The sequence below is a fragment of the Leopardus geoffroyi genome, chromosome B4 (genome assembly GCF_018350155.1).
Source record: "Leopardus geoffroyi isolate Oge1 chromosome B4, O.geoffroyi_Oge1_pat1.0, whole genome shotgun sequence".
In the NCBI taxonomy this organism is placed as follows: Eukaryota; Metazoa; Chordata; class Mammalia; order Carnivora; family Felidae; genus Leopardus; species Leopardus geoffroyi.
The window spans coordinates 16,623,586-16,767,764 of record NC_059341.1 but is presented as its reverse complement, the minus strand read 5'-3'; the positions used below and the strand labels follow the sequence as shown (position 1 = coordinate 16,767,764).

The 144,179-nt window shown below is 41.5% G+C and overlaps 1 protein-coding gene and 1 long non-coding RNA gene across 6 annotated transcripts; both read right to left on the bottom strand.

Annotated features, from left to right (window-relative positions):
* Window positions 1-56,271: 56,271 nt before the first annotated feature.
* Window positions 56,272-143,976, bottom strand: SLC39A12 (solute carrier family 39 member 12). 5 transcript variants are annotated; one of them, XR_006708853.1, is made up of 14 exons: window positions 143,426-143,976; window positions 141,974-142,320; window positions 134,219-134,500; window positions 130,145-130,352; window positions 118,009-118,181; window positions 111,866-112,037; window positions 106,284-106,456; window positions 103,206-103,358; window positions 100,964-101,074; window positions 97,294-97,360; window positions 93,079-93,237; window positions 90,617-90,804; window positions 84,590-84,747; window positions 56,700-56,860 (listed from the first exon to the last, which is right to left on the bottom strand). XR_006708853.1 is itself a non-coding variant. In XM_045463853.1 (13 exons), the coding sequence occupies exons 2-13, from the start codon at window positions 142,232-142,234 to the stop codon at window positions 56,732-56,734; spliced, it is 2,013 nt and encodes a 670-aa protein (XP_045319809.1). In that variant the 5' UTR covers window positions 142,235-142,320; window positions 143,426-143,975; the 3' UTR covers window positions 56,272-56,731. The 5 variants fall into 5 exon arrangements, 4 of the variants coding, with proteins under 4 accessions (XP_045319809.1, XP_045319808.1, XP_045319811.1 ...); XM_045463853.1 differs by lacking the exon at window positions 84,590-84,747 and having other exon boundaries at window positions 56,272-56,860; window positions 93,079-93,174; window positions 143,426-143,975; XM_045463852.1 differs by lacking the exon at window positions 84,590-84,747 and having other exon boundaries at window positions 56,272-56,860; window positions 143,426-143,974.
* On the bottom strand, window positions 82,007-83,126 carry LOC123590581. The gene is made up of 2 exons (XR_006708854.1): window positions 82,335-83,126; window positions 82,007-82,057 (listed from the first exon to the last, which is right to left on the bottom strand). It is a non-coding gene; the product is annotated as an uncharacterized LOC123590581 (long non-coding RNA).
* Window positions 143,977-144,179: the final 203 nt, after the last annotated feature.

Genomic DNA, 144,179 nt, shown 5'->3' with positions numbered 1-144,179 from the left:
CATTTTAATAATTATGGAAATGTTTAAAAAAAATACGGTTTGTTGGAGACCATGTACCTTTCAGAACACTCCTTAACACCCTCAATACCATAAACATTTACTTCTTATCTACAATGTGCGATGCAACTCAGCTGGTCTCCTTTGTTACTGTCTTCAAGGAATTCTATTTTCTTCACATCCAGATTGAGTACACAGACAACAGAAATTCAGCTGATGGGCGTCCCTTGTCACCATCTTCCTCCCTCAAGCTTTTATTGTCCTTGGCCCTTAAGAAAAAGCGATTTCAGCAACACTTATTGATTCCTTACTAAGGGCCTCGCATTGGGAAGTACACAGAAGCTTAGGACTTGTTCAGGCTTAGGGAAATCCTGCAAAGTTGGGGGCTAAGAATTAGGAGATATGGTCTAAAGATGTCCCACTACAATGCTGGGAGTATATTGTAATGGTGAATTTTATAGGTCAACTTGACTGGGCCACGTGGATTTTGTCAAACATTATTCTGGGTGTGTCTGTGAGGCTGTTTCTGGGTGAGATTAACATCTGAATCTGTAGACTGAGTAAAGAAGGCCCTCCCTAATGTGGGTGGGCCTCACCGAATCAGCTGAAGGCCTGAAGAGAATGAAAGGACTGACTCCTCCCTGAAGAAGATCAAAGTCCTCCTGCCTGACTGCTTTTGAGCTAAGACATCATTTTTCCCCCCCTGCCTTTGGGTTTACACTGAAATATGGGCTCTTTTTGAGTCTCAACCTAGCTGACTTTTGGACTAGAATCACATCACTGCCTCTCCCAGGTTTCTAGCTTGCTAACCACCTTGCAGATCTTGGGACTTACCTATCTCCATAACCACAAGGGCCAATTCTTCTTCTTCTTTATTTTTTTAATGTTTATTTTGAGAGAGAGCACGCACATGAGTGGAGGAGGGGAGGAGAGAAAGGGAGAGAGAGAATCCCAAGCAGGCTCCCGGATTTCAGTGCAGAGCCTGAGGCAGTGCTTGATCTCACACACCATGAGATCATGACCTGAGCTGAAATCAGGAGCCTGAGGTTTAATTGACTGAGCCACTCAGGCGCCCCAGCTGGGCCAATTCTTTATGATAAATACCACCCCCTTTTTGTATGCATATATATGTACGCACTATTGATTCTGCTTCTCTGGAGAGCCTTGACTAATATATATACCTAGGCCAAGGCTGGAGGGATTAGCCCATTCACCCGGGGAACTCTGCACTCTAGTTCTAGATTGAAATTGGTAAAGGTAATGACTTGGGGAAAATGGGATGAAGTTTTCTTTCCAGAACCACCATAATGAACCTACTTAAATAATTAAGAATGCCATGTACCTAAATTCCACATCTATCTCTAGGTTCATCAATAAAATATAAAGGAGATTTTGCTCTATTAAAAACGGAAAGGATTTGAAATGGAGTCAATCTGGCTTTAGCAGGTTTTGTTGCATTTGGGTTTTTAAATCACCACAGATTCTGGCAGGCTGCTATTCTTTTTGTTTGGTGTAGAGAGGATGGGTAATTTTAGTTCGAGCAATGGAATGGGAAAACCGGCGGAGTGAATGTATTCCACAAAATTTGCTTATGTCCCCAAAGTTGACTATGACCTCTCATTAAAGTCAGTTATGCCCCCCATATTAGATGCCCAAACAAGATGTTGACATCTCAAGAAAGGATTGTATATTTGTGTGTGTGTGTGTGTGTGTGTGTGTGTGAGAGAGAGAGAGAGAGAGAGAGAGAGAGAGAGAGAATGTTGAAGCAAAGGTATTAGGAAGTTTTTGTTTTGCTTTGTTTTGTTTTTCCTTTTTCAATCAGCAGTGTCTCTAAAGATTGATTAAAGACATAGAAAATTATCTTAACCTTTACACTCTTCTTATTACTGGAAAGAACACAATGTAATTCCAGCTCTTGATATTTCATGTTCTTCTAAGAGAGAAAAGCCTTTATTCTTTTAAAAAATGTGTCCCTGCTTCTGAGAAGTTCTAGCTTTCTACACTTTTCTTGAAAAGTCAAAGTTCTCTAGCAATAGTTTTAGACTCTAGAATACTTGTCAACAATTTCTAACCTTGAGGAATATACAAACATAAGGGAGGCCACACAGGCGGTTGATGAGTCCTGGCACTAGACAGACCTGGATTTTTTTTTTTAAATATGAAATTTATTGTCAAATTGGTTTCCATACAACACCCAGTGCTCATCCCAAAAGGTGCCCTCCTCAATACCCATCACTCACCCTCCCCTCCCCCCACCCCCCATCAACCCTCAGATTGTTCTCCGTTTTTTGTTTTTTGTTTTTTTTTTAATTTTTTTTTTTTTTCAAATCGGGACAGAGAGAGACAGAGCATGAACGGGGGAGGGTCAGAGAGAGAGGGAAGCACAGAATCGGAAACAGGCTCCAGGCTCTGAGCCATCAGCCCAGAGCCCGACGCGGGGCTCGAACTCACGGACCGCGAGATCGTGACCTGGCTGAAGTCGGACGCTTAACCGACTGCGCCACCCAGGCGCCCCTGTTCTCCGTTTTTAAGAGTCTCTTATGGTTTGGCTCCCTCCCTCTCTAACCTCTTTTTTTTTTCCTTCCCCTCCCCCATGGCCTTCTGGTAAGTTTCTCAGGCTCCACATAAGAGTGAAAACATATGGTATCTGTCTTTCTCTGTATGACTTATTTCACTTAACATAACACTCTCCAGTTCCATCCACGTGGCTACAACAGGCCAGATTTCATTCTTTCTCATTGCCACGTAGTATTCCATTGTGTATGTAAAGCACAATTTCTTTATCCATTCATCAGTTGATGGACATTTGTATGGAACCACACAACACAGACCTGGATTTTAACTCTACTGTTTACGGTGTGCACCTGAGGAGGCTTCTTGAAGTCTGTGACCCTCAGTTTCCTCTTCTATAAAATGAGCTTATAATAATACACACCTCACAGAGTTGTCATAAGAGAGAACTGAAGTAATGTATCTATGTGTTTAGTATAGGAAGTAACATATGGAGACGTATTCAGAAGTGTTAATGAAGATAATGGTCATGTTCACAAAATCAAATTTACATAGAGTAAAAAGTAGACAACATTATCAAATGTAATAACCTCTCATTGTATATGGTATTCCCCAACATCCCCTTAACCTCAGATGTCGCACACCATATTTCCAACGTTACTGTCATTTATTTAGTATCTTTAACTGACAAAGAAATTTAGCTTTGTCGTAAACAATAATATTTGTGACATCACAGATTTAATGTGCTGGTTGAATTTCTCTAATAAGCAACACAAAACCAAAAGTGTTAAGAATGTTCGTCTGTACATCACTTAGAACCATCTCGTATCTCCCCAGGGGTCCACACATCCATTTTAGGACTCAGGGAAAAACAAGTAAGCGGGCGTTAAGGCACACAAGATAAAGATAAACTGAGGAAGGCTTTGGAGAGAAGGATGAGTGGAGCAAGGGCCTGAAGATAAATAAAATCAGAAGATTTGTACAAGAAACAAGTGATGAATGAACTCACTGATGTATCTATCACTAGGCCCATTAGACCGTCCTGTATGAATGAGGCAGAACACAAATGCCTATTGACATTCTTGACTTAATATGCGGTCCCCGGGGCTGATCAGAGACTAACATGTGCAGAAAAAGTTACAGACACGTTACTCTATCCTTTTACGTGGGGTCGCTAAAAGTATCGCAAAACAAAGCAAAACACAACACCAGCCCCTAATTTCTTGTATCAATACTCTCCGACGCTGCCACTTTCTGGAAGCGTGGCCTGGGCAATGGATTTTCTCTCTCTAGGCCTTCGTTTCTTCAACCGTAAAATGGACCTATTCTCTGTTTCACAGGTTATCGTGAAGGTTCAATGAGACCGTGCATGTGAAGTCTTTCTTACCGGGCTGGCGAGTTCTCAATAAATGGTGGCTATGAAGTTATCAGAATAACAATTAATGATTTATCACAAGAGCGCCTTTGAGTTTTGGCAATTAAGTAGGAAGAAAAATGACAAGGCTTCCATACCTGGCAAAGGAAATATTCCTATTGACGGTCTGTAGGTATACGTGGGGATAAAACTAAGAAAACTCGGTTGCCTCTGAAAGAAACACACAATGGGGGCCCCCGGGTGGCTCAGTGGGTTAAGCGTTAGACTCGGTTTCAGCTCAGTCTCAAAAAACATTAAAAAAAAAACTTAAAAAAAGAAAATGAAAGAAACACACAATGGTTAATCTTCACACTTCTGATACATCCATGAAATATGAGCTCCTGTTCACTCTCTCTTCTCGAAAGGACCCTGGGCACTTTCAAATGGAACTTTTGGTAGACAGTAATAGATGAGGCAATAGAGCGTGTTGGAATTTGCTTTGCCCCCTGGGGGTTCACTTCGTTATTATAACAGCAACACTATTCACTCAAGAAAGGAGCAGGGTGTGTTTCTCTAGAACCTCTCAGGAGCTAAGAAATCTGGGAGAAAGACAGGTGACTCACATGAGCTCATAGAACGATTTCAAGCAGACATCCGTACGTAGGTCTTTCCATTTGTTGGCTGTAGTGTAACAGCAGTCTTATTTGTGACTTGGTTTTACCAGCTGTGATTTTCACAAACCACCATAAACGTGAAAATTCACTTCAAGAGAATTGATCAGAACCAAGAGTGTAAGGCCTTAAAGTCTGAGAGAAATCCACATGTGCAAATATGATTTAATAGAAAGAGTATTTTCCTAAGATGTTTAAAAAATAACAATCCCTTCGTATTTACAGAGCTTCTCTCTCGGAAGAACTCAAAATATTTTACAAATGAAAAAGCTTTTAATATTCTTGCAAGACGGAGAGGAGGACAGTACTCCCATTTGGCACAGGAGAGCAATGATGTGATTTTTTTTTTTTTTTTGCAATCTTCACCTCCGTTCAGAGTTTAATAGTTTGAGCAATGCGTTGCCTGTAACCATTGTTTAAATCTGAGCAACTTTTAATATTACCAGCAGGGCCTGGACAAAAGGCTGTCAGCTCTTGAAAGGGGGTCAGAGCAACTTCCATCATCTACCTTCCCAAACCGGAAAGCACTCTGGGGCTTGGGCTTTGACCCACCTTGTTGGTGAAAAACTCCTCCCACAAAAATATTGCTTAACATTCCTTTTTCTTCTTTCTTTTTAAAACAACCCTATTCAGAAGATTCCCATGATCACAAATCACTCATTTACAGATGAATGAATAGTGTGTGGAGCTAAATCACAGCACTGTTTCAGAGTGTTTAAGGTATTGAGGGGCCCCCACTGCTCCAGCGGGCAGAGTTGTGTCATATTCCCAAATAAGGGGGGGCGGGGGCGGGGGCGGGGGTAGAGTGACCTTGCACCAGTGTTAAAGTGAAGGGTGAATGGAATTGAAATACTGAGTGGTCTTGCTCATGCCTGAAAATCCTTTTCAAATGGGACCGTCTCGTGAACATTCTGGAAATTCTTTTCCCAGCCTTGGCTTTGATGCCACTCTCTGAAATAGCAATGTGTTTACAGACAGTACTATGAAGAGAAAAGGAATGTTACCAGGGCCATGGCATCGTGCTATGTAAGTCAAAATTACAGGAAAATAATCAGGGACAAAAAGCTCACACTGAGTCATCCTTACAGATTAGGAGGAGTGATTACTCCCAGCTACAGGCAGTCTTGTGGGTAGGAGTCAACCAGATGACTAGTTGTGGGGGTGACAGAGTCTCGAGGCCGAATCTACCTGCCACAAACAAATCCAGAATGTACTCGTGTTGAATAGTGAGTACAAAAGTCAACCCTTGCTCCCTCTTCGTGCGTGCTGTAAAGGATGCTTGAAGGTGACAATTCCAGCAGCCTGGCGTCTTGGCCAGAGACCTGATCAATAACCAATGGAGGACAGGCTATTGAGTAATCAGGATTCTTTTCTCGCTGCAGTAGGGCCTGAAAGAGGTGAGAGAACAAGAAACCAAATCTATTGCCACTGAGAACCAACCACAGATCTGTCCCTAGACAGGCACAAACCTAATCACAGAAAGATGGAAAAACGGAAGCCCCAAACCCTTTCTCATCTTATGTCCCTAAAAAAAATTGTTTGGAAATCTCAGCTTTTTCTAAAACCTTCGTGGCCTCTCAGATCTAGTTCGTTCTCCTTCGCTGGTCGTACAGGGGAAAGTGGAAACCACACTGAGTATCCATCATACGCCAAGTTCTACGAATTATATTTGTTTGCCTGCCTACCTACCTACCTACCTACCTACCTACCTACCTACCTACCTACCAATAACCAGCCTCTAAGGTGAGCATGATATCTTAGTATTTCATATATGAGAAATATCTGGGGAAGTTAAGCATTTACACTTTGAAGAGTACGGAGGTCGGATGAAAAGTCAAATCTGTGTGACCTCTCACTTTCTGTTTTTACCTCACTACCAGGGCACCTCTGATTTTTGTGTTTGTGGCTGACATCCTCCTAGCAAGGGCTTCAGAAACTTGCCCCTGGGGCAGAGCCGGCTGAGGGTGGTAATTCCCAGGGATAATTGAGTGAGGGTTGGACAAAGAAAGTGAGATGGTGTGGCGGAGACAGGGGCAAAAAACCCAAAGTTTTGACCTTCAGAGCAACACCCTCTCCTCTCCTTCCCTAGCACTGCCCTGACTGAGACTCCTCAGAGGACTGAAGCTCCTTGGAGAATGAAACCATCCTTGCCTCCCTTTCCGGGTATCTTTCCTCCCAGAGGAATGACATTGCTAATTTATTTCCAAAAGAAACTTCTCATATTAGACAAGTGAAGGATTCTCAGCTATTTTGACAATGTTGGACTCTGCCTGGAGCACAATTGCTAGTCTGTCCATCGAGCGATGGAGAGACTTACTCTGATAAGAAGGGTCTCCCTAGAAAGATACAAAGATGGATGGGTGGATGGATGATTAGATAGATGTATGGGGAAAGGGCTAGACGGATATGGATAGATATTGATATTTCTTCTTTCATTTCTGAAAATTCAACTTGCAAACACTAATAGAAAACTAAATGAAAGCTTGACTGACATAATCAGCGGGTTTAGGGGTCCTTGCTATGATTTCATGGAATTTGTAAACATCTCCAATCTGTCAATTTATCACAGTGTGTTATAATTATGTGTTTACCTGTGTTATATGGTAGCATCCAGGTTTTCCACCTTTCTGGGGTTACTCTTTATTTTAATATTCAAATAAACTATCTATGACACAATTCCTTTGCGAAAACCCTAACACATACCCCCAAGAATTCTGTGTTGAACCTCCAAATGAAGGATGGTTGTTTCATGGTTTATCTTTTCTTATGAATCCTAACTCCTGATATATTCTCTTTCTGAAAAATTTTTCTTATTTATTTCTTTTAGTAATCTCTACGCCGAACGTGGGGCTTGAACTCACAACCCTGAAATCAAGAGTTACATGCTCTACTGACTGAGCCAGTCGGGTGCCCCCCCATATAGTCTCAATCCTTGCTTATGTACCTTTCTCTGTTGTTTACAATCTATACAGATTTTCTCAAAGCGTGGCCCCTATCTTCTTCATATGCTCCTTCTCCTCCCCGCTCCGTCTCCTTTGTTAAAGGATAATTCTACATCTAACTAAGAAGCTTTTGCACCAGGAAGAAAACCATCATCAAAATGAAAAGACAACCTATTGAATGAGAGAAGATAATGGCAAATGATAAATCCAATAAGGAGTTAATATCCAAAATACGTAAAGAACTCATGCACCTCAACACCAGAAGAGTCACCCTGATTGAAAAATGGGCAGAGGACCTGAATGGACATTTTTCCAGAGAAGACACGCAGACGGCCAACAGACACATGATACAGAGGTCAACATCACTAATCGTTAGGGAAAGGAAAATCGAAACCACAACGAGATGTCACCTCATACCAGTTAGAATGGCTGTTACTGAAAAGAAGAAATAAACATGTGTTGGTAAGGATGTGGAATAAAGGGATCCCTCGTGCACTGTTGGTGAGAACGCAAACTGGTGCAGCCACTGTGGAGAACAGTACAGAGGTTCCTTACAAACTTAAAAAGAGAAATAACCACACGATCCAGGAATTCTGGGTATTTTCCTGAAGAAAACAAAAACGCCCGTGAAAAGCTACATGTACCCCTATGTTCATTGTAGCATTCTTTATAATATCCAAGCTATGGAAGCCACCTAAGTGTCCATCCATAGGTGAATGGATAAAAGAGATGTGGCATACATATACACAATGGAATATCGCTCAGTCATAACAAAGAATGACCTCTTGTCATTTGGGACAACATGGGTGGACCGAGAGGGTAGTATGCTAAGTGAATGAAGTCAGACAGAGAAAGACAAATACTATAAGAGTTCACTTCTGTGTGAAATCTAAAAAAACAAACAAAAAAGAAACAGACTTACAAATACAGAGAACAAACTGGTAGTTGCCAGGAGGGGCGGGTGGGTAGGGATGGGGGGAATAAAGGGGAATAAGAGGTACAAACTTCTAGTTATAAAATAAAGAAGTCATGAGAATAAAAGCCACAGCATAGGGAATATAGTCCACGATTTTGTACTAACTCTATGGTGAAAGATGCTAACTACACTTACAGTGAGCATTTCATAATGTGTATAGATGTTGAATCACTGTGTTTGTATACCTGAAACTCATATAATGCTGTATGTCGACTACATTGAAATTAAAAGTTAAAATTTAAAAATTTTAACCATCAAAAATTAAATTGTGATGGCTGTACAAACGTGAAAGAAACACTTGCCAAAGATTTTGTTTAACTCACCAATGATGGGGGAACCAGTAAAATGATCCCCACTGCTTCAAATAAGAAGGTCTAAAAATACACACATAGATGCGGAAAGAAACTGACAATCAAAGTAAAAGTGGTCAATACCACATGGCAATAATCAACAGCGTCTCTACATAATTTGCATTTTTATAAACAGAGTCATTTGTATCACTACAGCTATTCCACCTTCTCGAGTTGTAAAATAGCCCAAAAGACAAGGAAACCTGGGGGGGGGGTCACAGAAGGGTACTCTCGACACTGAGTAATTTTTTTTTCCCCATTACAAAACCTTTCACAGTTTTTCTGGGTATCTTTTTCTCCTTCATTCTTCAAAGAAAGTTATTTTAAACATAGATTTATTGGAGTTTAAGATTATTAAAAACTGGGACAAAGTCGGACCACAGCACAATGTAGAAAAGCAGGGAATAACTTAGAATTGAATACTGGGTGTCACTATTACTCCCCAGTCTCTTGTAGCAAAGAGACTTGCTTACTGGCCGTCTTCTCCTCGGAGAAAGGTCATCCTCACCAACCTCTGCTTTTCCCTCTATCCCTCTCTTACCTATTAAGAGGACAACCTCTCTCCTTCTCTCATCTGGACTGGCTCTGAAATTTACTCGTAGAACCTAACGGCCTGTTAGGTGTTTTCCCATATAAGGACCATTTTCCCACTGAAGCAGGATTCTGTCCCTCTAGGGAAGTGTGTCCTACACCGGGCCAGTTTGGACAGTAAGAGTATGTTCCCCCTGCTTACCCAAGCATTTAGGCTCTTTGAGAATATCCTTGGGATTTTCAACACTTAGCACACAGTGAGTCTTCAATAAAATCTTGAAATTTTACAATTTAGGTAAACCGAACCAAAAGAGTTCGCGCTGAACTCAGAAGCCTTCCTTCCTTATAGTCAAGATATTCAGTTCTGCACATCACGATCTGATCTGGTCAGCGACTCTTTCTAAGTCTTGTGGAGAGTGCATCATTCTTAGCCAGGAGAACTTACTCTTGATTAATGTGAAAAAAGACATCTCCTCCCATCTCAAGTAACCTTTCAGCAGCCCGTCTTCCCCACCTAGCCTATGGGTGGGGAAGGGTTAGATAAGAAACCTGGCTGATAATTTGAAATAATCAGAAGGCTAAAAAATAATTCAAACATAACGTTTCTTGTTCTTTAAATCATTGCCATTTGATGTATTTCCAAAATGTAATAAGCGTAACACTCAACTCTGTTATTGTAGAAGTTAAGCTTTCTATTTTTGCCTTTAAAAAAAAGGCACCCACTTAGGACAAGATGAGTTCATTTGCAAGATAATTACAGCAAATACAGAGACATTCTTGATAGGAAGACCAAATAAAGGCCTGGTTAGAAGACCCACTGGGACCAAGGACAATAACGCTTCTAGGTTACAGAAGTGTGTGCCTTCATCGTTTTGCTTTTTTAGGTTGCAAACTCTAATATCTATCGCGGTAGGGAAAAAGGCAAACAAAGTAAGTGTGCAAAGTGGGGCTCCAGAAAGGTAATTGTGAAAGGCACAGATTGTGTAAGTACTGGGATGATGGCATTGCAATGTGAAGAGCAAAACGAGTCCCGGGGCGCCTGGGTGGCTCAGTTGGTTAGGCGTCCGACTTCGGCTCAGGTCATGATCTCGCAGTCCATGAGTTCGAGCCCCACATCGGGCTCTGTGCTGACAGCTCAGAGCTTGGAACCTGTTTCGGATTCTGTGTCTCCCTCTCTCTCTGACCCTCCCCGGTTCATGCTCTCTCTCTCTCTGTCTCAAAAATAAATAAACATTAAAAAAAAATTAAAAAATAAAAAAAATAAAAAATAAAAAAGAGCAAACGAGTCCTGAGAAGTCTATGGTGGGATTTGACAAATCCACGGTCTACAACTTGGGACTGAACGTGCCAGGTGTTCTCCAGATTTGCATGAGCTTCCGGAAGGAAGAAAAAGAAAGGGATCCTTTATGCTAGGAATCTTCACCTACATTTAATCTTCACAACAACCTTAGGGAGCATTCTTTTTTTTTTTTTTTTTTAAATTTTTTTTTTCAACATTTATTTATTTTGGGGACAGAGAGAGACAGAGCATGAACAGGGGAGGGGCAGAGAGAGAGGGAGACACAGAATCGGAAACAGGCTCCAGGCTCTGAGGCATCAGCCCAGAGCCCGACGTGGGGCTCGAACTCACGGACCGCGAGATCGTGACCTGGCTGAAGTCGGACGCTTAACCGACTGCGCCACCCAGGCGCCCCATCTTAGGGAGCATTCTTAATCCTCACTAGCTTGCCCCAGGTCACAACACTAAGAGCCCAGGTTGGAACGTAGGCTCTTGTGATTCTCCACCATATATCCTCATTCTATTTTCTGTTATATGCCACAGCTAGAAGACTGGTTATGAAGATGTAACCTTCAATGTACTCAGGAATTCAGAAAACGTTATGTTTGAGGATATTTAGAGCATAAAATCAGAGGGAGAAGGAAACACAAGAAATAATGAACCGTTCTTACATTCAGTCAATATAAAGGATTTCCTATTTCGTTCCCTGGCATGTATTTCAATGACCTGAGCTACTCTCCATTCTCATTGTTAACACCCTTGCCCAAGCTCTCACCACCACATGCCCGAATTGCTGTAGCAACTCCTCCCTGGGCTCCGGGACTCAACGCAGGTCATGTCTTCATGCCCCACCAACATGCACACACTACTTGCCTCAGATTACTGGGCCAGCCTCCCCAAGGTACCACATTTGTTTTCATTCCATTCCTCATTCTACCATGCCCCAGCTCCAGCTCCCCATGAAGCCTTCCCAGACTGGCCCATCCCTCACGGATGCCCCTCTTCCTGATTTCCTGTGGCACTTTGGGCTCCCCTATGTGAGTTCTATTTCCTGAATTAGATGATAATCTCTTTGAAGTGACTGAGTCTCAAGACTGGGCACGTAGAAGGATCTACACAGGGGCCTGCGCAGTGCTGACCTCACAGTAGGCATTCGATATGTGCCAATGAACTCGATCATTAATGTCAGAATATTAACAGAGAGGATGCCTGGGCATCAGTTAGGCAACCAACTCTTGGTTTCGGCTCAGGTCATGGTCTCACGGTTCATGAATTCGAGCCCCGCATCGGCTCTGCGCTGATAGTAAGAAGCCTGCTTGGGATTCTCTCTCTCTCTTCTCTCTCTTTCTCTCTCTGCTCCTCCCCTGCTCATACTCTCTCAGAAATAAATAAACTAAAATATAAAAGAATATTAACAGAGGACAAAAAGCCTTCTAAAAGTAAGTGCCTTACATGAGGGATACATAGGAAGGAAGAGAAATTTAAAAGGTGCTCCCAGTGTTGGTCAAATGCAACAATATATGAAAACAATTCTGGAACCACTTGACTGAATCTCAAGGATATCAGTATAAAACATCTTAGTAAACTCCCTTTTACAATATTGCTTCTCAAAACATTTAGTCAGGGACTCTTCAGAGTTACTCTGTTCCCTCGCGGTCCCACTGTCCTCATGGTTCCCTCATGGTTCCCTCATGGTTCCCTCCTTCAAGGGCCAGGGAGGGCCTGGCAATGCATGCCTTTCCAAGTCTATCCCTTCCCTCCAGGCACAGTCAAAGAATCCCCAGTACCGCCGATACTAAGCCTGATGGTGATGGACCAGAGTCAGTCCCTCTTACGGTAAACAGATGAAAAATGAAGCGTGCAGACCTGAACTAGCTCGTCACTGACTCCATGAGGAGACTCATCCGAAGTGGCAGATGGGACGTTTGGGCAGCACTCAAACACCTGCTGGAGGCAAGCCCACCCTAGGCTGCCTGGGTCTTCTTGGAAGAGCTCAGAGAGTTGATGTTTCCGGTTCAGACAGTCAAGGTATGAAAAGAGTGGGGAAGAGTGAATGCAAATTGCAAACCTGTCCAGGCTCGGGGTACCGGTGAGAGTAAGTTCATTTCCTAGGGATGCTGGGGGAGCTCTTAATAGGACCTTGAAACTCAAAGAGATGTTGACCTAGCCCCTAATGTACATTTCTACCCGTGTTTGCCAGGGGATGTCTGTAAAGTTACACTCACTGTATCCCAGTTGCCTTTATTTAGGAACTCTCAGTATTTTCTCCACTGTCAGAAGATCCCAGGTGACCCCCGCCCCGACCTATCCAATTTCCCACTTCTTGGATGGCCTAAATGGGCTTTGACTCGAGCTATGTTGTGTTCCGTCTTTGACTGCTCACAGGTTTACCAGACGGTTTCTCCGTAAGTGACATATCTGAACTTCCTGAACATACAGCTTTTCCGATATTGTTTTAAATATAGTAAGGATTTCGTCTTATAAACCCCCAAAGATTATACTTTCTAAAACACCAAGTCCCCAGTGTTTATTCCTTTGTTTATTCATTCATTTTTTCATTTAGTCATTCAACACATAGGTACTGAGCACTTATAACCCGTGAGGCACTATACTAGGTTCTAGGGAAACCATCTAATAAGACATAGTAATTTTCCTCAAGGAGCTAACACAGTACCTACTGAAGGACTCGTCTTCACTTGTCTTATTGTATTCCTTAATTCTCACTGATCCACAAAGAATCATTCTTATTCCCTCAAAAATGACCCCAACGTAGGTCACAAATTCAAAGCCAAACAAATTTAGTGATAAGAGATCATTATTGGGGCGCCTGGGTGGCTCAGTCAGTTAAGCGTCTGGCTTCAGCTCAGGTCATGATCTCCCGGCTCATGGGTCTGAGCCCTCCATCGGGCTCTGTGCTGACAGCTCAGAGCCTAGAGCCTGCTTCTGCTTCTATCTCTGTCTCTGTCTCTCTCTTGGCCCCTTCCCCACCTACACTCTGTCTCTCGCTAAAATAAACGTTACAAAAAGAGATAATTATATCTTGCTTATCTTTAAAGAATGGTGGCAAGTTAAGGGAATCTCTGAAGACATCAAGTTAAATTGGCATGAAGGAATTTTAGTTTGCCCCCTCCCAACTTGACACACATCCAAACCAGTCATCCAATCTGAAATCTGCATACACACCAAGTCAGAATCCTATCATTTGGGGGAAAATTACGTTATGGGAGTTTATATACAACTGCTCCTTTCTACATAAAGCCTTTGTTCTAACCACTCTGTAATTTCTGAAGCTATGACATTTTGTTAAAGCCGCCCCCAAAATACAGCTTGGGTAAAGCTGATGATTAAAGGCAACAGCCAGGGATACTAGGTTTGGGGAGACTGGCACATTCTGAAATACTTGGAAATCAGGCCACGAAGAGAAGCACCCTAGTCTTCTGGTGACGGCCTTTGATCTCCTGGGACTCGGAATCTGTTCAGAAAGGGAGCTTTGAACTCTGCGTTGGGCACGCTTCCCAAGAACTCCACATATCTTCCTCTGGCCAGCGGCCAACAAAGGACAGCTCCAGGAGGCCGGGCTGTGTTGGTTGGAAATGCTCTGAGCATTCTGGCTTCTCATTCTGGGGGTGTCCACCGGGTGGGGGTGAGCTCTCTTTTCAGCCAACTGGAGGTCCTTCTTCTGAAAACGGCCTTGGCCCATGAACCAGAGTACACGTTCCAATTCTCCCACTTTACCTTCCTTAACAGTTCCTAAGACTTCCAGAGAAAGGAACAGCTGGGTTTCCACGTTAAATGAAGTGCCTGTGAGAAGTTGTCCTGCTTCCCGGTCAAATGTTTCCTTTCGAAACAGAGCACATCCTTCAGGTCATGATCACCAGGCTCTACACTGTGAGATTAATGAGCAGTTTGGGCCAAAACCAAAAACAGTGCAGGACTCGGGCCTCCGCTCAAATCCTGAGATACTGGCTTTACAAAAATTAAAAAACAAAATGATGTTTGAAAAACTATATACGTGAAATGCCAAATGGAATAATACTATTTACGGCATGTTGTTATGAAGATCTCAGAACATCAATGACTTACTTTTTATGGAACTCTTACAAACAATGCCTCACGTATCAGGGTTTGGTCGACTCTAGAAAGTAAGGTTGCTGATGTTTTGTCACGGTGTCAGACTAGATCCCAGAGAGGCCCAGGTCTCCACAGGATTGTTCCCGGCCAAAAATTGCTTCCCTGTAGCATCTACCAATTTGCTATTTGTTTGAACTAATAAAAGCTCAGCTTTTAAGACGCAAGCAACCTGCGTGGAGAATAATCATTGCAGATTTTTTACCTATAGTGCCTACAGATTTAACACCCAACAAATTCGGTTGCTCTGAGAAAAGGAGGTTTTGATGGGAAGGTGGGGGAGGGAGGGAGAGAGGAAAAGGGGGAGGCCCCTTTTTTTTAAAGTATATTTTGTATATTTTGAGAGGGAGAGAGAGAGAGAGAGAGAGAGAGAGAGAGTGTGTGTGTGTGTGTGTGTGTGTGTGTTTGGGCGAGAGAGAGGAGAGAGAATCCCAAGCAGGCTCTACACTGTCAGCTCAGAGTCCACGTGGGGCTCAAACCCACGAACTGTGAGATCATGACCCGAGCTGAAATCAACAGTTGGATGTTTAAGCAACTGAGCCACCCAGGCATCCCCAGGAAGGCACTTTGGGAAACAGAATGTCTGGGAGGGAGTGCTGAGCCATGAAGCTTTGACTAGTCCAAGGGAGGCATCAGCACCTTGGCGTCCTTTCTTCTGGGAAGGGAGAAAGGGGCATGAGGAAGCAGAGGGGGAGGTGAGCTGTTCCACGGCAAAGTCTGTCTGAAATTCCCCTAAGCCCCTGGTAGCTGTCATCTCCTCCCGTAACACAGCAGGAAGACATCCTCCAAGATCGTTTTCTCTAAGCACAGAACTTCATGCTTTAAATTTTGTTGACTGATAGAGAGCTTCCTCGAGTTCACTGAGAAGGTGACTTTTGAGCAAAGGAGGGTGAGGGAGTGTACCCCTCATGTGGTGTCCTGGGGTATGAGCTTCCCAGGCAAAGGAAGGAGGGCAGAGGCCCTGGAGGGGACAAGCCTGGCAGGTTCAGGGATACGTGAGGAATGGAGGGATCGGGTTGCAGAAGGAAGGTCAGGTCTTGGAGAGCCCCGGATCTGATGGTCAGGGCTTGGGTTTTCATTCTGAGTGAGGTGGGAAGCATTGGAGGGTTTTGAGCAGAGGCGTATCATGATCTGACATAGATTTTAAAAGGTTCTGGCTCCTGTGTTGACTTAATAACTGACTGCTGCTTGTGAGCACTTGCGTTGCTCCAGTAAATCCAAAATCAGCTTACATATACATGGACGATATTATTCTTCAGCAAGTCCAGAATGTATATCTCAAAAGCATCCCAAACTAAGTATAAACCATGTTATATATTGCATTCACATATCTACTCTTATACCTGTTGACTAAAATGTTGGGAACATTAAACACCTGTCATCTACAGACAGCTAATAAAACCCAGCTTGGCATTATAGACACCTGGCCAATAAACTGACTTCAGTTTCCTTAACTATGAATTGAAGCATCTGAACGAGTGCATTCATTCATTAATTTTATCAAATATTTATTAATACATACTTCTATTAAGAGCAGGGATTATGCTGAGGGAAGATCCTCTTCCTTCTTAAGAAGTTTGTATTCTAGTGGTGACTGACCAGAAGCAGTCTTAAAGAAGGAAGTCATATTTTTGGTTTTGGTTTGATGGGTTGAAATAAGTATTTTTTTAATTCTGAGGGAAAGGAGCTATAGATAAAAATATATGGAAGATTCTAGAAAGTGGGAAGACTATCTGTAGAAGAAGGTGAGCTGCCCCCAGAGGCCAGAGAGAGAGGGTCGGGTGTTCCCTTGTGATAAAAGTTTTACTAAAGAAGGTCACAGGTTTGCAGATTGGAAGGTGAGAGAATTTTATCATTAAAAAGGCTTCGATTTTCCTCCTGAAGTCACCTGCTGAGCCATGAGAAGGGTACTATGGGACAGAAGAATTGAAAAAGGCAGTAAAGTCTTAAGATGGCCACTGTGGAGAATGGGACAGGAGGGCCCTGGGACTAATGCCTAGCGGTGCCAATCGGTACTTTTGGTGATTTTTACATCATAAGAGTACAAGTGAGTGGAGAACACAAACAATTCAGTTGGTGCAAGGTTGGGGCACTGATACACAGCATGATGTGGAGACCACGGTAGCCAAGGGCTGGAGGAAATTGGTAAAGACTAGTTGATACAAAGAAGGATCTGTTCTGGTTGGATGGGAAGGTAAGGGGAGGGTGGCAGGAGGAGAGGAAGGCAGGGGGGCGACTGGGGGCAAAGGGATTGGATACCTCACTGAGACAAAGGCAAGTGTAGCAGGAGTCATGAGAGCGCTAGAAGAGGCAAGGTGTGGTCAGCAAGGGCGAGGTTTGGATTTAAGATTTTACAAAGGAGCAGTTTGAGGAGTATGGTATCTGGGGTCTGGTGGGGAGAGTGGACAGTGAGAGAGAGAGAGGGAGTTATTGGAGCTCAGGGAGCCTAAGAACCGGGAGATGGGAGAGTGGTCTGCTTCATCTGCTTACACGGAGATGAAGGCGGCTGGAGGTCCAGTAGGGTTTCGGGCAGAGAGGATCACGGTCCCTTGTGACTCTAACGTCATATTTTTTGGATTTATAAAAGTAACCAGTAAGTAAGAAAATGGTGACTTTTAGTGAAGTTCAGTGAGTGATACTGGATAAGAAGTGGTTAAGAGTTCCTTTATTTTACCAAAGCAAGTCAATGTTCGTCTCCAACCAAATATTATCGCGTCGTATGTCATCGCGGAAACGGGGTAAGTTTTGATTCAGAAGTCGATCTAACCCCATCACTTATCATCTGTGTGGCGTAACTTCTCCAAGAATCTTTCGTTATTTGTAAAACGGAAATCACAATATTGATTTCCTGTGGTCGTTGAGATTTTCATATACTATGTCATATATGGAATGGGTCCCGAAGATGATTTGTTTAGTGACCCCTCTTTCAACCCCCTGCATGTCCTGCCCTGGGTCCATATGGGAGGTGCCACATTAAGAGACTATGCCTGTTCCTGGACACAGGTGATCAGTTCCAGGGTGGGCACCTGGCCCAGGGGAAGCCAACATGCCCCCCTCTAACATTTTGTACTCCAACCACAATGAATATGGTTAGTCTCCCTACCACGGCTGAAATCGTGGGGTGTCAGATGTAAAAGGAATTTTTTTTTTTTTTTTTTTTGAGAAATGGAGCTGGTCTGTAGATAGGAGCCAAGCTATCCCCTCTTTTGCTTGAATGGCAGAGGTGGGTTTCTTAAAAATGGTGCCGACGCAGTGTGTGAAAGTTACTGGCAGAGGACCTAACCCAGTTCACGTGTTGCACAATGGCTTTTATTTTTTTCAAGCATGGCTACGTAGGAGAGGGATTAGGAGTCAAAAGTAACTACGTGATTTATCAGACACTGCAAACACACGCGTGCATGTGACAGAGACAGAGGCAGAAGCAGGACGGGAGGCAGAAGGCGGGCAAACGCAGGAGAGAAGAATATGAGAAAGGACCCACGAGAAGGCTTTCCCAGCTACAGGATAAACAAGTCACCAGTGTCCGCCCAAAGTACTGAACGTGCTTCCTGTCCCTACCCTCTCCATCGAGCAGCGCTCCTGGGGAAGGCGCAAAAACATCAGAAGTCTTAAAACCAGAAGACGAGAGGAGAAACGCGGGTGATCTGGAACTGAAACAGCCACGAGGAGCCAGAAAACGGGGGAGGGTGACTGTTCCACTGAAACGTGCAGCTGACAATTCGGAAAACTTAGTCACCAGCCTCTGAGAACAGATCACAGAGCGGGGAGGCTGGACTGAGGCACAGCAGGGGGGCCATGTCCTAAGACTCCGAGGTGCTGAGCGCAAGGCTTTGAAACTCACAGCCTCTGAAACCAGAAACCTAGAAGACCAACTCATGGGAAAAAGCGGAGAGAAATCTGCTTTGTGTTTCGACGCGCAAATATGACTAACGCCCCTCTGATTGAGGCTTTTGAATGTGGAGACAATTCCAAAAGAATCGTCTACCAGTGAGCATGATTATATTTGATCCTCCAAAAATTCACGAAATGCGCCTCAATTTTGAAAATTGCCATTTTGTGCCTAAATGGCCTTTTTAAAAACAAAAACAAAAACAAAAACAAACCCCGCTTCACTATGTCACTCAACCTAAATCCCCTTATCGTTCTAACCATAAGTTTAAGAAAAACTGCATTAATTTTTACCCGTTCTGTGGGAGACGAGCACACACAGAAACAAACGTGGATGGTGACAATGTCAACCCTAGGTTATGAAGACCCAGATGATTCAATATTTATTTTAATTTTAGATCTCCTCATCAGACCAAAGACACGACCATTTTAAATGTTTATGGAGAAAGTGAGAGATCCCAGAGAGGGTATCACCAAACTCCGCCAAGACCGTGGACTCCAGTTTTAGGGACGGGGAGCCTGAGGGCCAACATGGTAAGATTATTTCTTGCTGGTGCTGAGTAGGGTGACCTGGTTGGGTGAGGGGGAAAGCTGGAAGCGGCACTACCCCAGGGGTTATTGCAACAGCTGAGGAGGAAGGTGAACGGGCTGCAAGACCAGAAGAAAAGGGAAGAAAGGATGGGAGGATTTCGAGAGAAAGAAGGAAGGCTCAATGGCTGCTCAAGGCTCATGAGAGGTGGAGACAGAGAGAGAAGGAAACAGTGTAGCTGAATGTAAACCACATAATAGATATATTTTTAGGTCTCAAGGATCCTCTTCAGAACTATATAATGTGGCAACAAGTTTCTGTGCACACCTGACTAAACAAAACGCTCTAGAAGGTCTACTTAGGCCCACGTCAAGTGGTGTTCGTAATTAGAACCCCTGGGCCCTCTTCTCCGCTCCGCCAATTTTGGGAAATTGAGGTCATCACGGTTTGTTCCCTGGTCTGTAAAATGGTGGGTGTGTGGGAGAGAGGACTGGATGTTCAAAAAGAATCACAGAACAGCCTGACAGAAACACCCAGGGGGGGAAAAAAAAATGGCGCCAGACAAAAATTAATTCTGGAAATCCTTTTGTAAATTGTACCGGCTAATGGGAACTTAGCTTTAAACGAGAAAAACATGAAGGCAGAGGTAAGATTTTGAGAGGTAATTTCAAATAATTGCTGTGTTCTCTGCATACAGGAGTGAGCAGCCTGGCTTTCTGAATAAATGGCCATTTACAGCTGTCATCGCCTGGCAAAGCCCCCAGGAGCATAGCCACCCGGATGGCCCCCACACAGACGAGTATGTTCAAAGACACAGAAGGAATTTTCATACAAAAGAACCTTTCTTCTGGCATTAGTAGCCACTGAGTCAGATTGTGATTGAAGAGCAGCGCATTTGTATTATTGCCGCACCAAGGTTGGATTTTTGCACTGGCATAGAGCATGGAAAATTATCCCTTTTCCCTCCAAAGAGTCATGCTGATTTCCTCGAAACATGTAGCACTTTAGTGTTGCTCAGGGCAACTGACTTAATTCAAAGAGATCCTGCTTGTGAGTGACAGCTGAAGCAAGGTGAAGTTTATTTGTGATAGATTTGAGAATGGGTTCTAATAGGTATGCAGAGAGATATCAAGCAGTTAGGAGAACAGCAGCAGATTTCTGAGAAGTTTAGCTAGCTGAGAAGAGCCCATTACGGAAGTTTGAGTTCTTGCGAGAATTTGCATGCAAGCTACTGGTAACTTCTAAGAAAAAGATTAACCAGAGGCATAGAAATACGTAAACAAATCTGGCTAATGCATTTTCACCCAGGGAACAGATGTCGCTACACAAAATTCCGTCCAAAACATTCTATCCAAAGCTCCCCAGACTAGGTTAGAAGTCAGATAAAGGTATTCCGGACACACGTTAGTAAAACAGACAGTCCGAAGTCGACTTTGGAGATTGCACTGAATCGCCTAAGCCCTCCAATTTTATATATTCGTATGGTAATGTTTGACTGGATATGAATGTAATGGCTGCCATTTTGTTGGTTTACTCTCCTCTAAAGAAAATAAGCAACTAGTAAAACTTCCAAAGGCATGCATTTTTAACCAAAGAAACATCTGAAAATGAATTGTTTATTGAACGCGGCCTCCGGTGAATTCTAATTTGCTAGCTAAGTCTGCAGCCTGACAGTAGTCATTACTGAGTCACAGAGTGACTGATTTCAGATTGCGCTCAGAGCTCGTGGGAAGCCATGGAAAGTAACTACAATAGTCATGTATTCCTGTATCGTTTTATATGCTTTTCCCAGACCAAAACAGACCATTTATCCTATTGTATTTCTCTGGTATCACATACTTATATTGCAGCACCTAGGGCATTATGTTTCACTTAATTTTCTTCCGTATCAGTCTCCTGCTTGTCTGAAATCCTTAAAGAGCAAAGAATATGCCTCATCCTTCTGTTTTTAGCTCCTGGCCAAGTGCTTGGCACAGCAGTATCCGTCAATAAAAATGTAGTGAATGAATGAATGAATGAATGAATAATTGCTTTCTTCAATTTTTATCAACCTTCACACATCAAAATCTAATACCGTTTTAGAAAGCCAATGAAGGGAATCAGAATAAGTCATCCTGAAGTATGTCACTTTGGCATCAAGATTATTTTGAGCTAGAGACAGTTTAGAATCGACAGATACAGGACGAATTCTCTGCTCTTCCCTTTTCTGCCTAAAGGTAGCGCATACTTTTCCATTGGTGATGGTGTCCCTCTCTCTTCCCCACCCTGCCCAGAAAGAGAAGAGCAACTCACATCACCAGAGACAGAGGAGGCAGCAACAAGGCTAACTTGCTTAAACAGATCTTACTAAAATAACCTTTATCTCTCTTATTTCCTAGTTACTTCCCCAATACACATGGGACCCTGAAGCCCAGCCCCCCCTGTTTTGCTAAAGGTGTATATAACCCCTGAGTCTAACCACTTCCTTGAGTTTTGCTTCTTTTTGTGAGCTCCCATGCATGTAAGTATTAATAAAAGCTATGTATCTTTTCTCTTAGGAATCTGTCTTTTGTTAATTTCATTGACAGGCTCTCAATATAAGAGGGTAGAGGTTACACTCTCCTCCCTGACACCATTATATTTCTTTCTTTTTTTCTTTCCTTTCTCCCTTTCCTTTTTTCCTTCTTTCATTCTCTTTTCTTCTTTCCTTCCTTCCTCCTTTTCTTCCTTCCTTCCTTCCTTCGTTCCTTTTCTCTTTCTCTCTTGCCTTCCTGACTTCCTTTATTTTTTTCTTAGAGCGCATGTATGTGAGCCTAGGAGAGGAAGAGGGACGGAGAGAATCTCAAGCATAGAGCTCCACGCAGGGCTCAATCTCAGAAACTTGAGATCATGACCTGAGCCAAAAACAAGAGTGGGGTGCTCAACCAACTGAGCCACCCAGGTGCCCCATTGTCTTTATTTCTTATATTTTAACATTATATGTATTTATATATTTTAACATTTCAAACGATAAAACAAAATCAAAGTAACAAACTTCTACCTTGACCACATGGGACTCTTTTTAAAGACTTTTCCTTCCTGTTAACCTTTCAAGCCAAAAAATTAACTCAAAAGGTTTCCACTTTTTAGCCTCTGCCTTGATTACTTATTCTCAGTTTCTATACCTTTGGCAAAGCAATTTTCTTCTTTCCAAAGGCCATCCCCAAAGCTCCTTTTTGTTAATGAAGACGCTCTCCTTGAGCAAACTTGGGTCAGGGGGCTCCGAACTCTCTTCTCCATGAGGCCTCAACTTCAGGACTCCTGTGTCCATCCGTGCATTGCCCAATTTTAGCAAAAACCCCGCTAAGTCAGGAACAGAGAAATTCTCCCACTTGATAACTGATCACTTTGATGTCTGATCAAATTCCTGACCCCCTCCCTTCCCCCAGGTGATGTCTAATCACATGGCCTGCCTTTAGCAAAAGTCCTGTCAAGCTGAATTAGCCAGAATCCCCTTTATCCCTATGTTTCCTTAGTAATGTCCCATCCGCTGACCCCACCCTGATCCTGGGCTATAAGTCTCCACCTGCACATGCTATCTTTAGAACCGAACCCAGTTTTGGAGCACCTGCGTGGCTCGGTGGGTAAACTGTCCAAAGCTTGACTTTGACTCAGGTCATGATTTCACAGGTCATAAGATTGAGCCCCGCATCACGCTCTGTGCTGACAGCATGGAGCTTGGTTGGGATTCTCTCTCTCCCACTTTTTCTACCCCTCTTCTCTTCTCTCTCTCAAAATAAATAAATAAACTTTAAAAAAAAAAAAAAAGAACTGATCCCAGTTCTATGTGGAGGTGTCTCTTCCCCTCTTGCAGTCATTCCTGAATAAAATCTCTTTCTTCCACTTTACTGTCAGGTTCTGATTTTAACAAGATGTACCGGGACCAGTAGCTCAAAAAAGACCTCCAGCAAAGGATCCTCCCTCCATGTGTCGCTTGCTTTGCCCTGCTAGAGAACAATTTTCAAAAATTTTTCAACATGGCTCTCATTCCTTTCATCATCCATCTGGTAAGAAGCACCAGACAGACCGTAAAACTAAACTCATCATTGCTGTAACCAACGGTAGACGGCTTAGTGGCCGTGCACGAACTGGAATCAAAAACAACGTACACACACTCAAAAAACCAAAACCACGAGAGAGGACAGAAGAATCTAAAGAACTGAGAGTCAGTAACAGAAAGTTACAGTTCTGCTTTTTGTTATTCACACCGGGAGCCAAGATGAGATAAGGTTGGGCGTACGTATATAGCCCCTAAGGCTTACTTCCCAAGCCGTTCATTTCTCCAGGCTTCCATGTCTAGCCCACTTGAACATAGCACTGCTGCCTCCAACATCCTTAAGGTACAAAGTTTTTAATGTCAACAACCTGCATCTGATGCATATATCAAAAATGAACATGGGGGGCGCCTGGGTGGCGCAGTCGGTTAAGCGTCCGACTTCAGCCAGGTCACGATCTCGCGGTCCGTGAGTTCGAGCCCCGCGTCGGGCTCTGGGCTGATGGCTCAGAGCCTGGAGCCTGTTTCCGATTCTGTGTCTCCCTCTCTCTCTGCCCCTCCCCCGTTCATACTCTGTCTCTCTCTGTCCCAGAAATAAATAAACGTTGAAAAAAAAAAAATGAACATGGGGCGCGTGGCTGGCTCAGTCAGTAGAGCATGCGACTCTGGATCTCGAGGTTGTGAGTTCGAGCCCCATAGTGGGTGTAGAGATTACTTAAAAATAAAATCTTAAAAAAAAAAAAAAAAACCAACGTAATAATCAAAGAAGGAACTGGTAAGACATGAAGGCTATTTCAAAGAGATTAAAGAGAGCACCCCAGTGTCATAGTCATAAAGCATCTGATTTCGGCTCAGGTCATGATCTCACGGTTTATGGGTTTGAGTCCCACATGGGGTGAACAGGAGCCTCGCTTGGGATGGGCCCCGCTTCTCTCACTCTCTCTGCCCCTCCTGGGATTCTCTCTCTCTCTCTCTCTCTCTCAGCCCTTTGCTCACTTGTGCCCTCTCCCTCTCTCTCTCAAAACAAAAAGAGAGAGAGAAAGAAGACTGAAGAACAGAGAGATACAGAATCAATTACGAATGCTGCAATAAATTTGCTAACAGAGGTAAAATGTGTTAATATCTAATGGACAATCAGTTGTAAAGCTTGAAATGATCTTTTATACCAGCGGGAAATGAACTGTTTCTCTAGTGGAACAATATTCATTTGCATCATTGCGGACAAGAATCATTTGTACGGCTATCAGTTTTCCACAAGCTAACTTCTTCCCTTACATAGATGTACAATTGCCTAGATAATAAGTCAAAGGTACACATCGCTACAGAATCAGATAATCTCCAAAGGGATTGCCAGCCCTTTGTTGAAAGGACACTTGGCAAGCTCTTTTACCCACTTCAAAGTCTTGGACAATCTCTCCTGACATCCTTTTGGAATTTAATTATCTTCCCTATTCCTCTTTCTTTCTCATTATTATTTCTTTCCTTCTTTTCTCCTCAGGTATATACTGATCACTTACTGTGTTCTAGATCGGCACTGACGAACAGAACTCTCCATGATAACAAATTACTTTCTGTCCATGCTCTTAAGTATGGTAGCCACTAACCACACATGGCTGTTGAACAGTTGCAATGTGGCTAGTATGACTAATAAATTTTAATTTGGCTTAAACTTGACTAATTTAAATCTAGATAGCCACACGTGGCCTGGGTCCTTTAAGGGAAGGCACAATTGCAGCTACTATGTGGGATTCATCAGCGTGTAAGGTATTGTACCCCTGATTCCCACCTTTTTCCCCTATAAGCTTGTGTGTTCATAGAGAAGTTCAGGCAGTAGGAAAACCACCGTTTTAGAAGATAGCAGGTGAGCGCAATGATGCTGTGTGATGCAGAGGAGAGACTACTTCTAGCGTGGTAGATCAGCAAACACTTTAGACAATGTTGGATAAAACTTGCCAAGATGCTAGAGAAAGACATTCCAGAAAAGGGAATAGCATGGCACACATAACGAGGTGAGTTGGCACAATGGGTGTATTTAGGGATGTAGGAGTTACCCTGGTAGGCCAGGTCACAGAGCTCAAGTAGGCAAGCGGTGAGAGCTGAAGTTTTCACAAAAAGGCCTTGAAAACAGACTACGGAGTCCTTTTGAAAATCACTGATGAGCTTAGGAGTTTGTCCTGTAAAAGTTATGGGAAGTCACTGAATGCCCTACACGGAGGACGACGTGACCAGATATTTACTTTTTTTTAAGAATCTCCATAAAGGCACCACGGAAGACAGATTGCAAGGCAGGAGCCAGCAGTGTTCAGGATACCCATCGGAAGGCTGTCAAAACCATTGATGTGAGAGGTGATGGGGTCTGCACTAACATCATGGTAATCAATAACATCGGGGGCATTCATTCGACATGGCTATAGCCCAAGATTTAGTTTAGTTTTTGATAGAATATGTATATATGCATGTATGTGTGCATATGTCTATGTGTATATGTATGTAGGTGTATACAGCTCTGTAGGCATATATACATATGTACGTGTATACAGGTACGTATTTGCATACAGGTACGTAGGTGTATATAGTTACGTATGTGTATATGTATACACACACACACTTTCCAGGCAAAATGACTGTTAGGGGTGAACTTAAACATGGCGACTCTGACAAGAGGAAAAACTATTTTCATTTCTGCGCCCAGCTCTGTGAATCTCTATGTGATTTAGGAACAGGCCTTCAATGACTTATACAGGGTCAACCTTGGACAAAATTGTGAAAGGTTTTAGAAGCATTCAGCCCCCCCTTTTCCCTATTTAGCCTGCATAGCTAACATGTATTTATTGATCACTTATTATGTACCTGGACCTTCATTAGGATCTTAAATTAGTTTCCTATGTCCGCTATAACAAAGTGCACCAGTTTAGTGGCCTGAAATACCACACGTGTATTATCCCCCACTTCTGAAGGTTAGAAATGCGACATTCTCACAGCGATACAATCAGGATGTCAGCAAGACTGTGTTTCTTGCTGGAGGCTCTAGGGTAGGATCCGTTTCCTTGCCTTTTCCAGCTTCTGGAGGCTGTCTGTGTTCCTTGGCTCAGGGTCACTTCCTCTACTTAAAAGACAGTAATGGTGGGTCAACTTCTTTACAGCCCTTTGACCTTCTCTTCTGTCTCCCTCTCCCACTTTTAAGGGTCCTTCTGATGACACTTGGACCCACACAGATAATTCAGGATAAATCCCTAGGTTGAGTCCGTTGATGCATACCCTTAATTCCACTTGTAACCTTAATTCCCCTTTGCCATTTTCCCATCCCAAGTTCCTTAACTGTAATCAACCACGAAGTCCCTTCTGACATATAAGGTAACATATTCACAGATTCCTGGGATTAGCGTGGACATCTGGAAGGGGGTAATATTCTACCTACCACAAATACATTATTTCATCCAATTCCCACCACATGATTACTATGATTATTTCCATTTTAAGGGGGCTTAGGACTCTAGCACTAGATTGTAGATAATGAAACTAAAACTTAGGGAAGTTGAATTCAATGACCCAGTGGGATATTTTGAGCTTGAGGCTCTCACCGCACTTCAGGGGCACAGATAGTTGTCTACTTTGCTTACTGTAGGGAGAGTCTGGATCCCAGGCAAGGCTTTGAGGACAGGAGGGACAGGATTCGGAGAGTGTTGTTATCTCAGAGTCAAGTCAGACGGCGCCTCACTGCCTTTCTTGTCCTGGGAGCCATCCACTTGCAGGATCAAAAGACAAATGGGCCACATACATTCAAAATTAGCTCTCCCTAAATAAAACATTAAGTTTATTTTTTAAATGAGAGAAAAACTAAAATGTTACTATAAATTGTATACCAAATACGTGCACGGAGATCACATGTGGTCATTTCAGAAATCCAGAAATATCAGGCACATTCAGTGGAAGCTAGTCTTTGAAAAGATACGGTCTGGTTTTAAAGCGAAAAAAATGTGTAATTCTATGGTCCCTTTGTTCGTTCTCTCGCCCCGGCCTCCTTCATCAGCTAAAAGTGCAACAAATCCAGCTGCGGGTCTCCTAGGTAGGGCTGGATTTCTTTGTTTGAAGCTGGTTATACACTTGTGTTCACCCTGTGCAAATTCACGGAGCCGTGCACTTATGATTTGTGTCCTTTCAGGACGTACGCTACGCTAATAAATTTAAGAAGACACTAATACCAGAGAGTGTGTGCAAGGGGATGGTCTCAATGGAGGAAGCAGGACTGCTGGGTGGCCGAGGGCAATTTACCCTGGAGTTTATGCTCCGAGGCCCTCCCTGTTCTGGGTTCCCATGAGCATGAGACATGCTGCTAAGGAGCAACTGGGTGTTCTAGGTGGAGAAGGGAAGCCAGACTCCCATGAGAAATCACCTCCAGAAAAAAAGGAAAGAAGGAACAGATTTCTGAGGATTCAGTGATTCCTTTTCTTTTTCAAAATACGTATGCACTTTTTGATTTTAAAAAGCAAACAAAAACGAACGAACAGAGTACTCACTCTCGTAGAGGTCACAGCGCCACGGAAAAGCACGCTGCACAGGGGACCAGGAAAGACCACACCCAAATCCGTGGCAAGCAGGAAAGACAAACGCTTCAAACTGCTGCTGTATTGACTCCCAAACAGTCAAGTTTCAAAACTTGTGGTCTGGTGCATCTTAACGTCTTTTGAATCCCTGCCTTCATGGAACTTACTTGCTGAAGTGGGGGTGGAGACAGACCGACCAAAAACAAAGCAAGTGCAACATAGAGTAATTGACAGGGGACAAGTGCTATGGAAAAAAATAAACAAACCAGGGAACAGGAAAGGGAGGGCCATGGCGGTGGTGATGAAGATGAGGCATGATTTTTAAAGAAGGTAAAGAAGGACGTCCTCGCGGAAATATGGCATTTAAGCAGATACCTGAAAAATCATCCTGTGGGCATCTGTGGACACGCATCAATGTAAGGGGAGCAGTAACTGCAAAGGCCCAGAGGTGGGAGGCTACGAGGAGTCAGTGTGGTTGGGGCAGAGCTGAGTGCGGGGTGAGTGGCAGGAAAAGTGTTCACAGCGCGGAGGGGGGGTGGGGTGCAGACCCGGCAGGTGGCTTGAGCCACAGCAGGGAGTCTGGCTTTTACTCTGAGTGGATTTGAGGAGGAATTGATCACAGGAGTGATATAATCTGAGTTAGACTATAACTGGATCATTCTGAAACTATACTGAGAAAAGACAATTTGAGGGTTGTTGTAGAAGCAGGGAAAAGAGCGCGGAGCCTAAGCAATGATCCAGGTAAAGACAGGAACGCTGATGGAGGGAAGAGTAGATAAGGAGAAAAGGGATCCGACTTTGTTTATCCTTGAAGTCAGAACAATATGACTTCCTGACAGACTGGATGTAGGTTAAGGGAGAAGAGTCAAGAATGATTCTAAACTTTTTGGACTGAACAACGAAAACATACAGCAGCCTCTCACAGTCATGGGAAAACTTGGGAAGTTTGGGAAAGTCCATGGGAAGGACTCAAAGAAAGTGAAAATATAGACCACAGAATGGAAGAGAATATTTACGACTTATATCTAATAATGGTCTAGGTCCCAGAATATATAAAGAACACTTATAGCTCATCAATAAAAAGACAAGTAACACAGTTAAAAATGGACAAAGGATTTGAATGGAAATTTTTGCAGGGAAATTATACAAATGGCCAACAAGTGCATGGAAAGATGCTCAACATCATTAGTCATCGGAAACATAGAAATCAGGGGGCGCCTGGGGAGCTCAGTCAGTTAAGCGTCTGACTTGTCATTTCAGTTCAGGTCATGATCTCATGCTTTGAGGGATTGAGCCCGTGTGGGACTCTGCTGACAGTGCGGAGCCTGCTTGGGATTCTCTCTCTCCCACTCTCTCTGCTCCTTCCCTGCTCATACACACACACTCTCTTTCCCTCTCTCTCAAAATAAATAAGCATTAAAAATTTGAAAAAGAAAGAAACATGGAAATCAAAACCAAATGAGGCAAATCTCATACTTAGTGGAATGGCTGTATTCCAAAAGACTGACAGTAACACAAGCGTGTGGAGAAAGCGGAATCCCCATACATTGCTGGTGGGAATGGAAAATTGTGCAGTCACTTTGGAAAACAGTTTGGGAGTCCCTCAAAAACTTAAATGTAAAGTTGCCATATGACCACCAATTTGACTCTTGGTATATACCCAAGAGACCTGAGAACTATGTTCACTCAAAAACAGGTACACGAATGTTCATAGCAGCATGATTTATGATAGTAAAAAATCAGAACAAATATCCATCAACTGATGAATGGATAAACAAAATGTGGTGTGTCCACACCGTGGAATATTATTCAGCAATAAAAATATTCAATACTAATGATACATACTAACAGACAAAACTTGAAAATGTTCTGCAAAGTGAGAAGCTAGTCACAAAAGATCATGTATTGTATGATTCCATTTAATTAATTTATTTTTGAGAGAGAGAGAGAGAGAGAGAGAGAGAGAGAGAGAAAACAAACAAGTGGGGGAGGGGCACAGAGAGAGGAAGAGAGAAAATCCCAAGCAGCCTCTGTAACGTCAGCATGGAGACTGACATGGGATCGAACTCATGAACCATGAGATCGTGACCTGAGCTGAAATCAAAAGCCAGATGCTTAACCAACTGAGCCACCCAGGTGCTCCAGTATGATTCCATTTAAGTAAAATGTTCAGAATAGGTAAATCCATAGAGATCGAAAGTAGGTTAGAAGTTGCCAGGGGCTTGGGGAAGGCAAATGGGGAGTCATCACTAGTGGGTATAAAGTTTCTTTTTAGGGGCACCTGGGCAGCTCAGTCGGTTAAGCGTCCGACTTCAGCTCAGGTCATGATCTCACAGCTTGTGAGTTGGAGCCCCATGTCAGGCTCTGTGCTGACAGCTCGGAGCCCGGAGCCTGCTTCGGATTCTGGGTCTCCCTCTCTCTTAGCCCCTCTCCCACTCGTACTGGTGCTCTGTCTCTCTCTCAAAAATAAACATCAAAAAAAGATTTTTTTTTAAGTTTCTTTTTAGGGTAAGAAAAAGGTTCTGATCAGAGTATAGCGATGGTTACAAATACACTAAAAACCATGGGATTATACACCATTAAAGGGAACATTTTACGATAGGGTGAATTATGTCTCAAATAAAAAAAAAAGAATGAACGTCTTTGACAGTTATTCTTAAAAGAAAATCTATGAGCAGGACATGTATCAATTATTCAGACTTAGCATAATAACAGTAATAAAAACAGTACAGTCTGGCATCAAAGGAGACTAATAAAATAGAAACTAGAAGTCAGAGGCAGGTCCATGTGTATAGGGAAATTGAATATATAGTCAACTGGTACCACAAATCAATGGGGAAAGAATAGATTGTTGTATAGCTACGGTTAACAAAGCGGACCTACTATCAGAAGCAAATAAATCTTAATTACTAGCTAACACCAGACAGATGGAGTCCACATGGATTAAAGACCTGAAGTTATTGGAAAATGGGATGTTTCTTGTGACTTTCGACGGGGAAACCTTTTTTTTTTTTAATTTATTTATTCTTTGAGAGAAAGAGAGCGAGCGAGCGAGAGTCAGCAGGGGAGGGGCAGAGGGAGAAGGAGACAGAGGATCCCAGGCAAGCTCTGTGCTGAGAGTGTGGCGCCCCATGCGGGGCTTGAACCCACAAACTGTGAGATCATGACCTGAGCCAAAGTCGGATGCTCAACTGACTGAGCCACCCAGGCACCCCCACAATGGGGAGAATTCTTCAAATGAATCTTCAAACAATAAATCTCAAACTTAATGAGTTCGATTACACTGAAGTTAAAAATGTCTGTTCAGCAAAGCACATCATGGACAAAATTAAGACAGGTACAGAATGGAAGAATGATCTGCAATGGTTAAAATCAACAAAAGGTTAATGTCTGAGCATACAAAAGACACTTTCATATCAACAAAGAAAAAGTAACAATTCCAATATAAAGTCAACAAAGGATACGACAAGGCGATTTATAGCGGAGGAAAGTCACATGACTAAGGAGCACAAAAAACAATGATGTGATAGTGAACTGAGACAGGACACATCCCCTAATAAACAGGCAAAATTAGAAAGATGGAAAATGACAACAGTTGACAGGGATGTAGGGATATCTGAATCCTCATGCACATGCACTGCTGGAGGAAATGGAGACTGATGTTGTCAGCTGTCAGACTGATGTTGTCCTGTTCCGGGTATACGTTCAAAGAAATCCTCACGCGGATTGGTAGGGAGAAGAATTTGAGTATAATTATTGCAACATTCATATTGGTTTGGGTATCGGGAAGCTATAGACAGTCTTGCAATGTACCACTTGGGAGAGGAGATAAATAAAATATATATACTTTCTAAAATTCACCCACCCCTATGTGTGCACGTGTACATGCGTGCCAGATATAAATGTTCAACGGCCTTAAGAATAACTAAATCCCTATTTCTGCAAATCTGATTTGCCTGGGCCTGTTCCTAATTCTAACCACAGAGAACCTCATGTTTTTCTTGGGTCTCAGCTCACCTACTCACAGAGCTTACCATCCCAGGTTGGAATAACACGACTTCTAAAACCCACACTCTCTTAACCCTCAGGCCGAAAGAACGATGCTTTTGCATTTTTTCCACGTTCTGAATTCCCAGCGCAGGCACAAACTGGTTCTTCTGCTTATCCTGTGAGCCCTGCAGACACACTTGATCCATCTCTGTTTTCCTGGCAAGAGACCAGATCTTCTCTTCAAACTAAACCTAAGCAGGAGCTCTGGGCCCACTGTCAGATTCAGACCTCTTGCCAGCTCTTGACCTTGAGCAGGAAATGAGCTTGTGGAGTTGTCTTAGACCTTGAGTTCGCCCTAGTACAATGAAGGATTACTAGCACCTGGGCACATTCTTCCATACCTTGCCGTAGGGGCTCCCCTGTTCTTAGGTCCTGGCCACCCTCATCTGCCTTTCATTCTCACTGGAAGTGTAGACCATGCCCAATGCAGTAGGCTGAATTACGGTCCCTGAGTTGAGTCCTCTTCCTGTTTCGTGGGACCTGTGAATCTTGCCTTGTAGGGCAAAAGGGACTTGGCAGATGTGATTAATGTCAAGAGCTTTAGAAGAGGGAGATTATCCGGGATTACCCAAAGGACCCAATGCAATCACAGCAATCCTTAAAAGAGGGATGAGGAAGGAGTTAGAGTAAGAGGAGAAGGTGACCCGAAATGGAAAGAGACTGGAGTGATTGGCTTTGATCATCAGGAAGGGGCCACAAGCCAAGGAACAGAGGTGGCCACCAGACGCTCAAAGTACAGAGAACATCAGAGCCTTCATGCTGGCACCTTGACTTTAACCCAGTGACACTGATTCGGGAGTTCTGACCTCCGGAACTTTGAGAGAATAAACTTGCATTAATTTAAGCCATTACATTTGTAGTGACTTGTTACGACAGAAATAGGAAATAAATACACACAAGAAACACTCTCAACGTGTTACACTGAACACCTCCTAATCCTACAACTGAGGGCTCTTTTCCTTTTCCTCTTCCTTCTGAGCCTCTCTTGGGAGGCTGCCAGATGTAGCAGCAGCAAAAATACGGGTGTTAAGGGGAAAAATCCAGATCTGGTTCTAAGTAGTGTTTCCATGCAAGAATTCTTTCTTGTCCTTTCTCAAAAGATTTGTATGTATTTCTATATCCTGGGGAAGATCCGTTGAGAAATTGGGGAAAGGAGAAAATATAATTCTCCAGCAAAAATTAAAGCTTAGCCATCAACGTAGAAGGGGAATATTTATGATCTAACCAGCCAGTCTTACTTGTAGCTGTTGCTATACGTGTGTGCTTCTGACTTTGCCTGCTGCTAAGAGTGAGTCATTCTGGCACGTAAAATAAATATTAGTAGGTTTATACACATCGTATGCTTTATTTAAGTCCTATAGATGATGTTCTAAGAAACAACAACTTTAGAAGCAAATAAATCCTTAAATTGGCAATGTCTACACATGAATTTTATAGTTATGTTCACCTTTTTGGGAGATCCAAATATTACATTATTTGAATACTAGCCAGTGTGGTTTTCTGGCATTTTCCAACATTTGAACATTTGCTGTGGTTTAAAGATACTACTCAACTTAATATTTCTTACTCATCAAACACAAAATTTTAGATACCCATACTAGTGAGTAAAGTGCATAAAGAATGCTGGAAGTATTTGAAGCATAACTTATAGTTTGGGGAAATTCCTGAGAAATCAGATAAATTATGATATCTCATTCTTGAACCCCCCACATTAGTATCTATTAGGAATTTGGATGCCCCAGTTCAAATTCCCACTCTATCACTTTACTAGTGGCACAATATTGGGAAAATTATTATTTTAAGCTTCAGTGTTTTCATCAATCAAAAGGAGATAATAAATAATACCACATAGGTTTGCTGCAAGGATTAAATAAGATTATATATGGGAGGTGCCAGAGACATAATAAGTCTTCAAAAAAGTTCAAAAACAACATGGGGTAAATTTTTGTAAGGTTGGATTTGGCTATGGATACTGAGATAGACAACAACAACAACAACAAACAAGCAGCTAAAGGTAATGTTGAGGGGCATCTGGGTGGCTCAGTCAGTTAAGTGTCTGACCCTTGGTATTGGCTCAGATCATGATCTTGTGGTGGTGAGAATGAGCCCCGTGTCAGGCTTGGTGCAGAGCCTGCTTAAGATTCTCTCTCTCTCTCTCTCTCTCTGCCTCTCCCCCTGCTCCTTCTCTCTGTCTGTCTGTCTCTCTCTCTCAAAAAAAAATAGAACTTAAAAAAGATTTTAAAGGTGAAGTCGATTCGTTGGACATCAGCAAAATTAAAAACTTGCGTGCATCCAAGCATATTATCAAGAAAGTGAGAATACAACCAACAGAATGGGAGAAAATGTTTCCAAAATATGTATCCAGTATATACCTGATCATATTTCCAGAATATATGAAGAGATCCTAAGTCACAACAACAAAGACACAAACTTGACTTCAAAAAGGCAAAGGACTTGAGTAGATACTTCTACGGTGAAGATACCCAAATAACCCATAAGTACACAAAAGGGTGCTGAGCGCCCTTAGTCATTAGGGAAATACAAAGGAAGAGCACAATGAGATACCATTTGGCACCCTCTAAGACGGTGATAAGAATAATAATAACAATAATAATGGAAAATAATAAGTGTTGGGGAGGATGTGAAGAAATTGAAACCCTCACATTGCTGGTGGGAATGTAAAAGGATACAATTGCTGTGGACAACAGTTTGGTGGCTCTTCAAACAAACGGTCAACACAGAATTGCCAAATAATCCAGCAATTCCGCTCCTACGGGTAAACCCAAAACAAGTGAAAGTAGGGACTTGAGCAGACACTTGTGTGATAATATTCATTGCAGCATTATGGACAATTGGTAACATGTGGAAGCAATCCAAGTGTCCACCAGGGGGTGAGTGGATAAACACAGAACAGTATATGCATACAACAGAATATTATTCAGTCATTAAAAGAAATAGATGAAGGGGATGAACAAGATACAAGAGATTAAGAGTACACTTATCTTTTTAAAAAAATATTTAGTTATTTAAATTGTTTTTTAATGTTTGAGAGAGAGAGACAGGAAGAAAGAAAGAGAGAGAGAGAGAGGGAGAGAATGAGCAGGGTAGGGGCACAGAGAGAAGGAGACATAGAATCTGAAGCAAGTTCCAGGCTCTGAGCCTTACATGGGGCTTGAACCCACGAATCATGAGATCATGACCTGAGCCGAAGTCGGACGCCCAACCAACTGAGTCACCCAGGGGCTCCAATGTTTATTTATTTTTTGAGAGATGGAGGGAGGGGCAGAGAGAGAGAGAGAGAGAGAGAGAGGATCCCAAGCAGGCTCTGCACTGACAGTGCAGAGCCCAATGTGGAGCTCAAACTCACCAATTGTGAGATCATGACCTGAGCCAAAGTCAGAGGCTTAATTGACTGAGCCACCCAGGTGCCCGAGAAAACACTTAACTTGATGAACACTGAGTAATGTATAGAATCGGTGAATCCCTAAAACTAATAATACACCGTGTGTTAATTATATTTAAATTAAAAAAAAAAAAGATACTCAAGTTCTGACACCTGCTACAACATGGATGAATCTTAAAAACATTATGCTGAATGAAATAAGCCAGACATAAAATGACAAATGCAGCATAATTACATGAAATACCTAGAATAGGCCAATTCAAAGAGACATAAAGTAGACTGGGGTCTACCCAGGCTGTCGCGGGCATGGGGAGTTACTGCTTGATGGCCACAGAGTGTCTGGTGGGGCGGTGGACCAGGTGGGACATGTAAGTGAGGAGAGTAGCACATCCTGGGAATGTCATTACGCCTCTGCATTATGCCTCTAAAAATGGTTAAAATGCTAATTTTATATGAAATTTGTTTTACCCACCCCCCACCCCATTCCCATTCTAATGGGGCTTCCTCATGAGATTGTGCTTGAGGAACGGTTCCAGTGGCTGGGAGACTGAGAAGCCACTTTCCCACTGGGTGCTGTCTCTGGGGTACTAAAGTATCCCTTGTCTTCTAAAAGTTTTTTAAGTAGGCTCCACACCCAGCACGGAGCCCGATGTGGGGCTCAAACCCAAGACCCTGAGATCAAGACCTGAGATGAGGCCAAGAGCCAGATGCTCAACTGACCGAGCCACTCAAGCACCCCCTGAGCGTCCCCCGTCTTAACAGACATTTTATTCCTTTGCCAGAGAGTCTTCTTCATTGTCTGATTTTTCTCATAACTAAAGACCTGTAAAAAGAGAGATGCCTGGATGGCTCGGTTGGTTAAACATCCAACTTCAGCTCAGAGCATGATCTCGCGGTTTGTGAGTTTGAGCCCCGCGTCGGGCTCTGTGCTGACAGCTCAGGGCCTGGAGCCTGCTTTGGATTCTGTGTCTCCCTCTCCCTCTGCCCCTCCCCTGCTCACGCTCGCTCTCTCTCTTTCTCTCTCAAAAATAAACATAAAAAAAAAAAAAATTAAACACTGTGTGAGGCAAGAACATGACTCTCAGTCTGACCTGAAGTATGGCAGTTAAGCTCGGTGAAGTAAGAAGATGCCAGAAGGTAGAGAGGCTACCACTCTCTTAGTCTCTCCATGTTCACAAATTACTCAGGACACCCTGGTGAGGGGCAGGAGTGGTAGGGAGTGGGGTGGTTTTGAGGTGGGCCTCACCAGGCAAAGACCACAAGCCCCAAACGCAGAGCCAAGCGAGGTGACGTGTGGCCCGCCCCCGAAAGTTGACTGTCCTGTTGGCTTTTCCTGACACCGGACCCACTACACCAAGAGACCCTGAGCCAGCATATCTGTCACCATAAAACACTACCACGAGGCAAGGCCTACTGCAGAGTTAACCTTATCTGAGAGGCATTATGCGATCAAGGAAGATTTGGCAAGCTTCACGCGCTCTGCTCCGCAGAAAGGGCTGAAGTGCTGATTTTCACTTCTCCAGCTCATTTCCACTCAGCTAAATGAAGGAACAGCAAACACAGCGTCAGTGCGATGACTGGAAGGACACAAACCAGACACAGGCTTGCTAAGTTAAGTACATTCAAAGAAGAAATATTTATATTTTACATTTTAAATAGTCCCCGAGGGAAGCGCGGTATGGTTTTCATCTCGCTTGTGTTTAAGAACTTATCGTCCTTAAAAAAAAGCAAAGCAGGCCCCGCGAGCTACGGATTGAAACGACAGTGATTTTCTTATCGTACAGATCAAAATAACAGGCTTGGAATCCAAAGGAGGCTTTCTGTGGAAATGCATGAAATATGGGCTACGCAGAAGAAAAGGTAAAAATGATTGTATTAACAATGAGCGAACGTTCCGACCGTCATGCCACTGGCTGCCCGGACACAGGCCCCTAGGAGGTAATGTGTCCCAAACTTCTCCTGTATGATTATGTAACACAAATGCACATTTTTAGGAGCGCGTCTTCTGAGATTTGGGGCAAAGAATATAGAGATTTGTGCAAAAGGGGACTTAGGAACATTCTAGGAGAAACTCAGGGAAGAGGGCATGTCGATTTCTGATCTGGGTTACCCTGCGAGATACAGTGTGGATGGAAAAGGTGTGGTCTCTTGAGGGAATGGAGACTTTTCAAGGTCCCTGTGTGAGCGGAAAGAGCAAAGGCAACTCAACCAGTTTACGGAAGGTAACCCTCCGTTCCGTCATGGGGCACAAACGTCTGCTCTGTGGGAAATGAGAGTACCACTTGCTGTAACACTTCAGTGTGACGAATGAAGGAATTAGCTTGCTAGGCTTTGGGTCCCAGCTTCACCTCTTACTAGCCACGTGACGTGGGCGGAGTCACAGTCTCCGGGAGTCAACATCTCTATCTGATAAATGAGGAAAATAATAGTATTTATCTTCTTAACTTTAATAAACTCTTATAACACTTACTCTACGCCAGTTTCTGGGCTAACTACTTACTCGTATTTACTCCTTGATTCTCATCATGAATTTTAGGTAGTAAAGGTGATTGTGAGGATTAAATGAGATAATACAAGCAATTAATTAAAAAACAGTGCCCAAGATATAGAAAGTGCTTGGCGAATGTCGCTAATGTTAATATCATTATTGCTTTTGAATGAACTCAGTTTAGTCTTCAGCCATTTTCTTATATCTGGGCTGATAAAAAATATTATTAACAAAAGCAACAATATAATGGCAGCTATCGTATATGGACCGCTTATTATATTCTAGGGACTATGTTATGTTTCTTCCATATACCATATCAACCTTGCAAGGCAGAAAGTGTTACATCTGCCTCACATGGGAACTAAGGTTCAAAGCGGTTAAGGAATTTGTTCAAGTTACCACCACAAACAAGTGTCAGAGGCAGGCCTTGGAGCCCATGCTCTTTCAATATGCCAGGCTATGGAAGCCAGAAGTAATAAACAAATTTCATTATCACTGAACAGACGACATGAAGAAGTAAATTCATTTGAAATGTTGAATGATACCCATATGTGGCTATATATGTTCTCTAAACAATAGTGGACTCATGTAAGAATAACTTCCTCCAAGTAGTAGATCCCCTCCCCTCCCCCCCCCCCCCCCCCCCCCGCCCCACCACAGTGCCTGGTACACATGGGTACATCACAAATGAAGGTGGTTGTCCCAGGGCTGGCAGGGGTACGGGGGTTAGCTGTTCCCTTTATGTGATATGATGTAGATGTAGAATGATTCCCCCAAACCTCTCATGCTTTCAGTTATAGAGTTACATAAATAGTATCGTTAGTCCTTCTGCAAGGAAAGCTCTGGCTGAAGAAAGAGACAACGAAGGTCCCAGAAAGAAGACCATACCAGAACATACACTCAAAATAGACAGGCAGCGTGGATGACAGACGATGAGTCAGGAGAGCTGGGCTCTGGGCTCAGCCCTGCAACTCACCAAGTGCAGCACCCTGGGCCAGGGTCAGGGTGATGCCCCAATCTCCATTTCCTGGATTCCCAAATCTTCTGATGAGCCAACCGTAGAGTGAGACTTGGGGGTGATGTTGAAATTCAGACACACTGGTCTAATTCTGAGATGCAGTGACCCAGCCATCAACCTGATCAGAGCCTCAAACCCCAGCCCGTCTGACTCGGGATTCTTTAATGCTAATTGGAAAGAAAACGTCTGGAATTAGGATGGAGGCTGTGGCACCCCTTCTAACATTGTGCCTGGACAGCTTTCTCTCGTTCTTCCAGCTCCTTTCCCCCCAAAGCCAAGTCAGTTTCTCCAAACCTCTTTCTGTAGCTCTCTTTCCCTTGCTGCCAACACTTTTGTTTCCCCCAAACATACTTCTGATCACACCACATTATACTAGCCTCCTGGTATTTTAAGTTCTACCTTTGTAAAATAACAGATTGAGCTGGAAGCTATCAAAGTTTCCTTGCAGGCCAAGCATTCTCCGATTCTGTACGCGGAGTTGTATATAATCACATTACATGTCTATTTCAGAGAGCTCTGTTTAACTTTTAAGGCTTTGACATCAGATCAACAATAGCCCTGATGTAGGATGTAATTAGACAATCAGACAAATACTATTAAATGAGCTCAAATGTGAGTGTGTCTCCTCTTTAAATAAATCGTCCAGAATGAAATAATCTACTGTTTGCATAGATATTTACTGTTTGCAGACACTCTCAACTGCACTCTCTCATGTGCTTCTTACGTGAACCCCTCACCATACCTAAACCGCAATCTGGTCACAGGTCTCACCTATCTTTTTCCGTGTTAGTCACGAAGGAAACTCTGAACAGGGGCACACCAACAGTTGAGTTCTGCAGCTAGATGCAGCCTGGGCGGTTGGCAAAAGAATCTCTCAGTGGCTCACTAGCGTTACCTTTCCTGAAAACCAAGGTGTCTTTGTCTGTTTGGGCTGCTAAAATAAAAGACTTGCAACTGGGTAGCCCATCAATACCAGAATTTTATTTCTCACAGTTCTGGAAGCTCGGAAATCCTAGATCAAGTTATGGGAGGATTTAGTGTCTGGTGAAGGCCCCCTTCCCGGTTAATAGATAGTTGTCTTCTTACTCTGTACTGCCATGGTGGAGGTGAGGTGAGCTCTCTGGGGTCCTTTTTTAAGGACACTAATTCCATTCCTGAGGGCTCCACCCTCATGACCTAATCACCTCCCAAAGGCCACACCTAAAAATACCATCCTTGGGGGTTAGAATTTCAACATATGAATTTGGGGGGGGGGGGCAGGGGGGACACACATAGCGTTTAGTCCATAGCACAAGGCTAACCATTTTATCCATCTAGTGACACTATAAGGATAATAACGAAAAGACTTTCTAAGTAATTTACAAAAACCCAAGGCTAATACTTGTACAACTATAGGTAAGTACTTTGAATATCTTACTTGTGATCCCGTCCAAAAGATTAGGCTGGGGTTTCATTAGACTGGTCTCTTCTACTCAACAGGTTTCCGATATGAAGGATGATTTATAAATTTTATGCCAGGAGAGAAATTTAAGAGGTGATACTAATCTCTTGATAATCGAAGCTTCCTCAAAGTCTTGCATTAAAACAATACTGAACACAGAATTATATACCATTAAAAAACACACACACAAGAAAAACTCATACGAAGTAATTCTTTGGAGCCTAAAGATTTGCAGATCTCCACCAAGGATTAACAGTGGTCACCATAAATAGCTGTTTAAAACAAAGTGAAGCTGTATTTCTAGACCCACCTCAGCTAACTTAGGAATCTATAAGGTAACCAGATAATCAGCTCGTAAGAAGCAAATGGAGATGGTTCCTTCCTTTCACTGCCATTTAGGCAAATTAGATCTGTTTCTTATTTGTGAAGACAAAGCAATATGGTATCTCTGTGAGGTTTTCTGTTGTTTTTCAAATAGACTTTGAAAACATTAAAAAAGAAACAACTTTGAAATATTGGTTGAATTTTCAATTCAGTTGCCAAAGCACTTTAATTGATTTATGTGCTTATTCACCAAATAGTTACTAAATGCCTTCTAAGAGCCAAGATCACAGCTCTGTAGATATAAAGATGATCAAAGGTAGTATCTGTTCTCAAGAAGATCGCTGTCCGGTGGGAAGGAGCACTGTCTAAACAGTGATATATAATATGAGTCATGGGTACCATGATAGAGATTCAATGGAAGGAGAAAAGATGGTGATAGGATCCCACTGGATTTGGGGAGACTTAGGAGGAAGAACAAGGGAAGAACTTCTCAAGGAAGTCATGCCCAAGGCTTGGCAGATAGAGGGAACCACCTTGCACACACATGGAGGTGAGACACAGCAATAGTACAAGGAAAATACACAAGCAGTCTGATTTGGTTGGAATGTAAAACACAAAGAGGGAATGAAAATGCGATGGGAGAAGTCAAAACAGAACAAATCACACATTTATTAAGTTATTCTGTGTTAAGTAACTTGGACGTTTTCCTGAAGGCAATAGGGAGAAACAAAATATTTCAAATAGGGGAATGACGTCCTCTGATTTGTTTTTTAGACGGTTCATTTTAACAAATTTTTAAATGCTAGGTTCTAAGAGTATAAACATGAGTGAGAGAGAGCGTTTTACCCTGAACTAAAGAACTAAAGTCTGGCGGAAAACACAGACAAGGAAATTGTCAACTTCAAAATTTTTGCTGAGGGCTATGACAGTAACTGGATATTTGAAAAGACAACACGCAGGTAGAGTTGGCAAAGCTAAAAGAGCTCCAGAAATAGATGGGAAAGTGCTTCTCTTCCCTGAGTTGTATGTGGTATGAAGTTTGAGTCTTTGCAACACAAATAGGTTGTCGGCCTCCATTCCCTCCAACAAAATGCCTCTGAACGGCTGTCAGCTCCGAGTCTTGGGTGGGGGGCGCTTAGAGGTCATCTAGCTCCATATCTCCTAATAACAGCCTTGCCCAACTGGGGAATCACCTCCTGCCAAAGCAGCTTGTTCCATTGCTGGAGGTAGACGTGTCAAAAAGGGGATTCCTGCAGAGCACGTCACTTCTAGTGACGCCTTTTGACTCTTGTCATTCTTGTCTGAGGCAATGTGTGTGATGGGAAAGACCCAAGGCCATGGAATCACAGTGGCTCTGCATTTAGGTGCTGTGTCCTTGTTGAGCTACTTAAACTCTCTGCCTCAAGTCCCTCATCTCCAAAATGGTCTCATACGGGACTTAAATGACAAGAGAAGCATTACAGGAAAGGCGGTAAGTGCCTTGTATAAAGAAATTCAATTAAGTCATAGCTATCGCCATTATTATTAAAGCATAATTCTCGATATGTCCTCTTTCCTCACTTCATTTTTTTTTTTAAAGAAAGCAAAACTTCCTTCCATGAATTCTCTCCAAATGTTGGTCTCAGTGCTGTACTTGTTACCTGGGTTCATCACACATAATACTATCAATACTATCATAGAATACTATGTCTCTTGGGCACAAAAAAGATTTAGGCAACTTCGGACATCTATTCCCACCTATTCTTGTATTGTGACTGTTGACCCGGGTGACTTAGCATCCACAAGAGCATCTATATTTTCCAGGTTGGCCCGATAGCCTGGTATTTCCCTCTGCATTTTTTAAAAGGGAAATGCATTTAAAATTCCAAATGAGACCAGTTTTTTGATGCATAATAAACGCATTACGTGACCTTGTACATCTAACATTTTGCAATTGTTTGCTACATTCCCCAAATTGCAAGATAAAGAAACAGCTCTGGTTCAAGATGGCGATGTAGAAGGATCTGGAACTTATCTCTTCCCACAGATAAATCTATAGATACATAAGGAGTAATTTCCTCTGGGGCCCCCCCCCCCACACGAGCTGAGGTGATATGAGCTTCCATATCAGGTGAAAGAGAAAAAACCCACATCGAGGTGGGATGGAGAGGGTGAGACACAATTTGACCATAAAACCTCACCCCCAGCGTGACAACCCACAATCGAGAGGGAACTCAAAATCCTGAGCTTTTTCCTGAAGAATAAAGCATTTGAAGCTCACATCCCGCATCCCAACTTTAAGACCTCTACCTGAGAGATGAGCCCCCCAAAACATCTATTTTTGAAAGTCAACACGGTTTGCCCCCCCTTGACCCACCAGGCTACAGTGAGCTAAGAAACAGTTCTTAAATCGCTTACACAGAGCCTCCTCATCCATGCCAGGACCCAGCACAGAGTGCTGGATGAAAAGTGCCCAGACTTTTCGTGAAAGAGACCTCTTTGCTTTTTTTCAAAAGCACCAGCCTGAGAGACAGGCATCCAATTTAACACACAGCTAGGGGCCTAGTGAAATGCTCTTCAAAGACAGAGGCTGGCAATCACCACCTTAGTATTCTCCCTGTCTCACTCTAGCACCAGTGTCTCCCAGAAAGGAGCTTCTATATTTATCTGGCGCCCTGATTTTTGCAGCTGCTGCCCAGGGCAAACCTCTAGATTGCCTGGCTCTGGTGCCCAGTGAGTCTTATGCTGGTAGGTCCCACAGGACGGTCGCAAACAGAGAAAGACTTCTTAACCAGCTCCAATGCACGGAGCACGGCAGAGAGGCGACAGACTGAGGCAACTGGTCTTGCTGTGTAAGTTGTCTTGAATTAGGTTGTCTTTAGAGCTGTGGTCAGAGGGGCAGCCATCTAACTTAACACACATACACACATATAAGGGTTGACAGTAATCTTCTTCAGAGACCTTGGAGGCTGGGTGCCATCTTTGTGTTCTCCCTCTGCTGCGTTCTGGAACACTGGGATATCCCAGAGAGAAGCTTGTGTACAAATCTGGAGCTCCAGTTTTTACATCTGGCAGCCCAGCTTTTGTGTCTGCCACCCAGAGGACATACCCTTCAATAGCCTAACTGCGATCGGGGCGCCTGGGTGGCACAGTTGGTTAAGCGTCCAACTTTGGCTCAGGTCATGATCTCCCAGTCTGTGAGTTCGAGCCCCGCATTGGACTCTGTGCTGACAGTGCAGAGCCTGGAGCCTGCTTCGGATTCTGTCTCCCTCTGTCTCTGCCCCTCCCCTGCTCACACTCTGTCTCTCTCTCTCTCTCTCTCTCTCAAAAATAAATAAACATTAAAAAAATTTCTTTAAAAGTAGCCTAACTGTGATGGCCAGTGTGGCTTGTGTTCAAGGTTCAATGGGATGGTGACAAAAAAAAAAAAAGTCCTCATATCGGGGCTCAGTGCTGAGGGAGCAGAAACACCTGCCTTCCACTCTTCCTTTGAAAGACGTAAACTCGCACATTTAAAAAGTTACTACCTGAGGATCTAGCTTCTAATCAGCCTGAATCTAGGTGTTGATTGACATCCTTCCCTTTGGGACAGTGACAGACGTCGGCACACCCTCAACTGCTAGAAGTCGCTGAAGTGCAAAGAAGGCGCCTTGGACAATCACAAAAGTTTGAGAGACAACCAAGAGCTACAGCAGGACTGAACAACCTATTTCATCTCCTGCACAAGTCCACTCCTTCAAGACTGGGAGAGAGGACTGTTTCATCGAATGCATAGAAACCAACATGGCAAGTCAAGGAAAAATGAAGAAATAGAGGAATATGTTCCAAATGAAAGAATGAAATAAAACCTCAGAAAAAGGCCTTAAGGCAACAGAGATAAGTGATCTGCCTGAAAAAGGGTGCAAAATCACGGCCATAAATATGCTGGCTGAGCTCAGGAGAAGAGTAGATGAACAAACTGAGAATTTCAACAAAGATATAAAAAAATGTACCTATAAGAAAGTACCAAATAGAAGTCACAGAGCTGAAGAATATAGTATTTGAACTGAAAGATACACTAAAGTTTCAACAGCACATTAGATGAAACAGAAGAAAGGATCAGTGAACTCAAGATACAGGACAACGGAACTAACCCAATCAAAGCATCAAAAAGAAAAAAGAATGAACACAGCTTAACAGACTTATAGGACACCATCAAACAAACCAACACACTAACATCTGCATTATAGGGGTTCAAGAAGGAGAAGGATAAAATGGACAATTTATTTGAAGAGATAATGGCTGAAAATTTCCCTAAAGTGGGGAGGGACACATAAATACAGATTCAGGAATTCCAGAGAAACCAAAAGAAACCCATGCAAAGACACATTATAATTAAAGTGTCAAATTCAAAGACAAGGAGAAGATCTTCAAAGCAGCAAGGGAAAAATAAGTTTTTGTGTACAAGGGAATCCCTACCATATTATCAGCAGATTTTTCCAGCAGAAATTTTGTAAGTCAGAAGGGAGTGACATGATATATTCAAAGTGCTGAAAGAAAAAAAATTGACAAGAATATTCTATCCGGCAAAATATTTATTCAGAATTGAAGGACAGATAAAGAGTTGTAGACAAATAAAAACTAAAGAAACTTGTCACCACCTGACAGGCCTTATAAAATCTGTTCAAGGGACTTCTTTAAGCTGAAATAAAATGGTGCTAAGTAGTGAAAGGAAAACATGTGAAAGTATAAATTTCTCTGTTAAAGGTAAATATATAGTAAAATTAGAATAATCTAATATAAAGGTGATGGACTAATCATTTGTAAAGGCATATGAAGGTCAAAGACAAACTTAGTAAAAATGACTAAAACTGCAATAATTTGTTAATGGATGCATGAGATAAAAAGAGGTAAGTTGTGATATCAAAAATAAAATGTGGGGGAGGGGTATCCGAGTGGCTCATCAGTTAAGCGCCAGCTTCGGCTCAGGTCATGATCTCGTGGTTCATGTATTTGAGCCCCTCTTCAGGCTCTGTGCTGACAGCTCAGAACCTGGAGCCTGTTTTGGATTCTGTGTCTTCCTCTCTCTCCCTCTCTCTTTGCTCCTCCTCCACTCATGCTTGCTCTCTCTCTCTCTGTCTCTCAAAAATACAATAAATATTTAAAAAATTAAAAAAAACTAAAATGTGGGGAGGGGATGTAAAAATGTAGAGGTTTAGATACATTCCCACTTAAGTTATTAGCAACATAAAATATATTGTTATAAATGTAAAGGTTTCTTTTTTCAATGTAAGCCTCATAGTAACAGAAAGTAAAAACCTATAGTATATACAAAAAAGAGAAAGAATAAGGAATCTAAGACCCCTACAGAAAATCATCAGGTCTCAAAGAGAGCAAGAGAAGAAAGAAAAAAAGGAATTACAAAACATCCAGAAAAGAATTAACAAAATGGAAATAAGTACATACTTATCTTTATTTATTTATTTATTTAGAGAGATAGAGAGAGAGTGGGAAGGCCAGACAGAGAAGGAGAGAGACAGAGAGAGAATCCCAATGCAGAGCTGGAAGTCATGAACTGTGAGATCATGACCTAAGGTGAAACCAAGAGTGGATGCTTAACTGACTGAGCTACCCAGACACCCCAAAAATTATTTTAAATGTAAATGGACTAAATGCTCCAATCAAATGACAGAGGATGGCTGAATGAGCAAAAACAAGAACTCCCATTTATATGTTGCCGACAAGAGACTCACTTCAGAAGGAAGGACACACACAGACTGAAAGTGAAGTAATGGAAAAAGAGATTCCATGCAGATGGAAACCAAAAGAAAACTGGGGTAGCTATACTTAGAACAGATAAAACAGACTTTAAGACAAAGACTGTGACAAGAGACAAAGAAGGTCATTTTATAGTGAAAAAGGGGTCAGTCCAACAAGAGGACATAACCTTATAAATATTTAGGCACACAACATAGCAGCTCGTAATTATATAAAGCAAGTATTAATAGACCTGAATAGGGAAATATATAGTAACACAATATACAAAGATTGGTGCATTTTTATACACTATAACAAACCATCAGAAAGATAAACTAAGAAAATAATCCATTTACAATTGCATTAAAAAGAATAAAATACTTGGGAATAAATGTAACTAAGGGAGTGAAAGGCCTGTACACTGAAAACTATAAGACACTGAGGAAAGAAATTAAAGACACAAATAAGTTGAACGATATTCCATGTTCATGGATTGAAAGAATTAATATTATTAAAATGTCCATGTTACTCAAAGCAATCTACAGGTTCAGTGATTTCCCCATGAAAATTCCCAATGGCACTTTTCACAGAAATAGAGCAAATAATCCTAAAATTTTTATGAAACCACAAAGACCCCAAATAGCCAAAGCCATCATGAGGAAGAGGAACGAAGCTGGAGGCATCATGCTCCTTGATTTCAAACTGTATTATAAAGCTAGAGTAATCAAAACAGTATAGTGCTGGCAGACCTAAACATGAGACAGCAACTATCAAAATCCTAGAGGAGAACACAGGCAACAACCTCTCTGACCTTGGCTGTAGCAACTTCTTACTAGACACGTCTCAAGAGGCAAGGGAAACAAAAGCAAAAATGAACTATTGGTATCTCATCAAGATAAAAAGCTTCGGTACAGTGAAAGAAACAATCAACAAAACTAAAATGCAACTTATGAAATGGGAGAAGATATTTGCAAACAACATATCAGATAAAGGGCTAGTATCCAAAATCCATAGGGAACTTATCACACTCAACACCCAAAAAACAAATAATCCAGTGAAGAAATGGGCAGAAGACATGAACAGGCATTTCTCCAAAGAAGACATATAACTGCCTGATGGACATATGAAAAAATGCTCAACATCACTCATCAGGGAAATAAAAACCAAAACCACACTGAGATATTGTGACACCTCACACCTGTCAGAATGGCTAAAATTAACAACTCAGGAAACAACAGATATTGGAGAGGATGTAGAGACAGGAGAACCCTCTTACATAACTGTTGGTCAAAATGCAAACTGGTGCAGTTACTCTGGAAAACAGTATGGCGGTTCCTCAAAAAGTGAAAAATAGAACTACCCTCTGATCCAGCAATTGCACCACTAGGTTAATTATCCAAAGGATACAAAAATGCTGATTCAAAAGGGCACATGCACCCCAAAGTCTATATAGCAGCACTATCAACAATAGCCAAATTATGAAAAGAGCCCAAATATTCATCAACTGATGAATGGATAAAAAAGATGTGATGTATGTATGTACACACACACACACACACACACACACACACACTGGAATATTACTCAGCCATCAAAAAGAATGAAATCTTTCCATTTGCTACGATGTGGATGGAACTAGAATGTATTATGCTAAGCAAAATAAATCAGTCAGAGAAAGACAAATACCACATGATTTAACTCATATGTGGAATTTAAGAAACAAAACAGGGGCGCCTGGGTGACTCAGTCGGTTGAGTGTCCGACTTCGGCTCAGGTCATGATCTTGCGGTCTGTGAGTTCGAGCCCTGCATCAGGCTCTGTGCTGACAGCTCAGAACCTGGAGCCTGCTTCAGATTCTGTGTCTCCCTCTCTCTCTGCCCCTTCCCCGCTCATGCTCTGTCTCTCTCTCTCAGTCAAAACTAAATAAAACATTAAAAAATTAAAAAAAAAAAGAAAACAGATGAACATAGGGGAAGGGAAGGAAAAATAAAATAAGACAAAAACAGAGGGAGGCAAACCCAATAGACTCTTTTCTTTAAAAATTTTTTAAGGTTTATTTATTTTTAACAGAGAGACCGAGTATCGGTGGGGGAGGGGTAGAGAGAGAGAGAGGGAGACAAAGAATCTGAAGCAGGCTCCAGGCTCTGAGCTGTCAGCACAGAGCCCGATGCGGGGCTCGAACCCACAAACCGTGAAATCATGACCTGAGCTGCAGTCGGTTGCTCAACCGACTGAGCCTCCCAGGTGCCCCCACAAGAGACTCTTAAATACAGAGAACAAACTGAAGATTGCAGAAGGGGAAGTGGTGGGGGGGCAGATTGGACTAAATGGGTGATGGGCATTAAGGAGGGCACTTGCTGGGATGGGCACTGGGTGTTATATGTAAGTGATCAATCACTAAATTCTACTCCTGAAATCATTACACTATACGTTAACTAACTTGAATTTAGCTAAAATCTTGGAAGAAAAAGAAGCAGTATAGTCCTGGCATAAAAACAGATACATAGATCAGAAGAACAGAAGGCCAGAAATACACCCATACGTGTATGACCAATTAACTTATGACACAGAAGACAAGAATACACAATGGGGAAAAGAGTCTCTTCAATCAATAACGTTGAGAAGAGTGGATGGCTACATGTAGAAGAATGAAACCAGACCACTGTCTTAATACCATACACAAAAATCAACTTCAAATGGATTAACGACTTGAACTTAACACCCGAAACCATCAAACTCTTAGAAGAAAACATAGGTGGTAAGCTCCTTGACACCAGTCTTGGTGATACCTTTTAGATTAGACACCCAAAGCACAGGTAAAAATGGCAAAAATGAACAAGCAGGACTATATGAAACTAGAAGCTCTGCACGGCGAAGGAAACCATCGGCAAAACGAAAAAGGAGCCTACCAAATGGGAGAAGACACTTGCAAATTAGATATCTGATTTAATACCCCAAATATGTTGAGAATTCATACAACTCAGTGGCAAAACAAACGAACAAACAAACCCCCCAAAAAGTCCAATTAAATAGTGGGCAGAAGACCTGAATAGACTTTGTTCCAAATAAGATATCCAAATGGCCAATACGCATCTGAAAAGGCGCTCAGGATCATTCACAGTGAAGGAAGTACAAATCGAAACTACAACGACCTATCATTTGCGTTACAATGGCTGGTATCAGAAAGACCAAAAAATAACAAGTGTTGGTGAGGATGCGGAGAAAAAGGAAACCTCGGGCACTGTTGGTGGGAATGCAAATTGGTGCAGTCACTACGGAAGAGTATGGAGGGTTAAAAAATTAAACGTAGAACTATTATGATGCAGCAATGCCACTAAACACTAACTCAAAAAGATATCTCCACCCCGATTTTTGTTGTAGCATTATTTATAATAGCCAAGATCTGGAAACTAAGTGTCCATCAGTGGATGAAAAGATAAAGAAAATCTGAGACTCGTACTTTTACATATATATGGTAATATATATACTTCACCACCATTATATACACACACACACACACACACACACACACATGCACACACATATATATATATATGTATATGTATATATATGTATATGTAAATGTATATGTATATATACATGTGTGCATGTGTGTGTGTGTGTGTGTGTGTGTGTGTGTGTGATGGAATATTATACAGCCATAAATAGGAGGAAATCCTGCCATTTGTGACAACATGGATGGATCTTAAGGACATTAAGCTAAGGGAAATAAGTCAGACAGAAAAACGTAAATACTGTATGATCTCACGGATAACTGGAATCTTGAAAAAAAAAAAAAAACCCAAACCAAACACATAGACTCAGAGAACAGATTGGTGGTTGCCAGAAGCAGGGGATGGGGGTGGGAGAAATGCAGGAAGGTAGTCAAAAGATACAAACTTCTGGTTATAAAATAAATAAGTCATGGGACGTAAAGCACAGCATGGTGACAATAGTCAACAATACTGTGTTGTGTAGGGGTGCCTGGGTGGCTCAGTTAACTGTCCAACTTTGGCTGACTCAGGTCATGATCTCACAGTTTGTGAGTTCGAGCCCCACATTGGGTTCTGTGCTGACAGCTCAGAGCTCTGTGCTGACAGCTCAGAGCCTGGAGCCTGCTTCAGATTCTGTGTCTTCCTCTCTCTGTCTCTCTCTCTCTCTCTCTCAAAAATAAACAAAAACATTAAAAAAAATTTAAATACTGTGTTGTGTATTTGAAAGTTTTTGAGAATAGATCTTAAAAGTTCTCATCACAAGAAAAGAAATGTGTTACTCTGTGTGGTGACAAATGTTAACTAGATTTACTGTGGTAAACATTTCACAATACATACAAACATCGAGACATGATGTTGCGTATCTGAAATATAATGTTGTTATATTCAGTTATATCTCAATTAAAAAAAAAAACTTGCTTAGACTCCAAATCCTCATGGATTTCAACATGACTTGGGTAGGAAAAGCAACCTCAAAGGACTGAGATCTTGATTGGGCAGGACCAGGGGTGAATGGAGATATTTGTTAAGATGGCTGGACTACAGTCAGAGATCTAAATTAAGTCCTACGTCAACACCTTCGCAGGGATAAGAATTCAGGTGATCATTCAGACTCTCCAAACTTCAGTTTCCTCTCTACAGACGCTGTGTGATATAGGGATTAAGATCACAGATTCTGGAGCCAGCCTGCCTTGGCTCTGTAACGTTGGGCAAGTTTAACTGACCTCTCTGGGCCTCAGTTTCTTCATCTGTTAAAGGGCGCGTGAAAATAGTATTAGGCCTACATTCTCAGGCTCCTTAAGAGAATTAAATGACTCTCATAAAGCACTTGTCATAGCATCTGGCACACCGTAAATGCTATAAAAATGTTCGCTATTATGACACGACGCTAAGATCAGAGTTAAGTGTCTGACTGGGGTTCCAGCACCAGCCTTATGCGATGCTGGAGGCTGAGTCTACGGGCGCCCTGCATAACTTGTTATTTAAGGGAATTACTGAGACCATGAGACAACCTAACCCAGGAAACACAAGTCCTAGGTACTTGCCAAAATTTGGAGGGAATGGGAATCGGTGGGAGCCCAGATGGGTTATGGCTGGACCAAGCATCCCTCTCTGTAGGCAGGGGAAGGGCAAGATCTTTTTTTAGAAATTTTTTAAAGTTTAGTTATTTATTTTGCGAGAGACAGAGATAGTACAAGTGGGGGCGGGACAGCGAGAGAGGGAGCGAGAGAGCAGTGCGGAGCTCAAACTCACAAAACCTCGAGATCATGACCTGAACCTAAACCAAGAGTCAGATGCTCAACTGACTGAGCCAAACCAGCCTCCCTGAGGAAGACCTTTTTGATGTTGTGCAGTATGACCAGGGAGGTGGAGGGAGTTAGTTATAGAATGAAAGGAAAGCTTCTGAGAGACAGAAGTCTTTGCCAAAAGGGTTAAGGGGTGTGTGCATTGGGGGTGGGGTGTCACGGAATGCGCAGGGGGAAGGTCCACGCGACAAATATCTGCCGCTGAGATTTGGACATGGAGTCAGGGGCAGGCGGGGTGGGTACAGTCAGGTTGAGCAAACGCATTTCATAGGTAGGCCCTTCAAAGAAGCAATGGCTGTGGGGTAAGATCACTCTGGATTTGGGAAAGCCTCGTTAGCTTCTCAAACTCCCCACAATTTCCGATGGGTTTTGAGAGTTGCCTCCGTAAATAAAAGTGTGAGCATGTGGGGCTCATCGCGCCACAGCGAGGGGAGCTACGGCACTAGGGGGAGGTGCAGCGCCTGGGTGAGGTAGAGCGCCACCATCCATGGTGACCTCGGGGTCCAGCGCGGGCTGTGTGTGCTGCCAGCCAGAGGGCATCTGGCTGTTTAGACAGGCCAGGCCTCCAGCGGGCAGAGGCTCCGCTCACCCTGATGCGGCTGGACTCTTCTCAGACCTGGTTTCATTCCCTCAGCAGGTGCACGGTAACAGGGGCAATTGGTGGAACTACTTTTTGTCTCCCCAAGTTGAAATCAAGTTGTGACAAGAGCCGTGGCCTCAGGTTTCTCTCCGTCAGACTCCCTCATTGAACCTCCACAGCCTTAGAAGTGTGAGTGGAGTAGAACGTAATAGGTTTTCATTTATTATGAGAGAGAGAGAAAGTGGGGGGGGGGGGGCGGCGGGGCTCACACTGAGGGCAATCGTGATGGTTGAAGGCTTCCCAGGGAGATGGGCAGAGTAGGGTCCACCAGAGGGGACCCCCATCTCTCTGGCTCCAGAAGTGAGTAAAGGTGAAAGGCAGCTTTGAAGGACCGGCGGGGGCTGGCTTGGAGGTGTCACAGGAGGATTACATAAAAAGCCTTGCTCTCCATTCTCCACCAAGACAAAACATTTCCTTGACCCGAAGCACAGCCCTGGGAGGTAAACCACAGAACCGACGACCAAGGGGGTACCGATGATAAATTCCTCTTTATGGATCCATTTCCATTCTGCAGGCACTGAGCTAAGGGCCTCATGAGCAGTAAGAGTCTCCTAAGGACCTCACCACAGTCCTAGGACTGAGGTTCCCTTTTTAGCCTTATTTTACATGAGAAGAAATAGCTGTTTAAACAAGTTGCAAGACTATTAAGTGGCAGCATTGGTCTCTGAACCAAGATTCCAGTTTCAAAAAAGCCTGATTTTTTTAATGAGCACACAAAACCCCCCACCTGATTAATCCCGTGTACCCTAGCGATTAGCAGCCAAATGGTAGGACCCTTCCCCTCAGCTCTGAAGGAGAAAGGAAGTGTAAAAATGCAGCGTCCTGACGGGTGCGTCTTTCAGCAAGAGGCACAGTCTCACCTCCAAAGTCTGGGTTCTGGGCAGAGTGGTATTGGCCATAACACATGAGCACACACGCAGAACCCTCTCGCCCTGAAGCACGCAGTGCTGGAACCATCTCCCCAGGCCCAGCACTTGGCGGCACAGCGACATGGTGACGTCTTCCCTAAAGATGGCTGTTCACATAAGATTTCTGTGTGATTTGCTCTTTTATTTTTCTCTTGGACCATTTCTAGCTCAGTGACGACAAAAGAAATCAATCACCAAGTAGAAATACAGCGGAATCCTAAATTTAGGCCTAGTAAACAGAAAGACTCTATGGTTATTGAGAAATCTGGCCTCAGGAAAAACGCCATTTACCCCGAATTTCAGGAACACGTGAATTTAGATAACTTCACGGGATGACGATGTGCAGCCATCCCAAATTGAGACTCTGCCCATATTTAGAAGGTGAAGAGTTGTCCTAATATTTTTATCATTACCCCTCAGTTTTGAGGAAAAGAGAATTGCTGGCAATTCTAAGATTGCTTGTGGCTGGAAGTCCCTCGCAGGCTACGGGGTTGCTCAGTAGATTAGCAAAGAGCCAGCTCAGGGAGCAGAAGGAAGGAGTGCTGAGCCCAGAAAGGTGCCCCTCAGAAGTCATTACCCCCGTATCCTTAGGGTGACATTCTACAGATGACCTCTGATGGCCAGGACTCTGTTTACCATCAGGGCACTAGGTACAGGCTTGCAAAACATTCACCGAGAACGTCCTTCCCATCACTCCAGCCCCTCTGCACCGTACCCACAAACTCATCCTAGAGGTCAAATTCAATTCACTCTCCCTGGAACGTTACGCTGTGAGTCACTCACCCCCCAAATTGTAATTTAGCTAGCCCCAAACTGCGCTAGACTTGAACTTGAAATAATTCACCCAGCAGAACTTTCCCAATTAAAGTGGCAGAAACTCAGGCTCCATGTCAAAATCAGAACTTGGGGGGCGCCTGGGTGGCGCAGTCGGTTAAGCGTCCGACTTCAGCCAGGTCACGATCTCGCGGTCAGTGAGTTCGAGCCCCGCGTCAGGCTCTGGGCTGATGGCTCAGAGCCTGGAGCCTGCTTCCGATTCTGTGTCTCCCTCTCTCTCTGCCCCTCCCCCGTTCATGCTCTGTCTCTCTCTGTCCCAAAAATAAATAAAAAAAAAAAAGGTTGGAAAAAAAAAATCAGAACTTGGGTCCTAGAGACCAAAACGCAAATGGCGCCAGGTGCTTCTAGCACGCAACCTCCACACCGTGTTGACCACAAAGGTGGTTTTGTTCCGCTACAAACGAGTGTCTTTTTTTAACAAAAGAAGGGCAAAGCTCTAGGTGTCGCGGCTGCTTACCTTTAAGGCGACTATGAGTACAAGTGCAGGTCTGTGGACTCCTCATCCGGTAACTCCTGTAACTGATCCTCTGCTCCGAGACCAGGAGGCAAAGGGAAAGGAGTTTCAACCTAGAATGCTGGCCTAGTGTGAGGTTTACAGAGTGGTTAATCAACTTAACGGGAATCACACAGTCCTTGGGCAGCCGGGCTGTGTGCCTGCTCTCTCTCGAAGCCAGCTGTGGCTGACTTGTAGCGAGCCGGCGGAGCTCCAGGAGTGCCTCAACGAGCAGCATCAGAATCACCTGGAAGCCGCTCAAAATCAAAGTCTCAAACCCTACCCAGACTCACAGAATCAGAAACTCTCGGGATGGGGAGGAACAGTCTGTGTTTTAAGAAGTCCCCTGGTTGATCCTGATGAGGCTTTTTGGGGTGACAGTGGGGTTCACGGGGTCTGGAGCCGACGGCCAAAAAGGAATTCTTGAAGTCGTCTTTGGTGCAAAAAGGTGACTTTATTAAAGCACGGGGACAGGACCCGTGGGCAGGAAGAGCTGCCCCAGGACCATGAAGAGAGGCTGGTTATATACTATGGAGTGGGGAGGGGTGGGGGAAGTCCAGGGGAAGTTTCCAGCGAGATTTTCATATGCTAAGGAAGACTCAAGGGATACTGGAGGCCTAGCTATTGTCAAGCTAGGGTTGTTTTTCCCTTTAGCAAAGCATTAGCATTAAGACACAGGGAGTTCCCGGAGGAACACCAAGTATTTGTCAATGGGCTGCAGGTTAGAAGGCAATTTAGTTCTATCTGCCATTTCCTTCTGCCTTTGTTCCCCACATCACTATGGAGGGGTGGTGGAGGCTTACATCCTGCAGGACAATGATCTCTATCAGTTAACCATTTGTTCTTCCCCCTTTCCTTTGTTCTTGGGCAGCCAGGAGTGCCCAAGGAACATCCCACATCCCACCTGCTTGGGGAGGGGGGGGTGTGGATGTTTGCGGCCTATCAGCTTGCCTTATGTTCCCTCCTCACTCTTACTGGATGCCACCATTTGTGAGCCGCTGTACTTTGTCATGAGGCCCCCTGAAATCAAGCTCTAGAGACAACTGAAGAAGAAACCCGCCTCACTTTGAAGTCAAATAAAGGTGGCAGAAAAAGATCGAGTTTGGGTGGGACAAGGCAGAATATCTATTTACCGGTAAGAAAGGCAGGAGAGACGGATTGGATTGGTTGCTACGAGTCTTTTTGGCAGTCAAATGGGCCTTTTCCCTTGTCAAGATATATCATTAAAAAAATAAGAAAAATATTAGGCCTCTATTTTCCAAGAAAAATAACTAAAGCCGGGGTTATTTTCTATTTTAATAAATTGGCTAGGTTGTCAGTAACGTTGTTTGCACATTTCATGAACTTACCTACTGGAATCATGTTTAGATTTCCTCCCAAAAATATAAACTATATCACATTGTCAGTAATATTATATCCATAAGCACACTCTGTTAAAACCGTGACAGTTTAGGGGCGCCTGGGTGGCTCAGTCAGTTGAGCGTCCGACTTCGGCTCAGGTCATGATCTCAGGGTTTGTGGGTTTGAGCCCTGCGTCGGGCTCTGTGCTGACAGCTCGGAGCCTGGAGCCTGCTTCCGATTCTGTGTCTGCTTCTCTCTCTGCCCCTCCCCTGCTCATGCTCTGTTTCTCAAAAATAAATAAATGTAAAAAAAAAAAACAAAAACAAACTGTGACAGTTTATGCATTGATCTACGGCCTGACTTAAGCTTTTGTTATTTAAAACATTTTTTTGAACTTCCCTTTTTGTTTCCAGTTCTCCTTACCTAAAACAGGTTTCATTTAGTGATTAGATAGAATGTTCATGTATTATCCTCTAGGCTTCCTGAGTTTGCTGATGTAACATCACTTATGAGCCAGTGGGCAAGGCTTCTAGAACTATACTATATTGTTTTTGCAAGACTTGGGTCAGAATCTGACACTCAGAAACAGAAGGTAATACAAATCACCACATTAACACTAGGCTTTATTACATTTGTCTGTCATTTAGTTTCCTTGGGGTTTGTCATCTTACAAGCAGAAAACTATTATTGACATCACAGAAGCTGCAGCCAATTTATCCCAACCGGCCTCTGTCCACTTCAAATACTACAAACAAACGTTCTTTATTAGCAAAACAATATTGTTTGAAAGTTTCCCAGAATTAATTTAGAATTTCCTAATTACTAAAAAAGATACGAGTTCCATCATGGTGCTGGGGACTAAAACCAGAATTTCAATTGAGGGCAACGTGATCTTTGTATCCTAAAACAAAAGTGCCTTATAAAATTAATAACTTAATGACCTAAAAGACACATACTTCGTCTAAGATAACAATAATTAATTTACAATCACTGTATAGAGTACGACAAAAGAAACAAAAGGAGGCCATATAAATTCGTTTTTTGAGGAAGTGTGAGACTCTTAACTTATATTTTAATATTTTGTTCATATATAGCCAACAGTAAGAGAGAAAGCCAACCTAGGGTCAATCCAAAGTTCTGCAGGAGAAACATCAACCAGGGTCGCCGTGTTTGAACATGAGTCATTTCAGGAAGCTAAAAAAAGAATAAAAAACCAGAATAAGATCCAGATATATTCACTGCTGGGAAAAGTTTGGTGGGAAAACATGAGACTGTTATTCAGAACCTAATAACCTTTCAAATTCCCAAAGCAGTTACAAAATGCTTAATACCTACTCCCAACCAAAATTTGAAAATGTAAGATAAATTAAGTCATTTGATTGCGGTTAGAAGAATCCTAGTGTTGCCAGAAGTCTTAAAATGACAGAGTTATCAACTGAAACCAAGCGCAATCCTTCTTATTTTTGTTTACTGTAAAGTAGATAATAGATGAAAAGTATTACTTTTGACTGTTCTGTTAGGTTTATGGAGCCATTAAACTTACTGGTTGTTACAAAGCACATATTTGTTTCCTTTCAAAGAGACCTTCAAGGTCTTTCTGACCTTCAGAACAGTAAAGGAATCACGCCCTAAGGCTACATTTTACTCTCCTAGAGGCAAGTGACAAGGGTTTTGTTTGTGAAATGGCTTTAACACCATTGAGAGCAAAATGTTCCTGTGAGCCTCTAGGAACAGCACCTCAAGGTAGTATTTTTTCTTTCTTTCTTTTTTTCACTTGGCCTTTATTATTTTTTTTAATATGAAACATTGTCGAATTGGTTTCCATACAACACCCAGTGCTCATCCCAACAGGTGCCCTCCTCAATACCCATCACCCACCCTCCCCTCCCTCCCACCCCCCGTCAACCCTCAGTTTGTTCTCAGTTTTGAAGGGTCTCTTCTGGCTTCTTTTTTTTTTTTTTAATTGAAGTACAGCCGACACACAACGTTACATTAGTTTTGAGTGTACCACATAGTGACTTACCACCTCTACACCGTATGCTATGCTGGCCACAAGTGAGGCTGTCATCTGTCACCTTACAACGCTCTTACACCGTGGACTATATTCCCTGTGCCGTATCTGTGCTCCCTGTGATGTGTTTTTGTCTCACATTCTTTCAAATCCCTCACCTCGGGAAGGTGAGTGGAGATCTCTCGTGTGACATAGTCATTTCTATTAGAAAACAGGCTTAGGTCAGCCTGGAGGGGAGACTTAACTCACCCATGCCATTGTTCACATTTTGGGTTGGATAATTCTTTGTTACGGGGGTTGTAGGACGCTTAGCAGCATCCCTGACTTCTGCCTGACATATGTCAGCTGTACCTCTGACCCCAGTTGGGACAACCAACAATGTCTCCAGATGTTGTCAAATTTCCCTGAGGAGTAAAAATCACATCTGGTTGAAAACTGGGTTATTTACAGCAAGAAAAAGATAAAACATATAAAATGTGCAAGGGTTTTAGATTTACGGCAAGAGAAAACAGGTTGATATACTTTTTTTTTTTTTTTTTTTTTTTTTTTTTACCTTGACATGTTTTTTTCAGGCCTGTACAAGAGCATCTGGAATGTTCTATTTGGGTATGCTTGAGATGGATATTTCTCCCTTTTAAAATTAGATAAATGGACAGAATGAAGATTAGGATTATTGTGTCCTGCTATCTTACAACCTAACATGGACCAGTGGACTAGAAGGCAAAGTAGGATCCAGAAATGCTGTCCTGGGTGGATGACCTTAAAGAAATTATGTGTCCTATTGGTTTGTCTCCGCCATGGTTAAATATCAGGTTAATCATACTACTTGAGAGTAATACTATTTGGTTCATTATCTATTATAAACTCAAAATGAAATTTGAAAATCCATAGAATATTCCCAAAGAGCCAACAATTTATGGTAATCTGGAGGGATTAACAAGATACATGCATCAGAGTCACCCCATACATCTGATTCTCAATAGTTTGTAAGCAATTTCCAAGAGGTGACTCCAAGGCCAGACCACATGGGCCACCGGCTCCCTTCTGTCTCAATAATGTATGTATCAGACCATCTTGGTGACACAATTAATTATGCCATCTCTGGTAACATAAAGGCTGAAGCTCTGACCAGCCTTATTTCCAAATACACTAAGGTATTGAGATATTGTGTAGTTCCCTCTCCTCCCTGTTTTTCAAGCAAGGTAATTAATGTTCATTTACAAGATGTGGAAGAATTTACAGCTCATCTTATGTCCACTGTGTCCAGCACCACCTGATTGTTCATCTCTGATGAAGTAGAAGTCATTTCTAAAAAGATTTTCTTGGTAAATGCTCCTAGAATGTGAATGATTTGCTGAACAATCATGCTGTTTTCAACGACCTGTCGAGAAAACTACTTCAGGCAAGACAGAAAGCATGGTGACGAAAACGGTTCTGGTTCAATAGATAGAACTTGAGATTTAGTTTCAAACCACCAGTGTCTTAACCTACAATTGAGAAAGCTCATTTTCTAATTTTCATCTTGGCCTCAAACTTCTAGTCAGGATCTTTCGTTGGAAAGAAGTAGGTCTTGATTAGGTAGATTTAATAGCCAAAAAGTTGTAGATACAAAAACGCAGAAATTAAATGAGGGTCCTGGGACTTCCCGCAAAATCTCAATCAGTTTCTGTCATGACTCAATCCAAAGAAATGCCACAGTTTTTAAAAACAATTGTTTGATCTATTGTTTTCCTCACTAGCCTGTTTGTAGACCTGCTGTTTGCTTGTAGTGTGTGACACACGATAGAATTGAATAAATGTGTTTATAAAAGCTTCCAGACTCTGTCAGTGGCCCCATTCCCAGGAAGAAAACCAAGAATCCTTTATTCTGAGTTTGCACATGGCATTGTCCACAAGAAAACATCATGAGGATTTTACAGCTCCAGGAGCCACCATTCACATGAACTCAATGTCTTCTGGGAAGTTTTGCAACTTAAGATGACATTTTGAAAATCCATAGAATATTCCCAAAGAATATTCCCCTGTGCATTCAGAAAGGGGAGTGAGCATGTTATCTCTAACCGATTCATGGGAAGCCAAAGCAAGCTTCCCGCCATCCCGACCTTGGTGGACATTTCTAAGGCATGTATATTGATCTCCAAGGGGCCTGGAACACATAGCCCCAAGAGAGCACACGGGGCAAACATGAGCAAGACGGAGGGCCAAGGATGGAGTTGTTACAGTATACAATCCTCTGTCTACTACAGTAATGAGATGAGCGGGCTTCTTGTCCTAGTTCTGACATCACATTCATGTGACTTTGAGTAAGTCATTATCCTCCTTGAGCCATGGTTTCCTCAGAACCAAAAGGAGTTAATAATTTAGCTCTGGCAGGATTATGAGGAGTAAATGGGGTGCAGGATATAAGAAAGGGCATGATAAAATGGATGTAAATGAAAGTAAGCGCTGCATGAGACCTGGAGCCAGAGCATCCTGAAAGACTTCAAGGGAACGATGAGCTGCTAGAAGGCACACCCAAATGGATGGCAAGATATCATAGGGTCGGGGCGCCTGGGTGGCTCCGTCAGTTAAGCGTCTGACTTCAGCTCAGGTCATGATCTCACAGTTCACGAGTTCCAGCCCTACATCAAGATCTGTGTTGACAACTCAGAGCCTGGGGCCTACTTCAGAATTTGTGTCTCCCTCTCTCTGCCCTTCTCTTGCTCTAGCTCTCTCTCTCTCTCTCTCTCAAAAATAAATATTTAAAAAAAAGACTAACCTTGTAAGCCTATAGAAATGGACAAATAATGAAAATCAACATTTAAAAAAAGTTTAAGGAGGGGCGCCTGGGTGGCACAGTCGGTTAAGCGTCCGACTTCAGCCAGGTCACGATCTCGCGGTCCGGGAGTTCGAGCCCCACGTCAGGCTCTGGGCTGATGGCTCAGAGCCTGGAGCCTGTTTCCGATTCTGTGTCTCCCTCTCTCTCTGCCCCTCCCCCGTTCATGCTCTGTCTCTCTCTGTCCCAAAAATAAATAAACATTGAAAAAAAAAATTTTTTTAAAGTTTAAGGAGATTCTCATCTTGATATGGATCATCTTGATTTGGATGGTCTATCTGAACTTTGCACGTTCGCATGTAAGTGGATTTTGGTAAGAAAATCAAGCTAAGCTTGCTTTTGAGAAAATACTTGGCTCTTTTTTGGATGATTATGGATGAATATATAAATCGTAATATCTCTTGGATATGCACCAAAATACCAGAGAGTCTCACAAAAAGTCTTTCCAAAAGACACAAATGTAAAATGCCAAATCCCAACCGTGTCTGATTACAACATTTCACTTTCTTTGAACTTACCCATATTTTTGTTATCATTTCAGTCAGTAAATTTTGAAGGGACATAAAGATATATATGCATTCATTTTTAAGAGTATATATTTTGTTTTTTCTTTTTAAAAAATTCCTGACATGAGTTTTAGTGCTACCCATTTTCCCCTGGATTTCAAGAGAGAAAAGTCCCTTTTTCCTCTAGGGCAATTAGATTCCCTTATTGAATAATTTTACAGATCCTGATTATATCCTAAGACTAGAGGGGGTGAAATGATGGATAGGGTATGTTAACAATGAAGTAAAAGGTCAGGAAAAAAGAGAAATGTTAGCAAAACACTTTTGCCCGGAGATAGAGCTAAGAGATATGTTTTTTAGATTGCTGCCAGAAATTTGGAAATCTTGAAGTAGAAAGCAACTTTCTTTTTTGCCTCCATGTTTAGCAAATTCCCCAACTCAAATCAGTGGATGCCAAAACATGACAGCCAAGGAATTGTAATGTTCTGGCAAAAAAGAAAAAGAAAATCTTTACCTAAAAGCCTTTTAACATGCTTTTTATTTTTTCAAATTTGAATCAGACACTGGAGACCAATTCCCTAGATGGACCAAGTCTACATGGTGACTGACCTATCTGTAGATAATGGTCCCTACATTTCTATTAACTAACTGAGATGTAGGTATGGTGACCAAACCTCTGACTAGAATTTCTGGACATTTAGAAAGTGATATGAAGCACATGATTTATACTTGAGTCAGTCTCCATAACTGTATTCATAGTCTTAACTTTTTAAAGGGAATGCTCACAGAGAATGTTAGAACACATGAGGAAAGAAAGTGGATAAATTCTAATGTCATGTGCCTTGTAATAATTATATACTAGGGAGGACTTATCACAAAGGAGGATGATCTATAAAACATTCTCTAGAACTAAGATTTTTTGTCTCTCCTTACACATCTAAGCTGCAGAATCTTGCTGTGCAAAGCCTTCTCTGTCTACTTCTATCTGTAATCTGAAACTGGTTTCTTGTGGGTATTAAAGATCTATCGCTACATATTTCAACATTTACTTTGAGTATAGATCATAAATGTGTGTACTGAAAAAGAAAGTTCAGCATCCAATGCTTCTACAAAACACCGAAAAATCAAAGTCCTTTCGTTATTAAAAATTTATCATTTAAATACAAATATTCAACATTCACTTATTTAAAAAAAATTTTTTTTAATGTTTATTCATTTTTGAGAGAGAAAGAGGCAGAGCGTGAGCGGGGAAGGAGCAGAGAGAGGGAGATACAGAATCCAAAGCAGGCTCCATCCAGGCTCTGAGCTGTCAGCACAGAGCCTGACGGGGGGCTCAAACTCACAAACCATGAGATCATGATCTGAGGCGAAGCCAGGCGTTTAACCAACTGAGCCATTCAGGTGCTCCTCACTTATTTTTTAAAAAGTTTATTTATTTATTTTGAGAGCGAGACTGAGAGTGTGAGAAGGAGAAGGGCAGAGAGAGAGGGGGAAGCAATCCCAAGCAGGCTCTGCAGTGTCACCACAGAGCCCGACATGGGGCTCGAACCCACAAACCATGAGATCATGACCTGAGCTGAAATCAAAAGTCAGATGCTTACCTGACTGAGCCACCCAGTCGCCCCTCAATATTCACTTAATTGAAGACATTTGGTGATGTTTCTTATGAAGGTAAAATTGTAATTTAAATGTTTTTCCTCTCGCAGGAATACGTAGCTTTTGACATTATTAACTTTCAAGAGAAATAATTTGCTTCTCCATTCATGAGGCTCTCTTGATAACTGACTTACACCATCTTCTTTTCAGAAGGACCCTAAAACCCATTCATTATGCACATGGAGTTAGGTATGCATTTGCATTTGCTAAAAGGAGCCACTCTCGTTCCTAAGAAATATGATGCGGGGCGCCTGGGTGGCGCAGTCGGTTAAGCGTCCGACTTCAGCCAGGTCATGATCTCGAGCCCCGCGTCAGGCTCTGGGCTGATGGCTCGGAGCCTGGAGCCTGTTTCCGATTCTGTGTCTCCCTCTCTCCCTGCCCCTCCCCCGTTCATGCTCTGTATCTCTCTGTCCCAAAAATAAATAAACGTTGAAAAAAAAATTAAAAAAAAAAAAAAGAAAAGAAATATGATGAGAGAGAAAACCTCAGAAACGTATTTTGTAGGCTGTCCTAATAATACTTACTCTCACTAGGGGCACACATTCCATAGGTTGTTCTAATTGTCACATTTTTATTATTTTTATTTTTTTATTTATTTTGACACAGAGAGACAGCAAGTGAGTGTGAACGGGGGAGGGGTAGAGAGAGAGGGAGAGAGAGAGAATCCCAAGCAGGCTCCACGCTGTCTGCACAGAACCCAACATGGGGCTGGATCCCAGGAACTGTGAGATCACAACCTGAGTTGAAATCGAGAGTCAGACACTTAACCAACTGAGCCACCCAGGAGCCCTGGTCACATTTTTAAAGAACTTAATTGTGTCTTTGCAGAAGACCCACATCTGAGAACAAGATGGAAGTTTGTTAGTGCAAGTCATGATTTGGCTTCTTTTTTTTTTTTTTTTGGTAAAAAAGATGAACAAACTGAAAATCAACAACTCTTCTCAGATATGACAGAAAAGTGAGGTCCAATGACTGACCCAAACGTTGGAAAGAAAGTCAAGTGAATATACAGAATCACAACTTACCTGAGCAGAAACCTACAGGAAGAAACTTTTGTGGGACCCAATAAGCCAAGGTAGGGAAAAACAAACACACAAACCTGTAACTGACAAATTATTACAGGCTTAGTGTAGACAAGCCTAAGAATTAAAAAATTTAGGGGGACCCTAAGTCTCAGAGGGTCCCCCACACTTTTGTTGATTTTACTGCCAGGAGCTCTACCAAATCCTCACAGTGAATATTGGGGGGGGGGGGGGGCGGAAATCCCCTTGTGTTTTTATCAGGAGGAAGATAAAGAAGCCATTTTGAAATCCTTTAGAGATTCTGGTCTTAACAAGGATTTCCCTTATGAGAAACTATTTTATCAAAGTCTAACCTGCTGGAGTTTTATCAGAGCTTATCCCACCTAGGGAAGGGAAGTCCTCAACTTCACCCCACTCTAGCCATTTTCTTCCACCTAAAGGGGGAGGAGGCAAGAAGTTCACAGTCTGAAAGCACAGGCTCCCCACAAGACCAAGACCTAATCAAAGAACTATGGAAGGCTCCCCTTCTCTCCATGCCTTACCACGACATTACTACAGGACTCTTGACCACACAATTCCTTTTACCCAGTACAACAGGTCGTGCTTTCAACCAAAATAACATGAATTACTAGAAGGCAAAAAAAACACAGTTTAAAGAGACTGAACAACCTTCGGAACCAGAGTCAGATACAGCAGGAAAGTTGGCATAATCAGGCCAGGAATTAAAAAAACAAACAAACTGTGACTCATATGGTAAGGGCTTTAATGGGAAAAGTAGACAACGTAAACAATAAAAGATAGATAATATAAGCAGAGAGATTCTTCTAAAAAAGAATCAAAAAGAAAAGTTAGAGATGAAAAACACTGCAAGAGAAAAGAACAATGATGGGCTCATTAGTGTACGGGACATAGCTGAGGAAAAACTCTGAGTTTGAAGCTATGACAATAGAAACTTCCAAAATTGAAAAGCAGAGAGAAAAAAGACCCCAAAAACCCAAAACATAATATCGAAACCATGAGAGAAAATGTGTAATATAGGTGTATTGGTAATATCAGAAAAAAAAAAAAAGAGAGAGAGAAAATGGAAGCAATATTAGAAGCAATAATGGCTGTGAATTTCCCCCCAAAAAATATCAGGTACCAAATCCCAGCTCCAAAGAAGCTCAGAGAATAGCAAGCGGAGATGTGCCAACAAAACAAAACAAAACCAACCAACCTACAAGCAAACAAAAACAAAACACCCTTCACGTAGGCATATCATTTTCAGACTTTAGAAAAACAAAGGTAAGAAAAAAACCTTAAAAGATGGCAGAGTAAAAAACAAAAACAAAAACAAACAACCAAGCAAAACCAAAACCAAACCCAAACAAAAAACTTATATAGAGAGGAGCAAGAACAGAATTATATCTGAATTCTCCTCAGAAACGATGCAAGAAAAAAAAAAAAAAGAGTGAGAGAAAATGTTTAAAGTGTTGAAAGAGAAAATCACCAAGTTAGAATTCTGCACCTCCAAACTTTTCCAAGAGTGAAAGGAGGGAGCGCCTGGGTGGCTCAGTCAGTTAAATATCCAACTCCTCATCTCGGCTCAGGTCATGATTATACAATTTGTGAGTTTCAGCCCCGCGTTGGGCTCTGTGCTGACAGTATGGAGCTTGCTTGGAATTTTCTCTCCCTCTCTCTCTACCCCACCCCACTCATGCTCTCTCTCTCTCTCAAAATAAATAATCTTAGAAAACAAAAAGAGAGAAAGGAAAATAAGACTTTATCAGACAAACAAAACTTGAGTAAATTTGTTGCCAGTAAAAAATGTTAATTGAAGTTCTTTGGAGATAGGAAAATGATAAAGGTCAGAAACAGGGATCTATACAAGAAAGAAAGAGTATCAGAAAGTGAATAAGTGAAAGCAAAATGAAAACTTTTAGATTTTAAAGTTTTTTTTTTATTTTTTTTTTTAACGTTTATTTATTTTTGCGACAGAGAGAGACAGAGCATGAATGGGGGAGGGTCAGAGAGAGAGGGAGACACAGAATCGGAAACAGGCTCCAGGCTCTGAGCAGTCAGCACAGAGCCCGACGCGGGGCTCGAACTCACATACCCCAAGATTGTGACCTGAGCCGAAGTCCGACGCTCAACCAACTGAGCCACCCAGGCGCCCCTAGGTTTTAAAGTTCTAATTGATCCAATAGATAATGGTTTCTTCAAAATAATAGCAACAATGTATTCCATTCTGTATGCTTGTGTGTGCCTATGTATGTATGCTTATATAATATTGAAATAATTGACAGAAATGATGCAACGGATGGGGAGGATGGATTAGGAATATTTTCTTATTACAAGGTACTTTTATTATCCATGGAGCAGTGTTATTTGAAAGAGGAGTTGGATAACTTGTAAATGTATACTGAAAACTCTAGAGTAACCACTTAAAATACTCAAAAAAGAAGTATAATTCATGTGCTAACAACTGAGTCAAGTGGAAATATATAAAATGCTCAATTAAAATCACAAGACAGAAAAGGTGTGGAAGGCAAAAAAAGGTAGCCATAAAGAACAAAAGGCAACAATTAGAAAACAGTAACAATATGGTAGATTTTAATCCAACTATATCAATAGTCACTCTAAATGTCAATAGACTAAATACACCAAAAAAAAAAAAAAAAGAGGGATTTTCAGAACAGATCAAAACATGAGACCCAACTATATGCTTTCTACAAGAAGTCCATTTTAAATATAAAGGCACATATCAATTAGAAGTAAAGACATGGATGAAGATATATCATGCTAACACTGAGTAAAAGAAAGCAAGACTGCCTATGTTAATTTCAAACAGAGCAGACTTCAGAGCAAGAAATGCTATCAAGGATAAAGATGGGCATTAAATAAAAACAAAAGACTTAATACTCCAAAAAGACATAACAATTCCTAATATGTGTGTACCTAACAACAGAGAGTTAAAAAATGTGAGGGGCGTCTGGGTTGAGCATCCGACTCCAGCCCAGGTCATGATCTCACAGCTCGTGAGTTCGAGCCCCGCATCGGGCTCTGTGCTGACCACTCAGAGACTGGAGCCTGCTTCGGATTCTGGGTCTCCCTCTCTCTCTGCCCCTAACCCACTTGCATTCTGTCTCTGTCTCTCTCAAAAATAAATAAACATTGAAAAAAGATGTGAGACAAAAATTGATAGAACAGCAAAGAGAAAGAGACTGATCCACTATTATTGTTGGAGACCTTAACATGCTTCTATCAGAAATGGACAGATGCAGCAAAAGTTGATTCTATGAAAACATCAATAAAATCTATAAGCCTCTACCCGGTTAAGAGAAACAGAAAACATAAATTACTGATATCAGAAATGAAAGGGGTATCACTACAAATACCAAGGACAATAAAAGCATAATAAATGGATGTTATGAACAACTCTATACCCACAAATTCGATAATCTGGATGAAACACAAAAATTCTTTTAACAGACAACTGCTAAAACTCATACAAGAAAAAATATACAATCCGAATAGGCCTATATCTATTTTTAATATTGAATCAATAATCAATAACCTTCCAAAACAAAAGTACCATGCCCAGATGAGTTCACCAGTGAATTCAACCAAACGTTTAAGGAAGAAATTATACCGATTCTCTACAATCTTTTCCAGAAGACAGGGGCAGAGGGAATACTTCCTAACTCATTCTAAAAGGCCAGCAATATCTTAATACCAAAACTAAAGACATTGCAAGAAAACTATAGAGCAGTATCTCTTATGAACAGATATGAAAACTTCTCAACAAAATATTAGCAAATTGAATCCAACAATATGTAAGAGAACTACACACCACAACCACATGGGGTTTATCTAAATACATAAGACTGGTCCAACATTCAACAATTAATACAGTCTATATGACAACATTGACAGTCAAAAGAAGATATTAATAGATGCACAAAAAGCACTGGAAAAATTCCACACTCGTTTATGATAAAAACTCCCAGCAAACTAGGATTATAAAGAAACTTCCTCAAATTCATCATGAACATCTGTAATTAAAAAAAAAAAAAAAAAACCCTACAGGTAACATCATGCTTGGTGAGAAACTAGACTTATTGCTAAGATCAGGCACAAGGCAAGGATGTCCCATCCCACTGATGCTTTTTCAACATCAAGTTGAAAGTCTTACTGAATTCAATAAGAGGAGAAAAGGAATTTAAAATTTTGTTTTTTAACGTTTATTTATTTTTGAGACAGAGACAGAGCATGAACGGGGGAGGGGCAGAGAGAGAGGGAGACACAGAATCGGAAACAGGCTCCAGGCTCTGAGCCATCAGCCCAGAGCCCGACGCGGGGCTCGAACTCACGGACCGCGAGATCGTGACCTGGCTGAAGTCGGACGCTTAACCGACTGCGCCACCCAGGCGCCCCGAGAAAAGGAATTTAAAGGAATATAGAAAAAGATCATTTATGTATAAAATCCAAAAGAATCATCAAAAAGACTCCTAGAACCAATAAGTGCTTATAGCAAAGTTGCAAGATACAGTAATAGACAGTAATATACAAAAGTTGACTTATTTTTTACATATGAGGAATGAACAACTGGAATTTGAATTAAAAACACATTAGCATTTATGTTAGCATCAAAAAATGAAATACTTAGGGATAAATCTAAAAATCTGTGTGAGAAAAAGTATAAAGTTCCAAAAAAAGATATCAAGGAAAAAATAAAGAAGCATAGAGATAGTCCATGTCCATGGATAGGAAAAATCAATATTGTCGAGATGTCAGTTCTTCTCCAGATTCAACACAGTCCCATCCAAAACCTCAGTAAGTTATCTCATGGCTGTTGACAAACTGATTCCAGGATTTATATGAAGAGGCAAGAGACCGAGAAAGGCCACCATATAATTGAAGGAGAAGAACGAAGTTGGAGAGCTGACACTGTCAGTCTTCAAGACTTAATATAAAATTGCAGTAATCACAACAGTATGGAACTGGTGAAAGGACAGAAAGACAGATTAAAGGAACAGAACAAAGAAGCCAGAAATAGACCTATATAAATATAGCCAACCGGTCTTTGACAAAGGAGCGAAAGTAATAAATTGGAACAAAGATAGTTTTTAAAAAAAAACCTGCAATGAATCTATACACAGACCTTACATCCCCCACGAAAATTAAGTCAAAATGAATCATAGCTCTAAATGGAAAACACAAAAGTGTGAAACTCCTAGAAGATAACAGAGGAGAAAACCTACATGATCTTGGGTACAGTGATGCCTTTTTTAGATATAATACCAAAGACATGATTCATGAAAGAAATCATTGATAAGCTGAATTTCATTAAAATTAAATTTTCTTCTTTGCAAAAGACATATCAAGAAAATGAAAAGACAAGCCAGAGATTTGGAAAATTTTTTGGCAGAAGACACATCTGATAAGAGACTGCCATCCAAAACATACAAAGAACTCTTGAAATGCATAAATAGGAAACAACCCAGTTTCAAATAATGGTTAAAAGACCTGGACAGACACCTCCCCCAAAGAAGGTATACAGATGGCAAGCAAGCATATTCAGAGGTGTTTAACATCATATTTCACTAGGAAATGTCAAACGAAAACAGCAACGAGATATCACTACACAACTATGACCATGGCCAAAATCCAAACATCGATGACATTGAATTCTGACAAGGACCTTGAGCAAGAGGGACTCTCATTTAATGCTGGTGGGAATGCAAAATGGTATAATCACTTTGGAAGACATTTGGAAATCTTTCCTGGAACTAGACATATTCTTATCATATGATCCGGGGATTACACTCCTTGATATTTCCCCAAATATATAGAAAATTTATGTTCACTCAAAACCCTGCACGTGGATATTTATAGCAGCTTTGTTTGTAACTGCCCAAACCTGGAAGTGACCAAGATGTTCTGCAGTGGGCAAAAGGATAAATGCACTGTGGTATATCCAGATATGACATAGTGCCAAAAAGAAATGAGCTATCGAGCCACGAAAAGACTGGGAGAGACCTTAAAACCATATCCCTGAGTGAAAGAGGCCAGTTTCAAAAGGTACATACTGAATGATTCCAACTACACTGAATTCTGGAAAAGGCAAAACTACAGAGATTAAAAAATATTCGTGGTTTCTAGGGGCTAATGGAAAGGGAAGAGGCAGGACACAGAGGATTTTTAGGGCAGGGGAACTATTCTACACGTTACAAGGGTGGGTATGTGTCATTTGTCAAGACCCATAGAGCATACAACACCACATATGCAATAAATGTGAACTCTGGACTTTGGGTGATAATAATGTGTCAACAGAGTTTCTTAATTATAACAAATGTACCTCTGTGGTGCAGGATGTTGAGAGTGGGGAAAAGCATGCACGTGGAGGACAGATGTTCTTTGGAAATTCTCTGGACTTTCTACTCAGTTTTGTCATGAACCTCAAACTGCTCTCAAAAATAAAGTTTTTTAACTAAAAAAAAAATCCATTTCCCAGTTACACTAACCATATTTCAAGTGCTTGATAAGACAGCCACACATAAAAAAAAAAAAAAAGTCACTAGATAAATTAAAGAAACACTTTGCGGGAAGTATAGTCCCACTGGGAGAAGAATTATAATGGTTATGGATCATTCTGTATTTCTTCTGCCCACACATTCCTATTGCTCTAAAAATAGGAGAAAAAAGGAGAAGAAGGAAAGGCTAAAGTATATTTTAAGTTACTGGACTGTTTAGTGGCTTAGGTCAAACTAGAGAGTGCCATTTCAAAGTCTTCTGTTTATACTCAGAAGGATCTTTTTTTTCCCTAGTATTTTCCACAATCTTATACCTGCATAACATCTGCATATTATCAAATGCATGAAAAAAATGGACTTTAGAATATTCACTCATCTGGGTATTTACAACAGTGTTAATAAAGCATTCAGTTAATTTTTTCTTTTGATCTTTTGAAGGGTCATTTGATAATTACTCATTGATAACATGTTATCTAGAAAATGATTAAAAAGAAACATTGGTCACTTTGGAGAATTTTTTAAATTAAATAGATAGGTAAGTAGATAGTTTACTATGGTTCTTTTTTTTTTTTTTAATATGAAATGTATTGTCAAATTGGTTTCCATACAACACCCAGTGCTCATCCCAACAGGTGTCCTCCTCAATGCCCATCACCCACCCGCCCCTCCCTCCCAACCCCATCAACCCTCAGTTTATTCTCAGTTTTTAAGAGTCTCTTCTGGTTTGGCTCTCTCCCTCTCCAACTTTATTTTTCCTTTCCCTCCCCCACAGTCTTCTGTTAAGTTTCTCAGGATCCACATAAGAGTGAAAACATATGGTATCTGTCTTTCTCTGTATGGCTCATTTCACTTAGCATCACACTCTCCAGTTCCATCCACGTTGCTACAAAGGGCCATATTTCGTTCTTTCTCATTGCCATGTAGTACTCCATTGTGTATATAAGCCACAACTTCTTTATCCATTTATCAATTGATGGACATTTAGGCTCTTTCCATAATTTGGCCATTGTTGAAAGTGCTGCTATAAACATTGGGGTACAAGTGCCCCTATGCATCAGTACTCCTTTATCCCTTGGGTAAATTCCTAGCAGTGCTATTGCTGGGTCAGAGGGTAGATCTATTTTTAATTTTTTGAGGAACCTCCACACTGTTTCCCAGAGCAGCTGCACCAGTCTGCATTCCCACCAACAGTACAAGAGGGTTCCCATTTCTCCATATCCTCGCCAGCATCTATAGTCTCCTGATTTGTTCATTTTGGCCACTCTGACTGGCGTGAGGTGGTATCTGAGTGTGGTTTTGATTTGTGTTTCCCTGATGAGGAGCGATGTTGAGCATCTTTTCATGTGCCTGTTGGCCATCTGGATGTCTTCTTTAGAGAAGTGTCTATTCATGTCTTCTGCCCATTTCTTCACTGGATTATGTGTTTTTTTGGGTATGGAGTTTGGTGAGTTCTTTAAAGATTTTTGGATACTAGCCCTTTGTCCGATATGTCATTTGCAAATATCTTTTCCCATTCTGTCGGTTGCCTTTTAGTTTTGTTGATCGTTTCCTTTGCAGTGCAGAAGCTTTTTACCTTGATGAGGTCCCAATAGTTCATTTTTGCTTTTAATGACCTTGCCTTTGGAGATGTGTCAAGTAAGAAATTGCTGCAGCTGAGGTCAGAGAGGTTTTTTCCTGCTTTTTCCTCTAGGGTTTTGATGGTTTCCTGTCTCACATTCAGATCTTTCATCCATTTTGAGTTTATTTTTGTGAATGGTGTAAGAAAGTGGTCTAATTTCATTCTTCTGCATGTTGCTGTCCAGTTCTCTCAGCACCATTTGTTAAAGAGACTGTCTTTTTTCCATTGGATATTCTTTCCTGCTTTGTCAAAGATTAGTTGGCCATACTTTTGTGGGTCCAAGTCTGGAGTCTCTATTCTATTCCATTTGTCTATGTGTCTGTTTTTGTGCCAATACCATGCTGTCTTGGTGATTACAGCTTTGTAGTAGAGGCTAAAGTCTGGGATTGTGATGCCTCTTGCTTTGGTCTTCTTCCTCAAAATTACTTTGGCTATTCGGAGTCTTTTGTGGTTTCATACAAATTTTAGGATTGCTTGTTCTAGCTTTGAGAAGAATGCTCATGAAATATTGATTGGGATTGCATTGAGTGTGTAGATAGCTTTGGGTAGTATTGACATTTTGACAATATTTATTCTTCCAACCCATAAGCATGGAATGTTTTTCCATTTCTTTATATCTTCTTCAATTTCCTTAATAAGCTTTCTATAGTTTTCAGCATACAGATCTTTTACATCTTTGGTTAGGTTTATTCCTAGGTATTTTATGATTCTTGGTGCAATTGTGAATGGGATCAGTTTCTTTATTTGTCTTTCTGTTGCTTCATTATTAGTGTATAAGAATGCAACTGATTTCTGTACATTGATTTTGTATCCTGCGACTTTGCTGAATTCATGTATCATTTCTATCAGAGTATTGGTGGAGTCTATTGGGTTTTTCTTGTATAGTATTGTGTCATCTGCCAAAAGTGAAAGCTTAACTTCATCTTTGCCAATTTTGATGCCTTTGATTTCCTTTTGTTGTCTGATTGCTAGAACTTCCAACACTATGTTAAACAACAGCGGTGAGAGTGGACATCCCTGTCGTGTTCCTGATCTCAGGGGGAAAGCTCTCAGTTTTTCCACATTGAGGGTGATATTAGCTGTGGGCTTTTCATAAATGGCTTTTATGACATTTAAGAATGTTCCTTTTATCCCAACTTTCTCGAGGGTTTTTATTAAGAAAGGATGTTGAATTTTGTCAAAAGCTTTTTCTGCATCGATTGACAGGATCATATGGTACTTATCTTTTCTTTTATTAATCTGATGTATCACTTTGATTGATTTGTGAATGTTGAACCAGCCCTGCATCCCAGGAATGAATCCCACTTGATCATGGTGAATAATTCTTTTTATATGCTGTTGAGTTCGATTTGCTAGTATCTTGTTGAAAATTTTTGCATCCATATTCATCAGGGATATTAGCATATAGTTCTCTTTTTTTGCTGGATCTCTGTCTGGTTTGGAAATCAAAGTAATGCTGGCTTCATAGAATGAGTCTGGAAGTTTTCCTTCCCTTTCTATTTTTTGGAACATCTTAAGAAGGATAGGTGTTATCTCTGCTTTAAATGTTTGGTAGAATTCCCGAGGGAAGCCATCTGGTGCTGGACTCTTATTTGTTGGGAGATTTTTGATAACTGGTTCAATTTCTTCGCTGGTCATGGGTCTGTTTGAATTTTCTATTTCTTCCTGTTTGAGTTTTGGAAGTGTGTGGATGCTTAGGAATTTGTCCATTTCTTCCAGGTTTTCCAGTTTGTTGGCATATAATTTTTCATAGTATTCCCTGATAATTGCTTGTATCTCTGAGGGATTGGTTGTAATAATTACATATTCATTCATGATTTTATCTATTTGGGTCATCTCCCTTTTCTTTTTGAGAAGCCTGGCTAGAGGTTTGTCAATTTTGTTTATTTTTTCAAAAAGCCAATTCTTGGTTTCATTGATCTGCTCTACTGTTTTTTTAGATTCTATGTTGTTTATTTCTTCTCTGATCTTTATTATTTCTCTTCTTCTGCTGGGTTTTGGGTGTCTTTGCTGTTCTGCTTCTATTTCCTTTGGGTGTGCTGTTAGATTTTGTATTTGGGATTTTTCTTGTTTCTTGAGATAGGCCTGGATTGCAATGTATTTTCCTCTGAGGACTGCCTTCACTGCATCCCAAAGTGTTTGGATTGTTGTATTTTCATCTTCATTTGTTTCCATATATTTTTAAATTTCTTCTCTAATTGCCTGGCTGACCCATTCATTCTTTAGTAGGGTGTTCTTTAGTCTCCATGCTTTTGGAGATCTTCCAGACTTTTTCCTGTGGTTGATTTCAAGTTTCATAGCATTGTGGTCTGAAAGTGTGCATGGTATGATCTCAATTCTTTTATACTTATGAAGGGTTGTTTTGTGACCCAGTATGTGATCTATCTTGGAGAATGTTCCATGTGCACTCGAGAAGAAAGTATATTCTGTTGCTTTGGGATGCAGAGTTCTAAATATATCTGTCAAGTCCATCTGATCCAATGTATCATTCAGGGCCCTTGTTTCTTTATTGATCCTGTATCTAGATGATCTATCTATTGTTGTAGGTGGGGTGTTAAAGTACCCTGCAATTACCACATTCTTATCAATAAGGTTGCTTATGTTTATGCTTATTAATTGTTTTATATATTTGGGGCTCCTGTATTCAGTGCATAGACATTTATAATTGTTAGCTCTTCCTGATGGAAAGACCCTGTAATTATTATATAATGCCCTTCTTCATCTCTTGTTATAGCCTTTAAGTTAAAGTCTAGTTGGTCTGATATAAGTATGGCTACTCCAGCTTTCTTTTGACTTCCAGTAGCATGATAGATAGTTCTCCATCCCCTCACTTTGAATCTGAAGGTGTCCTCAGGTCTAAAATGCATCTCTTGTAGATAGCAAATAGATGGGTATTTTTTTTCTACCCATTCTGATACCCTATGTCTTTTGGTTGGAGCATTTAGTCCATTTACATTCAGTGCTATTATTGAGAGATATGAGTTTAGAGTCATTGTGATGTCTGTAGGTTTCATGCTTGTAGTGATGTCTCTGGTACTTTGTGGTCCTTGCAACATTTTACTCACAGAGTCCCCCTTAGGATCTCTTGTAGGGCTGGTTTAGTGGTGATGAATTCCTTCAGTTTTGTTTGTTTGGGAAAACCTTTATCTCTCCTTCTATTCTGAATGACAGGCTTGCAGGATAAGGATTCTTGGCTGCATATTTTTTCTGTTCATCACATTGAAGATTTCCTGCCATTCCTTTCTGGTCTGCCAAGTTTCAGTAGATAGGTCTGCTACTACCCTTATATGTCTACCTTTGTATGTTAGGGCTCATTTATCCCTAGCTGCTTTCAGAATTCTCTCTTTATCCTTGTATTCTGCCAGTTTCACTATGATACGTCTTGCAGAAGATCGATTCAAGTTACATCTGAAAGGAGTTCTCTATGCCTCTTGGATTTCAATGCCTGTTTCCTTCCCCAGATCAGGGAAGTTCTCAGCTATGATTTGTTCAAGTACACCTTCAGCCCCTTTCTCTCTCTCTCTTCTTCTGGAATTCCTATGCTACCAATAATGTTCTGTTTGATTGCATCACTTAGTTCTCTAATTCTCCCCTCATACTCCTGGAATTTTTTATCTCTCTTTTTCTCAGCTTCCTCTTTTTCCATAATTTTATCTTCTAATTCACGTATTTTCTCCTCTGCCTCTTCAATCTGTGCTATGGCTGCCTCCATTTTATTTTGCACCTCATTAATAGCATTTTTTAATCATCATGACTAATTTTTAGTTCCTTGATCTCTTTACCAATAGATTCTCTGCTGTCCTCTATGCTTCTTTCAAGCCCAGCCATTAATTTTATGACTATTATTCTAAATTCTTGTTCAATTATATTGCTTAAATTGGTTTTGATCAATTCGTTAGCTGTTGCTACTCCCTGGAGTTTCTTTGAGGAGAATTCTTCTGTTTTGTCATTTTGGGTAGTGCCTGTGGTAACTTCAAACTGCAGGGCACTTCCTCTGTGCTATCCAGAGAAACTTGTGTTGGTGGGCAGGGTTGCAGTCAGACCCGATATCTGCCCCCAGATATCGTCGGGCCCACAGTCAGACTGGTGTGTACCTTATCTTCTCCTCTCCCAGGGGCAGGACTCACTGTGGAGTGGTATGGCCCCTGTCTGGGCTGCTTGCACACTGCCAGGCTTGTGGTGCTGCGTCGATGGGATGTGGCCAAGGGCGTATTAGATGGGGTCAATCCGCAAGGTGCACAGGGTCAGGAGGGGCAGGCTTAGGTAGCTTTTTTGCTCTGAAGCACCAGGAGGGAGGCAGACCCGTCAGAGGGATGGATCCACAGAAGCACAGCGTTGGGCGTTTGCACGGTGCAAGCAAGTTTGGTGACGGGAACTGGTTCCCTTTGGAATTTTGGCTGGGGGGTGGGAGAGGGAGATGGCGCTTGTCAGTGCGTTTGTTCCCCTGCCGAGCTCTGTCCTTCCAGGGCTCAATAACTCTCCCTTCTGGCGTCCTCTCGCCCTCCCCGCTCTCTGAGAGCAGAGATGTTGACTTTTAAAATTCCAGATGTTAAGTCCTGCTGGCTGTCAGAACTCACGCAGTCTGGCCCCTCCGCTTTTGCAAGCCAGACCTTGGGGGGCTCTGCCTTGCCGGGCAGGCTGCCCCTCCACCACCCCGGCTCCCTCCCACTAGTCTGTGGAGTGCACACCGCCTCTCCGCCCTTCCTACCCTGTTCCGTGGGCCTCTTGTCTACACTTGGCTCCAGAGAGTCCATTCTGCTAGTCTTCCAGTGGTTTTCTGGGTTATTTAGGCCAATGTGGGTGGAACCTAAGCGATCAGCAGGACAAGATGAGCCAGCATCCTCCTACGCCGCCATCTTCCCCTGTACCCTCAGTTTGCTATGGTTCTTAATGACACCGGAAAGTTCGGCCAGTGTTTGTAAAACCTAACACTCAGTCTATATGATCCTTTATCCATGAGCTGTCTCCAAGAAAATTTTCTGAAGAAGTCATCCATGAGATCACAACTTGCCGAAAAATTAATAAATTAGAAATACTGTTGGTCTTTATAAACCCAATACATAGGTGGACTAAGTTTTGTCTTTCTTCTCTCATCTGTTGAGTGAACAATATACTTGTTTTAGTAAGTATTCAACCACGGAAACAATCACATGACCTTTTTGGTTTTCTTCTGGACTGGTGACAATATGAAGCCACACATAGGCTGGGTCTTCACAGCAGTGATTTTTTCACGCATTCAATTAACTTTAGATGAACTGAATTGTAAACAACCTATGTTAGTCTTAATATGTAAATGAGACTGTATCTTGCACTCACTGTCACAGACTACATAAATCTACTAGGGAAGTTGGTCTAGTAAATGAAAGATCACACAAGGGTCAAATTTGTCATACATTGTTCATTAAGAATTTAAGAAAACATCATCCCTTCTAACTTTAAGGAAATACAGAGATTTCTTTTATTTACTTGTTCTCATGAATGCATGTTTATCTATTCGTATAACTTAAAATTAAAGAACAAGAGGGAAAAAGTGGATAAAATTGAGTCAGATTTCTGTTTTGAATGAGTTAAAAAAACAAAAGAAGATAAATGACCTCATGTGATTAATGATGGAATCCTTTTGACTTGTAAATGTCTTTAACCTAAACAATTGTATTCACTAAAACGTTACATTTTTTTAAAAAAATACTGCTTACAAAACATGTCCTGATAAATAAAAATTTGTTACCCAGTACCAGTATCTTTTTTTTACTTTTGAGATGTTAACATATATTTAAAATTTAGCAATTGTATGATACAAAATCAACATAAAAATCTGCTGTGTTTCTGTACACAAATAATGAACACTCTGAAAAGGAAGGATATTAAGAAAACAATTCCAGGAACGCCTGGGTTGCTCAGTCAGTTACGTTTCTGACTACAGCTCAGGTCATGATCTCATGGTCCTTGGGTTCGAGCCCTGCATCGAGCTCCGTGCTGACAGCTCAGAGCCTGGAGCCTACTTTGGATTCTATGTCTCCCTCTCTCTGCCCCTCTCCTGCTTGGGTTCTGTCTCTCATGCTCTCAAAAATAAGTAAACATAAAAAAAGCTTTTTTAAATAAAACAATTCCACCTGCAATATATCATCAAAAATAATAAAATACTTTGGAATAAACTTCACCAAGAAGACACAAATAAAGGGAAAGATGTCCTATGTTCATGGATTGAAAGACTTAATATTGCTTAGATATCAATACCAGGTAAAGTGATCTATAGATTTAATGCAATTCCTATCAAAATCTTTATGATTTTTTTATAGAAATAGAAAAATCTATCTTAAAACTCATATAAAATCTCAAGAGACCCTGAATAGTCAAAACAATCCTGAAAAAGAACAAAGTTGGAGGTCTCACACTTTCTGATGTCAAAATTAACTACAAAGCTACAACAATCAAGAGTCTGGTCCTGGCATAAAGACACACTATAGACCAATGGAATACAATAGAGAAACCAGAAATAAATTCTTGCATACATAGGCAATTTTGACAAGAGTGCCAAATCTATTCTTTCAGAATAGTCCTTTCAACATAAGGTATTGGGAAAATTGTGTATCCACATGCAAAAGAATTAAATTGGACTCTAACCTTATACCCTATACCAAATGAACTCCAAACGGATAAAAGACCTAAATGTAAGACTTAAAACTGTAAAACGTTTAGGAGAAAACATAGTGAGAAATCTTCATGACAGTGGATTTGGCAATGATTTCTTGGGTATGTCTTTAAAAGCTCAGGCAAGAAAACAATAGATTAAATTTGGGTTTACCAACATGTAAAACTTTTATGTATCAAAGGACATTAAAACAGAGTGAAAAGGCAATCCACGGAATGGGAGGAAACATCTGTAAGTCATTTATCTGATAAGGGATTGATATACAGAATATATAAAGAACTCCTACAACTCACACTCATACAAAAATCTAAACAGAATGATCCAAGGACTTTAATATGCATCTCTCCAAAGAAAATATACAAATGCTCAATAAGCACATGAAAAGATGGTAAAGAACATCACTGAACATTCAGGAAATACAAACAAAAACAACAAGATACCACTTCACATCCATTAGGATTGTTATTTTCAAAATGACAGGCTATAACAAGTGTTGGTGATGATGCAGAGAAAGAGGGTGGGTAAAATGATGCAGCCACTATGGAAAACAAGTAATTGAAAATAGACACTCCACGATTCCGCAACTCTATTTTGGGATATATACATAAAAGAATTGAAAGCAGGGACTTCAAGATATATTTGTATACCCATGTTCACAGCAGCATTATTCACAAAAGGTGAAAGCCACTCAATGTCTACTGATGGATGACTGAATAAGCAAAGTGTGGTACAGACACAAATAGAATGTTATTCAGCATTAAAAAGGAAGGAAATTCTGACACATGCTGACACGGATCAACCTTGAGGACCTTATGCTAAGTAAAATCAAACAGTCACAAAAAGACAAATACTGTGTGATTCCACTTATATAAGGTACCTAGGGTAGTCAAATTCAGAGAGACAGAAGGTAAAAAGGTGATTGCCAGAGAGTAGGGGTCGGGACAGCGGGGAGTTAGTGCTTCATGAGTATGGAGCTTCAGTTTGGGAAGATGAGAAAAGTTCTATAAATGAATAGTGGTGATGGACGCACAAGAATGTGAATATACTTAATGTCATTAAGCTCTACACCTCAAATGGTTCAAAGAGTAAATTTCTTGTTTTGTATCTTTTACCATAATAAACACCGCACATGCACAAACACACACACACATACTCCAAGCTCTGTTTTGATTAACTCTAGCTTATTATAATAACACAATAAGCAGCATTTAATTACATCCAAGAACGTGGGTGATAGGAAGAGGGTCATTCACTGCCTGGTAAGGATTCATTATCATCACTTTGCAGTGAGAAACATGTATTATGTTTAGATCTCAAAGTTCTGGAGCATAGATGTTATGGATTGAATGTTTTCTTTCCCTCAAAATTTGTATGTTGAAACCCTATGCCCCAGTGTGATGGTAATAGGAACTGGCGCCTTAGATGAGGTCATGGGAACAAAGCCATTTGGGATGAGTGCCCTTATTAGAGTCCTTTTTTTAGAGTCTGAAGTGTGGCTTACTTTGAATTTCTTTGTGATTGTCAGCTATAACATGATGGAGGGAAGTCTAAGTTTCTTTTCCTTAAAGCAACCTGGCTGTTTCCTGGCTATAACTGGTTGGGGGAAGATTGCCTATCCACAGAATGAGGTTTTCTCAACTACAAAATCTCAGGAGGGCTTGCTGGAGTTCTCCTTCTACAATGTTCTGGACAATGAAAATTTTCTCTGGAGTATTTGCAGAAAAATCTCGTATCAATTCGTGCCTTTAACAGTCTCCTAAGTCTTGATTCAATAAAAGTTGGTGTGTGGTTTCAACCTAATCTATCCTTCTGTCCATTATGTTTTCTCTTTTGTTTTTTTGAATTCATTTCCTTAGTCATTTCTTTGGCAGCAATATAAAGGAGGAGGCTAGAAGTATGTTTTATTTTCTGGGCAGAAGACACGAACAGAGATTTTTCCAAAGAAGACATCGAGATGGCCAATAGACACAGGAAAAGATCCTCAACATCACTGTCATCAGGGAAATGCAAATCAAAACCACAGTGAGGTATCACCTCACACCTGTCAGAATGGCCAAAATCAAAAACGCAAGAAACAACAAGCGTTGGTGATGGGAAGAAAAAGGAACCTTCATGCACTGTTGGTGGGAATGCGAACTGGTACAGTCACTATGGAAAACAGTATGGAAGTTCCTCAAAAAACTAAAAATAGAATTACCATATGATCCAGTATCCCACTACTGGGTGTTTATCCAAAGAACACCCCTGTGTTTATTGTAGCACTATAAACAATAGCCAGATTATGGAAGCAACTCATCCATTGATAGATGAATGGGTAAAGAAGAGGTGGAATATCACTGGATATCAATGGAATATCACTCAGCCACAAAAAATAATGAAATCTTGCCATTTGCAATAACATGGAAGGATCCTAGAGAGTATATGCTGATAGAAATAAATCAGAGACAAATACCACAGGATTTTACTCACATGTGGCATTTAAGAAACAAAACAAATGAACACAAAAAAGAGACAACCAAAAAAACAGATTCTTAAACAGAGAGAGCGAATGATGGTTACCTGGGGGGAGGTGGGTGAAGGGATGGGGGAAATAGGTGGTGGGGATTAAGCGCACTTGTTGTGGTGAATACTGGGTGATGTATGGAATTGCTGAATCACCATACTGTACACCTGAAACTAATATAACACTGTATGCTAATTGTACTGGAATTTTTAAAAAATTCCAGGGGGTAAAAGCAGTGGCCAGAATAATAATAATGTCTTGAAATAAAATTCACAAGTTCTATAGGACAAAAATAAGAGAAGAGCATTCTATTTTAGCCCCATATTTGATTATGAACAGTAACATCCTCAACACACATTACTGTGTTGACTCAACGATACCTTAAAATTGGGAGATTTGTTCCCACTGACACAAATTCTGCTTTGAATGTAGGTCTTTTTAAATTAGTAGCTCTGTTCACAAAACAACTTAATACAGTAGTTGTAATTTTCCTCTGCAAGCAAGAAAGTAAGGACAACAGTCCTCCATGTATCTGGGATCACCAAAGTGAAGGTACCAGAGAGGAGGTCTATCTGAAGGTTATTATTTTTTTAATTCAGCATTAGATATTTTACTTAAATATTTAAACACAGGTATTATAGGCTTCTAATTTCCCAATCTAATCTTCCCAAGGGAATTTATGAAGCAGTTTGCATTGGAAAACAAATGAAAATTTCCTCTTGAAAATTGAGCTGTAGAGCAAAGACCTCATCGTTGTCACACATGATTCAGAGAGACAAAGATGTTACCTGCTTCTAACTTGTCTCTAACAATTCACTTCTTCATTTATTCCTTAGGGGGATGATTCAGTTAGACAAATTCTTAATTATATAGCCCAGGAGAGTCATTAGCCATCTTTAGTATTTTCCTAAGAAATGGATTACTTTGGAAGATGTGGGTGTGCACAGGTGCATGGTTTGAGAGACTAGCTAGAAGGAAAAAAATTACAAGGAGCAGAAAAAGGCCAACATTTCTGGTAGTCACATTTTAAAAATTGCAGAGCTCAGCATTTATCAAAATTGGGTTTATTAATCATTTTCTCGGTAGAAAACACCTAAGTGCAAAAAAAAAAAAAAAAAGAAAAAAAAAGGGGCACCTGGGTGGCTCAGTTGGTTGAGCGTCCGACTTTGGCTCAGGTCACGATCTTGCGGTCCGTGAGTTCGAGCCCCGCGTCAGGCTCTGGGCTGATGGGTCAGAGCCTGGAGCCTGCTTCCGATTCTGTGCCTCCCTCTCTCTCTGCCCCTCCCCCGTTCATGCTCTGTCTCTCTTTGTCTCAAAAATAATAAATGTTAAAAAAAATTAAAAAAAAAAAAAGAAAAAAAAGAAAACACCTAAGTGCAGAGTTTGACTGATGTATAAAGGAAGAGAATAAAAGTCTTTCAAAATTGTTGGCAAGAATGATTCATACTTCTTGTTTTGGGGAAGAAATAATTGTGAATGTTAAATTATATTAATTTTGCTGCCTGACATGGTTTTTAAATGCTTGTCATTTTTCTCCCCCCAGAGAAAGAGTATTTTAAATGTCAGTTGCATTCACTGATTTCAAGTGCAATATTTGTTGAAAGCAAGTATGTATATCAACGTTATTTTACATGTCTTTCAAACAAAATATCCCCTTTCTATGGATGGATTTTGTTTAAAGGGCATGACACATAGATATTCTCAACCTTCAAGGAAACGATAGCTTAATAGTTTTCTTGGAGGGAGCAAGGACTCTTTTATCAGAACCAACTTGGTGATTATCGATTACTGACTAAAGTGCATTGGGCATAACTAGATTTCTCTGAGAAAGCAAGACCCCATCAAAATCAAGAAATTGGAGGATAAAGAATAATGAAGAGGAAATAGGATCGGTATCCTAAAAGTGTAGGTTCGTTTTGGTTTAATTTTGTAGTCATGTGATTAAGGAAAGATGAGAAGCCTTGCTAGAAAGGTGGCCGTTTTGTCAGTCAACTTACGTTCTTTTCACCCTTTGTGAAAACTGTTATGAAGCTGTTAAATCTACTGAGCTAAAATAAATGTAGAGAAGCCAATGGATGCTCATCGTCTGATGATCTATAATCCTGTTTATTGACTGGGTTTAATACGTAGATTTTATTTTTGTGTGTTTGGGTATATATTATATATATGTATATGTGTGTGTGTGTGTGTGTGTGTGTGTGTGTGTGTGTATAGTTTTAAAAAAATTTTTTTAATGTTTATCTATTTTTTTGAGAGAGAGAGAAACAGAGTGTGAGCAGGAGAAGGGCAGAGAGAGAGGGAGACACAGAATCTGAAGCAGGCTCCAGGCTCTGAACTGTCAGCACAGAGCCCAACGCAGGGCCCGAACTTGTGATTTGTGAGATCATGATCTGAGTTGAAGTCGGATGCCTAACCGACTGAGCCACCCAGGTGCCACACATGTATGTATGTATGCATATGAGTGTGTGTGTGTGTGTGTGTGTGTGTGTGTGTGTGTGTATACACATACATATACATATGTATGTCATATACATATGTATATGTCATATACATATGTATGTATGTGTATATATATATATATATATATATATATATGTATATATACATATATTTAAAGGTCATTTATTTATTTATTTTGAGACAGACAGAGACAGTATGAATGGGGGAGGGGCGGAGGGAGGGAGAGAGCGAATCCTAAGCAGGCTCTGTGCTCCCAACACAGGGGCCCAATATGGGGTTCAAACCCATGAAACCATGAGGTCGCGACCTGAATGGAAACCAAGTGTCCCACGCTTAATGGATTGAGCCACCCTGGCGCCCATTGGTATATTTTAAAAGCAGAGGATCTTGGGATAGCTGACTGGCTCAGTCGGTAGAGCACGCGACTCTTAATTTGGGGATGGTGAGTTTGAGGCCCACACTGGGCATGGAGCCTATTTTAAAAATTTTTCTTTTTTAAAGTAGAGGATCTTAAGTTCAAAGGAGTCTTTGCCCTACCTTTTACATCTGGAAATTTGAAAATGTTCCAGGCAAAATCTGGCAGCCATATTGCTTCAAGGAGACATTCGCAGAAGTGGGTAGATAGCAAGGTGCTCTAAGCGACTGCTCTTCAGTCTTGGTGTTTTCTCCCCCATGGTTACGTAAGTGAAATCAAGATTGAAGGAACATGAGTAATAATCTTGAACAGGAAGAGAAATTTGAAAAGAGCATCCCCTCAGGGCGCCTGGGTGCCTCAGTCAGTCAAGCATCTGACTCTTGAATTCGGCTCTGGTCATGATCCCAGGGCCGTGGGATGGAGCCCCATCAGGCTCTGTGCTGAGTGTGGAGCCTGCTTAAGATACTCTCTCTCTCTCTCTCTCTCTCAAGAAAAATAAAGAGAAAGAAAAAAGAAAAGAAAAGAAAAGAAAAAAGGGCAGCTGCTCAAACAAACAAGCAAAAAGTGCAGAGGGGAGGGAAAGAGATCCAGAGAACTGTGGAGTGAGGGAGATTTGTAGCCGAGAGGGCTAGAGATAAGGTCTACACTCAACTGGTTGGTCTTGATGCGCATGGAGGGGGCACCTGAGTTTGGTTTCATTTTGTTTGGGCATGAACTGGTGAATGCAGGGCTCCCTTCTCTACTACCTACCTCTAGGAGCTACAGCTTGGATGCTATTAACGTATCGGTTCCTGGGCAGTTGTCCAGTTCTGCCAGTTCCAGGGACATCTCTCGTTACATCTGTGGTGAGAGCCCCTTGGGGTTTCCATGGGCTTGTTGTTATGGAAACCGTTTTGCAGGATCTAAAACTTTAGGGAAAAAAAATGCTTCAAGGTCTGAAACCGGTTTCATATCCAGAATAAACCTTTCCTTGCCATGGTGCCTTATGTTCTCTAAAATGGGTTAATTTATGATTTAAATAATAAGTCCTATTTATTAAAAGAAAGTCTCTCTTATCCAAACGGCTAAAAAAAAAAAAAAAGAATACTTCTGGGCTTGTCTTTTCCTTCTATTTGAGAAAACCCGTAAACTTTAGAGAAGATGAATATGAGAAATCCTCTAGACCTTTTAGTTCTGAGAATTTTCTTAGAAGGAACTCTCAGTTCCCAAGCAGAACAAGAGAGTCCTACGTTGCTGCCTCTGTTCTCAAGAACATCTCAACCAAGGTTAGTGGCACAGGGATATATTAGTTTTCTCTGGCTGCTGTTAACAAATTACCACTAATCCGGTGATTTAAAATGATACAAGTTTATTATCTTACAGTTGTATGGGTCGGAAATCTGGCACAGGTCTCATGGGGCTAAAATCAAGGTGTTGGTTCCTTCTGGAGGCTCCAGGGGAGAATCTGTTACCTTGTCTTTTCCAACTTCCAGAGGCAACTGGTATTCCTTGTTCCTTGGCTCCTGGCCCCCCTCCTCCAACTCCACACCCGGCAGCTCCAAATCTTTCTGACCCTCCTTCTGCCATCACCTCTCTCTCTGACTATAGCTGGGGAAGGTTTCCCACTTTTAAGGACTCATGTGATTAAAATGTGACCACCCAGATCATCCAGGATAATCTCCCTGTCTCAAAGTCCTAAACCTTAATCACATCTGCAAAGTCTCTTTTGACATGTAAGATAACATATTCACAGGTACCCTAGAATAGGACAAGTATATCTTAGGGAGGAGGGCATTATATGGATAGAGGACAAATCTCATGAAATCTTTGTAGCAAACATGGAAGTACCAAAAAAAAACCCCAAAAAACAAAAACAAAAAACAAAAACAAAAAACAAAACAAACAACAACAACAACAACACAAATCAGTCGATCTGGTTATAAATACAATTTGGATAAAGTGAATAAATAAGATAAATGGACACTAACCTATTAATCCCAGGGATTGCTGACTACATCAGACGTTTCTGTTATGTGACACTTCAAATACTCTGTCAAGACCCCACCACTTACTTTCTATAGCCAGGAGAAGACAAAAGGATGAAAGGAAATATCCTGTGCAAACAGTAAGCAGAAAAGCAGATGTGACTTTATTAACATCAGACAAAGGAGGCTGCAAGACAAAGAGTTTTATCAGAGGTAAAGAGAGGGAACTTTCAGCCTGATAAAAATATCAATTCCATCAGGAAGACAAGGACAAACCTAAATACACATGCATGTAATAACAGAGCTCCAAATGCATAAAGCCAAACTGATAAAACCAAGAAAGAAATAGGCAAACCCACATACCTAAGTCTATATTTTTAATGCCACTCCCTCATAATTAACACAAGTAGAGAAAAACAAATCAGTATGGAATTTGAAAACATGAATAAAACCATCAACCAGCCTGACTTAACCGACATTCACAGAACTCTAATACCCAACAGCTGCCATACTTGTGTACTTTCCAAATGCATGTGAGGGCATTTACCAGGATAGACCACTGGGCCATACAACAAACCTCAAAATATTTCAAAGAACTAAAATAATATAGAGTATATCTGACAATGAAGGATTAAGTTAAAATCAGTAACCAAAAGCTACTTTAAAAGTTACAGATATTGAGAAATCAGGCACCATACTTCTATATAACATGTGCCAAATAAGAAAAAAGTTACGTGAGAAGTTGAAAGACATTTCAAGGTGATCAGTATTGAAAACACCACATATGAAAATATATGGGATCCAGCAAAGCAGTGCTTAGAGGAAAATGCATAGCTTTAAATGCTTAGATCTTCTAATCTAAGAGAAGAAAAGATTTAAAATCAACGGTACATCATCCCATCTCACAAAGGAAGAAAATAAACAGGAAATTAATGCAAAGTGAATAGAAGGAAGGAAATCTTAGAGATAGCAGAGAGAAAATCAGGAGGCAATGGTAGACCATCACTGCTGGCTCTTCCATTGGTAGAATTTGTACTAGCGTTATGGCTACACAATGGAGGAACCCAGGCACATAGCCAGAAACTAGGAGTTTCCTGAAGCATCTCTTGATGCTTCCACGCCTGATGACGATGGTGAACAGGCAACCACAGGAAGCATGACCCAACTAGGATAAAGTAGACCCGTCAGTGAAGATCTGGGCTGCCCTACCAGGAAAGAAATCTGGATCAGCCCAAGCGCTGCCTGAAGGTGAGGAGAACCAAGGTTGGGTGCTAGAAGACAGAGATGGTTGAATATCAAATAATTGCCACAAGACCAATGGGCCAGTGTCTGGGTGGTTCAGCCGGTTTAGCAACAAACTCTTGATTTTGGCTCAGGTCATGATCTCATGGTTCATGAGATTGAGCCCCACGTGGGGCTGTGTGCTGACAGCGCAGAGCCTGCTTGGGAGTCTCTCTCTCCCTCTCTCTCCCTGCCTCCCAAACCGCACCCCCTCCCCTGCCCCATTCACGTTCTGTCTCTCAAAATAAATACAAAAACATTAAAAAAAAAAAAAAAAAAAAAAAGACCAATAGGGTTTGAAGCTTATTCCACTCTCTTGTATTAAGTCTCTATGGAGTTTTTGGCTGGCCTCCAACCCTGAAGGGACTTCTCATATTCTCTCATCTCTGGTGCTCAGCCACTGCTGCAGAGACCATTTCCAAGGAGGTGTTAGCAAGTTTTGCAGAGAAGCTTTGCTTTAGTCCACACTGCATTTCTCTTTCTCCTGCCCTGGGCCTCTCTAGTGTTTTGGCCTGAGACCATCGCGGGAACTTCCCAGGTGCTCAAGCATGCATAGCCTGAAAGGGGTGTGTGTTGGGGGGGGGTATATTTGTGGGTCTAGCTTTGAACAACGGGGACAGGAGTCCCCACAGAAGGTCCGCAGTGGTGGGTCCCCATAGTGGTGGTCACGTTAACAAAAACACATCAGTGTATTGACTTTTTGTCATTTTCTGCTTCACTCCACCTGCCCTTCATTCATCTCCTGGGTTCACCTCCCAGGAGGTGAACTGCCATCACACACGCATGCGTCTTCAGTCTCTGCTTGGGGCAAACTCAGCCTAGCACACTGATCTTTCTAAAGGAGCATGAATTTCCTCTGGCCGCCCAGGCCCGCATTCATTCTTAAATTTCTTTAGAAACCATTCAATGCCACCAAGAGTTAGTGTGCTTGGATGAGGCAATCCCACTTTGGAGAATTTAGGCTGGCAGATTTCCCTAGTGAAGAATTTCTGCTTTGCTGACTTCATTGCTAATGGCCCCATTTTTGCCCCTAGTTCTTTTTCTTCTGGGATTTGAACGAACACGCCCAATTTCTTTGAAACAAACAAGCAAGGCAAAAATGTAGCTAATCTTTCCACATTAGCCCAACTGAGAAGGTGCCTGGTAAATTTCCAGCGTTTAGTAAATAACCAGTGTATGGAAGGATTCCTGCCCCCTTCCCTCCCACCGCCCTTACCCTTTACTTACTGTCGTTTTTTTTCTTTCCTGTTTTACACAGTCTTGAAAACTTATTTTCTTCCCTTTAAATGACAAAAGACTATTTTCTCTGGCACAGCCCCAGCTCACAGAAACAGTTAAAGTTGCTGCTATGTGAAAGAGTCCTATTTGTTTAGAAGTTACTCAAAAGGCCGTGAGAGCAGGCGACCTGGATTATAGCAAGTCGCCCCAGGAAACTCCAGAGTATTTTCTTTGCTGTCTTTTTGCCAGGATGCCGGTTTTCCCTTGGCCGATAGTAATTTGCAACAAGGTCAAGATTCATTCTAGTTGGAATCTCATAGGATATCTGCCACATTTCTTACAAGCAATCGCCTAACCTTGCAAGACCAGGAGGAGAAACCCTAAGGGGAAATGATGTACCCAGCTTAGGGTTCTACGGAACAAATGGTTCTTGATAATGCCCTCAGGTCCATTTTGGGAGATCAGACTCACAAACAAAGAGAAAGCATTAACTAGATAGATAGATTAACTAGATATGTATCCATCAGAGTTGAAGAGAGGTACAGACTTGAAAAAAAAAAAGCAAACCAGAATAACTAAATAATACAGCAACTGCCCCCAACTCAGTCATAAAGGGAAAGGAAGTTAGAAGCAGAAAACTGTCAGGAGATCCAAGAGTGAATTTCAGAACTGATATACAGGCATTTTACACAAAAAGTAGCTCACAACATTCAATGATGAGTGACAGTGTGCTTTTGAAGTCATCACTCAAGGCTAGCAACCCAGACTTCTCGAACTGGAAGGATCATGAGATTCTGTCATACTGACCACAGCTTGAGGATTGGGGTTCGGAAGAGGTGGGTTGAACTTGCCCCACAAGTCTGTCTTCATCATCAAGATTAGGAAATTCCCTGAGTATCGTAAATTACATGTAAGAACGTTTCTAAACACAGAAATACCCTTTGGTGTTGACCTCATCTCTCTGAATCTCATAAGAATTAAGAAAAACAACCAAAAAGTCAAACGTATTTAGACTGGGGTTTAAAATGGCTGTGTTCACTTGAAGAGTCCCCTTATCGAATTCTTCAAGATCGTTCGTTTTATTTTTCTGCTCCAGGATACAGGCCATCACATAATTTTACTTCCATTTGGATTGGCTTTGTATTGGTTTTCACTCTTAAGTATTTCTTCTACTCATGTATTCATTTTTATTTGCATTATTCCAACACATAAGAAAGGATAGGTTCATTTTTTTGTTTTGTTTTGTTTTGTTTTTAAGTAGGCTTCATACTCGTTGCAAAGCCCAACGCGGGGCCTGAACTCACAACCCTGAGATCAAGACCTGAGCTGAGATCAAGAGTTGGATGCTCAACTGACTGAGCCACCCAGGTGCCCCAAGAAGGGATAGTATTATCCACCTTAATACATTTAAGTCATAAAAAGTCCAGTAGAGGGTGACCTTAAAAAGTCTTGTTTATTTTGCAGTTTCCAGAATCAAAACAGGGTGAAATTTCCAGCTGTAATTCCTTTATCAGGTTTCTGAGGATGAAAAGTGATGAGTGAGTCACCGTTAGCATTAGCAAGGCCCTCTGGAAGAAATGTATGTTGCAATGTTAGAGACTCAACACTATAACCTTTCTCATTTCACCAGTCTGATAGCCCTTCAACAATCAAAACTTAAATCATTATTTTTAAAAATTACCATTGGTTGGGCACCTGGGTGGTTCAGGTGGTTGAGCACCTACTCTTGATTTCAGTTCAGGTCATGATCTCAGGGTCATGGGATTGAGCCTCAAGTTGGACTTCAGGCTGGGCATGGAACCTGCTTAAGATTCTCTCCCTCTGTCTCCCCTCTCCCTCACTCATGTGCTCTCTCTCTCCCTCTAAAAAACAAAACAACCCAAACTATAGTTGGTTAATTAAACCAAACAGCTCATTAATTAATGACAAATTCGGACGAACTGTTTTCCAATGTATAAACAAAATAGCCGGCTGTTTCACAGAACTTTCCATTTATCAGCTAGAAGGACAGGCCTCATACAGAGATGCAAAGCTAGAGCAGGATGAACTGATGATCACTTTTTGGCAATTTTAAAGGTTTCGTTCATTCCACTTAAATTCACTAAAAGGATGTCAATATTTTCTGTATCTCAAATTATGTTTCCTCTGCCTACAATTTACTTTCTTGGATTACACAGACTATTTCCTTAGCCTTTTATATTTTTAAACATATCCTTCTCCCCCTCTCCCCATCTATCCTTCCATTTTATGGCTTTGTCTCTGTTTTACATTTTCAGAGTTTAGACAAACAAAATAGAAAGGCCACAATTCTTACCATTTCCACCAAGGATAAATATAAGAACATCCCCGCAGTAACTGTTAAGATCCAGTCCTGCACACACGGATCAGCTGATACGGAGAGACCAACGTATAGTCCTATGAAGGCAGTTAGAGCGCTTATAAAATTCATAAGGATGGCAATCTTAATGGGAAGTCCAGAGCTTAAGAGCACAGCAAAGTCTCCTGAAATTTAAGGGCACAAGAAAATATGATCATTATTTAACTGAGGATGCCTCTGGTAGAGGAATGTGCTATTAGGTTGTTCCAAATTTCAGCAACTGGGACCGATTTTACAAGTAAAGTTGACTGACCAGTTTAACAAAGCCCTTGCCTATAGTTCTCTGGGATTCGTAGCCTTCTCATTATACTATTAGGAAGTTACATTTCCAGAGCTGTCTTCCTTTTCTGTTCCTGAAGATCGCATATACCAAGAGAACTGTGACATATTCTTCAGTTCCCAATGCCCTGTGACATTTTCAACTTAGATAAATGCAGAATAAAGCACTTGCTGTTCCAGGGTTTTTAAACCTTTTTGCCTGGAAACTTGCCAGGCTAAATCACGTTATGTCGGCTTTTCTTATTTGCTTATGTAAGAACTGCTATGGAGAGAAAACTACTTAATAGGAGATTTAAAAATCATTGCCAAAGTTGGTTAGGAAAACAAATTTTTCCTTTAGAAAATGTTTTACTGCCTTGATGACTATAGAAACATGACCTTATTCTCTCCACACCTTTCCTCCCAAAGAAGAATCACCTTTAAAAAACAATTTTTTTTAACGTTTATTTATTATTGAGAGACACAGAGCATGAGCAGGGGAGGGGCCGAGAGATGGAGAGACACAGAATCTGAAACAGGCTCCAGGCTCTGAGCTGTCAGCACAGAGCCCGACGTGGGGCACGAACCCACAGACCGTGAGATCATGACCTGAGCCGAAGTCGGACGCTTAACTGACTGAGCCACCCAGGCGCCCCAGAAGAATCACCTTTTTTTTAAATTTTTTTTTTTCAACGTTTATTTATTTTTGGGACAGAGAGAAACAGAGCATGAACGGGGGAGGGGCAGAGAGAGAGGGAGACACAGAATCGGAAACAGGCTCCAGGCTCTGAGCCATCAGCCCAGAGCCCGACGCGGGGCTCGAACTCACGGACCGCGAGATCGTGACCTGGCTGAAGTCGGACGCTTCACCGACTGCGCCACCCAGGCGCCCCAGAAGAATCACCTTTTAATCTGAGAGCCTCTAGTTCTTAGTTTGAGAGATAGGGAAGAGGCTGAAAATTCAATGAATAGTCTGGGGACTCAGTTTCTTAGTTCCACGGCATAACTGGTCCTATGAACGGGTCTTAAACCGTCATTGCTGGCCTGCCCCAGACTGTCTGACTCCTCTGTGGTTTTATTATAATAGTGAGTGGGGCGCCTGAGGGGCTCAGTCGGTTAAGCATCTGACTTCAGCTCAGGTCATGATCTCCCGGTTCTTAGGCTCGAGCCCCCTGTTGCCTCTGTGCTGACAACTCAGAACCTCGAGCCTGCTTCAGATTGTGCGTCTCCCTCTCTCTCTGCCCCTCCCTCACTCGCACCCTGTCTCTCTCTCAAAAATAAACCACCACTAAAAAAATGGAAGTGAAAAGCAGGACCATGCTATATGGCACCCAGACCAGGGGCATTTTAGTGGATTCAGGAAGGGCCTTGGATAAACCGCTCTAAGAAGGACCGGTGACAGAATTACGGGCAGTGGACACTGAACACCAGAGGTCCCGGTGGCCCAAGGGGACAATGTAGACCCGGAAATGGGGGCAGCGAGACAGGCAAGAGCCCCCTCTCTAGGGTACATGTGTGCCGGGGTCAGCCTCTGCTCTTTCTGGGCCTGTTTCCGAAACCTCTATTCTGTCTCTTCTCGCTTCCTGGGAGGCAGAATTTGAATTACGGGGCTATTAAGATTATCCAGAAAAAGAGCCTCATGTGCCTCTGCCACCATACGCCTGTCATTTCAATTTTATGCTTGGCCTTAGACATTTTATATAAATCAAGTTGATGAAACCACGGTTTGGCCTTAATTTAAATGTTATTTTATCTCATTGGCCTGTTTGCTGACATAATGGGTAAAGTTCCCCTCGTAATGTTTTTCCCACATTTAATACGCAGATTTTAAAGCCTTTGCCAAGGCCTTTAACGGCGAGGTTTCTCTGAGTGACTTTCTCCCATATAGAACTCTCCAGAATCCAAAAAGAGTGACTTATGACCCTGGGAAACATCATAAAGAGTCTAGCTGAATTTTCTCCCAAGGTACAGCATTTTTTTTTTTTTCGAGTTGTGCTATTCTTACCGTTTAAATAGATTGTGAACGGAAAGTATTCATCTTTCAATGGTGTGCTGGAAAAAGACACCTCCAGGCCATAGCTAGAAATAACACTACAGCGTTCTCAACAAGCAGGAAACAGGGCCCCTACTATGTGACTTACCCATTTCATGTGGAATTTCATGACACAAGATGGCGAGTGTTGTGGTGGCTCCCGACTCAGATGAAGATGAGAAGGCAGCTCCTATCACGAGGCCATCTGCAAAATTATGCAGGCTGTCCCCAACCAGTATCATGATTGCTAACAAGCTAATGGTTTTGCCTAAAGGACCAAACAAAGGTGTGAGAAAGCATTCACAGGGCACTAGATATTTCATGGAACCCTTCACACACGACCACCTTTCCCTTCCATCCTGTCGTTCTTAGTACGTGTGCTGTCGAAGCGAGCACAACCCTTGGCATTCTTAGACTGCCTCAAATTAAGCGGCCCCACTTTCTTTCCGCGTTCCAAATAAGTCAGGACTGGAGATGCCAATCTGGTAAGGGACACATTTGGCTGCGTGGCCATTGTTTTTCCAACAGATCTGACAAGTCATGAGATAAATTAGGCCCTGGCATTCACTATTCTCTCACCTTGTTCAGCTAACCCCAAAGAAAAATAAAAATAAAAATGTTGCTATAACCTTCCCAAATCCCACCAATGACCTTTCCATGTGCGTCTTCTGCAAAGCACTTTAAAATAATTTAAGACCCTCCTTGCAGAATGTCATTAAAATGGAGGCTGTTTTCCAAAACTATCTCCTCTGGGTCAGACTGTTCCTGGCGCCTATCTGCTGGAGTGCACTTTTGCCATTTTCTGCTCCTTGCTCCCCTTTCTGGTTGGCGCTCACGGCCGTCCCCAGTTCTCTGGTTCACTTTCCAGCTCTGTGACCATGACAGAACCACTATCGACTCGGCTGGCCCCCAAATTAGCTTTGGAACAATTAGCTAATGTTCTTGTCTTTCTGGAAAGTAATTTTCAGTACTCGACCAGCTGGACATTGAACAAAATAAAGAGAAGCTGCTTTCATGGGATTGTGTTACATAATACACATTATCTGATTAGTAGAGAGTCAATGAAATAATTAATGAAATATTTTGGATCATAATTGGGTTCAAGTTTCTAATGGACAGAATTCTTTTTTTCAAAAACCTAAAATTGCATATTAGTACAGCCCTGTCATGAAATGGAACAGCTAATAAATTCAAAAAATACTGGGGGAATAATACTTCTTCTGACGGTAAGCCATGTAGGCATACCTTTTGAGAAGAAGGGCCATTCAAATCAATTTCCATGGTCTAAAATTTCACTAATTACTCAGTGGCTCTCCACTGCATGCCTAGAGTAAGAAGTAGGTGTTGTTGCTATTAGAACCAAACACGATATTCTAACAATTGTACCCTCAGTAAACAGAAAGAGGTTATCTCCTGGTTTCTGTTATGTGGTCTAAGACTACGGGGGCACCGTAGTATACTATGGTTTTCTATTTTGGTTGGGGAATATAGCTTGACTCACTCATTCCACATCCCACACGGTAAGATAAGTAACTTCAGTCAAGTAATCGGCAGATATAGTCCAGACTATTGGGCAGGAAACGGACTATGGACTGCTGTGCAAAGATGTCTCGCGCATTTCACTTGCAAAGATCCTGCTTTATCTATAGCTATCACTGTTAGACTAACTTGTATCCTTCTTGTGGTTGACTAATTCATTCTATTCTCTGTTAAAAATGAGGAGATTTCAGGCAACTGTCATGAAAACAGAATAAATATCAAATTATTGAATTCAGGGAGTTCTTACTGGCATGGCCTAGAAGCTCTCAAAATTTAATAATCCTACCAGGTTGTGTTGCTGTTCCTGCTAATTTTCAGAAATAAAGCTCTTCTTTGTGAAAATAAAATAATTCAAAGCAATACATTTGGCAACATCACAGCACGCAAATAAATTGTGATTTCCAAGTGCTTATATGTAGTTTTGATATGAGTGGCATATACTCAAATGGAAATTTTTTTTACTCAGTTTATACTCTGCTAAGAAACAGTGTGGCCTATTTTTGTTGTCTATTATTTTATTTTCTCTGATTATGGGTTTCTAAATGTCAGATCATGGACATGTAATAAACCACAAGGCAAACAGACATATTTGCATGTAAGCCCCAAGGAACACAATGGTACACATTGTTTAAGGCAACTTAAATATTATTCAGAGGGAGATAAGACAAGCCTTCACTGGTAATCTAATGTACTTATTACAGAATTATCAATAATATTTTATCTTGGCTTATGTAGCTGGCAGTCCTATTCATTTCTACATTTCTAACTTATCAGAGGTTTTCCATGGTGAGACGTGGGCCGGACCTTGTATCATGTTGCTTTTTGTTTATTTAAATCAGACTGTGGGTAGGATTTTCACATCCTGTCTTTTGAAACACAAGCTGAGTCCCACCAATGAGGTAATGTGAAACAAGTAATCAAATATTTGAAGCTAATTCAATATGTCCCTGGCAAAAGGGCAGTGGAGTAATCAAATTTGGATTTGTTCACTGTTCGTTCTGAAAGCCAAGCCTGATATCTGAAGTGGAAAGAAAGATATGAGGCCTCCAAAATACTCGAATCGGACCATCATTACTCCTTCATCTAGCATATGTCACCCCACTCCTAAGTTGCCTGGGCGTTTCCTTCTTTCCTCTTCCTTTCCTTCCAAAACAATAAATGAGGGGCACCTGGGTGGCTCAGTCGGTTAAGCACCCGACTTTGGCTTGGGTCACGATCTCACAGTTCGTGACTTGGAGCCCCCTGTCGGGCTCCGTGCTGACAGCTCGGAGCCTGGAGCCTGCAGCCTGCTTCCGATTGTGTGTCTCCCTCTGTCTCTGCCTCTGCTTGTGCTCTCTCTCCCTCTCAAAAATAAACATAAGAAAATTTTAAAAAATAATAAATGAAGAAATGTCTATTGCGTCCCTACTGGTTGCCTGGCATTCTAAAATCTCTCCTGGAACTAAAGATTTAGAAGGAAAAAGATTAGTAGCAATGTTCTGAAAGCAGAATTGGCCGGACCACGTGATTACGTACTTTGAATCAAAGAAATAAATTACCGAGGTTAATATATGTAACACGTTTAAAATAGCGATCGTCGCAATTGTGTTTGTTGTTTTAGTATTTATATCCCCAGCCACATTGCAAACCAGGGATAAAGACCATTCTTATTTTATTCTCCAGCGTGTGCACAGTGCCTGAAACATGGTACATGTTCAAACATTTCTTGAATGAATGAAAGAGCGTGAGAAAAGACATCGAGGCATGCATGCATGAATGGCCACATAGAAACCGTCGGCCCGTGGGCATTCCTTAGTTCCTCAGTACTGAAGCTTCCTAGTTATGTAATCCTGGGTAGGAACTTACCCTCTCTAACAATTGGTTTCTCCGTTTGTTTAACTAGGCTAATAATTGTTCTTACTTCATTAAGTTGTATGAGTATTAAATAAAATAATCCATGATCCATTGAGCACTATGCCTGGCATATAATGTTAGCTATTTTTATTAGTAACTAATCTATTAGGGTAGAACAGGAGTAACTAATCATGACTGTGTAATATAAAAATATTGAGAAGTCTGTGCCACAAACGGGTAATATCAGTGAGAAAAGTGGGGCAAAGATTTGGAAGCAACTGGCAAAAACCAGAAGAGACCAAAAAAATTTGGAAAAGTATTCAGAAACATAAATAAAAAGGAAGAACGCTGTATACAAAATGGGTACATTAAATTCAGAAATAAAGAAACCACAGGAAAAAACCAGTTGGTTACAAATGTTATGAACAAGCCGTCTCAATGCCAACATCACACATGAGACAGACATTTGTGCTCAGTTTCAGTAGACTGTGATAGAAGTTTCCAGGCTTCATAGAGAAGTGAAAGGCTCAATTATCATGTAAGCATGGATTTTTTTAATTGACATTTAATTGACACACAACACTACATTAATTTCAGTGCACAACATTGTGATTCCACAAGTCTATACCTTATTAGTGCTATGCTCATGATTTTAAAGGGGCCTTGATATAACTACATATGAATCTACACTAATTGAAATTCTCAGAAGATCAGTTTCAAACCATCGTCTGACGCCATCGCTTTTAAAGTATGAAGTTGATGTTAATGTGCAGTGTGTGTGAAAGACGGATAGGAATGAGTATTAAACATATTCTCGTAGAGGCTGTAATAATGCAAAACAAACCCAATGAGAAACCTACGTGATTTCGGCACATTGTTCCCAAACAGACATAACCTTTCTTCCACAGCACTTTCTTCATGTTAAGTTTAGCTCTTTAACATTGGTACTCACATTTTCTGTTGGAGGCTGTCATACTGCCTACAGGAATTTCAGCTGCCTGTGAATCTTCTGGGCCTTTCTATTTTAAATGAAAAAAAATAAGTGATGAAAGATTAGCCATGGCCACCATTTCATTGTAAAATGGAAATATCTGGACAGTTATGCTGGTTTTTAAACATTTTAATACTCCAGAGTAGAGCAGAACTTTTAAATTTCACAGGCAAGCATAGAACATAAAGCAGGAGGTCTGTGAACAAACTTCTGGCACTGTGTGCCTTGGGGCGAAGATAGCACTTTAAGTAGATCAGAATCTTCCATACAGAGCTAGAGGCTGCTGGGACAGTCTGTAATCCAGGCTCTTAAATTATGTAAACCTTTATGAAATCCAAAAGCCGTAGAAACAGTTCTTGATTCTTGACCTAATTTGACAATTGTCCTGTGCGGTGGACTGTGGATGTAGGATTCATTTCCTGATGTCTACATACATCGTGTATTGTGGATAGAGAACAAAGCCATGCAGACCCAACGCCTCACATTACTTGTGATGGAGTATTCTGTTTTGGGGGCTTTGCCAGCGAGTAAAAGAATCTTGTTGGTTCAGAAAGCAAGTCAACAGGGGTGCCTGGGTGGCTCAGTCGGTTAAGTGTCCGACTTCAGCTCAGGTCATTATCTCATGGTCCATGGGGTCAAGCCCTGCAGCAGGCTCTGTGCTCGGACCCGGGAGCCTGCTTCAGGTTCTGTGTCTCCCTCTCTCTGTCCTTCCCCCACTTGCACTCTGTTTCTCCCTCTCTTAAAAATAAATAAACATTAAAAAAAGAAAGCAAATCAACAGACTTTACAAAAGATAAATACAACAAATTAAACTGTTTCTATCCTTTCATATGACAGGTCAGATTCTGAAATTGACTTCTGTGAGTTAATATGATATGATTTCATTTCCGAGACTGACTCATGGATCAGTTTCAGGAAACGTCATCTCCCGTCCCTGTGCCTCAGATTCTCATTCTGTTATGTGAAAAGAAGACTTTTCACAGGTAGTCCTTGCTTTTCTTAAGTTCACGCCACGCCATGTCGCTTTTAGCAAAAACCTACATTAGTACCTGTTTTCACTAACTGAAAGAAATCCAAAGAGGATTTTCGCTTTTTAGGAAAAAAAGCCAAAAGCACAAAATAGCACTCAGCATTCATTTTGCAGCAAGCCTAAAGAGGTGCCATGTGCCCCAACACTGAGTGGCTCCCATAAGCTCGTTCCCAGCATCTCAGCATCAAGCCATCAGAGCTTGGCTCTGTATCTGGGAGCATCTGGGTGTTTTTTTTGTTTGTTTGTTTGTTTTGTTTTTTTGTTTTTAAAGCAGGCTCCACACCCAGTGTGGAGCGCAACACGGGGTTTGAACTCACAACCCTGAGATCAAGACCTGAGCTGAGATCAAGAGTGGGATACTTAACCAGTGGAACCACCCAGGTGCCCCTGTGCTTTATTTTGATTTATTTCGCGCACCTCTTAGCAAAATGTGCCTGCAAGGTATCAAAATGTCCTAAGAGAGGTTATTTTGGGGGACTGGGAATACTCACAAATTTTTCCACGTAAATGAATGGTAATTGCTTCTTCACTTTATACCATTTTGGCTTACAAAAGTTTTCATAGAAATGCTCTATGTTTGGATAGTGAGGGAAAACTATCCTATTGAACATGTCCTTTTAAAAGCTTTTAAAAGCATATTTACCGGGGCACCTGGCTGGCTCAGTTGGAAAAGCCTGTGACCGTTGATCTCAAGGTTATATGTTCAAGCCCCACGTTGATTGTAGAAATTACTTAAATAAATAAATAGACTTAAAAAAACTAAAAGCATATTCACATCATTCTATCACCCAAAGTTGTGAAAATTTTGAGCCATATTTCATGTGAAGCCTAAGCACCTTTTTTAAAAATGTAAAACAGAGAAAGTAAATGTATATCTCACATAGTGGAACAGTGGCCACTACTCAAAAGATATGATGGGCAATTTTTGGATAAGGGGCTGAGAAGTAAGGTAGGACCTGAAGGATATAGGATAAAAGTGAACAAGAAAACAATGTGATTTTTTTTTACACTATATCAAAGGCCTGGTTACCATAGAAAGGTTCTATAGATCTAGTAAAAGGCAGGAGTGCAAAAATTTATGCTAAGGTTTTCCCTCCAAAACCATAGACTGTGTAAAGGGATTTAGAGGCAAGCATCCAAGACTCCTTGACGGGTGAGAATTATGAGTTTCCCTCCTTCCTGAAAAACCAGGAACTTGAACCAAACAATCCTAAAAGTTCATATTTCTATCACTTAAAGTTGATCTTGCAGCTAAAACAACCAGAGGAATAGTGAGTATAGTATTAGTGAGCCGGCATATTCAAATAGTTCAAAACTCACAAGGTTAGTTAGCATCGGACATTTACTTATATGTGTCTTGGGATTCTGAACCCTTCATTGAAACGGAATAAAATCGGCATTAAACTGATTTTAAAACTAACCTCAGCCTGAAATTATCTTCTTCCAAGCCATATGTGAAGCATCTAAGCCATAAACATAATAAAGGCTTTGAAAGTCACTTTTTTAAAGGGATGGTTTTGTTCCTAATTGAGTTAGCTCTAGATCTGTGATCTACCAGCAGACTTCTATTTGCTGTGGCAATGTCCCAGGCACAGCTTACTTATTTCCACTCGGTCAGGAATATATCCTTGAACTGTAAACCCTTCCCCCAATGGCCATGGTTAGAGGAGACAAGTGTTCTGTAACATGTCACTTTCAGATTCTTCCTGTCCCTTTACTTGCTACTTTAAGAATTAGAGTAGGAGCATTGTTTTCAACCTGATGGGAGGCTGTGTTTTGCAAATTTGCGTGGAATATTTGTCCTGGAAAACTCAGTGTAACAGAAGCCACTTATGAGACATCTTATGGGGCAGAATCAATTATCTTCTGCAGTACAAAATGATCACCCCACTCCTAGAGTAGCAGGATTCTCGAACAGAGTCATGACACTGAGGTTTTTCTTTCTAGGAAGCAACTTTATTCCTGCTGGCACTGCTCAGTTGGGTTCATACCTGAAGAACTGAGCCCTGAACGTCGTATGGCATAGCTTTTTATATATTTCCTATTTATTTGTCTCCCATATATGGTAACACACAGAAACATGTGGTCTGATTAAGTGGTCTCATGTTACAAGGTCATGAGGGATGTTGTCATGTCCGCTCATAGCCGGTTACCTTGAGGTTTCTTTCTTTCTTTCTTTCTTTTTTTCTTTTCTTTCCTTAGGGAGGGGACCCTACCACACTAGCTGCACTAATTCCTTGCCCACAATTTATTTGGCCCCATCTGGTCATGGCTAAGTATTCCTCAGAATGGAAAACCTGGAGGTCAACGGGTTTATGAAACCCTGTAAACAAAATGATCAAGATGTATTTTATGCAATCCAATCATATATGCTTCAACGTGGTGCAGATACCAAGGATTTGAATCCGTGGGGAAAAAAGCTTTTTATTCTTTAAAACAGCTTTCAGGTGCTTGGCAAAGCTTCCCAAACTACTTATCATGGTTCAAAACAGGCAAATCACAAATAGATATTCATCTATCCTACTGATTTTCATCCGTTCATTAAGGAACAAAGGAAGGAAGGTAATCAGATCAGTAGAATACCTCAGATCGGTAACCTACCAACGGGACAGTGGAAGCAGATTTGCCTCTGCCTGACTGGTCACTTAATTCGGAGTTGAGTGCAAGATGGTGGGAATGTTCCACATGCCCATTAACCAATGGCATGCCCTGCTGGATGAGGATGGTTTAAAATTAGTGCTGAAGCCAGAAGAACACAGGTGCAGCCTTTGTGAATTCCATGGTTCTATTTAACATTTTGCTTATTGGCCAAAGTGGCGGGCTCATTGTGGCAAACACTAAAATGTCTCACCTTGGAGAAGCACAGGCCTGTTCTGAAACATTGTGCATATTCCAAATGCCCTAAGAATGAAACTTTAAATACGTCTAGTTGTGATTTTAAGAGACTTGAATTGTGGTTGTTTTGATATTGTCTTTTGTATTTACTGAAAAAGTATATTTACTATGAAATTAAATTTGGAATTCTTTCTGCTGGAGATACCAAAAGGATGGTAATTGAAACTATATTACACCCTATAACAATGAAATTAATATCTTCAGAAACGTATTCATCAATTAAAGCACTTATACCTTCTAAAATATTCACATTCCCTTTATTTTACTCAATATGAGGAGTCTTGAAATATGTTCTCAAACCTTATTGTAAGTTCTCTGACAAGTCCAAGGACAGTCTGAATAAACTTTACATTTTTGGATGCCCAGAATTTATTTCACTCACTTCCACCCTGGCTAAACTTCTAATTGTCACATACAAGTTGACAGGTTGGCTTTGTAATTTAGTTTTCCCAGGCTAAGAAGGCCAATCTATTGTGTACAAAGTGGATCTGATATTTACTTTTGTGCCTCTTGAGATGAGAACCCCTCTTGAGGAGGTTAAGTTGTTGAACGTGCAGGGTGGGGACTGTGGTCAAAGATGGTTTGACCATCAATTACTATAGCCTCCTAGCGTGAGCTCCAGGACAAAGAAAAACTTTGCTTCATTAAAAAAGAACATTTCTGGGGCGCCTCGGTGGCGCAGTCGGTTAAGCGTCCGACTTCAGCCAGGTCACGATCTCGCCGTCCGTGAGTTCGAGCCCCGCGTCGGGCTCTGGGCTGATGGCTCAGAGCCTGGAGCCTGTTTCCGATTCTGTGTCTCCCTGTCTCTCTGCCCCTCCCCTGTTCATGCTCTGTCTCTCTCTGTTCTAAAAATAAACGTTGAAAAAGAAAAAAAAAAAATTTAAAAAAAAAAAAAAAAAAAAAAGAACATTTCTACAGCATTTTCTTTACCGTGAAAAGTTTCCAATACACAGAAAAGCTGAAAGAAGTGTAAGGTGATCACTCAGATACTCATTCCCAAGGTCCATTATTACCATTTACTAAAGCCATTTTACCACCTGTCTATCCATCTATCATCCCTCTGTCCATCCATAAAACCATCTTAATTTTTGACACACAGACTTTGAGCCTCGAATAAATTTAGGAATCATAATAAACAAGTGCTGATATTTTACATGACTGCTAATGTTTTCCCTGAGCACAGACATTATAAATTACATGCACAAGTAGAAAGCCAGAAGATACGTAGAAAAACCATAGCAGACCGCAGAGCCCCAGGACTTTGTAAGGAAAATTTACTTTATTTTAGTCTCCCACAGTTGTTTGCAAGCATTTACCTTTTTAACCATCCCACCAGACAGTTAATCTATTGTCTTATAGGATAACGTGTAAGAGCAACACACATCCATGAAAAAAAAAACCACACTTCATTTTACATTTCATCACACACACAGAAATTGATCAAATACAGGTACAATGCGAGCAATTATTCAAGCCACAAAAAAAAAAAAAAAAAGATCTGCCACAAACCCCATTTCTGAGCTCCTTGTTCTTATAATTTTCAGTGGTTTTAAGATAGAAAATGATGGGTAATTTTGTGAACTTGCAAAGTTTTTGTCTCCATGTTTATTTGTTTCGGGTTATGAAAGACATCCAAAACACTCATCAGTACGTAGGCCTTTCAGCCCCTTCATTCCCAGACATGAAATGGTCTCCTATTTCTAAACTAGCCATGAAGGTCTAAGAGCAGGTTTTAACAAGTACCTTAACGGGCCAGCAACAGATGTTTAAAAAATTAAGAACCATACTTAGAGGGAAGCTGCCAGTCAGCGTGACTGGAAACCAGAGCCCCATCCCTCACATAGAGAGCATCACGAAGACGTCAGTCACTTTTGAACAAGTACTTTTGAAATAAGGGAGGAATATTATGAAGCCCTAAAGCAAAAGATAAAGAAAATTTTAAATATACCTTGGTGTTTGGTGATACGAGAAGAATAAAACATTTTTCGATCAAGAAAAATCCATGGATGCCTCCAATTAGGCCTAACAGTTTCCAAATATGACCTTTGCTCTCATGGACATGTCCAAACTCTGAGCCTTCCTGCTTGTGTAAACCAAGAACCTTTAAAAAAAACAAAAGCAAACACAACAAGGAGACGCAAAGAAATGACTTACGATGGCTTAAATGTTAATTAACAGGCCCGGTATTAAATATATTCACCTTTCATTCTGGGGAACCCCGTGACAACCGCTGGAATCATTGAAAGCCACGTTTGCTTTCAGTTGTACGAATACTTCCGCTAGATGATTTAATCAGGGTCAAATAAAATGTGCACAAGGGAAAAGAAAGGAGAACTTTAAGCCTAAATTTTGAGATATTCTCAGTCCTTGTCTTTTCCTAGGAGTTCAATCCATACCTGTTTGCCCAGCAAGTCTTTAATAACAGATGACTGTATTTTATATCCAGAAGAAATATAAAGATACATTTCATCCAGGGTTTACTCTCTCCACACCCCATTGCAATTAAAGAAAACTTTTAGGGGCGCCTGGGTGGCTCAGTCGGTTAAGCGACCGACTGCGGCTCAGGTCATGATCTCGCGGGTTCGTGAGTTCGAGCCCCATGTCGGGTTCTGTGCTGACAGCTCAGAGCCTGGAGCCTGCTTCGGATTCTGTGTCTCGCTCTGTCTCTCCCCCTCCCCTGCTCACGCTCTGCCTCTGTCTCAAAAATAAGTAAAACATTTAAAAAAATTTTTTTAAAAGAAAACTTTTATTAAATATTCTGATAAGTAAGAAATCCGCCTGAACGATATCTTCCACTGAGTGTATACCCAGCAGTACTGTCCGCTTGGAGAAACAAAAGGATACATGAAATGCATTAGGAATTTTCCTCTAGTTGACTCATCCCATTGGTTGACCTCATGATTTCTTGTGAGCTAGTAAATCATTATGTGTCATATTCCCTCCCCAGGAGAAGGCAGTTTGGCAAACAGCTCAGTGGTTTCTACATTTAGGATGTTAGTGACCATCAAATTTAAAAAAACAAAAAAGGAAAAAGATTCTATGCATACATATTGTATGTGCATGTGTTCATACGTCCACGCGTAGATTTAAGTGTGTATGCGCATGTGCACATAATGTACTCACCTGTGTGAGTAGATGTGTGTATCTAAGTGTACACGATGAGTTTATGAACCTAACTAAAATCCAATATACAGTAGGCAACTTTTCCTTTTGGTAAAGGCATTAGGAAAGATACCTATCTAATATTCGCAATTACCATTATTTCACACAACAGGGGACATGGTAAGGTCACAAAACAAAACAGAAGCAGACCCCACAATCTCAGAATCAAATGTAGACCTTTAAGTTGAATAAATTTTGCTAGTCAAAAAAAAAAGAAAAAAGAAATCCTGACAGTGGTATTTTTCTCATTTCCGTGTGGCCTTCTGAACCCTGGCCATGGATCTCATTCAGGAAGCACTGATTTTTCTAGCTTTCCACCACACTGGTACCGCATTGTTCTTCCTTTCCCCAGTAACGTTTGTCCGCATCTCTTCCCTCAAGTAAAACACTTGCCTTCCAATTTTCGTGAAACCTGGCTAATCTTTTAAGCTCCTCTCTGGAACATGTCTCTGCAGAACCCGCTGACGGCCCCCCAAACCCCAAGCCCATGCCCTGCTGCTGGGAGATGTGAGCCCCCCATTGGGGGAGGCGCGGGAAGCCTTAAGACCCTCTAGCTGTTTTGCAGTGAACAGCCCTGAAACCGCTAAAGGGACCTAGAAAAAGGCCTCGGCCGCTTCCTCAAGCCACTAAGCCCTGAAATATTTCCAGAAAATTAGATTACGAGGGAAATTAAAACAAATAATGGTTTGTTTCATTTTCCAATGCTCACTTTGTGATTTTTCAAAACATCTAATAATCATTGAGCCTTTAAGCAACAAGAGTGACCCTGTAGGAAATTGCCAGAGGCTTGTGGAAATTTTTAACATCTCCGGCTTTGCAAGAAGAGGGCTCATTTGCCCATCATTGTGCAGTCTCAAGAGATTTCAGAGGGAAGAAATAACCTCATCTGGAGACCCTTCTGTCTGAACTCTTGCATGTCAGGTCTTGGGCCTTTCATTTTTGACAAATAAAGAGCCTCAGAAAACTTCAGCAAAGAGCCAGCTTCCTGAGGCTTACATTTTTCTTAAGGAAAATCTAGATGTTATTAGGCCAAAAAAAAAAAAATTCATTTCGATGGTTCAGATGAGGAGAGCTTAATGATGGTGTAATGGCAGAGGTATAGGCAGAAAGGCAGGTACAAGGGGTAATGAGACACCCAGAAGCGAGGAACCCCAGAAAACCATTTCCACTCTTAGGGCAGAAAGGGCAAAGGTTGGAAATAATGTTTCTGCAGCTCAGTGGGAAGAGGAGGCGGGGAGAAGGGCTCCCACAGGAGGAGCTGTAATATTGTAGGAAATCAGCTGCTTCTAGAGCAGGTGCAGAGCCAGGAGAGAGTGAGGAAGAGATATCTCTGCTACTCTCTCCTCCTACCCTGGCTTTTCTGTTGTGCCTTCCATGGGCTCAACCCAGACAACAACGCAGCCTGCAAGGGAGCTGCAGAGGCACAACCGTCTGGGGCGGAAAAACACAGCAGAGAGGGCAGAGACGGGATCTGATGAGAGTTGGGGGCAACTGGAGAAAACTCAACGCAACATCTGGCAACCCATTCATTTTTATTGGCAGATAATTAGTGAAAACTTCCTGAAGTTTTCTTCATAGGAATCTGCATCTGATCACCTTTGGTTTATTTAAAAAATAAGAATAACCCGTGGTAAACCTAAGGCTTGGCTATCTCTTTTCCTCTGTAAGTGCTTTGGGGAAATAACACTTATTTCCAAAGGCAACACTGGCCACTGCATTGATTCATCCAAGTCCCTTTGAAATTTTGCATCTTTTTTTTTTTTTAATTTTTTTTTTTTTTCAATGAAATTTTGCATCAACACCTCCAGTGACTAAATGGAAATGGAAATGAGAAACACACCATTGCAAACAGGAAAAGAGTTACCTGAGGGATAAGGTGGAGCAGAGCATCCCCGGAAAGCGTCCCGACGGCCAGACCCACAAACAGCTGTAAGATAAGCCTGTAGTCCTCCTCACAGTTGTGGAACAGAATCAGCGTTGTCCCAAGCATGGAGCCTAGTGTGAGCAGGGCCACGGCCACTGTGCTGTAGCCATATTCTAAGCCAAATGGAGATTGCAAAGCAGTCAGTGCTCCTCACTTGCTAGGAGTGCCCTGGCCAGTGAAAATGCCAGAAGAATCCATTTTATGATACAGGTGGTCGGGATACGGAATTGTTTTATGAGTGTTATAGCGTGTAAAAGGTCTTAAATTTTCTTTCTTTTTTTTTTTTTTTTTAATGTTCATTTATTTTGAGAGTGAGCTCTGAGAGAGAGCCGGGCAGGGGCAGAGAGATGGGAGAGAGAGAGAATCACAAGCAGTCTCCTCCACTGTCCGCACAAAGCCCGATGTGGGGCTCAGTGTCACAAATGGTGAAATCACAACATGGGCCCAAATCAAGAGTCGGATGCGTAACCGACTGAGCCATCCAGGCACCCCTAAAAGGTCTTGATTTTTAAGGAAAAGAATGAAAAGACTTTCACCGTTAACCTTTTTGCTTTGAAGTTACCCTGACTACGTCCTACTAAAATCACTACAGCAAACAAGGACCTAGCTCATCTCCCACCCCCAAAGAAATTATTAATTTCCCCCGCTTTAAACTACAACATATGCTGCCATAGACTGGTGATGATTTCCTTCTAATCCCATCTAAATCTTTTGACGCCAAGGAAGCAGAGTGGCAGAGGGAGCACGCAGTTTGGGGCCACCGGAGACCTACGTTTCTGTACAAGGTGAGTACCTTCTTCCAAAAATTTTCAAAATTATTTGTAATGTCGAAAGTGTTTATTACTCTCCGTGCCTAAAATGAGTGATCATATCGGTAAAAACCGATCGATGAATGTGTGATGGTTGATAACATAAATTTGGACAGCCTAGGTTTTAAATTATTGCAATAATCTTCTAGAACCCCTAAGTTGATCCCATGTTGGCAGGTTTCTGAATTTTCAAAAAATGTTCAGGGGGTGCAATTTTTAAGATTATTCAAACAAGAGCAAATATGTGTGAGGGAAGAAGAGACAAGGAAGAAAAGAAAAGATTAAGAGAAAGGAAAAAAGTGGCTTTCAGTCTCACGCAGAGTTGATCCTTGAAAAATGCAAGAGTTAAGCTACAGAGGGGTGCTTGGGTGGCTCAGTCGGTTAGGTGTCCAACTTCTGCTCAAGTCATGATCTCGCGGTCCGTGAGTTCGAGCCCCGCGTCGGGCTCTGTGCTGACGGCTCGGAGCCTGGAGCCTGCTTCGGATTCTGTGTCTCCCTCTGTCTCTGCACCTCCCCTGCTCATGCTCTGTCCCTCTCTGTCTCAAAAATAAGTAAACATTATTAAAAAATTTTTAAAAGCTACAGAAAAGAAAATTTTATTAAGAAAATCATAGAAGTAGGGTGCCTGAGTGGCTCAGTTGGTTGAGCTTCCCAACTCTTGATTTGGGCTCAGGTCATGATCCCAGGGTCATGAGATTGAGCCCCCCATGCTGGGCTCCACACTGAGCATGTAGTCTGCTTGAGATTCTTTCTCTCTCTCTTCCTCTGCCCCTCTCCCTGCCTTACTCTCTCTCTCTAAAAGAAAAAAGACAAAGAAAGAAAGAGAGAAAAAGAAAATCATGAGAGAAAATACATTTACAGTACTCTATTATACATAAAAAAGCTGCATATAAGCGGACCCCTGCCATTCAAACCCATGATGTTCAAGAGTCAACTGTATAAATAAATGATTTGGGGATAAAGAGTTTTTCAGGCCACCATTTTCCTTTGGTTGCAGATACTCAGAGCAAATACTCGTCCTTCCACTTCTTTAGAAATTACTAACAAGCCATGGCAAACTGGTCTGTAAACAACGAAGGAAGTTAATTACAAAATTAAACTATCCTTACTGACTACAGATAAGTTAAATCAAACAATTCAATTATCACACTACTTGAGGCCTATTATAGATTTTAAGAAACGATCATCTTAAAATTTGTTATAACAGAAAACATTCTATTCTTACCATTCTGGTTCTTTTCTGGAAGGTTCGCCCTCTACACTAATTTGTGTCAATGATAAAAGCTGGTAACATGATAATAGGCTTGTGATTTTAAGAGCACTTTTATTGAATTATATGTTCTAAATTAGACAGGAGTCTAATATTAAAATAGAGTTGGTAGTGTACTCAAAAGAAGGAAAAACTTGCAATTTAAAAATTTTTCCATTCTTATCACTACCCCTTCACTTCTAGGGAACCTCTCCATAAAACAGTTGTTGTTCAAAGGATAGAGAGGACTCTATACTTAACAATGGTTAAATTTCATTTCAATTTCAGTTTGTTACCACAATTAAAAATTTTTTTTTTTTTTTAATTTTTTTTTCAACGTTTATTTATTTTTGGGACAGAGAGAGACAGAGCATGAACAGGGGAGGGGCAGAGAGAGAGGGAGACACAGAATCGGAAACAGGCTCCAGGCTCTGAGCCATCAGCCCAGAGCCCGACGCAGGGCTCGAACTCGCGGACCGCGAGATCGTGACCTGGCTGAAGTCGGACGCTTAACCGACTGCGCCACCCAGGCGCCCCTAAAAATTTTTAAAAATATGGGTACCTGGATGGCTTATCAGTTAGGCATCCGACTCTTGATTTTTAACTCAGGTCATGATTTCAGTTTGTGGGGATCCAGCCCTGTGTCAGGCTCTGTGCTGACAGCACGGAGCCTGCTTGGGATTCTCTGTCTCCCTGTCTCTCTGCCCCTTCCTCTCTCTCTCTCTCTCTCTCTCTCTCTCTCGCCCCCTGCAGATAAATAAGTAAACTTAAAAAAATTAAAAAATAATAAAAATCGTTTGGAATGGTCATATACCTACCTAGAGGTTTCACTTTGTTCTGTCATAACAAAAATACCTATGTTATAAAAACATCCCTGGAGATATTTAACCTAGGTTCATATCATACTCTTCGACAAATAGACTGTATGGGGGAGTGTCATTCTTCTCATCAAATATGTAAATTAAAGACAGTTGAAGTTTAACATGAGCACCTGGATGTCTAATAAGTTTCAAAGTTGCCACATTTTTATGAAAGGTACAAAAGGTCAGAAAATGTTGAGAATTCACAAGGATAAATTAGGGCGTGGCATTTCCCAGGCAAAAGACAAAGTTTCCAGTCCTTTGATTCTTCTTCTACTCCTCTCCCCTTTGTCCTGAGGGCAACGACAGCTTGTATTGGAGGGGAATGGACACTTCCTTTTCTAAAAAAAAATTTTTTTATATTTTATTTATTTTTGATAGAGAGAGAGAGAGACAGAGCACAAGTGGGGGAGGGGCAGAAAGAGAACGAGACACAGAATCCGAAGCAGGCTCCAGGCTCTGAGCTGTCAGCACAGAGCCCGATGCAGGGCTTGAACTCACAAATTGCAAGATCATGACCTGAGCCGAAGTCGGACGCTCAACCGACCGAGCCACCCAGGAGCCCCTGGAATGGACACTTCCTAACTCTAGGGCTTAGAAACGTTCAGGTCCTCTGTGAATCAGATTTCACCTGCTCTCATGTGGCAAAGATCGCCTGAAAACCATAAAATCTGACGTTTGTGGCAATAGGACTCTGCTAATTACCCCAGGTCCTCATATAGGTGTCATGACATCTTGACTGGAGTCAGGCAACTTATAGAGTTTCTATTTAAATGTTTCACATCATTATAATAGAACTTGACCTAATAATTAAACACCTAGCCATTCTTAGGCAGCTGCTTTGAACATATCTGAAACCTGATTTATACGTGGTCATAACACTGTTTCCTGGAAACTCAACCCAACCTGGAACTTTGGGGTCAGGTCCCAGCACACCAAACACTACTCTTAGTAACGTCTCCTATGCCTCCTTCCTACATTTTCTGATATTTAAGCCTTTCCCTTAAGTCACATAATGCAACACTTTATTTCTTTTCTTTTTTTTTTTTTTAAAAATTTTTTTTTTCAACGTTTATTTATTTGTGGGACAGAGAGAGACAGAGCATGAATGGGGGAGGGCAGAGAGAGAGGGAGACACAGAATTGGAAACAGGCTCCAGGCTCTGAGCCATCAGCCCAGAGTCCGACACGGGGCTCGAACTCACGGACCGCGAGATCGTGACCTGGCTGAAGTCGGACGCTTAACCGACTGCGCCACCCAGGCGCCCCATAATGCAACACTTTAAATCAAGCACAGTAATGTTTGCCTAGGTTCCATAGTTCAGCGATTTCTCTGAATTTTTCTCAGGAAGACTAGTCCCTAGAAGGATCTAGGTGTTCATGAGAAAGAAAAACAATTCGCAGATCTGCAGTTCAGAAAGCTATTTTGTAGCGGCCTGTATGAAGCAGACACCATGGGAGGTGGTGGGAATGTAAATGTAAACTTGCTCCTGGTGCCCGTGCTTCTGTCCCTCTTACCCATTTCAGAATCATCACTGCTCACCAGGTGCTGAATTATGTAGTTGCTCACTTTTAATGAGAGCTCAGTTTTAATGAAATTCTTTTCCTTTCAGCGAATGTGGTAGATATTTAGGTCTGGCAAGGTTTCTGTTCACATGAACTCTTCAAATGAGCCACTGAATGCGGCACAATTCCCTGTGAGTTAGGAGTGAGCAGCTGGACAATTCATCCCGGATGGGCATCATGAGGCTATCGCAAAGAGAAAGCAAAATGCTCTGAAAAAAGCATACACAAGGCCCTGGGATCACTGGTAATATTTGGAATGGTGCCTGCGTTCACGGTCACATTTTTGCGGTCCATCACGAATGTTCTCAGGCCGCTATTTCCTTTTCTTTTAAATACACAGTGCTTTAAATTCCACAACACAGTTTCGTACCCGTTATCCCATTTGAAACTTACAGCTACCCCAAGAAGGCATAGAGCTCACCTACTGCAGCAGTGCTACAGTGAGTAGCACTGGGCAGGAAAAAAAAGACAGGCTCGGGGAAATAAAGAGATGGCTTAAGATCACAAGAGTGGGCTGGGGATAGAAGGCATGGCTCAACTTTGCATTTCTGACCCCATCGTTAAGGTTCTTGCTCTCATATCGTGCCCCTTCTCAACTATGAACTAAGTTGGTCTATGACTCAGTCATATATATGGGACAAAAATCAATTTATATAACGTATATACAAACTATAAAATATTCAGTGAAGGGTACTGTAGCATAGTGGCTGACAACAATGACTCTGGGGCCAGCTTGCCCGGGTTTGAATCCCAACTCCATCACTTACCTGCTGTGCGCCCTTGGGAAGGTCACTTAACCTCTATGTGCCTGTTTCTCTATCTGTAAAATGGGGACATTGATAGTATCTAGCTCATAGCGTGCTTGTGAGGATTAAATGAGGTGAGACATGTAAAATGCTTTGAACAGCGTGTGGTATATAGTAAGTATCCATCCATTCACTGGTATTAGTATGTACATTATGTGCACCAACTTTCCATCAACTGTTATTATTATGTACGTTATAGGCACCGACTTTCTCAGGGAAGAACCACAACTTACTCTCCAGAGTGGTTGGTGGGAGCTTTGCGTGTTGGTCCTCGGGCAGCTGGCAAGAACAGCTGAGCAATTGCTGGATGATTCCCGGACTCATTTGTTGAAAGTCTTCCTTCGAAATGGGTGAGAGGCTATTCTGTAGAAATATCTCCACCAGCTGCCCGGCAGAGAAGCAAGTCTGTTTGGGGGAAAACGTCATTGTTACTAATCTCAGCAAACAAACTTACCACCATCAGTTGCCTTTCCCAAGGAGTCAGAACTAAACAGAATGGCTAAAAAGGACACATGAAGCCATGACTTCATTTTTCTTCCCTGCAATCTTTGTGCATATATAATTTCCAAGGATTATTTTTCATCTCTGATCAAAGCCAGCTGTATCTCACTTTTATTTTGAGTATTATCTAGTAAGAGTTTTGCACACTTTTTTCCTTCCTGAAAACATGCAACCGTGTTTTACAATGTGTGGCATGGTTTGCTAGCCAGCAGGCTAAGGAAGCCTCGATGCTTTTGTTGTTTTTTAGTGGGGATGGCTTTGTAGCAACAAAACCAAGAATTCAAATGATAAACAGGTGCTCTGCGGTTATAAGATCATTGTCTTTAATATTCTCTGATTTAGTAAGCCTGTGTAGGCAACATGTATTTTCAAAAGCAATCAAAGTAAATATTTTAAAAAGTGAATGCTGTGTCAACCAGCTCATGTGTAAACACTAAATGATATGGCTACCTTTGTAAGGGACGTCCCTTCTCCACAAAAACAACCGAAATCATTACGATTGCCTACTGCTGCTCCTCTATCTTTAAAGCCTTTCTACGTTGTATAGGCATATTTATAAGAGATCAGGATCATAGATAAAGAACAAATGCAAGACGTCTCTAAAAGCTGCCACAAGGAATTGGTGCATCTCAGAAGTGTTAAGGGCTGATTTTGTGTGTCAGAAGTTACACTTAAAGGTTTCAATGTGTATAGTTCCACCAGCACAAATGGATGACCCTCGTGCAGAATCTTTGGGGTCTGAAGTCAGACCCTCGTGCAATATCTTCGTGAGCTCCAGTCACAATCAATGAAGTATTTTATTCTTTTTTTTTTTTTCAACGTTTATTTATTTTTGGGAGAAAGAGAGACAGAGCATGAGCGGGGGAGGGGCAGAGAGAGAGGGAGACACAGAATCGGAAACAGGCTCCAGGCTCTGAGCCATCAGCCCAGAGCCCGACGCGGGGCTCGAACTCACGGACCGCGAGATCGTGACCTGGCTGAAGTCGGACGCTTAACCGACTGCGCCACCCAGGCGCCCCTCAATAAAGTATTTTAAGAAACTCATTGACTTGCGAGGCTTTCCTGATTTGCCATGCTTTAGAACGTAGGGATTTTTATTTTTTTTATTTTTTATTTTTTTTTTCAACGTTTATTTATTTTTGGGACAGAGAGAGACAGAGCATGAACGGGGGAGGGGCAGAGAGAGGGGGAGACACAGAATCGGAAACAGGCTCCAGGTTCTGAGCCATCAGCCCAGAGCCCGATGCGGGGCTCGAACTCACGGACCGCGAGATCGTGACCTGGCTGAAGTCGGACGCTTAACCGACTGCGCCACCCAGGCGCCCCTAGAACGTAGGGATTTTTAAGAAGGCACATTGCTAATCAGGAAATAATGATGACATATTTGCTGGGTTTTCCCACATACAATTTTTGGGGGGAGAAGATCCCGTGAATAAAAAATGTCCTATCTTGATCAGGAAATGTTTGGTGGCAGGGATGAGAAGCCACTTGAACCAGCAAGAACCAAGAGGAGATCGTATTGAAAGGACACTAAGGATCTCCAAGAGTGGGAAGGTAGCCACACCTCAAAAGGAACTCAATCTGAAGCTAGAAAATCAGAACCTAAAGTTGTTTTTTCTCTCTCTCTCTCTCTCTTCGGGACCAAGTATTTTCTCCTTTCTCTTTTCCCTCTGCATGTATTTATTTCCTTTTACAGTCCGGTGTTTTCTCTTTCAGTAAACACATGGCCATATAAGCCCCAACTCTGAAGCGACCTCTCAGCCCACAAACCCAAGATTGAGTTGAGTCTGCAAGTCCTGACAGAGACCTGATTGCTACAGCAAAGCCACAGATGAACTCCCTTGGGTCAGACAACCCTCCGGTTCAATCAGTCTTGCCTCGAGATAGGAGATGGGATCATTCCATTCGGACATGGCTGCCAGCCTCAGGCCTGTGGCTGAGGCAGGCATTTCTCAGAAAAAGGCTGGGCAAAACTCCAAAAGGCTTCTACTACAAAAATCAGCAACAGAAAACTAAACTTGGGATTTTTTTTTTCTCCTTTTGTCAAAATAATTTATGCCAAAGACAGTATTTTCTGTTGCACCATTTGTTACTAATGGGATACAATGACTTCATCATTAAAGCTACTGACAACAGAAAAGGGAAACGAACACCAAACTTTTGATGACGAATCCTTCGTAATAAACATTCTCATTAAAAAGTGCTCGACTGCTAAGTAAAGCAGGGGAGAGAGGAAATGAACAGAATGCCATGCGTCTTTCCCCAGTTCATTGCCAAGAAATTGAATAGTTCTGGTCTTAGACTACCTTCTCCTGGAGTACGGATATTCTATTATAAGCTTCTGTGCCCTTGGTCTTTATTTGCTGTTCCTGTACTATTCAGGTCCTTTGTTGGTTTTAAATTTCTTTTTGAAATCACTAACATAAATGGCCTTAAAGGTGATTCATTATATTCTATAAAATTTTAAACCCCAATATTTTTAAATAGTTTTTTTTTTTTAAGTTTATTTTTGAGAGAGAAAGAGAGAGAGAGAGAGAGACTGAGTGAGAGCAGCTCTCTCTGGAGGGGCAGAGAGAGAGGGAGACATAGAATCTGAAGCAGGCTCCAGGCTCCGAGCTGTCAGCATAGAGCCAGACGCGGGACTCAAACTCACAGACTGTGAGATCATGACCTGAGCCGAAGTCAGCTGCTTAACCGATTGAGTCACCTAGGTGCCCCGAACCCAAAATATTTTTAATAAAGAATAATATAGAATAAAAATTTAGATTATCCAGCCAATAACTTTTAAACTATCTTTATTTCCTGGGGCGCCTGGGTGGCTCAGTCGGTTAAGCATCTGACTTCGGCTCAGGTCATGATCTCACGGTTTGTGGGGTCGAGCCCCGCATCGGGCTCTGTGCTGACAGCTCGGAGCCTGGAGGCTGCTTCTGATTCTGTGTCTCCCTCTCTCTCTGCCCCTCCCCTGCCCATGCTGTCTCTCTCTGTCTCTCAAAAATAAATAAATGTAAAAACAAAATTTTTTTTAACTAGCTTTATTCCCTTTACATAAAATTTCAGTATATGTGTATCCTTGTGTTAATGTCATCAGACTTCTATGGTAACTTTACAAACATATTGTAAAGCAGTGGTTCCTGAACTTTAGTTTTGAGAATGGCTTGGATGGCTCCCTAACAGGCAGAGTGCTGGGCTCTACTTCTCAGAGTTTCTGATTCAAAGATGATGGGGCGGGACCTGAGAATGTGCATTTCCAAGAAGTTCCCAGACAATGCTGACACTGCTGGTCGAGGGACAAAACTTTGAGAACCACTGGTCTAAATAACATACACAGGTTCTTCAGATCTAGTCTATCTTAGTGTCCTATCAAGAGTCACAAGCAAAGTGACATGTTGGGACAGAGAAGAACCATTGAAAAGGTTGATTTTGTTTACTTGGCATTGGTAGCACAGCAAATGACTCTTACTGTTCTTAGAAGTCACATGCTTGGGGCGCCTGGGTGGCTCAGTCAGTTGAGCGTCCAACTTCCGCTCAGGTCATGATCTCGCGGTCCGCGAGTTCGAGCCCCGTGTTGGGCTCTGTGCTGACGGCTCAGAGCCTGAAGCCTGCTTCGGATTCTGTGTCTCTCCCTGTCTCTCCGCCCCTCCCCTGCTCGCACTCTTTTTCTCTCTCAAAAATAAATAAAAACATTTTTAAAAAACTTTTTTTTAAAGCCACGTGCCTTAAGTAGGTAGTTCCTAAATTTTAGGAAACAATCTGCATTCGTTATGAAGATAAGGTCTCCATTAGGCAAATTTGCCCCCTTCCCCAGAGCCAGTCCTGAAGAAGCATCTAAAAAGACTTCACAAATGAAGACCAACACAGGCTTCAGCTCTCTTCACCTTGAGTTGAATACAATAAGCACGAGTTTGAAAGAATCAACTTTAATAAATGTCTTATATATACCGCACAAGTAAAAAAATTAACTTTTAAAAATATCTAATATTCTAATTAATAATCTGGTTTTGTCTTTAAAAAAAAAAACCTAGTGAACAAACAACAATAAAAAAGAAACAGACTCTTCGGTATGGAGAACTAACTAGTCGTTGCCAGAGTGGGGGGTGGGGAGGGTTGAAGGGGTTGGGCAAAACAGGTGAAGGGTATTAAGAGATACAAACTTCCAGGGGTAGGGATGGAATCCATGGTACTGTGCAATCATGCATTCATAACTCACAGGAAAAACGTTCCGAATTGTTAGCAATCTGTAGCGGATTTTGCTCTTTTAAGGTACAAATTGTACCTTGCTCATCTGAGATACAAGTAACAAAACTAGTTTTATTTAAGTCAACACTTCCCCAAGCAATAGCACAGTTGTTAAGAGCACAGAATATGTTAGCAACCTCTGTATATATCCTCAGTTTCTGTAAACATTAAGCGATTACTTATTAGCTCCATGCCTCAATTTCCTCATCTGTAGTATGGAAAAATATCTATAGTATGGAATGATAGACCCCAATCTCATATAGTTGTTATAATAATTAAATGAGGCAATGCAGGTGAAATAGCGTTATGTCTAACACATCATACGTACTCAATAAGCATAAGCCACGCTCGTGGAACATCAGGTTCTCAGGATTTTATTTATTTATTTTTTCAACGTTTATTTATTTTTTTTTTTGGGACAGAGAGAGACAGAGCATGAACGGGGGAGGGGCAGAGAGAGGGGGAGACACAGAATGGAAGCAGGCTCCAGGCTCTGAGCCATCAGCCCAGAGCCTGACGCGGGGCTCAACTCACGGACCGCGAGATCGTGACCTGGCTGAAGTCGGACGCCTAACCGACTGCGCCACCCACGCGCCCCTCAGGATTTTAAATAGTTAGGGCAGGGAAGGATTCTAGAGTCAAAATTTGAGAATTGCTGGATTCAATAAGATCAAAGAAGTTTATTTGCTGAGAGACCTCCCAGATACCCTAATATGCCACAGTGTAATATGTATTTCTAGTATTTCCCACACCAATTTAATCATAGGACCCATTTCAAGAAATACCAAGATAGACAAGTGAATGTACTTTGGGGCATAACTTTAGGAAATATGGGTATAAATATGTTCACAGGTTCATACATCACCTTTTCTCAAAAACCTTCTCAGTGCTACCTACTATATAAATATTTCTCTGTTGCTCACAGCCCAAAGTAATCTCTTCATAACCTTATCTAAGTTTAAAGCATTCATTCATCATTGTAAGTATATATGCAATGTCTGTGTCCTATTCCTACCCTGTAGGTTCCAAAGGAGTTGTGCCTATTTTTTTTAATGTTTATTTATTTGAGAGAGAGAGAGAGAGAGAGAGAGAGAGAGACAGAGCGTGAGCAGGGGAGGGGCAGAGAGAGGGAGACACAGAATCCGAAGCAGGCTCCAGGCTCTGAGCTGTCAGCACAGAGCCCAATGTGGGGCTCGAACTCACAGACTGCAAGATCATGACCTGAGCTGAAGTCAGATGCTCAGCCGACTGAGTTACCTAGGTGCCCCGCGTTGGGCCCATTTTTTTCAACACTGTATACCCAATGACCGTGATGGTGACTGGCAGGTAATAAATGTTCAGTATGTTTGTTGAGTTAATTATTCATGCATTCGATAGAGATACAAGAGAGGACGTATATCTGTATATCCATCTGTATCTATCTACGTCTATTGTCTTATTCTCCTACATGTCTTGGCCTCACATTTATGTCAGCAGAGACCCATTTGTAGAAGAAAACAACCCATGACCACTCCGTACAAATACAATATTTTCACATTGAAGGAAATACACATCATCCCTTAAGTTTTTCACAACTCTTATAGCACTTTCACCACTTTGACAGTAGCAATTGGTGGTGTAAGAAGAAGAATAACGATACCTTATCCCAGGAAACTGAACTGTCTTCTGACTCTTGGTCCATGGATACAGATAGATTAGGGTATCCCCAGTCATAGATTGTTAGGTTGTTTTGTTTCCTTTCAAGGCGATGGATTTTATCTTTTCGGATACAGGTACTTTTGGTCCAGAGAGTGTTGAGGAGTTGGTCTAGTTCTAGAAATTTCATACAAAATCTGGTGTCACATAGAATAAAGACGGGTCAATCTCAGGATAATTACAATTTCTTATGGCCACAGCATAGATAGTTTGCTAAATAAATGTGGTCCTAATGAAAAGTCAAGACGTTACTCTGAAAAGTAATAAAAGAACACTTAAACTTCACGTGAATGTTAATCCCCTCACAAGATCTTGACTAAGCTTTGGGGCTGAATCAGTCTTACAAAGATGTTCCCACCACTTTTAACTCCCAGGGATGATACAGTGGGCAATTCCTCCAAAGAAACGCCTTCTCTTGAGCCAACTCTTTCTTTTTCTAGATGTGCCTCATAAAAATGCACACAAAGGATAGAACTGGCCTAATCCATAGGAAATTCATTTCCTTGAGGTACTATATACGTCCTCCGTAGGTAAACTATGATATGTTTAAGTCAATCAAATTATTTTCCTTTTAAGGGTTGGTTTATGCAGAAACAAGAAAGGAAGTGAAAGAGATCTGAGATTATAGAGACAACTGACTTTGTCGTCTAATACTATTGTAGTACGGTTTTCAGTTTATAGATTACAGTTTAGCTTCCCTTGGTACAGCTCGAGGCTCTTAAAAACTGACTGGTACAGGGGCACCTGGGTGGCTCAGTTGGTTAAGGGTCCAACTCTTAATTTTGGCTCAGGTCATGATCTCATAATTCAGCAGGTCAAGCCCCACGTCAGGCTGTGCACTGACAGCATGGAGCCTGCTTGGAATTCTCTCTCTCCCTCTCCCCCTCCGCCCCTCCCCACCTTTCAAAAATAAATCAATAAATAAAGATTTTAAAAAATTAATTGGTATGCAGAAAAATTAAGTATAGTGGTGAATTTCTTTGGATTTATCCATCGGCTTGCTTGGGAATACAACGTCCCTGGTATTTTCCTGAATGTCATCACCGAGGACAAGAAAAATTGCAAACTAGAGTTACTACAATATCTTATTTTAAATGACTGGCTTTCAGCGAAAAGAAAATTATAAGACTTGCAAAAAAATGCGAACGGGTGACCCAGAATCAGGGAGGAAAGCAGTCAATAAATATGTCTTTGAGTATTCCCAGATGTTGGATTAAGCAGAAAAAGACTTCAAAGCAGCTATTATAAGTGTGCTGAAGGAACTAAAGGAAATCATATTTAAAGAATTAAAGTGTGACAATAATAAATCAGCAAAGAGAAGAAATAAGAAAATCAAAATTATATAAAGGTCCAAATGGAAATTCTGGTGTTGAATATAGTGAGTGAAATGAAAAGTTCACAAAAGGAGCTCAGCAGCGTATGTGAAATGGTAAAAGGAAAAATTACCGGAGATGAAGAAAGAATACCAGAGATAATCGAGTCTGACAGTTCATGCGCTCACACTCATAGCATGCAGCCTGCTTGGGATTCTCTTCCTTCCTCTCTGTCTGCCCTCCCGCTCTGCCACTTGTGTGCTCTCTCTCAAAGTAAATAAATAAACTTAAAAAAAAAAAAGAATTTATTCTTACTTATCTTTACAAACCTCAATAAAATGAAATTGTGACGAGGGGAAGTTTTCCATTACAGAATTATTACACTAATAAATGAAGAAGAAAAGAGTCAATTAGAAGAACACCATTTCATAAGCTGCAAATAATCAATATAGACAAGTATCATCAATACCTTATGACTTCTCAAAAAGAGAAAACTAGATGTTATGTACCTTCTGGTGGAAGGTACTAACTGTAAGACAGCATCCTGCAAGGAAGCAAACCACCTAATCAAATCTCTACAACATCCAATATACATGAAACACAGTGCATAGAAATGCATATTAGATGACTAGAAATGCAATCAGCAAAACCCAGATGTGATAAACAGTCCCCTTTTTTCTAACCAAAAAACCGTAGCGAAATAGAGAAGGTGGAGTCGGGGAGAGGCATGACATCTATAAAGGGAAATTGAAGAGATATACCAACAATCTGCATTTTACGAACATTATTTAGATCCTGGTGTGATAAAAAATAAAACATCTTTTTTTAACAATCAGGGAAATGTAAACATTAATGGGCTTTTTTTGGTGATATTAAGGAATCAATATCAACTTTTTAGTTGTGATATTGGTAATAAGGTGCTTTTAAAAACGCTCGTCTATTAGAGAGTCACACAGAAATATTTAATAATCATTTGCTTCAAAATAATCAAGTGATAGGAAAGGGTGGAGGCAAATATAAAATAAGATTGTCCAATTGCTGGTAAGTGTTGAGGCTAGACACTGTGTGCATGGGGGTTGACTACATTACTGTTTATATTTTTGTTTACATTACATTTTTATTAGATATCTACTTTTAATATTCAGAATTTATGTAACAACAACAGCAGCCGCAACAACAACAACAAACACTTAAAACTGACTTCTGGGAAAGATGGCAGAGTAGGAGGACCTGAAGTTCACCTCGTCCCACTGACACAACTAGGTAACACGTCAGTGTAAAAAACCCAGGAAACGAGCTGAAGACTGGAAGGACAAATTCACCACAGCTAAATGCACGGAAGAGGCAGCTTTGAAGAGGGTAAGAAGGGTGGAGACATGGTGAGGAGTGACAAAGACTGCAGGAGAGTCTGGGGGAGGGGGGACCCACCATCCCAGAAAGGGGAGACAAATAGATTCTCACCCCAAGGAGCCCACTCAGGAAAGACAAATCGCCCTAACATGTGGCTTTGAAAACTAAACGGACGAAGTTTCACAAGTTCTTACAATGAATGAGGCTTAAAATCTGGAAATTTAAAAATCAGTGGGGTTGGCTCTGAGAGAACTGGGAGGGTGAGAGGAAACTGACTCCCAGTCCTTAAAGAAACATTACAACAGACAGACCTGCTGTGATACAAGGTAGAAACAGCAGTTTGAAAAACACCAGGAGCATACGGGAGAGAGATGTGTTTACTAATCTCAGAGCTCCAGTTAGAAGGGCAGGGATCAATGGGACATTTTTCCAGGAACAAAGATGACGGTGGGTGCCATTTTCCTTCCTTGTTCCCCCAGCCCAGACACACAGACATCGGTGGGGCCCACTGCAGCACCTACACTCACTGAATAACTTACAAAGAGCATGCCCTGCCCCTTCTTCCCCTGCAGACACATTCCCTCCAGCCAGGCCTCTGCTTCACGTCCCCTCTTGCAGCAGACCCAGGCAAACCGTGTTAATACCATTCCTCCGACCCCACACACTTCTGAGGATCTGCCCCCTCCAATCCATTCTTGGGTTAGCTAATCCAAAGTGGTACCACAAGCCTGGCAGTGTGCAAGCATCCCAAACAGGAGCCAGTATCACACCAAACTGACTCCTGCCCCAGGGAGAGGGAAAGAACCACAAACAACCATCAGGGTAGAGGCTTAGCAGTGGGACAGACAGCTGGTCTTACTATAGGTCCCACCCACCAATGAAGGCTTCTTAGGGTACAATACAGGGAAAGTGTCCTGCAGTTTGGTGTTACCCACTAACCCCACAGGGACCAAACCCTGTCCACAATAGGCAAAGAGAGCCATTGCAGATTACTGGACTGAAGGAAAAAGTGTTTCAGCCAAAATAGCAGGATGTATGCAAGAGACATAGAAGATTCTCCTGATGCACCAGGTCCTGCTGAACAGGAGACACTGAACTGCAGGGCACTACAGGACTTCTTCTTCATAAGGGCACTACTATCAAGAGCAGGAGACATAGCTGACTTTCCTAACACAAAGAAACAGACCCAGAGAGTTACACAACCTGAAGAGACAGAGGAATATGTCCCAAATGAAAGAACAGGACAAAATCACAGCAAGCAACCTAAACAAAATGGGGATAAGTAATATGCCTGCTAGATAATTTAAATCAGTGGTTATAAAGATACTCACAGGACTTGAAAAAAAAGACTGAAGGACATCAGTGAAACCCTTAATAAAGAGACAGAAAAAGAACCAATTAAAAAGAACCAATCAGAGTTGAAGAATGCAATAAATAAAATAAAAAATACACCAGATGGAGTAAATAGTAGACTAGAGGAAACAGAAGAATGGGCCACCAACCAGGAATACAGAATAATAGAAGGGAATCAAGCTGAACAGCTGAGAGGAAAAAAAAAAATCAAAATGAAAATAGACTTAGGGAACTCAGCAATATTCACATTATAAGGAACCCAGAAGGAAAGGAGAAAGAAAAGGGGTAGAAAATTTATTTGAAGAAATAATAGCTGAAAACTTCCCAAATCTGGGATAGGAAACAGAAATCCAGATCCAAGGGCACAGAGAGCCCCCCAAAAATCAACCCAAGAAGGTCCACAACAAGATACATAGTAATTAAAATGGCAAAAAGAAGCAGTAAAGAAAGAATTTTAAAAGCACCACGAGAAAAGAAAATACTTACATACAAAGGAAACCCCATAAGGCTATCAGCTGATTTTTCAGTAGAAACTTTGCAGGCCAGAACGGAATGGCACTATATATTCAAAGTGCTGAAAGAAAAACCTTGGAACCAAGAGTACTCTATCCAATAAGGTTAGCATTCAGAATAGAAGGAGAAATAAAGAGGTCCCCAGACAAACAAAAGTTAAGGGAATTTATGACCACTAAACCAGCCCTACAAGAAATGTTAAAGTGGATTCTGTGTGGCAAGGAAAGACTGTAAGTTAGAGTAAGAAACGTAGGAAGCATGAAAGCAATAAAAATAAGTATATCTATAAAAATCACTTAAAGGACCCACAAAATAAAATGATGTAAAGTATGACACCATGTATCTAAAACATGGAGGTGGGGAGAGGTTTAAAGAATGGGTTCAGCCGTGAGAGACTATCAATTTAATATACAAAATGAATGGAAACCACAAATCAAAAACTAGTCATAGATACACAAAGAATAAAGAGAAAGGAACCCAAGTATATCACTAAAGAAAGCCAACTAATCATGAGAAGAGAACAAGAGAAGGGAGGAAGAGAGAACTACAAAAACAATCATAAAACAAGTAACAAAATTGCAATAAATACTTACCTATCAATAATTACTTTGAATGTAAATGGATTAAATGCTCCAATCAAAGACAAGATGACAGAATGAATAAAAAAGCAAGACCCATCTATATGCTGCCTATAAGAGACCAATTTCAGGCCTAAAGACACATGCAGATTGAAAATGAAGGAATGGAGAAGTATTTATTATGCAAATGGATTTGAAAACCAGGGTAGCAATACCTATATTGGATAAAATGACTTTAAAACAAAAGATTGAAATAAAAGACAAAGAAGGACACTGTATAATTATTAATGGTGTGGGGCTCCTGGGTAGCTCAGTCAATTGAGCAGCTGACTTTGGCTCAGTTCATGATCTCATGGTTTGTGGGTTGGAAACCCACGTTGGGCTTTGTGTTGACAGTGCAGAGCCTACGTCAGAGTCTCTGTCTCCCTCTCTCTCTCTCTGCCTCTCCCCCACTCATTGTGCATATGCTCTCTCTCTCTCTCTCTCAAAAATAAAAACATTACAAAAAATTTTTTTGATGGGGGCAATCCAACAAGATGATATAACAATTGTAAATATTTATGCACCCAACATGGCAGCACCCAAATACATAAAAGAGTTAATACAAACAAAAAGGAAGTAATAAATAGTAATACAAAAATAGTAAGGGACTTTAATACCCCACTTACATCAATGGACGGATAATCCAAACAGAAAATCAACAAGGAAACAGTGGCTTTGAATGACACACTGAACCAAATGGAGCTAATATATATTCAGAACATTCTATCCTAAAACAGCAGAATACATATTGCTTTTAAGTGCACATGGAAGATTCTCTGGAATAGATCACATATTAGGCCAAAAAACAAGTCTGAACAAATTCCAAAAGATCCAAGTCATACCATGCATCTTTACTGAACACAATGCTGTGAAACTAGAAATCAACCACAAGACAAAATCTGAACATAAATATATGGAGGTTAAATAATGTACTACTAAACAATAAATGGGTCAACCAAAAAATCAAAGAGGAAATTAAAAGATAAATGGAGACAAATGAAAATGAAAACAGAAGAGTCCAAAATCTTTGGGATGCAGGAAAAGCTGCTCTAAGAGGGAAATTTACAGCAACACAGGCCTACATCAAAAGCATGAAAAATCTCAAATTAACAAGCAAACCTTACACCTAAAGGAGATAGAAAAAGGAGAACAAACAAAATCCCAAGCCAGTAAAAGAAAGGAAATAATAAATATTAGAGCAGAAATAAACAATATAGAAACAAACAAACAAACAAACAAACAAAAAACAAGATCAATGAAACCAGGAGCTGGTTCTTTGAAAAGATCAACAAAATTGATAAAACCTTCAGCCAGAGAGAGGACCCAAATTTTAAAAATCAGAAGTGAAAGAGAAGAAATAAAAATTGCAAAGAAATATAAAGGATTATAAAAGAAAACTGTGAAAAATCATATGCCAACCAATTGAACAACCAGGAAGAAATGGATAGATTCCTAGAAACATGTGACCTAACAAAATAGAATCAGGAAGAAACAGAAAATTTGAACAGACTGATTATTAGTACTGAAATTGAATCAGTAATCTAAAACACTCCCAACAAACAAAAGTCCAGGACCAGAGAGCTTCATAAGGTGAAATATACTAAACATTTAAAGAAGAGTTATATCTATTCTTTTCAAGCTATTCCAGAAAAAAGAAGATGAAGGAAACCTTCCAAATTCATTCTATGAGGCCAGCATTACCTGTACCAAAACAAGATAAAGACACCACAAAAAAGAGAGCCACAGGCCAATATCTCTGATGAACATAGGTGCAAATATCCTCAACAAAATATTAGCACACTGAAACCAACAATACATTAAAAAAAAGTCATTTACCACGATCAAGTGGGATTTGTTCCTAGGATGCAAGGGTGGTTCAATATTTGCAAATTAATCAGTGTGTTACATCACATCAACAAAAGAAAAAATAAAAAAACATACGATCCTTTCAATAGTTGTAGCAAAAGAATTTGACAAAATACAACATCCATTCATAATAAAAACCTTCAAGAAAGTAGATTTTGAGGGAATATGCTTCAACATAATAAAGTCCATATAAGAAAAACCCACAGCCAATATCATCCTCAATGGAGAGAAAAAGTGAGCTTTTCTTCTCAGGTCAGTTACAAGACAAGGATGTCCACTGTCACCACTTTTATTCAACATAGTACTGGAAGTCCTGGCCATAGCTATCAGATAAGAAAAAGAAATAGAAGACACACAAATTGGTAAGGAAGAGATAATACTGGGGCGCCTGGGTGGCTCAGTCGGTTAAGCGTCCGACTTCAGCCAGGTCATGATCTCGCGGTCCGGGAGTTCGAGCCCCGCGTCAGGTGGGCTGATGGCTCAGAGCCTGGAGCCTGTTTCCGATTCTGTGTCTTCCTCTCTCTCTGTCCCTCCCCCGTTCATGCTCTGTCTCTCTCTGTCCCAAAAATAAATAAACGTTGAAAAAAAAAAATTTAAAAAAAAAAAAAAGGAAGAGATAATACTACACATAGAAAACCCTAAAGATTTTACCAAAAACCTACTAGAACTAATAAATGAATTCAATAAGATTGCAGGATACAAAATCAATGAACATGAATCTGTTACTTTTTTTTTTTTTAAGTTTATTTGGGGGAGAGTGAGAATGTGTATATGTGTGTGTGTATGTGTGTGTGTGTGTGAGAGAGAGAGAGAGAGAGAGAGAGACCAGGGGAAGGGTTGAGAGAGAGGCAGAGAGAGAATCCCAAGCAGGCTCTGTGCTGACAGCACAGATGTGGGGCTCGAACACAGAACTGTGAGATCATGACCTGAGTTGAAATCAAGAGTTGGATGCTTAACGGACTGAGCTACCTAGGTGTCCCTACTGCATTTCTATTCACTAATAATAAATAAGCAGAAAGAGAAAGTAAGAAAACAGTCCCATTTACAATTACACAAAAATAATAAAATATCTAGGAATAGACTTAACCAAGGAAGTGAAAGACCTATACTCTGAAAATAATAAAACATTGGTGAAAGAAATTGAAGAAGACACAAATAAATGGAAAAACATTCCATGCTCATGAATTAGAGAATAAATATTGTTAAAATGTCTATAATACCCAAAGCAATCTACAGAGGTAATGCAATCCCTATCAAAATACCAACAGCATTTTTCACAGATCTAGAACAAGCAATCCTAAAATGCGTATGGAACCACAAAAGGCCCCAAATAGCCAAAGCAATCTTGAAAACAAAAAACAAAACAGGAGGTATCATAATTCTGGACTTCAAGTTATACTACAAAGCTGTAGTAATCAAAACAGTATGGTACTGGCACAACAATAGACACACAGACCAATGGAACAGAATAGAAAGCCCAGAAATGAACCCATGATTATATGGTCAATTAATCTTTGACAAACGACAAAGAATATACAATGGGGAAAAGACAGTCTCTTCAACAAATGGTGTTGGGGAAACTGGACAGCAACATGCAGAAGAAAGAAACTGGACTTTCTTACACCATACATAAAGATAAATTCAAAATGGATGAAAGACCTAAATGTGAAATGGGATACCATCAAAATCCTAGAGGAGAACCCAGGCAGCAATCTCTTTGACCCTGGCCAGAGCAACTTCTTACTAGACACATCGCCAGAGGCAAGGGAAACAAAAGCCAACATGAACTATGAACCTCATCAAGATAAAAAGCTTCTGCACAGCTGAAGAAAACAATCAAGAAAACTAAAACACACCCTACAGAATTAGAAAAGATATTTGTGAGTGAGATATCGGATAAAGGGTTAGTATCCAAAATCTATAAAGTACTTATCAAACTCAACACCCCCAAAACAAACAATCCGATTAAGAAATGGACAGAAGACATGAACAGACATTTTTCCAAAGAAGACATTCAGATGGCTAACAGACACATGAAAAGATGCTCAACATCACTCATCATTAGGGAAATACAAGCCAAAACCATGATAAGATAGCACCCTACACCTATCAGAATGGCTAAAATCAACAACACAAGAAACAACAGATATTGTCAAGGTTGTGGAGAAAGGGGAAATCCCTTCCAATGTTCATGGGAATGAAAACTGGTGCAGCCTCTGTGGAAAACGGTATGGAGGTTCCTCAAAAAGTTAAAATTAGAATTATTCCATGACAAGTAACTGCACTACTGGGTATTATTTACCCAAAGGATACAAAAATACTGATTTGGAGGGGCACATGCACCCCAGTGTTTACAGCAGCCTTATCAACAATAGCCAGATTATGGAGAGAACCCAAATGCCCATTGACCGATGAATGGATAAAGAAGATGGGGTGTGTATATACACATTGGAACATTACTCAGCGATCAGAAAGAATGAAATCTTGCCATCTGCAGTGATGTGAAATCTTGCCATTTGTAAGAGTATATTATGCTAAGCGAAATGAGTCAGAGAAAGACAAATGCCATAAGATTTCACTTATATGTGGAATTTAAGAAACAAAACAGATGAACATAGGGGAAGGAGAAAAAAAAACAGAGAGGGAAGCAAACCGTAAGAGACTCTTAATTACAGAGAACAAACTGAGGGTTGATGGAGGGACGTTGGGTAGGGGATGGGCTATTAAGGAGGGCATTTGTGTTGAGCGCTGGGTGTTATATGTAAATGATAAATCACTAAATTCTACTCCTGAAACCAATATCACACTATATGTTAACTGACTAGAATCTGAATGAAAATTTGAAAGAAAAAAAAATCCAGATGGCCAACAGACACATGAAAAGATGCTCCACATCACTCACATCAGGAAAATGCAAATCAAAACCACAATGAGACATCACCTCACACCTTTCAGAATGACTAAAATCCAAAACACAAGAAAAAACAAATGTTGGCAAGGACGTGGAGAAAAAGGAACCCTCGTGTACCATCGGTAAGAATGCAGACTGGTGAAGCCACTGCAGAAAACAGTATGTAGTGTCCTCAGAAAATTAAAAATAGAACTACCATATAAAGCAGCAATTGCCCTACTAGGTATTTTCCCAAAGAATGCACAAATACCAATTCAGAAGGTTCTATACACCCCATGTTCATGCAGCATTCTTTACAATAGCCAAACTACGGAAGCAGCCCAAGTGTCCACCAACAGATGAATGGGTAAAGAAGATGTTGTATATATACAACGGAATATTCTTCGGCCACACAAAACGCAACCTTGTCGTTTGAAGAACGTGGGTGGAGCTAGAGAGTAGAATGCTAAGCCAAATGAGTCAGAGAAAGACAAATACTGTATGATTTCACTCACACGTGGAATTTAAGAAACAACACAAACAAAGGAAAAAAGCAAAGACAGACAGACAAACCAAAACACAGACTCTTAACTGTAGAGAACAAACACATGGTTACCAGAGGGGAGGAGGGGGCAGGGGGAGATGGGGGAATAGGTGAAAGGGATATAGAATACATTTATCTTGATGAGCGATAAGTTATGTATAGTATTGAATCTTTATATGGTACATCTGAAACTAATATAACACTGTATGTTAACTCTACTAGTTTTAAATGAAAAACAACACTTAAAATGAGCATACTGTCTTCCATGATACCATCAATATCAGCAGAGTCCTAGCTCGGGGCAGCTGTGAGAGAAAATGTCTCATGGCTTCTGAAACAAACACCTAATTGTGCTGACACGAAATGGCACTTGGAAACGGAATTGTGACTTCTCAGATGCAAAAGTGACTGGTTTTTGCCCCAAGAGGCCATACTGCAGATCGCTCGTGAGCAGTTAGTTGGGCATTTTAACGAAGGTCCACAATGATCCATATCTACCCAGCTTGCCTCTAACTGTATTCTGTATCGCAGTCTGATCACCTCCCATTTCTTGGGAGTGATAGAGCCTTCAAGTGGCCTACATCTTGACATTATTTGGAAAGTGGAGTCATGGCTCTCCTCCAGTTGCAACGGGAATCGCACCGCTAAAATTTCCCAACCCCTGTTTCCCACCTCAAAATTGTTCTCGGCATAACATGCCTTTCCCTGGCTTGTTTCCTGTGTATGACAGCCAGGTAACATGATTTAATTACATTTCAACTTTTCACAGAAAAAGAAAATAAACTGCAGAAACCCGCATCTGTCCTTCAAATGGTTGTGCTAACAGGTCCAGGGAAAGTTCAACAATGAATGTATGGCCCCAGACCTCAATCCCTTCTTTCAGAGTTGGGAGGTTTACCCAGATTACGGGAATTGTCGGTCCCTTGGTAAATTCACATCTCCCTTTCTCTTGTGACTTCCCAGGAGGAAGTGTGTTGGCAGCAGCAACAGCTATTATGCGACATTCCGAGAGCCCTTGGTGTGCAAAACAGGGCCTCCTGGTACAGATTTTTTAGACGTCATTTCATTTTTAATGCCTTGTCGAGTACAAAGAAATGTGCAAAACAAACATTCTGGCTGCATCCCTGGCATCCCATTTCTTCTCGGAGTTCCAAAAAGCTGGCAGTCACTAATATAACCAGGATGGAGAGCTCACACGACTTTTATTTAAAATTAAATAATAGATCTTTATGGCTACAAGCAAACACCACCAAGGCTCTCGCACCATTGGGCTTTCCATGTCTTCATTCTAGGCAATAGTTTGTGACCCCTCGCCCAGGACTACGTACCAAACAGACAAGCGTTCCTCAGCACTTACGGCAGGTCATAAAAATCTCTCCCTTGGCTCTACGTCCATAATATCATCATCATGGCTGAAACGGACCGAGTCCCAATTTTTGCCTCATCGCCACAAAGATACCATAGCATGTTTGCCTTAAAAGGGCCACCCGAGCTGTCTTACCACAGGCTATGATAAAATAGTGTTTAGAACATACCTGAACAAATTTAGTCATCAAAAAGCGTCACTCTTTTTGGCACAATTTGTTTAGTAGGCATGACTTGGTAGTTACATTCATGAAAAGCATCCTTACCTGACAGGTGGAGAGTATTTGTACTATTCAAAAAACTGAAAATATATTCCATAAAATAGTCTGGAGACGGCAAGGTTCTTTGCCCCAGACAAACACCTTGGAGGGACAAAGTGATGATCATCGCTGCCAACCGAGGGAGTGTGTTTTCATCAGCGCCATCCCCGCTCAGTATTCCAGACTTTTTCTGCAGCATTTTGGTGTCCATACACTGAAATCAGATGCATAGTAAAAAGAAAAAGCTTGCACCTCGAAAGCCATTTTGATGAAAATATCTTTAGGATTTCCCCAAAAGACAAGAGTTTTTCACCTTAAAGAGGTCTGAGCTGTTTGTAGGAACATGACTATCAACATTCTCTAGTCTCAGACAGAATTCTGTTTGGAAAATGCTTGTTTCTTTTATCTGCCCAGACACTGTATTTTCTAACTCCCACCCTAGTGGTCCTCGGTTACCTAACCTTTCTCACTATTCCCTCAGAGATGTGTCTTCTCCAAAGAGATCTCTCGCTCTTCTTGTTCACAGGCTTCCAGGTGGTGACTTGTTTTTCTCCAGCTTCAAGTCCAGCCCACAGTGTAAGGACTTTCAAATCTCTACTCCCGACCTTGACTTCACACCGGCCCTGCGGCCTCGTGTCATCACAGAGCACTTCCTTTTTAAGCCTGCCTTTAGTCTCAGGCTCAATGCGTGCTAAGTGATGGCCAAAGCTGGCACAGTCTCTGTGTTCTTTGAACTCCCATAGGACATGGGATCTTTTCCATGTGTACACTGAGTGGTCTTCAATTAAATTATGAGCATCTGAAAGGCTAGACTCTAGCCTTACATGCCGCTAGTACGCCCATTCATAAAAATCTCTCCCTTGGCTTTACATCCATAATATCATCATCATGGCTGAAACGGACCGAGTCCCTATTTTTGCCTCGTCGCCACACCAACATTTACTGAGTACCTACTGTGTGCCAGACGCCATGCTAGGTCCATGACACTATGTTCCCTTTTCATTGTCCCAGAGCTCTGTGCACAGGATCCCCTTTTCCCAGACCACCTGGCCAGTGACAGGTAGAGTCCCAATGCGCACTCAGATCTGACTCCATAGCCTATGCTCTTAAATACCCTTCCTTTTGTGTAGAGAAATAAACGGAAATCCAAGCTGCTGATGGGCCTTTCCTATCATCAAAGTGAGTTCCGTAGCATCGTGCTTGGGACAGACAGATTAGGTTTTAAAATTATCTCTGCTGTTTGTAACTGAGCAAACTTGGGCCAAATGATTAACTTTGCTCACTCTCGTATTCTTATCAGTAAAAAGGGACAATGCTGCCTACCACAAAGGTTATTAAGATTAGCTCATGTGTGTCAAATACTTCATATGGTAGCTGGTACACGGAACACGGTCAGCGAATCTTAGCTACTATTCCTGTTGGTCCCAGTGTCCATTGGTGCACCTGAAAGACAGGAGGCTGGAGAAGGTAGCAAGAGCCATCATGAAAGCTTTTCCCTAAAGGCTCCAGAGGAGCCACTAATGCATAAACAAAAGAACAATACAATATGGTATGTTCTAGAAATATCACTCTGGTGGCAAAGTAGTGCAGACATTGCCAGGGATGGAAACTAAGGGCTGAATGTCTAGTTCGGGAGTTATTTATTAGTCCAAGTTACTTCTCGACCTAAGATGGTAGCCCCAGAGATGGAAAGAAATGGACGTATTTGAGGCACATTACAAAGGACTTGTAGGAAAATGTGAAGGAGTCCAAAGAGTTAAAAATGGCTCAGGTGTCTGGGTTTGTCAACTGTATAATGGTGATACCAACCCATTATTCCTCCATGTAAGAGTCAGGGCTAGCAGGGAAGTCTGTAGAGATCCCTGCTTATCTCCCATGGAAACAGCAAACAGTGGGGGGAAAAAACAGGGAGAGGTGGGAGCAAGAGACTGAGCCAAGAAGATAAAAATAGTAGTTGGATAAAAGAGAATGAAGGAATAGAGGGATGTTTATACTCTGGGCCATCAGGGAAGGTGGCCACGTTAGCCACCCTAAGGGTAAAGCTGTTTCTTGGTGAGCTGGTTAAGGCCCCCCTGGAGTGGCTGTTAGTGGCTTCACCTGCAGAGGCTGAGTCCTGTGCAGACCAAGACCTGGAGCTGCTGGTAATGGCGGGCCTGGTCCGCCAGCACCGTCTGTGGCCTCACGCTCTCTAGTCGGAGACAGCGGTATCCTCCGGTGAGATGCCCACAGGCCTCCTGTACAAGTCTGGATCGAGTGACTAAGGATTCCTAAGGGAATTCCAGCCCAAGCGAACAAAGGGCCCTTCCCAGGAACTGGAGACAGTGCTCTCCTCCAGAAGATAACCGTCCGAGGCCCAGCAGCGGTTACGAGCTCTTAATTCTTCTTGACTGAAGAGGCGGAAAAAGTACGTCTACACATAATCTTGAATTATTTTATTCTGTTCTCGGAATGTTGGCTCTCACATACACTTGGAGGCCCAGGTATTTGCGGCCTGTGTTGGCTAACCAGAAGTCTGCGTCGAATATATACACACCATCTGCTTCGAAGTGGCTAACCTGAACCGATCTTGTATCATATGGATGTTGCACTCAAGAAACTGTATGTGGGCGTACTTCCTTATTGAAGCAGAAACCGAATTCCAGAAAGGAACCCGCTTTCTCAGTTGGAAGTGGACACAAAAATATGGCCCTATTTGGAGAGTCATGAGATGAGAGTTACCAAAATGATGCCCACAAAGACCTCAGGAAACAGTCTTTCCATCTGTGTGCCAATCGCAAGAGAAATTAAACGTTTTTACAGCAAGTTGGAGGATATGTCGGCTGGTCGTTGAGCCACACCATGAATGCACAGACACCTTTGGGCTCCTGGAAGCCAGAATTGAGGCCAAAAACCAAATACGTCCATATACATCACTACGGACTGAATGACTGCGTTCCCCCAAATTTCAAATGTTGAAATCCTGCCACTTACTGTGATAGTGTTAGGAGGCGGGGCCTTTGGGAGGTGATTGGGTCATGAGGGTGAAGTCCTCAGGAATGGGATTAGTGCCCTGAGGAGAGAGACCTCAGAGAGCTCCTCTGCCCCTTCTGCCATCTGAGGACGCAGTGAGGGGATGGTCTCTGAGGAATCAGGATGGGGGCTTTCACCAGATATCAAATCTGCCCAGTACTTTGAACTCAGACTTCCAGCCTCTGGAACCATGAGAAATAAATTTCTGTTGTGTAGAAGCCACTCAGTCTGTGGTATTTTTGTTACAGCGGCTCAAAGACACACGTCAATGAAAAATTCAAGAGAGAAAAATAAAACAGGTTTCATGGCACTCTTCAAAATGCACTGGTGACTGTTCAATCAATTCTTTAAGAAAACGTGGCTTTAAAATTTTTCCTACGTCCAGAGCGCTTTATCTGCTCAAACTCCCCACCGCAAGGCAGAAAGCATAAAGGTAATTGAAAGGCCAGCTCTTGCTGGAACAGTAACGAAGGCCAGAAGGGACCAGGTGCCTGGTTCCTCACAGTGGGAGCCACGAGGAAAGCAAAGCACTTCGAGAGACCCCTGCACATGTGCGGCACAAATCAAAAGCTACAGAAGAGCTATTGTCTGTGCTGACTGTCATGAATAATGCTTTTTGCAAGCTGCTTCTTGGGTGAAGCAACGAATGATAAATTCACCTCTCTCACACCGGGTCTGTCTTCTTTTTCCCTGGCCGGAAGGTGAGGCAAAGAGCATCGCGTCCTCCCCACCGTGGGTCAGTTCTTGGAGATCGATCGGAAGCCATGAATCACTCACTTTCACGTTCAGGAAAAGAGAGTTGTCCTGTCACCTGGCTTTCCTGCCCACCCAACCACCCACCTGCCTTCTGGCTAGAACTCCTTTTACAATCATTAGTCATCACCCTTCCCCCTTTTATACTCAGAATTTCAAATGATGTCACTTAACATCCCATCACTAAAACCCACAAATACCTCTCTTAGACGTCCTCGACTGTCATGGGGATAAACAAGTGACAGAAAACAGGGCTCCAAGTCTGTCTCTTAGCAGCACAGCCAGGCGCCCTTCTTACCTGACTTGTGCCCTTCTTACCTGACTTCGAGAGGTGTCAAAGTATTGCCTGGTGAACGCCAAGATATCTTCCGTCTCGTTCTGTGAAAGGAAATAGGAGTCTTCATCCTGCCTGAGGCTGAGGAGGCTGTGCAGGTAAAATTTATACTCTTTATTACTCATGTTGAGCTTAGAAGAACAGATCTCTTCCTGATGAATAATGTAAAAGAGGAGGAGAATAGACACTCTCTGGACCACTTCTTCTCTGAGCTGATCCTCAAAATCTCCTCCAGCTATTAGCAACAGGGCATCTGGTTCAAAGCACTGTGCCAAAAACAAAACATAAAACAACAAAAGTAGAAACAAAGTTTAGCAAAGGGTCCTAGAACACTAACGACCGCCAGATCTCCAGTGCTCATTATTGTACGAATGGGGGGGCGGGTGGGAATACGGGTAGGTCTAACAGCCAGCTTCAAATAAGGTAGTCGTGGCTGGACTTCTACACATTGATGTTGCCCTCCCGGGGAGCCCTTATTCCCTGAGAGTAATCTCTCTCTCTCCAGATGTCCATCTGCTGCCTTGAGTAAAACCCATTGGCTCTTTGGCGTTTAAGGTAATGACCCCATTTAGAATGAAATCTAAGCTCCATACATTTTTCTCTTTGGTCTGGCTCTTGCCTGCCTACCTCTCTTGTCTTCCCTTAGCCTTTCTCCACATCGCTCACTAACCTTCCGCCCCTGTGATTTTCCATCAGTTCCACCAAGCTCTTTCCACCATCTTTCGGGTCTCCTTCCCCTCAATTCTCAGATCTCAGCTTAAAGAGATACCCTGTTGAGGATCCACACCCTACCCAAAGTAGAAAGCCCCAACCCCCCCGTCCCACGTTCTCCAGCACAGCACTGTTCGATGGAAACACAACCCTCGCCACGAGGCGAGTCACGCATCACTTTAAATTTTCTAGTGGCCGCGTTTGAAAAAGCGAAATTAATTTTAATAATACATTTAGTAATGTGTCTTACTGAAACCTAGATATGCAAGATATGATCACTTCAACTTGTAATCCCAATTTTAAGAAGTTATTTGTGAGCCATTTGACATTCTTTTCGTCATGCCAAGTCTTCAAACTCTGGTGCGTACTTTACACTTACCAGCACGTGTCGATTCAGATGAGCCACGTTATCAAGTGGCCCATGGTCACACGTGGCCGGTGGCAGCTCTAACATATATCACGTTTATTTTCTCCATAGCACTAGTGTTCTAAACTTGCTCTCTCCCCGTGTTTATTTTCTCTCTTCCTTCAAGAACGAGTGGTCCATTAAGGCCAGGTTCTGTCCGTGCACGGTTCTATCCTCAGCATCCGGCACAATGCCTGGCACTTACAAGGCGTGAAATGGAATGAACGAACGCCACCTGCCTCGCCTTTATCCTACCTAAGAGGACGGCTAAAAAATATTTCCACAACACTTTACTTGCTTCACACCCACAGCAAGACGTCTGGCTCATCTAATCTGGGAAGTCTGCATGGCAGAAGGTGCTTCAGGTAACGTAACGGGACAATGAGAAAAAGATACACACAGGGCTATGGAAGGGAAGCCCTCCCCACAAGACAGGAGCTGCCTTCCTTCAGAGACAGTGGGGAGCTCCTGACAACTCTCCTAGGATCCCAGAGGCACAGCCACAGAATGAAGGCATGGAGGGATGCCTGTCCTGAGCCCCAGAAGGACTCTTCCCAATGTGGGACAACGTACGATGGTATCTTTTCATCTGTTCTCTGAGGTGGAAATTTCAGGCGTCCTAATTCCATGTATGCTGTGTGTCCCACCAGATAACATCTGGGACATACCGTCTGAGTCAGGAAGAAACATGTCATCTGTCTCCAAAGCAAAGCATTAATCACATTCTTCACAAGCCATACAGGTTCTGTTCTCTCCCCAACTCAACTGCGATGGGGTAAGAGTTCAGCAAAAAGAGAGACATCGGCTTCCCATCAAGTCACTCAATGTGACTATTAAGCGCCACCACTGAAACCACCCCAGCACATTTCTGTTTCTTGAGTAGCAGATGAGAAAAGTCCATGGGTTGGTAGCTATTGGCGGGGCTGACACCAAGACTCAAGGAGGTTAGTCAACTGAAACATAGTGTCATCAAGCCTCTCTTTGTAACATACCGCCTCCTGAAACCGAACTATTGATAGCATTAGCTAGCCTTTACTGGAAGCCAGGTGCCCAGGATTGTGCTAAACACCTTATGTGTTTGGGCATTCCTCAATCTAATCACTTCTGGAAAAAGTCAGATAATGAGTTTTTTGATGGTAAGAACAGGATTCCAAAATTTTAAATAGAAAACAAAATGGCCCCAGCCTATGTGATAAGTCACCAACTATTTCTGCAATGATGTAAAGAATTAGAGTAACAATTCCTCAATTATTTGGTGCCTCGTGAATTAAACAGTGGGTACATTTGTGTGCACAGGATCCAGCATGAGGTATGTCCTCCTTCTACAAGGAAGGTATACCTATAGCATATGTGAAAACCAAGTCTACAAAAGGGTAATGTACCTAAAATCACAAAGCTAATAGTGGTTGCCCAATCTTAATTCCCACTATGCCAATGATTCACTTTATTTGCTTATCTCTTTGCTTTGGGCCATGAAGAATTTGAGCTGTAGACCCACCTATGCACTGAAAGTGCAACCCCTTCAACCAGTAATTTTCTCTCCCTCCTGTTTGATAGAAAAAGAGGTCAATGGGGAGGCCAAGTAATTGGTAAGGCTCTAATAGAAATCAATGAGAGAACATAGTACCACTTGAAGATTGAATGAGTTCCTGTTGACAGACTTTCAAATGCTGTTTAGGCTGTTTGATGAGGTTGATGAGGCAAAAGGGTATCAGTGACACGAGAAATGGGACCTCCGTGAAGCCACCAGACCAGATACATGTGGCCGGAGCTCGTTTGATAGCACACAGCAGACTATATGGCTACACCTCACCTGTCTGACGTGCCTCACACTCCTGTCCATTTGTGGTTCCTCTCCAATGTACCTTTCTAGGATTGGAATAGGAGGGATGTGGCCTGGGGCAGCAGAGGAGAGGGTAAGATCTGAAATCATACCAATGTTCACTCCAGAAGTGGTTTCTAAAAAGCATATAACATGGAAGGTCAATTGCTTTTGGCTGAAAATGTTTTAAATACCTGTGGAGCATCTCATTTTGTCTGACTAGAGATTTCAGTCCTCTTGAATGAACAGAGGTTGCCCAAACCTTGCTTTAAGTTTCTGAGACCTGCTGGAATAAAGCTCAATTGCGAATCAAATGACCATGAATTGAAAACCTTCTGCCCTTTTATGTTATTTGATTCTTCTTTTAAACGTGTATTTATTTTTGAGAGCACACAAGTGGGGGAAGAGCAGAGAGAGAAGGAGATAGAGGACCTGAAGCGGGCTCCGTGCTAACAGCAGCGAGCCTGATGTGGGGCTTGAACTCACAAACCATGAGTTCATGACCTGAGCCGAGGTCGGTTGCTCAACCGCCTAAGTCACTAAGGTGCCCCCGAGACATCTGATTCTTAAAGGAGTTACCTTTGTACAGAAGACAGTGGCTTGAGGAAAGAACACTAGGGAACACCAGAAAATCGAACAGACATTGACATGACAAAAAGCACCATGGGGGTTGATGGTGGACTGGACTTTCCGGTTCATCATCACAAGATTTGTTTCAGTTGTTAGAGCTGTTAGCAGTGGCTGGGTTGTTTTGGGGGGAGGACGTTTAGTCCAATTTTGCAAATACTTACACCTCATAGGCATCAAGACCCATCCAAAGCACTGACCCTGGTGAAGTGATTCTTTGTTAAAGAAGAATGGACTCATTCAGGAATAATCCATTGATTTTCCTTTTAATCTTGTCATGTGGGGGCCTAAGTTTTTTGGGGAGAAAAGCACAGATTCTGGATTCCAATAGCCAAATCAGATCACCTCCCCCAGCTGCTGCATTCAGCTTTGTTCATTGCTTATGCGAGGAGAGAGTCTCGGTAACAAAAAGCAACAGGAAATGTTTCTTCTATGTTAATAGGAGTTGTCAGACTTGATAAACTTTAAAATTTTTAGATCCAAAGATGCTTAAAGTTGATTTGGGGTTCTGAATAAGCCCACTGGCCTTTTTCAAGTTCTTAGGCTTTTTCAGTTCTTCTGGGGGGAGAGGGCTGTCTTAGAATTGATCATAAAAAGGAAATTATATTTCTTCCTTTTCCTGCCAAAGAGTTGGAGGGGTGTTTACTGATGGCAGGCACTGGCTTTTTGTGGACCCATGACCAGATTTTGTGGCATTTCTGACCGACAAAGAGATAAGTCTTACTGAGAAGGGTTAAGAAGCCTGTTAGATCAACAAGTTAAGATAAAGCTCGATGCTGTCCACTCTTCAACGCACGGCAGGTTAAGACAAACGCGGGAGGGAGGTTGAATCTCTTGGAGGTCTTGAATAAACACCCCAAGCCCTGAACAGTTGGTGGGGGAGGGGTGGGGGGGGGGAGGGGACAGAAGGGGGTGCTGAGGAGGATCTTATTTCCCAGAAGCGCTGCGTTGGACATGTCCATAACATACAGGAAATGTGAGGGCACAGAGAGAGCTGGTGCTCTCGTGCCCCAGCTAGCTCATGTATGGCCCTGCGGTCCTCACAGAGAGCTCCCCGAGGAGAGGACCGGACCGGCACTTTGATCTTACAGATGAGAAAGCTGAGGTTCGGCATGACCTAACAGCTGGAAAGTGCCAGAACAAGGATTTGGGCCCAGGGCTGGCTGACTCCAGATACCAGGTTCTTATCCCTTCACCGCTTCTGGAACTCATGTAGGGTTATGGTTCTCATCATTACTGAAGTGGAATTTGTTCTCTTAGAGTTACTTAATCCCTCATTAAATTCATTAAAACTGCAGTCTAACCCTTCTCATTGAAAAAAAGAAACCAGGCCACGATCAGGCAAGACTGTCCATTTTCAAAGGCTGAAGTTTGAATGGATTTAAGTGCACAGTGCTTTCAGATAGTTCAGATTGATTTACACACACACACACACACACACACACACACACACCCATTCAGTTTTTACCTAAGCCTGAAATAAAATTGGAAACTTTTCGTCTCCCCCCCACAAATTTAAGACACTCACTTCCCTCTTTTTTTTCCAGACATTTAGGGATATGAACTCATCCCCTTGCCCTCTTTTTACCACAGAATTTCTAATCTAAACCCTGCCTCTAACTGGACGAAGTTCCTAAAAAGACACAAAAGATCCAACAACAAGCTAAGCCCTGTGGCTTGTGCCAGAATGCAGATGCTTGTGAAATCAATAGGACACTGTTTCTCCCCGGCTTTTTATGAACGACGTGGAGAGATTTCATGGAATCCTTGCCTATGGGTGATTCAGGTGAATTGCAGCCCTCTGTGCAAGTGAAGCTGAAATTTGCATTTATTTTTTTTAAGGTTTATTATTTATTTTGAAAGGGGGGCCAGAGAGAAAGAGGAGAGACAGTATCCCAAGCAGGCTCAGCACTGCCAGCACAGAGCCCGAGGCGGGGCTCAAACGCGTGAACCGTGAGATCATGACCTGAATCGAAATCAAGAGTCAGACACTTAACTGACTGAGCCACCCAGGCCACCCCATGACTTTTTTTTTTTTTTTACCTCAGTCTTTTACACAAAGAAATAGCAGCAGCAAGAGAGGGAAGCTATTAAAGACTGTGTTTCACTTCATAGGAATAAAAATAGCTGAAACGGAAGCGAAATTGGCCAAAGTCTCGATAATGTCACAGAAAACAAAAAGTGCAAAACAGTGTCTCCCTCTGAAAAACAAAACAAAACAAAACATAGAACAATTTTGCATGTTTACATTCCCCCTAGCTTGACTAATATTCAAACAGCCTTAATAAGGCACTTTATGTCATTAGAGGAGAACATTTCCCCACAGCAAATTCTCAGAGGACATTAATAAGACATGACTCCTACTTATTTCCATGGGGAAGTCTTATGTTGCTATATATATAAATTAATGTCATCACAGATGAGTTGCCTATTATAACACATGTTTGCTCTGGGGACCCTTGGGAATTTCACTAATTATTGAATTATTCACTGTTTGCACAGAGCAGAGACAAATTCTATTAGCAGACCCTTCTGTCATGAAAGAAAGAAAAACCAAAAAAACAAAAAAATAAAAAAACAAAAAACACAAAAAACAAAAACACTTGGCCAGGAAATGTTTTCCCTAAAACTAAGCATGATTGAGAAAGTCTGCCAAAATTTTTTTGCTGGAAGCAGTTACTAGATTTATTTATTTATTTATTTATTTATTTATTTATTCATTCATTCATTCATTCATTCATTCATTCATTCATTCATGTCTTCATTTATTTATTTGTAGGTTCATTCTGGAAAAAAAAAATCTCACCAGTCAGGAAAGGGATGGTGAAGAGTGTTTTTGTCTATTTTTGGGTATAATTAAGACATGGGCTCTGACCTCTGGTGAGGCTCCTGTCAATTCCCCTACCCTGACAGAGACATTCTGATTCTACCTTAAATGCTGAATTTACAATAATGTGGATGTTACATTCATGTGACCTGTAGCGAATTTTTTTTTTTTTAAATCCATCCCAGGCAAGTTAATTCAACCTCATCTATGGAGGAAGAAGTCTCCACATAGTATTTGGTGAGAGCTGCCCAGACAATGCTGAGGTGCAGCCAGGGCGTAAGAGTCGCCTGGCAAACCGGGGGTAGGCTGTGGGCCCAGGCCACAGGAGCCACAGACCTCATTTTAGCCCAGATACCTCATTTTTAAGAGGGTGATCACCCAATTCATTAACTGCCCACCATGCAAAATACTAGAAAACACCAATCAACAATCAGGCTAAAGTACTTAAAAATCCGACATTAAAGGTGCTTGGGTGGCACAGTTGGTTGAGCATCTGACTCTTGACTATGGCTCAGGTCATAACCCTACGGTGGTGGGATCGAGTCCCCAGATAGACTCAGTGTGGAGCGTGGAGCCTGCTTGGGATTCTCTCCCCCGCCCCCATCTCCCTACGCCCCTCCCCTGCTCATACATATGCATGCTTTCCCTCTTAAAATAAATCAATAAACTTAAAAAATTCAACATTAGACAAATATAATAGTACTATCATTGTGCCACCAAAAACAAATCGTATCTAACCAGTGACGCACAAGTTCACGGCAACCACAAAAGAAAAGGGGGCGGGGGGGAGATTAGTGAATCAGAAAGAAGAAAGAACTGAAAGTTCATGCTTGCGGGCACCTGGGTGGCTCTGTCGGTCAAGTGTCCAACTCTTGATTTTGGCTCAGGTCATGATCCCAGGGTTGTGGGATCAAGCTCCACATTGGGCTCTATACTAAGCATGGAGCCTGCTTAAGATTCTTCCTTGCTCTCTTTCCCTCTCTCTCTCCCCCCATCTCGGGCACCCACCCCCCACCCCCAGTTTGTGCACACATGCACTCTTTCTCTCTCTCTTAAAAATAAAAAGTTCGCACTTATAACTAAATACCTCTGAACATGCACAAGGGTCGTAGAAAGGCTTCTACAAACATTACCATTTTACTACAACAAGATCCTCCCTGTTTTCAAGTACTATTTGTAGAACGCTAAATGACTTTCCGTATCCTAAACATGGGAGACATGATATCACAAGGCACGGCCCACTTGGGTACTGCATTTGAGTTTGCCTTACTGAAGCAAACGGCTAGAGAAGCCACTGCTCTTTCTTGAACGTTCCCTGGTACCTGATCCCATTCTGTTACACTAACCAGATGGCAATCTCCTTGCATCCCGTTTGTCCTCCGTGGGCAGCCAGTTTTCTCCATCAGTGTTTTGAGGAGGCTTCCAGAATGGTTCAGGGGTGGGGGATCGCCAGCAGAGAGAGCTCGTAGCACTTCCGTCAGGTGGCCTGGACTCCAAGTGCTGCCGCTGCCCTGGGTTGAGGGTCTTTCTGTCTCAGTAGAGGGAACAAGGCTGAGGAGAAGGAACAATGGCAGCCAACATACCGGAAGCTTTGTCCAGAAGCACATTTCCACTCTTCCTTTACCTCAGGTCAGTGTCTAAGGGAGTTGGGTGGCTTGCCGTTCACGGTGTAAACTTGTAATGGGAGGAATTTCTGTGGTAAAGGGGGAAAATAAAGGCCTTAATTACTGTGGCTGCAACGTGTTTGAAAGGATTCATTAATTGGGTGGCTAAGCTGATTTGCAATGGCAAGCTGTTTCTGAACAGTAGGGGGTCTGTAGGTCATTTATAACTGCAAACAGCAGGAAACTATCATGGCTGGAGACTTTTGAACTGTAGAACATCCAAGAAGTTTGTCACACTGCCTCCTTCTAAAATAAAAAAGAGTAAAAAAGTCAGGAAGGGTAAGTTTCTCTGTTTATCTTGCACGGGGTACAAGTCATAGGAACCAGACAGGAAATACCCTCACTTTATCCCATCCTAATGTAGAACTCTGTGAGGTGTGGTTCTCATCACTCGAGTAAACAAATAAAAATAAAGAGAAAATCAGTTTCTTTTTATTATTACTATTTTTTAAGTTTTTTAAATGTTTACTTTTGAGAGACAGAGAGAAACAGAGTGCGAACTAGGAAGGGGCAGAGAGAGAGAGGGAGACAGAATCTGAAGCAGGCTCCAGGCTCTGAGCTGTCAGCACAGAGCCCGACCGGGGTTTGAACCCACGAACCATAAGACCTGAGCCGAAGGCGGATGCTTCACCGACTGAGCCACCCAGATGTGCCTGAGAAAATAAATTTCAACAAATTACGTACATCATGCTGAGTGAGAAGGTTTTAGATAAGAAGGGTACTATGGAAGAAAATTGTCACGTCCAGAAAACACTGGTCATTTTCCAGTTTTTAATTTATTAAAAGTACGAGCTAGCAGAAAAACAAGAGTGTTTCAAGATCGCAAGAGCCACAATAAATCCACAGACTCAGTGGTCACTAAAGGTATAAAGGACAATGTTAGAGCCAATGAGCTTTCTGGAAAAAAAAAAAATTAATCTCTTCAATCTGTTGCTTAAGGAACACAAATTGTTAACAGCATCTCATGTCAGATCTTGGCCCAGAAATGACCTAATAATGACTGTGGGGTAGTAACAAAGATACTGGGATTACTTCCACGATTTAAAAAAAAAAGAGAGAGAGAGTTTAAGATTCTTATGTTAGCATTAAAAAATGACAGAAGATGCTACAAACATTTCTAAACGCAGTGCTTACCGTTAGAAGAAAGATAAATGGCTATTTCTCTGGAGCTCTGTGGCCTTCTAAATCTCGGAGAGTATTTTGTGATTACAAAGTCCTCTGGTTTTAAAATTCCTTGACTGTGCATTGGAAGCAGGAGAGGATTATTTCAACCCAGAGACGTTTTCGGTTGCTGTGGAGAAAACTGCTCCGGGGATACCAATGAAGGCGGGTAAAAGTGAGAACTTTCTGTCTGGCAGATTTTCAGGAAAATCAAAGAAAAGTGGCTAATGAACCTAACGTTTTAGATCAATATTTACCAGTTATCTTAGAAGTCTAAGAAAAACCTAGAATTTCTTACAGTCACGTGCCTTTGAAGAGACAGATCTAGGTCAAAGGATTCCACCTTGCAGGACGGAAAGGCTTTAGTGTTAGATCGAGATTTCTTTTTTCTTTTCAGTTGCTTTTCTGTTTTATCAACCCTCAAACCAAAGATTTATTGAAAAAGTAAGCTCTTTAAAGCCTTAATTTTATCAGGTGCAGAGGTTTAAAAGGTTGAAGGCATTCGAAAATCTGTAAAAAGCTGTCTTTAAACAGGAGGAAAAGTCTTTATTGGAGGCATAAAGTTCTTACCCGGGAAGTAAGTGGATGGGAGTGGGGAACTTTAATTAGCGTGTATATTCTGACCCCAGAGTCTGTGATACAAACGCCCCGTGAAACAGGCTCTCAGCAAATTCTTAGGAAGGAGTGACTGAGAGAACAAAGTGGCAAATTGTATAGGAGGTAAGAA

Bases quoted from the DNA above. Each gene is read 5' to 3' on its own strand.
- SLC39A12 (XM_045463852.1), bottom strand. From the start codon at position 142,234: ATGTGCTTCTGGACAAAGCTTCCGGTATGTTGGCTGCCATTGTTCCTT. The intron at 103,359-106,283 runs GTAACTCTTTTC...TTTTTTTTAAAG, and splicing joins TGCTCCACCTTATCCCTCAG to GTTCTTGGTTTACACAAGCA. The intron at 56,861-90,616 runs GTAAGAATTGTG...TTCTTTTTTTAG, and splicing joins ATTTATCCTTGGTGGAAATG to CTTCCTGAAATGACTCATGT.